General features: G+C 35.7%; 15 protein-coding genes and 2 pseudogenes across 31 annotated transcripts in view; 7 read left to right on the top strand and 10 right to left on the bottom strand.

Annotated features, from left to right (window-relative positions):
- Nucleotides 1-4,731, top strand: part of LOC109166843 (protein GFS12) — a 10,031-nt gene extending 5,300 nt beyond the window's left edge. For 5 of the 7 annotated variants that reach the window (XM_019315722.1, XM_019315723.1, XM_019315721.1 and 2 more), the window contains 12 exons: nucleotides 18-233; nucleotides 407-479; nucleotides 635-840; nucleotides 917-979; nucleotides 1,077-1,285; nucleotides 1,411-1,522; nucleotides 1,908-2,429; nucleotides 2,621-2,928; nucleotides 3,026-3,269; nucleotides 3,396-3,469; nucleotides 4,028-4,163; nucleotides 4,378-4,731. In XM_019315722.1, the coding sequence (XP_019171267.1) occupies nucleotides 18-233; nucleotides 407-479; nucleotides 635-840; nucleotides 917-979; nucleotides 1,077-1,285; nucleotides 1,411-1,522; nucleotides 1,908-2,429; nucleotides 2,621-2,928; nucleotides 3,026-3,269; nucleotides 3,396-3,469; nucleotides 4,028-4,163; nucleotides 4,378-4,524 (2,310 nt within the window). In that variant the 3' untranslated portion in view covers nucleotides 4,525-4,731. Of the gene's footprint in view, nucleotides 1-17; nucleotides 234-406; nucleotides 480-634; nucleotides 841-916; nucleotides 980-1,076; nucleotides 1,286-1,410; nucleotides 1,523-1,907; nucleotides 2,430-2,620; nucleotides 2,929-3,025; nucleotides 3,270-3,395; nucleotides 3,470-4,027; nucleotides 4,164-4,377 lie in introns of those variants that run through there. The other 2 variants (XR_002051746.1, XR_002051747.1) reach the window with 2 other exon arrangements.
- Nucleotides 4,732-5,680: 949 nt separating this feature from the next.
- LOC109166846 (uncharacterized protein At2g02148) lies at nucleotides 5,681-21,427 on the bottom strand. Of its 5 annotated transcripts, none has more exons than XM_019315727.1 (9): nucleotides 21,304-21,415; nucleotides 20,975-21,172; nucleotides 19,636-19,759; nucleotides 19,202-19,543; nucleotides 18,612-18,774; nucleotides 17,480-17,603; nucleotides 17,320-17,385; nucleotides 16,192-16,449; nucleotides 5,681-6,057 (listed from the first exon to the last, which is right to left on the bottom strand). In XM_019315727.1, the coding sequence occupies exons 2-9, from the start codon at nucleotides 21,155-21,157 to the stop codon at nucleotides 5,956-5,958; spliced, it is 1,362 nt and encodes a 453-aa protein (XP_019171272.1). In that variant the 5' UTR covers nucleotides 21,158-21,172; nucleotides 21,304-21,415; the 3' UTR covers nucleotides 5,681-5,955. The 5 variants fall into 5 exon arrangements, with proteins under 5 accessions (XP_019171272.1, XP_019171273.1, XP_019171274.1 ...); XM_019315728.1 differs by having other exon boundaries at nucleotides 5,956-6,057; nucleotides 21,326-21,427; XM_019315729.1 differs by having other exon boundaries at nucleotides 5,956-6,057; nucleotides 21,286-21,416.
- A 3,791-nt stretch (nucleotides 21,428-25,218) lies between these two features.
- On the top strand, nucleotides 25,219-41,172 carry LOC109166844 (protein ACCUMULATION AND REPLICATION OF CHLOROPLASTS 3). The gene is made up of 16 exons (XM_019315726.1): nucleotides 25,219-25,762; nucleotides 26,435-26,493; nucleotides 30,668-30,732; nucleotides 31,822-31,956; nucleotides 33,391-33,439; nucleotides 34,992-35,104; nucleotides 35,220-35,291; nucleotides 35,490-35,600; nucleotides 36,242-36,423; nucleotides 37,284-37,586; nucleotides 37,715-37,797; nucleotides 38,875-39,269; nucleotides 39,850-39,954; nucleotides 40,036-40,173; nucleotides 40,357-40,523; nucleotides 40,963-41,172. The coding sequence occupies exons 1-16, from the start codon at nucleotides 25,383-25,385 to the stop codon at nucleotides 41,033-41,035; spliced, it is 2,430 nt and encodes an 809-aa protein (XP_019171271.1). The 5' UTR covers nucleotides 25,219-25,382; the 3' UTR covers nucleotides 41,036-41,172.
- Nucleotides 41,173-42,472: 1,300 nt separating this feature from the next.
- On the bottom strand, nucleotides 42,473-61,414 carry LOC109166850 (D-galacturonate reductase-like). 2 transcript variants are annotated; one of them, XM_019315739.1, is made up of 4 exons: nucleotides 61,040-61,414; nucleotides 59,879-60,122; nucleotides 59,209-59,601; nucleotides 42,473-42,482 (listed from the first exon to the last, which is right to left on the bottom strand). In XM_019315739.1, exons 1-3 carry the CDS (start codon nucleotides 61,345-61,347, stop codon nucleotides 59,209-59,211), a joined length of 945 nt encoding a protein of 314 aa, XP_019171284.1. In that variant the 5' UTR covers nucleotides 61,348-61,414; the 3' UTR covers nucleotides 42,473-42,482. The 2 variants fall into 2 exon arrangements, with proteins under 2 accessions (XP_019171284.1, XP_019171283.1); XM_019315738.1 differs by lacking the exon at nucleotides 42,473-42,482 and having other exon boundaries at nucleotides 59,012-59,601.
- LOC109166852 (NADH dehydrogenase [ubiquinone] 1 beta subcomplex subunit 7) lies at nucleotides 42,867-43,340 on the top strand. Its single transcript, XM_019315741.1, has 2 exons — nucleotides 42,867-42,958; nucleotides 42,993-43,340. Exon 2 carries the CDS (start codon nucleotides 43,002-43,004, stop codon nucleotides 43,308-43,310), a length of 309 nt encoding a protein of 102 aa, XP_019171286.1. The 5' UTR covers nucleotides 42,867-42,958; nucleotides 42,993-43,001; the 3' UTR covers nucleotides 43,311-43,340.
- Nucleotides 53,967-57,540, top strand: LOC109166849. 2 transcript variants are annotated; one of them, XM_019315737.1, is made up of 7 exons: nucleotides 53,967-53,978; nucleotides 54,400-54,923; nucleotides 55,097-55,173; nucleotides 55,287-55,323; nucleotides 55,535-55,706; nucleotides 55,783-56,047; nucleotides 57,207-57,540. In XM_019315737.1, exons 2-7 carry the CDS (start codon nucleotides 54,782-54,784, stop codon nucleotides 57,489-57,491), a joined length of 978 nt encoding a protein of 325 aa, XP_019171282.1. In that variant the 5' UTR covers nucleotides 53,967-53,978; nucleotides 54,400-54,781; the 3' UTR covers nucleotides 57,492-57,540. The 2 variants fall into 2 exon arrangements, with proteins under 2 accessions (XP_019171282.1, XP_019171281.1); XM_019315736.1 differs by lacking the exon at nucleotides 53,967-53,978 and having other exon boundaries at nucleotides 54,266-54,923.
- A 710-nt stretch (nucleotides 61,415-62,124) lies between the features above and the next one.
- Nucleotides 62,125-63,452, bottom strand: LOC109166841 (putative clathrin assembly protein At1g25240). Of its 2 annotated transcripts, XM_019315719.1 has the most exons (2): nucleotides 63,187-63,258; nucleotides 62,125-62,785 (listed from the first exon to the last, which is right to left on the bottom strand). In XM_019315719.1, exons 1-2 carry the CDS (start codon nucleotides 63,206-63,208, stop codon nucleotides 62,205-62,207), a joined length of 603 nt encoding a protein of 200 aa, XP_019171264.1. In that variant the 5' UTR covers nucleotides 63,209-63,258; the 3' UTR covers nucleotides 62,125-62,204. The 2 variants fall into 2 exon arrangements, with proteins under 2 accessions (XP_019171264.1, XP_019171262.1); XM_019315717.1 differs by having other exon boundaries at nucleotides 62,125-63,452.
- Nucleotides 63,453-63,775: 323 nt separating this feature from the next.
- LOC109166882 (IAA-alanine resistance protein 1) lies at nucleotides 63,776-70,308 on the top strand. Its single transcript, XM_019315780.1, has 11 exons — nucleotides 63,776-64,528; nucleotides 65,405-65,488; nucleotides 65,609-65,658; nucleotides 66,486-66,537; nucleotides 66,904-67,017; nucleotides 68,228-68,505; nucleotides 68,946-69,095; nucleotides 69,392-69,499; nucleotides 69,587-69,688; nucleotides 69,778-69,822; nucleotides 69,904-70,308. Exons 1-11 carry the CDS (start codon nucleotides 64,174-64,176, stop codon nucleotides 70,057-70,059), a joined length of 1,494 nt encoding a protein of 497 aa, XP_019171325.1. The 5' UTR covers nucleotides 63,776-64,173; the 3' UTR covers nucleotides 70,060-70,308.
- A 795-nt stretch (nucleotides 70,309-71,103) lies between these two features.
- On the bottom strand, nucleotides 71,104-76,332 carry LOC109166860 (65-kDa microtubule-associated protein 6-like). The gene is made up of 12 exons (XM_019315750.1): nucleotides 75,609-76,332; nucleotides 74,603-74,806; nucleotides 74,175-74,438; nucleotides 73,835-74,050; nucleotides 73,589-73,744; nucleotides 72,927-73,086; nucleotides 72,689-72,840; nucleotides 72,478-72,565; nucleotides 72,335-72,408; nucleotides 72,181-72,255; nucleotides 71,673-72,019; nucleotides 71,104-71,556 (listed from the first exon to the last, which is right to left on the bottom strand). The coding sequence occupies exons 1-11, from the start codon at nucleotides 75,684-75,686 to the stop codon at nucleotides 71,690-71,692; spliced, it is 1,797 nt and encodes a 598-aa protein (XP_019171295.1). The 5' UTR covers nucleotides 75,687-76,332; the 3' UTR covers nucleotides 71,104-71,556; nucleotides 71,673-71,689.
- Nucleotides 76,333-84,513: 8,181 nt separating this feature from the next.
- LOC109166861 (mitochondrial arginine transporter BAC2) lies at nucleotides 84,514-88,880 on the bottom strand. 2 transcript variants are annotated; one of them, XM_019315752.1, is made up of 7 exons: nucleotides 88,464-88,880; nucleotides 87,610-87,726; nucleotides 87,443-87,518; nucleotides 87,159-87,254; nucleotides 85,856-86,372; nucleotides 85,355-85,490; nucleotides 84,514-84,903 (listed from the first exon to the last, which is right to left on the bottom strand). In XM_019315752.1, the coding sequence occupies exons 2-7, from the start codon at nucleotides 87,724-87,726 to the stop codon at nucleotides 84,712-84,714; spliced, it is 1,134 nt and encodes a 377-aa protein (XP_019171297.1). In that variant the 5' UTR covers nucleotides 88,464-88,880; the 3' UTR covers nucleotides 84,514-84,711. The 2 variants fall into 2 exon arrangements, with proteins under 2 accessions (XP_019171297.1, XP_019171296.1); XM_019315751.1 differs by having other exon boundaries at nucleotides 88,491-88,880.
- Nucleotides 88,881-90,709: 1,829 nt separating this feature from the next.
- On the bottom strand, nucleotides 90,710-94,150 carry LOC109166862 (glycine-rich RNA-binding protein RZ1A-like). 2 transcript variants are annotated; one of them, XM_019315755.1, is made up of 5 exons: nucleotides 94,011-94,150; nucleotides 93,277-93,408; nucleotides 91,862-92,396; nucleotides 91,259-91,726; nucleotides 90,710-91,178 (listed from the first exon to the last, which is right to left on the bottom strand). In XM_019315755.1, exons 2-4 carry the CDS (start codon nucleotides 93,385-93,387, stop codon nucleotides 91,722-91,724), a joined length of 651 nt encoding a protein of 216 aa, XP_019171300.1. In that variant the 5' UTR covers nucleotides 93,388-93,408; nucleotides 94,011-94,150; the 3' UTR covers nucleotides 90,710-91,178; nucleotides 91,259-91,721. The 2 variants fall into 2 exon arrangements, with proteins under 2 accessions (XP_019171300.1, XP_019171298.1); XM_019315753.1 differs by having other exon boundaries at nucleotides 91,836-92,396; nucleotides 94,011-94,146.
- A 4,816-nt stretch (nucleotides 94,151-98,966) lies between these two features.
- On the top strand, nucleotides 98,967-101,646 carry LOC109166886 (glycine-rich RNA-binding protein RZ1A-like). 2 transcript variants are annotated; one of them, XM_019315786.1, is made up of 4 exons: nucleotides 98,967-99,159; nucleotides 99,957-100,088; nucleotides 100,713-101,247; nucleotides 101,373-101,646. In XM_019315786.1, the coding sequence occupies exons 2-4, from the start codon at nucleotides 99,978-99,980 to the stop codon at nucleotides 101,375-101,377; spliced, it is 651 nt and encodes a 216-aa protein (XP_019171331.1). In that variant the 5' UTR covers nucleotides 98,967-99,159; nucleotides 99,957-99,977; the 3' UTR covers nucleotides 101,378-101,646. The 2 variants fall into 2 exon arrangements, with proteins under 2 accessions (XP_019171331.1, XP_019171330.1); XM_019315785.1 differs by having other exon boundaries at nucleotides 98,968-99,159; nucleotides 100,713-101,273.
- Nucleotides 101,647-103,652: 2,006 nt separating this feature from the next.
- Nucleotides 103,653-104,515, bottom strand: LOC109166836 (annotated as a pseudogene).
- A 142-nt stretch (nucleotides 104,516-104,657) lies between these two features.
- On the bottom strand, nucleotides 104,658-105,523 carry LOC109166835 (annotated as a pseudogene).
- Nucleotides 105,524-112,493: 6,970 nt separating this feature from the next.
- On the top strand, nucleotides 112,494-115,961 carry LOC109166834 (histidine kinase CKI1-like; the record flags this gene model as incomplete). The annotated part of the gene is made up of 5 exons (XM_019315714.1): nucleotides 112,494-112,560; nucleotides 113,278-113,520; nucleotides 113,903-115,162; nucleotides 115,283-115,572; nucleotides 115,678-115,961. Coding segments are annotated over 5 exons (2,082 nt in total), but the record flags the coding sequence as incomplete, so codon positions are not given.
- A 1,388-nt stretch (nucleotides 115,962-117,349) lies between these two features.
- Nucleotides 117,350-123,543, bottom strand: LOC109166877. The gene is made up of 8 exons (XM_019315773.1): nucleotides 122,490-123,543; nucleotides 121,566-121,679; nucleotides 121,166-121,278; nucleotides 120,907-121,024; nucleotides 118,871-118,987; nucleotides 118,627-118,739; nucleotides 118,385-118,539; nucleotides 117,350-118,268 (listed from the first exon to the last, which is right to left on the bottom strand). Exons 1-8 carry the CDS (start codon nucleotides 123,085-123,087, stop codon nucleotides 117,596-117,598), a joined length of 2,001 nt encoding a protein of 666 aa, XP_019171318.1. The 5' UTR covers nucleotides 123,088-123,543; the 3' UTR covers nucleotides 117,350-117,595.
- Nucleotides 123,544-132,768: 9,225 nt separating this feature from the next.
- On the bottom strand, nucleotides 132,769-136,853 carry LOC109166879 (protein MAK16 homolog A). Its single transcript, XM_019315774.1, has 10 exons — nucleotides 136,583-136,853; nucleotides 136,117-136,385; nucleotides 135,910-136,019; nucleotides 135,233-135,351; nucleotides 135,011-135,108; nucleotides 134,178-134,265; nucleotides 133,943-134,080; nucleotides 133,664-133,772; nucleotides 133,214-133,353; nucleotides 132,769-133,127 (listed from the first exon to the last, which is right to left on the bottom strand). The coding sequence occupies exons 2-10, from the start codon at nucleotides 136,176-136,178 to the stop codon at nucleotides 133,083-133,085; spliced, it is 909 nt and encodes a 302-aa protein (XP_019171319.1). The 5' UTR covers nucleotides 136,179-136,385; nucleotides 136,583-136,853; the 3' UTR covers nucleotides 132,769-133,082.
- Between the last annotated feature and the right edge of the window lie 4,111 nt (nucleotides 136,854-140,964).

Genomic DNA, 140,964 nt, shown 5'->3' with positions numbered 1-140,964 from the left:
GTATTATCTTTGTCCAGGCTGTAGGTCCTTCACACTTGAAGATTTCTATTCTTCAAGGCTCATTTGTGCAGGAAATATGGGACAGAATTGGAAAACAAGCATATTTGGAGACAATACATCCTTTAGTGATATCCAACTTGTTTCTTAGTTCTCATAAGACTTCTGCTGCTGCTGCCTCTGTTCTATTGATCGGTTCTAGTGAAGAGCTCGGCATACCAATTATGGTTCATCAGGTTCTAGTGTTTGACTTTTCCATTTTTTCTTTTGTAAATCTATTAAAGCTATTTGACCCCTCCCCCCAAACCAAGAGAGATACAGAGATTATAAACACTGTGCATTTATACTACAGAGTATGTTCAAAAGTTGGTAATTCTCAACTTTATGGCTATCCTGTTCAATCTCGCAGACAATTATGCCTCTCATCTACTGTTTTGGCAAAGGGCTTTGTGATGATGGAACTGATGTCGTGGTTAGAATTGGTATTTATGACTTCAATTAAAAGTTTAACATTATTTCAGGAAATATGCTTCTTTAACTTAAAAAGATTTTGTGCACTTCAATTAAAAGTTTAACATTATTTCAGGAAATATGCTTCTTTAACTTAAAAATATTTTGTGCACTTCTCATCTTTCAGGGTGTCTTATTGGAGAAAACTTCATTGTCAAACAGATTCTTCCGTTACTAAGAAGTGTCATCCAATGTTGCATTGATAATTCAAATGCAAATAAGCCTGAGCCTATCCAGAGTTGGAGTGCTTCAGCTCTAACAGATTGTTTGACAACTTTAGATGGTCTTATTCCATCTTTGCCAAGGGAGATGATTGTTAGAGAACTCATTGAAGTATGCAGTTAAAAAATAAACGAATAAGAAGTAGAAGATGGCTGCAGCTGCTAATCATGTTTTATAATTTTTGCAGGATGGAAAATGCCTACATCTTCAGGTTCTCATGCAGGACAATCTGGGTATTCAGGTGCTTCAGGTATTTCAAAAGTTTTCTTATTTTTTCAAAATTGAATCTCATTAAAATGTTACTATGTAGAGATTGAGTTTAATACCTGAGTTCTTTTGTCTGAAAGGTCACATCAAGAAGTCTCATTGCAATTTGTCAGCAAATTGGACCTGATTTAACTACATTGCATGTCCTTCCAACACTCAAAGAGTTATTTGATGACCTTGCTTTCTCCCAGGAGAAAACCAATCGTTCTGAAATTCAGGGAGGAAAGCTAAGAGTGCCAAGGATACAGGCAGGAGAATACACTGATAAGGGAAGCTACACAGACATTGTGTGAGTTACTTTTGAGATTACAATTTGTAGAAATCAAATCTAGTATATTGAAGCATTGTGATGTATTCTTCTGTTGCCAGGCTTGCTAGTATTTTATTGTTTCACTTGTTATAATAAACTTGTAGGTTGTTTTTGTATCCATCATTTGCATCTCTTCTTGGTATTGAGAAACTCCGCCAATGTTGTACTACGTGGTTGCTACTGGAGCAGTTTCTTCTACGGAATTATAATTGGAAGGTATACCATCTCATGCATTTGTGTGATGGGGATTCTTAAATCTTAATTTGGAGAAAGACCAGTGAGGTATCCCTAATATAAATATAAGAAGTTCAAGGAAAACCTTCTTGAAGAGGGAACATTATTGATTTACATTAGACATAATTACTTTTCATATACTGAATTCCATTTTTTTTCCTTTTGTGCGTCACTTTCTGAAATCCCATGTGGATTCTTAATTTAGAGAAAGATCAGCGAGGTATCCCTAATATAAATATAAGAAGTTCAAGGAAAACCCTTCCTGAAGAGGGAACATTATTGATTTACATTAGACATAATTACTTTTCATATACTGAATTCCATTTTTTTCCCTTTGTGTGTCACTTTCTGAAATCTCATGATTAAGTGGGAATCCATCTCGGAGTCTTCTCGATGTCGTGCAGAAAATTCATATGCTAGAAGACCAACAGTTGGTGAGAGCTTTGTATCCGGCTATTCCCCTGCTAACATGTTGCTTAAAGGGGCAGGGTGGTCAACACCGCAATCACAAGGACATATAGGTACCAAAAATTTAGTCCCAAATAAAAATTTGTCCAATCATCATCCAAATTCCGGAGAGAGGCAAGCTGGGGGCTCAGATTTTGGTACTCTTCAACCCTGGTATTGGTTCCCTGGCCCAATGGCTAGCTCTGAGAGGCCTGATCTTATTGGCCGTCATGGAGGTCCAAAAGATGAATTTCCTTGGAAAATTCGAGCATCTATTCTGCATTCTGTTCGAGCACATCATGGAGTGCTAAGATCTATAGCAGTTTGCCAAGATGAATGTAGTATTTTCACAGCAGGAGTTGGTGCAGGTTTCAAAGGAACTGTTCAGAAGTGGGAGCTTTCAAGGGTGGATTCTGTTTCTGGCTACTATGGCCATGAAGAGGTGGCTTCATTTATCTTAATATTTTTAATGCTTTGGTACTAGTAGTTTGCTTGTAAACCTGATAGCTTCTATTAGCTTTCTGCATAATTAATTTTTTATCTGGAGGGATTAAAATACACTCCATAAAATTCTTGGTTGTTTGATTTCTGTCTTTTTCTTTTCAGTAAATTTATATTTTCTCCTATTTCCAGGTTGTGAATGATATTTGTATTTTGACGTCTTCCGGTAGAGTAGCTTCGTGTGATGGGACTGTACATGTTTGGAATGGACAAACAGGGAAATTGGTTTCTGTTTTTTCTGAGTTCTCAAATTCTATGGATATTAGAAGGCCTCCATCGAATGCTTCAAAGTCAAATGCAGACCAGGCAAACACTCTCCATTTCAACTCATTATCTAGTGGAATATTAAATACAGCATTTGATAGTAGTTTGTACACTAGTATGCATTACTTGGAATTTCTTAATATGCTTGCAGTGGGTACTGGAAATGGTTCACTCCGGTTAGTGATTTTCTTTTCCTCCTGATTTGGATCTTTTGTTGATAATTATAAAATGATTGTACAGCTCTCAGTTTACCATTATACTTATGGCATGCAGATTCATTGATGTCAGACAAGGTCAAAAGCTTCATCTCTGGAGAAGTGAGGCTATTGAATCCAACTTTCCTTCCCTGACTTCATCCATTTGCTCGTGTGGTTCTACTGAAGTTCAAGTCGATGGAGCAACTACCTTTCCATCTTGGATTGCAGTTGGACAAAGTTCTGGTCATTGTAGGTTATTTGACCTAAGGAGCGGTAATATTATTGCTTCATGGCAGGCTCATGATGGATTTGTGACAAAGGTATTGCAGACTATTTCTTGCATTGATGTAGGCAGAAAATGTCATATGTGGCTTCATTTCTTATGGACAGAAACCTTAGTTTTGCTTACATAGTTGCATGCAATGTGGCTTGTTGAATGCCTGCAGTTAGCTGCACCAGAGGCACATTTGCTTATTTCAAGCTCCCTTGACCGGACGTTAAGAATTTGGGACTTGAGAAGGTAACACTTCAATTCTGTTGTATGCTCTTCAGCCAGTTGAATTATGGTGAATTGGCATGGAGCCTCTCCCAGGCATAATTTGGTTTTCGTTAAATGAAGTTGTCCTATAAATTATATCTTGGCACAATAATGATGTAAGTGCACGACTTCTCCCAAAAATAAAAACGAACTTACATGGGTTTATGTATCTCTTAAACATTGCTTTCTGCGTCAAAATTCCTGAGGTCTTATTCCACTAGCTATTTGAATGTTTAACACCTACTTGGTATTCAGTGACTTTCCATTCTGAGAATGGATTGGAGAAGGGCCTTAGCTCTTTAATGTTTTTCCCCTGTAAAAATTAAAATTAAAATTAAAATTTGTTTAATTCTTCCTGTTTCCTCTTGAAAATGAACCTGGAAGTTTGACTTCTCTCCCTCCTTGAGGTATTCATCAAGCAGCAAAATCAAGGTTTTGATTGCGAAGGGTGCAATGTTCTTCTAACTTAATACAATTTGTTAGGCCTTACGAGAGCTTTCCTTTTATTATCCTCTCTTTTTCTTTATTTTCACTTTACAGGAATTGGACATCAAAACCTTTGGTTTCCCGAGGACATAGTGACGGTGTATCTGGTTTCTCAGTTTGGGGACAAGATGTGATTTCAATATCCAGAAATAAGATTGGACTTTCTTGTTTAGCTAGGTCTGCAGATGAAGTATGTATATGCAACTGTTGCTGTGATGAAAGTTCACTTTTGTTTTGTTTTCTAATGATTACCTTGTACCAAATTGACATTTAATGTGCTTTTTCTTTTGGTGTCTTGGCAAAAGCATCCCAAGCATATAACTAATTAGAATCTTTAGGGTGTTTTTATAGTTTCATTTATCTTTATGCTTGGATATTGACATGCAGCAAATTTGGTGTTGCAGGAAGGGCAACATGTTGTTCCTCAGTATTTATACATGGGAGATGGGGAATCGAGGAACATGTCTGTGTTATCGAGCATAAGTATCCTGCCTTTCTCTCGGCTCTTTGTGGTTGGCACAGAAGATGGTCATTTGAAAATCTGTTGCTAGACCGGCTGTTGGCATGGCATACAATGAATTCTTCTGTCAGTCATGCAATTGCTTCATTTTCAAGTAGTCTCCGATCTATGAAAGCGTGCTGATTTAAGTACACCATATTTTCTGCTTCCATTTCAATACTGGATTGTTTCTGCTTTCAGTATTTGTAAAGCATAACCAATTAAATTAAATTATATGCTTATTTTAATCCTGGACAAATTTTTACGACAATTCAATAATTTTACTATATTAATCTCATTTTCTTATTAAAAGTAGAAAAAAAATATCAAATAAGTCATTAAACTTGTTAACTTTGTGCAAAGAGGTCATTAAACTTAAAACCCGTGTAATTAAAGCATCAGACATTTAAAAGTTATGCAATTTTTATATTTTACCAGTTAATTACCGGTTGAACCATTAAGTTATGTAATTTTTATATTTTATCAGTTAATTAGCGGTTGAACCAGTAACATCAATTATTATTGCATAAACCATGGTCCACACAATTATGTGGACTATAAATAAAAAGTACATTTTTAATATATTAAGGTTACATTATTTTTGTATGTAAGGTGCATTTTTTGAAAGTACATTTTTAATGTATTCTTAATATATTAAAAATGTACTTTTTATTTATGATCCACACAATTGTGTGGACCATGATCCATGCAATAATGATTGGTTGGAGTTTGAAAGTTTGGAAGAATGATCAGGGATCGAGTTTTATCAGCGGCAGTGTGGAAGCAACCTCTCAAAGTGAGGGAGTTCTTTGTGCGCAGTGAGTAAAGGTCTAGCCTATGTGGTTCATGTTCAGTTGAATTACCATAATTTACATCCTCCAAATGCTCTGTCGGGTCGGAATGTGAGGGCCCTTAAGATTGAGATTCAACCTTTTGAAAGAATGATTGGTTGGAGTCACACCCGGTGCTACCTTGCCATTCCATATGCAAATGGACTTTCCACAAACAAAAGATTAATTTGTCCTTAAATAACAACCTTTTCCTTTTTAAAATACTAATTAACATTAAATTAATGAAACATTAAATTAATGAAGGTCATTGATCTTTTGTTTTATATGACTAAGATATGTTTTCATATTCTCATATAACTTCACGTTCTCACTTAAATTATAGCTCTCATACAATCCTCAATTGTTATAGTTCTCATATGATCCTCAATTATTATAGTTCTCATATGATCTTCAATCTACACAACAATCAGCTATATAAATACAATCTAAAATGAATTAAAAAAACCCCTCCTAGTCAACACAGCGATGACAAGGGAGAGAACTTCACTAAAGCTTAAAACCTGCGTTTTATATATATACAGAAAGGGAAGACATACAAGGAGAACTTCTCACGCATTTGCATTTACAGTACGACTAACCAAATTTTGTAAGGCATCATATCATTTGGTGCACACAACACACTTCAATTCAAATCAAATTCCTAACCTCTTTACACCACATTCCGAGCAGTATTTAGAGGTTTCCCTCAAATAAGGAGCTCCGCATTCATCACAGAACTTGGCAGGACTAGTTGGCTGAAACAAAGTATTGACACAAGACATCTTAAAGTAGTGCATGGAAGAAAATTAGCAGGCTATTGCTATTATTATTTTTATGTTAAGCAAAACATCTCTCTCATCCAACTAAACATAGTGTTCATAGCGCTTAAAAATGAAAATCTCAAGCAACTCATAATATTTTCAAATCAAATTTCAAAGGAACCAAGAAAGCTCTTGCAAAGGGAAGACATAGACTAACACCTACCCCTCAATGCAGTTAGGAATCCCCTACAATTATAAACACTCGCCAAAATAACTTTCACAACAAGACTATAATTAGTCAATCCCTAATTATATGCTCCATAAAATATGCAAGGATTTACATAATCAATCAATCCCTTATTCTATGCTTCCTTGAATTCATTACAAGAATGATTATTTGATTACTTTCCTTTCCTGCATGATTTGTATCATTACCGATTGCTAATGAAGCAACCTTGTCCTCAAGGCTAGAGTGCAAAACATGATGTTGTGTAACATTCCCAAGTTGTGACCCATGAAAAGCATGGTGTACTCTAAATGTGCGTGGCAACGCGCATTTGTAGGCAATAGCCCCTAATATTTGCAAAATTCAAAGAGGCCCATAACACCACAGAGGGCATAGCGTTGATATGACGTTGGATTGTAGAGTGGCAATGAGGTTGGAGCTTAAGCAGGACATTATTACCCTTAGCAAACTCTAAGTCACACCTTTTGGCTTGGGCCATCTTGGCCCTTCGATGTTGAACGCAATCTAGATAGAACCAGAGTAGCTTGGCAAAAAAGTCGACAAGAGCCTTGGTGGTGAATGGATGACAATATGACATAGACTTGTGCTTGGTATTCATTAACAAGAGGGGTGGGGAGATCACTATTGAATTTTTCCATGAGTAAAGTTCAATGTTGGGGTTTGTTGTTGTGACACACGGAATGTTGGTCCTTCCTTACTAACAAAGGCTGTTGTGCCCTTCAATTCTTCATGTGTTTGCTGGATAGCAAAGGAATGCTCTTCTTGAGCAAGACACCAATACAATCACTTTGATCAAATCCCATTGAAGTTAGGAACTTCAATCCTCATGGTAGTGAGTTGGGGGCCACTTGTGGTGGTGGGGTAAATAGGTGGTTTGATGGTGTTGGATTTTTCTATCAGGAATTCAATCTTGGAGCCAGCCTTGGTGACAAGACTGGATACGTCATGCCCATTACTATGCAGCCACAAGGTAACCACCTTGGTTAGTTTAGAGATGGACTCCTCCAACTTGGTCAATTCTTGACACACAATTTAGTGTGTCGTCTCTAATGCTTGAACTCTTGAGTCCGAATTTTGTCGTGTTGGTTGGCAGGTCGGACCAATTGATACGAGTAAAGAGACAAGATGAATTTGAACCAAGAAATCTAGGATATTATGATATTATAAAGTAAAATCAAAGGAAAGAAAAACAAGGGAATTCGAAGAATATCCCTCCAACAAGAATAAATTCTTACCCACAGCTACTTAGAGCTAATTGTTCCAATTCTACTGGATGCCCTCTCTTCTAAGAGATGGTCCCTATTTATAATCTATTACCATATGTAAAATAAGGTAGAGGAGCATCAATTATTGATTACATAATTAGTCAATTCCTAATTATATGCTCCATAAAATAAGCAAGGATTTACATAAGCAGTCAATTCTTTATCCTATGTTTCCTTGAATTCTGCCACAAGAATGATTATTTGATTACTTGCCTTTCCTGCATGATTTTTATCAACTTCCTTCATATGTTAGTGTGAATAATACAGTACCCTTGTATCCAAATTCCTTTTCTCCTCAAATTTGTATTAGCAAGATTGGAAGTCTAGATTCACTGAATCTGAAAATCATAAAAGCCTTTTGGTGCTATTAGTTTTACTTCACATTGTCATTTTCATCCAGAGAACCTTTGCATTCGGCACATATCCCCAGTACCTTCATCTCCCTAGGGTAGCATTGTAATGTTGTGTTTTCCCGAGACCATTCATGTATCACACTATCATCCTATATCCACGCTTACAATTTCATCTTCCCAAATTTCAAGGGGGAGTATCATCTATTGGGGATTCAAGCTCATATTAATTGTGTTTATAACATGTTTGGTGCATATGATCTGTTAAGTGTTGAACTATGAAACTGTGTATATATCTCACTGTGAAAACTGTACAAGATAGAACCTATTCATACATAGGCTAAAGACTACTAGGCCACATAATTCAAAACATAAATGTAAGACTAAGAGCAACTCTCTCTAACAACCCTTATTCCTCTAACACTCCCCCTCAAGCTGGAGCATAGATGTCAATCATGCCCAGCTTGTTACAGATATACTCAATCCTGGCTCTACTAAGGCCTTTCGTAAGAACATCCGCCAGCTGCTCACCAGTTCGAACATGAACAGTAGAAAGTAGCCCTTGTTGAACCTTGTCCCGTACAAAGTGACAATCTATCTCAATATGTTTAGTGCGCTCATGAAACACAGGATTACTCGAAATGTGTATAGCGGCTTTGTTGTCACACCATAAAGGAACTGGCTTACTCACCTCTACACCAATCTCCCCAAGAATATTACACAACCACGTCACCTCACATGCCACATGAGCCATTGCTCTATACTCAGACTCTGCACTAGAGCGAGCCACAACACCCTGCTTCTTACTTTTCCATGACACTAGGTTGCCACCAAGGAACACGCAATACCCTGTTGTCGACCTCCTGTCACTCGGCGACCCAGCCCAATCAGCGTCAGAGAAGGCCTCAACACACATATGCCCATGATTGGCATACAAAATTCCTTTCCCAGGAGCACTCTTTAAATACTTCACAACTCGAACTGCAGCTTCCCAATGAATTTTTCCTGGATTCGCCATGAACTGACTTACCACACTCACTGGAAAGGCAATATCCGGACGAGTTATAGTAAGGTAATTTAATTTCCCCACTACTCTCCTATACCGCTCTGGATCTTCAAGAGGCTCCCCCTCACCGGCTACAAGCTTAACACTCTGGTCCATAGGAGTCTCGCAAGGCTTCGACCCTAAGAGCCCAGATTCTTCAAGTAGATCCAACACATATTTCCGTTGTGAAAGAAATATACCTTTCTTAGAACGAACAACCTCTATCCCAAGGAAGTACTTCAATACTCCCAGATATTTTGTATGGAATTTCTTTTTAAGAAAAGACTTGAGCGCATCAATCCCCGTTGCATCACCACCTGTGATCACTATATCATCCACATAGACAATTAACAAAACGCTGCCACGGTTAGAATGCTTATAAACAACAGTGTGATCATAAGCACTACGTTGCATGCCAAATTCAATAACGACAGTACTGAACCTCCCAAACCACGCTCTGGGAGACTGTTTTAACCCATACAAGGACTTCTTCAACTTACAAACCTTCCCGTTCTCCCCCTGAGCAACAAACCCAGGCGGTTGCTCCATATACACTTCCTCTGCCAAATCACCATGTAGAAATGCATTCTTGACATCTAACTGATACAGCGGCCAATCATTAACAGTAGCTAGAGAAATAAAGACCCGCACAGACGTTAACTTCACAACCGGCGAAAAAGTCTCCGTGTAATCAACTCCATAAGTCTGTGCATACCCTTTAGCCACCAACCGCGCTTTAAGCCGAGCAACCGACCCATCCGGGTTCGTCTTGACAACGTAAACCCACTTGCATCCAATTGGAGACTTCCCAGCGGGGAGATGGACAAGATCCCAAGTCTAATTCTCTTCAAGGGCTGCCATTTCCTCTTCCATAGCAGATTTCCATCCATCATGAGACATAGCCTGACACAACGTTTTAGGGACAGACACAGACACCCACCGTGTGACACAAATGCATTTCTTTCCTGGAGCTCGTTTGAATCATTATTTCCCGATGCATTTTGTAGCATGGAGAATAATTGATCCAAAGATTCCAAGTCCTTATTTCCTAGCAGTTGAGATCTAAGGACATCATATTCTTTATCCAGGCCAGCAATCCAACTAAAAACAAGTAATTTGTCACGTTGTTTTTTCATTTCATCCACATCATTTGTTATTGGCATCGCAGCACACAAAGCAACACATACACTCTTAAAGTCATAGTAGTAATCTCTAAGCTCACGCCCCTTCTGACTAGATCGATATGCTTCCTGAGACAACTGGTATAACTTTCTCAAATTACTAGTTCCACTAAACCATTTGTTCACTAAATCCCATACTTCTTTAACAGTCTGACAATGTTGCATAGATAAAATAATTCTCCTATCAATGCAATTAATTACACATGACATTAATCCTTTATCAGTATTTTTCCAGTCCCCAGCTGTAGCATCTGTAGGACACTCTTTTTCCAGATGATCACCCTTTCCCATACCATCTAAATTTACTTTAACCAAAAACCTCCACTCAGGAAAATTAGACCCATCTGGGGCCAAAACTATGTCAATTAATTTAGATGGCGTGGAAATCACTGTGATATTCCTTTCTTGTGCCATTTTTAATCTTCACCCAGCAAATTCAGAACAAAAACCAGCACAACTCTCTTCACACAGTACAGAAAAATACACTGGCGTACCTCTTTTAATAGACGAGCCAACCAGATCGGAACTTTCTTCAACACATCCCACCTCCCTGGAACCAGCACGGCGAGGCGAGACTGACGCACCAAGAATCGATCGGAGACGTCGCCGGAAACCGCCTCATGCGCCGGCGCGTTGAGTCGGAGCAGTCCTGCGGCGAGAGCGCGTGACACCTCCGACGACGGCCGGACTTCTTGCAGTGGCGTCGCCCGTCGTTCCCTGACCTAGCCTAGACACTCACTCTCACTTCCCACGCTCTGATACCATGTTAAGTGTTGAACTATGAAACTGTGTATATATCTCACTGTGAAAACTGTACAAGATAGAACCTATTTATACATAGGCTAAAGACTACTAGGCCACATAATTCAAAACAGAAATGTAAGACTAAGAGCAACTCTCTCTAACAACCCTTATTCCTCTAACATGATCTATATGTTCCAACTTGATGAGAAGTGTTAGAATATCGTAGCCCCACTCATCATAGTCCTAGTTTAGCAGTATGCCATCATTAGTGTATCACTAGAGTATATGACCTTATGAGCATTATCATTGTTGTCAATGTATATCTTTCTCTAGTTCAATAGTTCTCTTACATATTGTTATAGAATATTCTGTGTGATTGAGTATCCTATATTTTAGGAAACTAGAATATTAGCATACCATATCAGTCTAGATCAAGCTAGTATTTAAGGGGAGGTTGACTAACCCTAAAGACATACAGAAAGAGGGAGAACTCTCCAAGGTATTCTTTTTCTCTCTCACAGTACTATAACATGGTAACAGAGCTAGGGCTATAGAATTTTTTTTTCCGGCGTCTCCTGTCATTACCGCCGGTCCACCGCCGCTCGCCATCGTCCGGCGACCTCGACTGGAAGTTTTCAGGCCAAGCCGACCTGCGCGTGAGGCTCACGCGCCACCGCCAGCCGCCGCCGCCGCCACCACGCGCCGGCGCGTGAAGGGTCTCCGGCGACCGAAATTTCTTCCGGTCGGTCTTCCAAGGGTCGCCTGAGTTCGGGGATCTCGGTTCCGGGCTCAGTTTGGACCAGTTTCGCGTCGGTATTTTGGTTCTGAGGTCAGGTTGTTTCGTTACCCTTCAGGCTCCTTTTTCTGTGTGTTTTCTGCTCCGTTTGCAGTCATAAATTCGTGGGTATGGCTGAGAATAAATCTGTGGTTGTCACTGATATAGTTCCTGTTAGTTCTAGAATCACGGATTGTAAGCTTAATGACTCTAATTACTTGGAATGGATTCATGTCGTTAAACTTTATCTTACTAGTTTGGATAAGAGTGACCACTTGTCCAAACCTTTGGCTGACCAAGATGCTTCTTGGGTTCGAGATGATGCCCGTTTGTTCCTACAAATCCGTAATTCTATTGATGAGGGGGTTGTTGGGTTCATTAGTCATTGTGCCTCTGTTAAGGAGTTAATGGAGTATTTGGAATACTTGTATGCTGGAAAGGGGAATGTCACTCGAGTTTATGATGTTTGCAAATCTTTTTTCCGTACTGAAAAACGTGATCTGTCTCTCCCTGCATACTTTATGGAATTTAAGAAGACTTTTGAGGCACTTAATCAACTTATGCCATTCACTGCTGACATTAAAGAGCAGCAAACCCAACGTGAACAGTTGGGTGTTCTGAGTTTTTTGGCAGGTCTCCCTTCTGAGTATGACACGGCGAGGTCTGCAATTCTTAGTAGCTCTACAATCCCTTCTCTTGCTGATGTTTTCCCACGTCTAAGTCGATCGGTGCAATCGCAACCAAATGTGCTTGAGGCTACTATCCCGTCAAACAATGCTCTTGTTGGCCGTCATCCTCGCAGTGGGAATGGTAAAAATTCTCAGGGATACACTTCTGGTGGGATTGTGTGTCATTATTGCCATAAGCCTGGCCACATAAAAAGGGATTGTCGGAGATGGTTGAGGGAACGAGGAAATCCGACTGCTAATGTTGCATCCACCGCTGAGGCGTCTTCCAAGACGGTCACTGTCTCTGCTGATGAGTTTGCTGAGTTCTCTCAGTATCGAGAATCTTTAAAGCGTTCATCCTCCTCTTCGGTCACTGCTATTGCTGACTCAGGTAATGCAACTACGTGTCTTCTCTCATCCTCCTCCAAGTGGGTTATAGACTCGGGTGCCACGGATCATATGACAGGTAACTCTAGTTTGTTTTCCACACTTTCTTCTCGCCCACATAGTTCCCCCGTCACCTTAGCAGATGGTTCTACCTCCCATGTTCTTGGGTCCGGTACCATTACGCCATCCCCTTGCTCCCCTTGTCTTCTGTTTTGCATCTACCTAACTTTTCATTCAACTTAATTTCAGTCAGCCAGCTTACCCGTACTTTAAACTGTTCTGTTACATTTTTCCCTGATTATTGTCTGTTTCAGGATCTTTTGACGAAGAGGGTTATTGGTAAGGGGCGCGAGTCTGGGGGCCTCTACGTTCTTGACACCACGAGGCGAGAGCTTATTGCTTGTTCAGGTGCTGTCACTCCTGTAGAAGCTCATTGTCGTTTGGGGCATCCTTCCCTTCCCTTGTTGAAGAAATTGTGTTCGCAGTTTTCTAGTTTGTCTTCTTTACATTGTGAGTCGTGTCAGTTGTCCAAGCACCATCGCGTGCCTTTGAGTCCTAGAGTTTGCAAACGAGCGTCTGCTCCTTTTGAGTTAGTGCATTCTGATATTTGGGGTCCGTGTTCTGTGACCTCTAAACTTGGTTTTAAGTATTTTGTTACGTTTGTTGATGATTTTTCCCGAATAACATGGTTATATCTAATGAAGTCTCGTTCTGAACTTTTTGAGGTGTTTTGTGGATTCTGTGTTGAAATTGAGACTCAATTTGGTGTTCCTGTCAAAGTTTTACGTAGTGACAATGCAAAGGAATATTTTTCTTTTCCCTTTGTCTCTTATATGCGTAAGAAGGGTATGTTACATCAGTCCTCTTGTGTTGATACACCTTCCCAAAATGGGGTTGCTGAACGCAAAAATCGGCATCTGCTTGAAACTGCAAGGGCCTTGATGTTTCAAATGGGGGTTCCTAAGCAGTTTTGGAGTGATGCCGTTTCCACAGCCTGTTTCTTGATTAATCGGATGCCTTCTGCGGTCTTGGGTGGGAAAACACCTTTCCATACTCTGTATCCTTCAAAGCCTATGTTCCATGTTGACCCGCGTATATTTGGCTGCGTGTGCTTTGTTCGAGATGTCCGTCCCCATGTCACCAAGTTAGATCCCAAGTCTTTGAAGTGTGTGTTTCTTGGATATTCCCGTGTGCAAAAGGGGTATCGGTGTTACTCTCCTGAGCTTGGTAGGTACCTTGTTTCCATTGATGTTGTCTTTCATGAGGACGTCCCTTTCTTTCCTTCATCCCCAGATGCTGTTCGTAAGGGGGAGGAGGATGATATATTGATGTATACGGTAACGTCGTCTGTTCCTTCCCTTGTTCCTACCCCTCCTGACTTGCAAGTGTATTCTCGTAGACCTCGACTCGTATCGGCACCGCCTCCCATTCCAGACTTGGCACAGACTCCGTGCCCTGACACCATCTCTATGTCATCAGATCCAGTCTTAATTGATGACCGTCCGATTGCCACCCGGAAAGGTAAACGTACTTGTACTTATCCTATATCCTCCGTTGCATCATATGATAGGCTGTCACATGCCTCGTGTTCTTTTATTGCTTCCCTTGAGTCTATTTCCATTCCTAAGACTATTAGGGATGCCTTGTCCCATCCTGGGTGGCGAAATGCCATGATTGAGGAGATGAACGCTTTGGATCACAATGGTACTTGGGAGTGGTCACTATGCCTGCGGGTAAAAGATCTATTGGTTGTAAATGGGTGTTTACTGTCAAAGTTAATTCTGATGGGTCTATGGCTCGATTGAAGGCTCGTCTTGTGGCTAAGGGATATGCACAAACTTATGGAGTTGATTATTATGACACTTTTTCTCCTGTGGCTAAGCTTACTTCTGTCAGGTTACTCATCTCTATGGCTGCCATTCATGATTGGCCTTCGCATCAGCTTGATATCAAGAACGCCTTTTTGCATGGGGATCTTCATGAAGAGGTGTACATGGAGCAACCTCCTGGGTTTGTTGCTCAGGGGGAGTCTGGGAAAGTATGTCGTCTTCGGCGATCGTTGTACGGGCTGAAACAAAGTCCACGTGCATGGTTTGGAAAATTTAGTCAAGTTGTTGAGATGTTTGGGATGGTGAAAGGCAAATCGGATCATTCCATGTTCTACAAGTGGTCCAAAACAGGTATCATCTGGTTGGTGGTTTACGTAGATGACATTGTCATTACAGGGAGCGACACCGAAGGGATTTTGTCTCTCAAGTCATTTCTTCACAGTCAATTCCAAACGAAAGATTTGGGACCACTAAAGTATTTCCTGGGTATTGAAGTTATGAGGAACAAAACAGGTATATTACTCTCCCAACGAAAATATGTTATTGACTTACTCTCTGAAACAGGAAAACTAGGTACTAAACCATGCAATACTCCCATGATACCGAACTTGCAATTTTCAAAGGAAGGGGAATTGTTTGAAAATCCTGAGAGGTATAGGAGATTGGTTGGGAAGCTAAACTACTTGACCGTAACCCGTCCAGATATTGCATACCCAGTTAGCGTTTTGAGTCAGTACATGTCATCTCCAACTATTGATCACTGGGCAGCTGTAGAGCACATCTTGAGTTACTTAAAGGGAGCTCCGGGACACGGAATTTTGTATAAGAATCATGGTCACACTCGGATTGAGTGTTTTACTGATACGGATTGGGCAGGTTCCAAAGAGGATCGTAGATCAACAACTGGATATTGTGTTTTCTTTGGAGGTAATCTAGTTTCCTGGAAGAGTAAGAAGCAGAATGTAGTCTCTCGTTCGAGTGCAGAGTCTGAATATAGAGCGATGGCACAATCAACGAGTGAAGTAATGTGGATACACAACCTTTTGTATGAGTCTGGTTTCAAAGCTCCAATTCCTGCAAAGTTATGGTGTGATAACCAAGCTGCTCTTCATATTGCATCAAACCCGGTGTTCCATGAACGGACTAAGCACATAGAGATTGACTGTCATTTTGTACGTGAGAAGATACAACAAGGGTTAATCTCCACAGGATTTGTGAAGACAGGAGAACAACTTGGGGACTTATTCACGAAGGCCCTTACTAGAACTCGAGTCAGTTATTTGTGTAACAAGTTGGGCATGATCAATGTCTTTGCTCCAACTTGAGGGGGAGTGTTATAGAATATTCTGTGTGATTGAGTATCCTATATTTTAAGAAACTAGAATATTAGCATACCATATCAGTCTAGATCAAGCTAGTATTTAAGGGGAGGTTGACTAACCCTAAAGACATACAGAAAGAGGGAGAACTCTCCAAGGTATTCTTTTTCTCTCTCACAGTACTATAACACATATAAAGCTTACATCTCATGATGCCGCCTGTCGAGATCCCTTCACAATCGATTTAGTTTTAACAAGTGTTGTAAGGTAATCAAGAAAATGCAAAAGATAAACGGCTTCTTAAAAAAGGAGACTTACCAGTAAATGCATACGCCTGCCAACATGACCTATTGGTTGTAAGCAAGCCATGTGAGATGATATAGATCCAGAGTGCTGAGTGTGTGCAATTTCAGGCAAGTGTGAGTGGGGTCCACAATGTTGGTTGTGAGAGAAGTTGGCCATGTGTTGATTTTGGTTGATATGGTGTTGGTGGCTCTGCTGAATAGGATGAAATTGATCCTGGTGCGAAGTTGGCTGCATGTGGTGTTTTGATGGAGTCTGATGGCTATTTTGTGGCTGAAAAATTATTAAATGAATTAATTAATAAATTTTAGAAATATATAAAATAAACAAAAGCTCTCAAATATCCTTGGCTCCCTGCACGGGTTTGCACTTTTAAAAGCTCTAAAGAAAGTATAAATTGAAACATCTCTCTACACACGGGTCCACAAGGTTTCCTAATCCCATCATTCAAATGCTAACTCTTGAACAAGCTCCAATAGACTTTTGAGCTCAAGTTGCATCAAATTTCAACACAAATATTTTTTGACTTACAAGAACAAGTAGAAAGATTTTTACTTTTAATTTTACATATAAGAACTAATTTTTTTCAAAATTTGAAATATATTTCCATTAAACTTCTTTTTGCTAAAATACAGCACATTGGAGAAAAAAAAAAAAAAAAAAAAGGTCTTACACTATTGGGGGCAAGAGAATTGAAGCATGTGCTCCATCTCAACTAAAAGCCTAAGCTAATAATTGGATTGCACATTACTCAACACGCCCCCTCACGTGTGCGGTGGGTTCCAAGCAACACGTGGATCATAATCGCGACCTTCAGTCGGGCTCTGATACCAAATTGAAGCATGTGCTCCATCTCAGCTAAAAGCCTAAGCTAATAATTGGATTGCACATTAATGGTTATATGCTCAACATCAAGAGGACCCCCAAAACCAAGAAATTTCATAATTCTATAGTAATCCAGTCACAGGACTAATGTGCAAAGAGGGGGAATGGATACACAAACTATTGAACAAGAACAATGCAGATTAATTGAGATGAACAACTAGGATAGACTTTTACTTCCAAAATTAATTTCTTTCCCATCTTAAGCCCCACCCCTCTCCCCCAACACAATATAAAGAGACTAAAAAATAAATGTCTTACTTCAGTGACAGAACGATAATCTTGGGCTTCAGCCATCTGAGAGGCATTATCTGTTCCCGTGAATGTCTAGAAAATATGTAAACAACTTATTTGTCCACTTACTTTCCATCCCTATTAAGGAAAAAGATATGGAAATATTTAAAGAGGAATTAGATTATACCGGCAATGCAGGGATGTTGGGAATAGAGTTTGATGCTACACGTCTATACTTGTGCCTAGGTGCATAGAACTTGTAATCTTTTGGAGAGACAGCTACTTCACTACGACCTGTCAATCTTTTAAACCTGGATGCATGGATAAATGAACTTAAAGAGCATATCTGACAACAAATAAAACTGAAATATTTTGCTTAAATAATAATGAGTGTCAATATAGTGGTTATATTTAAAATATATATATATATATATATAAAAAGATGAAAAAAATGTCTTCATTTCCTTTGTATATTTTGCATAATTCATTAAGTGAATGTCAAGGTACAGGATATGCTTGTACCATAGCAATATTTAAATAGAACACTCAGTTCATTTTTGACAGCATCATGGATCTAAGTAGAGAACATAAAAAGAGAAGCACAGTATATGCACATTACACCAGGAAAAATGTCTCTAAGAAGATATCTAATTAAGAAAACAAAAATGGATGGTTGATCATGTAACAAGAATCATAACTCAATTGATGTTGCTTGCAAATTTAGTTAGGGCAGTGAATCTAGTATTTCCGCCATGTAGACAGCTAAAAGCATATGCTTTTCAGTGATTTCAGATTGCACAAAGTTCAGGGGTATGCATATCAATCAAGCTTGCAGTGCAGTGACCCAGATTTCTAATTGCATTTTTCCCTGCTAGATTCACAATACAAAATACACTTAACACATGTATGGTAGCACATAGCAACATGTGATGGATCTATTTGATATAAATTTTATTGCAGTGCCATATTAACTCAAAATTTTTTTGACTTGACAGAGATGGGTGAACAATAATTCCCCAATATACTTTTGTTAAAAAAAAAGATTAAGGGAAAAAGATATTGAAAGTTTTTTGCAATACTCAGTACACTAAATTATACAGGGGGAACAAACTTACAAAAAAATAAATAATATATGTGGGGATAGAAAGATTCAAGGCAACAGCATAAAAAATAAGGCATGGTGAAAGATGTTGATATTTTCATGCCAAGCATATTCAGAAAATGCTATCAATAAAAAATCAGCCAAAGAGACTGGTGGGCATTAGAGACATTAATGAAGTTGCAAAGCAATAAAAAAAATGGTCATTATTCTCATATACCACTCAATATCATCAATGCGCATACTTGTTGGTCTCTCAACAATAGCTAGACCATTAACAACAACAAAACGAACACGCTTCTTCTCCTGTATTACTAATTCGGGAAATCTTGACCGTGTTTCAAAAGAAGTTGCCAATTCCCGACGTTTATACATGCAAGATCCTGTAGTAAACAAAAAAATCCTCAAATCCTGCATGATGCAAGAGTCTTATGGCTAAATGGCTAATATCATTCAGCACTCACTTTATTCTTGACACATAAAGCAAAATGCTGTCACCACTCTTTTTCTTCTTCTTTTTTTTTTTTTTACCTTTTTTTCCTTTCTGCTCTTGACCAGGAAAGAGAGATATTAGGGGATAAAAGGGTTAATAGCATATTTTCTATTTTCAAGGGGAGACTGGGAGAGGGAGGAGGGGGTAAGTCATGGAATTCCATAGGATAAGTAGCTGAAGCTGAAAAACATTCTGACAAGCCTAATGTTGTATTAGTACACAAATCTAACAGTCAAACTATGTCCCTGACCTACCCCTTCCCGCCCTCACAACATCCTTCATCCTAAACAAAAGAAAAGTAGCAAATATTGTTGTACCTTTCCTGGGAAATTTTTTTGCAAGCTTTCTATACAAGCCACCAGCTGCTTCAAGGGCCACACCGATGGTTTTTTCACGCATTCCATTCAAGGAAGATAGCCTTAAGTTCACTTCACCAACCAATGTTTCATACATGTTTGCCACATACATCAAAGGCAAAACATGTCGAGGGTCACCTTCATGACGAATTTCTCTCGGCTTCCTCTTATTCAGTTTATCTTGAGAAGATTGTGCCACATAGTCAGACTCCATATCTAACACTTCAACTACATGTGAGCTAATAAAATGATCTACAACGATGTCTAGAAATCTTGCTCTTGCTGACTCGATTGGTGAAACATCTGGTCCAAAAAAGGGATCATTCATTCTAAAAATCCATACAATTATGATTAATATTTTAAAGGCAAATCAAAAAATTGAAAACTTATCTCACCCTCATTGGTTACAATGTTGTAGGGATCCCTCAAAGATCCACTACTTGCTAGGCTAGTTTGATTTTCCTCCACTGCTACATCGTGAAGTGGTAGAGAGTTTCTGAATGTTTCGTGCATGCAGTCCTGAAAGAAAGTGTGCAACAAGTATTTAGTTTAAGATAACAATAGAATTATTATTTATTATAAATAAGGCACAATATAGAATAAATGAATGAACACTATTAGAATATCCAAAATAAATAAATAAATTTGGAGCGTAACGATACTCCAACAATTATGCTCTTCAAAATGCACCACTCCACCCAATCATCTTATTAACACACCCAACATATTGGTTCAGTTTGGTAATATTGGGTAGCACAAATATATTGAACCACCTTCACAACAATGAACATACTTCTTTAACAACTAATTACTACTAACTACATATTATTATAATGGTTAAAGATAACTAAAGGATAATCTAGAAAGAGAACAAACCACAATGTAGGCTTGAGACTCCACATGAGATGTCTAACAAGTTCAATCTCCATTCCCCTCAAATGTACCCCAAAAAAAATCCATAATATAGAAAGAGAATCATTCCTCACAGAGATGTGGGTCAACCTTTCAAAATTTAAAGAATAACAACAAAGTGGCAATTAGTTTCTATTGCATATCCAACAGGTTATAATTACACCATTTCTAAGAGAAGAGCAGAGCTTTTATGTGTTCACTTCTAGTTAGAAAGGGAGTGGGGCTGATTCTGACTTTGGATGGAAGTAATGTGCATAAGAAAGCCATGCATTGATAAATTAATAGTCTTTGTCAGACTTCAATTAGTCCCATCTTGACTTTTCTCACTCTCTAATATGGAGTAGTTTTTGTTTATTTAACCCAGTCCCAGCTTCCATCTCTTACAGAGAGGGAAATGCAATGAATCATATTTCACAAAATCACAGCTTCACAGATGCAGCAATATTTTGATCCCAATTTGCAGCAAATAAATGTAACACACTAACACTGTAGCTTTCACTATACGAAACCTGGGATTAGTCTTGCAACTGAATTAAGTTCATACCTCTCTTCCAGTTAGACCAGTCTCACGGATTCTCAAACTTATAACTATTCTTGTTTACTTAGACCAGTCTCCATTTTAATATTTCACTGACAAGGGGACAATGCAATGACTGATTTTTTTATGGCTTTGACATACATGGTATTAGTATGATCCCGACTTGTATCAAAGAAACGTAAGCATATCCTTTTACAACGCAAAACTCAGGTATGCATATTCTTGGAATTGAAATGAATTTTGAATAAAAATCACCAAAAATAAGTAGAGAATGTAATGCTCACAACAGCAGTTGACTCTTCATCGTTGTCGAGACTATCCTCGGTGACATCGCCGCCTCCTCTATCCACGTCGTCGCCTGCGCCGCCAAGGCCCTCGGCCGCATTGAGGTCGTGAAGTGAGCTTCCGATGTACGAAGCGGCAGCCGACCTTAAATCGTAGTGCTGCACAGGAACCCTAGTTCCCATCCACAGCAATATGAACTGAAGACAATAGAGAAAGAGCGACGAATTAGTCGATCACTATAGAGTTTGTCATCTAGTCTAGAGAAAATACAGCTGAAAGCCGATGAGAAAAGAGTGAAATGGAGAGAAACCGTAACGGATATACAAACCGATGTTAGTGTAAAACCGAGCCTGAGGTTGAGGGGTATATGACTAGCTGTGGGAAGTGAAAAGCGGATTCCCAGCCGAATTGCGAGGCTGTTACTTAAAAGAGTCCTGCCAAAGCCGAATAGGTTAGGTTAGGTAGGGTGTGGCCTAGCCGGACAATTGTTCAAGGATCATTGTCTGAAATGGGCAAACTTTTAAATGGAGTGGATAAAAATTCACAACTTTTAAATCATAGACAAATTTGAAAGAAATTTCAAGGGATGGATTCAAAAATCTTTAGCGGCAAAATATTAAAAATTAATGAGATATTTTAGAAAAAAATACTTAGAGGTCGAGTCATAAATATTGTTAATTATAATTAAAAAAATTAAAATACATCAAAATAAGATAAAAAAATTATTCAAAATAAATATGAAATATAATTAATTAGATAAAATAATTTGAATAGAAAAACATATTATAATAAAACTCTTATATCACTGTTAATATTTTTTAAAAAAAAAAACATAATGTTGCAAATAAAAATTTCACAAGATAAAAAAAATAATTAATTAGATTTAAAAAATCAAATAGAAAACCTATTATAAATCACTAATATCATTATTAATATTAAAAAATAAAATGTTACAAATAAAAAATTCAATTATAATTAATTTAATTTAAACTCTTACTTACCATCTAACTTAACTTATCCTTTAATTAAATTTATGTAAATTATCTTAAAAGTAAATTTATATAAATTTAGTATTTATAAGTTAACTATGTATATACAAGGAACATATAATATATATATATATATATATATATATATATATGGGACGGAGTGGGGTAGCTGGCCCTATTGTGGTTCTGCTACTGATTGTATAAACTCAAGTCCCAATATAGTTTGTTCATTTTTGTAAAAAGATTTGTTTTTTACCTTTAAAATACGACAAATGCAAGTCGTATTTGTGTGTCATACGTAATGCTACGAACTATAAACGCACGGTGTGAGTTAGTTCGAAGAATATAGAGAGCACGTGAAGTTAAAAGGTAGGGGTGTTCATTCGGTTAACCGAACCGTTTTAACCGAACCGAATTAATCAATTTTTTTTTTTGCTTTAACCGTTAACCGAACCGAAATTTACTTTACCGAATTGACCGAACCGAATTTTTTTTTCAGTTAATCGGTCGGTTAACCGATTAACCGAAATTTTTAACCCTACAATTTAAAATTCATAAAATAATAATTCCAATTAAAATAACATAGATATCATAATAAATTCAGATTGTTATTTATTCTACTAGTAATTCACTCGCGCGATGCACGAAAAAAAAATTATGTTATTATAAATATAAATAAAAAATAGAAAAAATAAAAATATTTGAAATTGTTAATATAATCATATTTTTGAGCTTCCATTGGTCAAATATTTATTATTTTTATAAAATACAAAATTACAATTAAACTTAAAATTAAAATTTTGTATGGTTAATATAATTTCTAATTATGTACATATTCAAATAAACTTATAGAGAGAATTTACTAATTACATTGATTTATTCTTAATTGTATTTCATCTATATTATAATTTTCACAATACAAAAATAGCTATTTTATTTTTCAAATGTTGTGTTTTTTTTTTTTTTTTTTTTTTTTTTGTAAAGGATGTTGTGGCTATTTTATATTAATAAGGATAGAGACAATAATTATAACAATAATTACTCACTAAAATAATAATTGTAACATTAATTAATTCCCAAACCATATAGCTTTATTATATAGTTATAAGATTTGACATTTTGACTATTTATGATTTTAGTAATTATATATTTAATATTTAATATATTATATCTAATCTAAAAACATAATAAGTCTCAATCAAAGTTATACCCCTCATTTATGTCCATGTTTTTAATGCTAAACATTTTGTACATTGTGCTTTTAGAGTTGTACTATACAATTTTTTGGACAAAAATACCCTTATCCCGTTATAACTTCCGTTATCTTTTCCATTACTTTTACCATGCACATGCATCTACCATATCTTTTCCTATATTATTTAATTATAACAATATTTGTAAAACATTATATATTCATTATTATATATTAGATTAATATAATAAATAAATTTTATTTCACTTAGATTATAATTAGTAAAAATTTGTTAGCTATTTTTAAAAATATAAATATTGGGCATATGTTGTTGCGCATAGAAAAGACTAGTATTATATATATATTCCAAAATTCGGTTAACCGTTCAGTTAATTCGGTTAACCGACACTTTCGAACCGAATTAACCGTTAATCGAATTTTTGGAAAACTTTTAACCATTAACCGAACCGAAATATTTCAATTTGAAAACGGTTAATCGAATTTCGTCGGTTCGGTCGGTTAACCGAAATTTCTCCGAAATTTGCACACCTCTAGTTAAAAGCGTCGTCGAACTTAGCTATGTGGAAGAGAAACGAGAGGTGCGTCATCGACGACAATGAGCTATTGAGTTCCACTACGCCATTTTCCTTTGTGACTTGGGGAAAACAACACCACTTCTGGCATATGTTCCATCCATTTTTCTTATGGTGGTATGAACTTCTCAATATTTCTTATTTTTCAAACCAATAAGCATGGAGACATGACATATTGATTATATTTTGCTATTTTTGTTTGAGTGCTGTTAGTTGGTTTGGCCGTGTGAAAGGAGGTAGAAGGTGGAGGCAACCATGGCTACCTCCACATTGTTTTGAAATTTTTGTAATTTTTTTATTATTTTAAAATTATATATATATATATATATATATATATATATATATATATATATATATATATATATATTGACATTATTTAAAAGAAACTTGGAAGTAACTTGTAAAAAATGCTATTTGCACAAATTTTGAATTTTTAATTGTCTAATTACACACTTTTTTTGTTCAATAATTCAATTGCACAATGTAAAAGATCAATGACATATTTAACATTTTTTCTTAAAGTTTAAATTTAGTAATCTAATTGTATAAAAATAATTTTATCAAAAAAATGTATAAAAACAATAAAGGAATAAGGTTCAAATTGGCCACTGAACGTAACCCGAAAATGCAATTAGGCCACTAAACGAACAAAAAGTGCAATTAGGCCACTGAACTCTCCAAACGTATGCAATTTCACCGGATAGCAGATTACCATCAATTTTAGCAGGTTACATGCTTACGTGGCAGCTGAGTTGGTATTTTTAATAATTTTTAAATAATTTTTAATAATTAATTTTAATAATAAATTTTATAAAAAATTGAAAAAATTAAATAAAAAATAGAATAAAGTCGTTTTTATTTTTTTAAAAATTTTTTAAATAAAAATTTATTATTAAAATTTATTAAAAATGATTTAAAATTTATTAAAAATGCCAACTCAGCTGCCACGTAAGCAGATAACCTGCTAAAATTGAGGGTAACCTGCTATCAGGTGAAATTGCACATTTTTAGAGTGTTCAGTGGCCTAATTGTATTTTTTTTTCATTCAGTGGCTTAATTGCATTTTCAGGTTACGTTCAGTGGCCAATTTGAACCTTATTCCAAGAATAAATTCAATGACTTCTATGATATATTCTTCATAAAATCAAGACATACATGGAGAGTTTTATTAATGTAAAATAAAAGAATACGATAATTCACATTATTCACCATCCATTCATAATTCGTTATAGTTACCACATGGACAGTTCAATTGGTCAGAGGTGAAGCTTTGGAAGAATGATCAGGAATTGAGTTTCACCAGTCGCAGTGTGAGAATAATTTTTCAAAGTGAGAGGAATTTTTTGTGCGCAGTGTGCACATGTCTAGCATTTGTGGTTCATATTCAATTGAATTATCATAATTTACATTTTCCCATATGTTCGGGTCGAGGTGTGGGGAGGGTAGGGGTTTTGGAAGAATAATTCGCCCTAGTTTGCAACTGTGCATAATTTGCAGAAATAGCTCCCACTCGGAAGAAGGCCACAAGACTAGTGCAGATATTTTTTCCGACCATGCTTTGAAATTCTTCTATCGACACAATTGGCAGTCAGAGGTTTCGTTCGAACTCAGCCTTTCTGATTCTTCCGAGGTGATGGAGCTCCCCGTTCCCATTTCAACAAGGCTCCACTCAATTTCACGCATCCCCTTTAGAATCGGCCTCGTCAATTTCCGCTCACCCAACAACGATAATCGTCGGACAAGGCTGAGGCGCAATACCGCTCCTGTTCGAGCTGAGCTGAGTTCCGATGTCAGTCATAAGAGCGGCGATTCCGACAAAAGCGTTGTGAGTTCTGTTAACAGTAATTGCAAAGGCTCTTCTTTGCTCAAGGGAGAAGAAGGGGAGGGATTGTTTCATCGGAATGTTTGGGAAGAGACGGATTTCGTGGAGGTGATTGGAATTGGCAGTCGGAAAGACGCCATTCTAGACTTCTGTTTGGCTTCTTCTTCTCGTTTCCCGGCTTTGAGAATTTGGTATGCTACAATTTACACTTTCCTGTGTTTTCCTCTTAGTCTTACATATGGGTTTTTAATGTGAACGTTTAGACGTTGTACATCTATGGGCAGCATATTGTTACGTATTATTGGTATACCATGACCTGGTGGTCTGTATTCACTTCAGAGGCAATGGACAATTTAATGATCGTTTACTTCAATGACAATTGACAAACCATTCTAATTTCTAGCAATAAATATGAATATTCATCACATTTTGAGTTGAACATTCGTCCAGAGGCCCACCATTTTTTGTGAATCCGAGCTCATGATATCTCTGATGTATCTATATATTTCTTTTTAGCTTATATACATAGCATAAAAATAACATACTCTCATTTGCTTGAATGGCACCCTATCATTGAATTGCTTGGTAACATGTATGAATGTTTGGACTTCCCTTTTGAACTTGAATTAGTAAGTTGTCATATTTTGATTTTAAAATTTATCTGCATCTCTATTAAGTTAATTTTAAATGCCATGAATTTCTCTAGTACATTTTGTACCTTATTTTCATTCTGCTTATTGGACAAATTACAAGCTTCTCATCTGTGATCAACAGTCCCAATTTGTTTGTATATGTTATTCTCTTTTAAAATGCACCTGATTACAGATGTAAAAAAGTTATATGTTCTGCTGGTGCCCTTGCAGGAATATTCTTGTCAAAGATTCAGGGAAGGTGTTATTGCAACAGAGGTTTCTGACAGAAGGTAAAGGCTTGAAAGTTGGAACCTTGATGCTCTCCTTGATTTTTATATATATATATATATATATATATATATATATATATATATATACTAGCATTTTGTACGCTCGATGCGCGAAAACTTATGCCTAATATTAAAATATTTGTATGTAACAAAATTTAAAAAATTAGTTAAAATTATGTTTTGCAATTTCTTAAAGTGATGATACTTTTGAATTATCATATATTTGAATAATATAGTGATCAATAAAAATAAATTATATTTTTATATAATAATAATTTACAAATAATACTAAGCTAACACCCACATATATGATATATTGATATGGATACACAAATAATATACATACATATATATATATATATATATATATATATATATATATATATATATATATATATGATACACATATATAATTTAACATTCATATAAATATTTAATTAAAATATAATTTATAATTAAATTAATTGTTATATGATAATTTTTTTTTTTTTTGAAAACAAGTTATATGATAATTTTAATAAAATGATAATTAAAAATAGGAAAAAGATATGATAGATGTAGGTGTATGGTAAGATTGGTAGATATATTAAAAACTAACGGTGTTATAACGGTGTAAGGGTGATTTTGTCCAATGCAAATGAATGTACAACAATTAAAGCAAAATGTATATATTTATTAGCATATAAAAAAAGGACAAAAATCAAGGACATAACTTGTATTGACACTTATTATGTTTTTAGATATATATATATTTGTGAGTTTGGGGACGGGGGTTAACATGCCAAAGGAAATCTGTTAGCCACTTTGAGGAGAAGACAACTGCTTGAATATGGCAGACAATTATTTATAAGCTGTAAGTTGATGGACACCCTTATACTATAGAACGTCTTAAGTAGGAAATGTGAATAGGAAGTATGAATTATTTCAAGTCACCATGCATTTAGTAGTGGTTGGTTATTCAGCAAAGGATTTGCTGGATTATTGCCAATATAATGGCAGGACAAGATTGCTTGGCAATAATAGTGAAAAAATAAATTTCAAATGGCTGTTTTACCTTCCTATTAATGCTACTAGTCCAGAGTTATGAATCCTTTTCCATATGCATTCCTTGTTTCACCCCAGGGGAGAGCCAAACTGAAAAATGACACAAGCATTATAAATGAGCTAGTTTCTTCTTTTATTTTGTTTATATATTATATATTATTGTATTATTGTATGTTGGAGAAAATTACACTTTTGGTCCTGTGACTATTGTGGTCTTGTTAATTTGAGTATTTGACTTTAAAAACTATCAATTTAGTCCCGTAACTATACAATTTTTAACACATTTGGTCCTCTCGGCCAAATTGCCGGCCAAATGTTACCGGAAAAACATAATTCCTTTAAAATTGTTTATTCATGGGGACAAAATGGTCATTTTAAGTTAACAAAAAAAGGGGAAAGCTGGTTCCCCGGCGATCTCTCTCACTTGATTCTCCAGTAGGCTCCCTTGGCTTACGAACACGACGGATTCCTGAATCACAGTCTGCTTCAATCTCTTCTGTCCTTCTTCTTCTTCTTGAATCTTTCTTCCTTGTATTCTTCTTTCTTCTTGCTAGCATCCTTTCTTGTGCGAGAATGCATGGTGGGTCTAAGAATGTTGGTGGAAACTCGTCTCTGATCTCCTCTGTTTGGGCCTGAGCTTCAGCAGACCTCTACGCACTCCAGCTTTTGTCGACATATATAATTGAAGAAGCAATGATACTTCAACAATTAATTTCCCTACAATTTATAGGCTTGATTTGTAGTGAAGTTTTGTCTTTTTGAAGTGTATTGAATTTTGCAACACAAGGTGGCAGCACATCAACATAGCAGCGTGGGTTTTACAGTGTCTATATCATTATTTCATAAGTGGAACATTACCCACTTCCCTCCACATGGTTTGATGTCCGCGTATTTGAATATGCAACAGTTTTGCCGCAATACTCAAAGCTCCGAATGAGGAAATTCTCGCCAATTTCGGCCAATAGTTGCGTCTCGCTGCATTCCGGCCAACAGGGAAGAAGAAGAAATTGACTTGAAATTACCATTTTGCCCCTATGAATAAACAATTTTAAAGGAATTACGTTTTTCCGGCAACATTTGGCCGGCGATTTGGCCGGAGGACCAAATGTGTTAAAAATTGCATAGTTACGGGACTAAATTGATAGTTTTTAAAGTCAAATACCCAAATTAACAAGACAACAATAATCACAGGACCAAAAGTGCAATTTTCTCTTGTATGTTGTAAAGAGATTGCATACAGCCATCTAGGGTTACCATGGATTTACAACAAAAATGACAAACAGAACTCTGATAAGTAATAAAGTTTAAACCTGCCCCAAAAATCATTGAAGCAAAGAGAATTTAAAGCAGTTTCCTTGAGTCCAAAAGAAGAGTTATGCAAAAATGGAACCTTGAGTTTATCTACAGTTGAGTGTTGACCTTCAAAACGGTGTCTGAGCCTATGAACCATAATAGGTGAAGAGGGGCCGCCCTCCATCCTGGGGTAGTTTCTTTGTGAGGTAACAAGACAATAGATAATAAACTTGTTAATAGGCTAGATATGTTGTCTTTTTGATGGGAGAAATACATGAAGGTATTTGGATAAATGATAATGTGTGCTGAGTGGGATTGGAACCCGGGATGTTTTATTTTGCCCACACTGGTACCATATTGAATTATTTGTTCCCCTTCAACTAACAGCTTTAGCTGATAAGAATCATAGGATATACACCATTTTCTATTTATCTTCAACTCCTTGAACCCAACCTAAAGAAAGGGCAAAGGAGAAATTTTGTACTGGGAGGCGGGCATCAGATTTTTCCAAATTTCCTGGCCCTGGAAGATTTTGGAACAAAAGATATCATATTTTAACTGAATAAGTTCACTTTATTAGATCTTACTGTAGCTCTTCGTAGAACAGAGTAGTAAAATTTCTTGTACGTTGCATTAGTAGATTTTCAGCAAAGTGGGGGCTTTGGAGCTTTGGAGCTTTTATTTGTTTGATGTACTTGATGACATCTTGCCAAGGTTTACCTTTGAGTTAAACAGATTCCAAATCTCAAGTTTATAAAATGCTACGAGAAACCTGTGCTCCTAATCCAATAGAGGGAATAACAGATATAGTTTGACTCCTCAAGATGGTTCTTTGGAAACTAAAATGTTGTTGATTGCTTAAATCAAGCTGTAGGTAGATGTGGCTGATATATCATATATCTACAGTTTAAATATTTATTTGTGGAGCTATTCGCATTTTAGTATTTTAAACAAACAAGATAAGAGTGTTCATTGTTAAGCTTTGTTAAGTTGGTTCAAAATCTTTTGGTAGAATTGTTTAGCAAGCATCATGCAAACCTATTGAAGAGCAGATGCATGCTTCAACTTTCAAGTGTGTGTGTTTTTTATTTTTACTTTTATTTTATAAATAGTTAATTTGATTTAGAAGAAGCTTGTTTATGTAGATATTGATTTTAAAATCTGCAACTCTAGCCTTGCCACATTTTTGAGAAAGGCCTAACAAAAAATTAAATTTGAATACTTGGTGACTTCTGTGGCTTTCACATTACTTAATTATTTTCATTGTCTTGTTTGGTTTTTGGCATCAAATTACCTTACTTTAGACTCTTTATTAGTTTAACGTATCTCTGGAATGCTGGGCATCAATTAGAACCAAATTTTACATGCTTTGCTTCTAGTATGATTTTTTTAAACTTCTGAATTATGTCCTTATGGCAACTATTGATAAGTTCTAATTGGTTAATGGCAAAGGTCTACTCCTTGACGACCAATTGGCAATTACAATAGCTCTACTCACTCAATTCAGTTACAAAAAGGATTTATCAAAGGAAAAGTTTCCAAAATAAATCCAAAGGATTTAATTATGCGGACATGTGTTTGTCTTCTTTTGACTCCCTTGAACAGGATTTGTGTAAAATCTAACCTTTGTTACAACCTCTCAAAGACAATAATGTATAAGCTTTTAGATGTTGCACTCTGTGCCTTTGGAACTGGCACTCTTCTATAAGAATATTTAATTGCTTGCATTTGACTTCATCTCTTTCTTTGTCGTATTCTTATAGTTATCTTCTCCAACATGCTCCTCCTGGTCCCCTTATCTATTAAGTACCTAAAACCCATGTTTCCTCTTTTGCAGATATTTCAGCAAGAGTTGTGGAAGTGCCATTATCATTGAGTTCGTGTTCTAAAGCAATTATACTTGTTTGTACAATCATTATCTCTGATGCCTGTAAATTTAGTGTTTTTTTTTTCCTCTCTCTCTCTCTCTCTCTCTTACTGGCTTAAAATTATATATATATATATATATATATATATATATATATATATATATATATATATATATATATATAACACTAGCTCACTTGAACCTAAGTGAAACAATTTGAAAAGTAAATGGTGCTAATATCTAGTTCTGTGGTGCCATCACAATGGAGAGGCAGGTGGGTTCCTGTATAATTTTCGGGTGAATGCCCGAGCTGAAGTCTCCCTCAATACATTATTTCAGTTGTCTTTTTCCCTGACAACTCCTGGGCTGGAACCACTGATTACTTTGTAAAGATATATAGTAATATAAACCAAAAAGGGAGATCACAATCATGGTTTTAAGCAAAGATTATTTGGAAGTCTCTTCATCCATCACTCTGGACTTCCGTTGTGGAACTTGCTTTAGGAAAGTGTAGTTCCTGGTGTATGAGCCTGTGATGAAAGGGAAATTGCGGATAAGTTTTATGGATTTATGAATCAAGCTTTACATAATGTGTGTAATGGCAAGTACTTGTGAAAGGATTTCATTATGTTAACGCATCTTATTTGACATCACACAAACAACGTTCAAAGGATTTTGTTTATGATGCAATCTTAACACAATTTAATGATTTTCTTCAGCTTATGCTATTGTTCAAGATATACTTGGAAGGCCCATATAATAACAGCCTTAATTCCCTTCTCTATTGGTTTCATATATCATAATGAACTTGAAATTTTGTACCCATTTTTGTAAAGATTCTAAAAAAGAAAATTATATTTGTGCTTCTTTAATGGGTGGTATGTTTAAGTCTCATCTGAATTTTGAAATATATATATATATATATATATATATATAGAGTAATGATCAAATGAGACCACCTCTTCCCGTGAGCCGTGAGATCCTCATGAATGCACACAAAGTAGGGTCTCATGGTCTCACAGGAAGAGGTGGTCTCACCGGAACATTAACCTATATGTATATGCATGTTGTATTTATGTATATATTCCTTTTTTTTGTTTAAAAAAAAATTCTTTCATTTCTAGGTGGCTAGTGCAGCTTATGGTGAAGATATAATCCCATCCCTTGATATTCTTACAAGAGTAAGATCTGCTGATGGGCTAGTCATTGGAATAATTTTGAAACCTTTCAGCTTTGAAGGACGAAGGCGCCAGGATGAGGTATAGTACATCTATTAATTAAATAATTATGGAATAATTCTTTACTTGAAAAGAAATGTTGAGGTTTTTGAACAAATAAGAAAGAGAATATACAAATTTTAAGAAATGGATTGTTCATTTTACATTGTCTCCACATATGAACAAGAAGTTTGGTGAGCCATAAAGGGTATCTTCTAGGTAACCTAAATGCATGGCTTTTTTTTTTTTTTTTTTTTTTTTTTTTTTTATTAAAAAACAAACAACTTAACTGTGGTGACTGCCACTGCCCACTAGGTACCAAACAGATCTTGTGATAGGTACGTCCAATGAACATATATGCGGCACTTACTTAGGAAGCACAATAGGAGTAAACCTAATTCCAGATGACTTTCTTTTTTCTTTTACAGTCCTTGTGAAGATTTATCATACTTCAAATTTTATCAAAAGGGATGTTCCATCTAAAGCATGAAGTGAAATTTCTTTACAGATTTTCCATGTTAGTGGGTTGGTTTTCTGTAAATTATCGGAGTGTTCTTTATTGGATATATTTCATCCATGTAAACAAGGAACACTCTCGTATGTGCAATAAGACTGATTTTGGCACTACCTTCATTGGATGTATTTCCTCCCCATCAACAATGGAACATTATTGTATCTGCAATGAATTAGACTAACTGGACAAACACCCTGCATTTATAATTTTCACCCAATAAAGCTAACTGGGTGTACTTGTGGTTGTTTCAATTTTTAACTAATTGGATACTGCAGTATTTCTTTTTAACCCAATAATTTGAAGCTGAAGTTGATATGTGTGAATAACAGTTTAAGGAACAAGAAAACTCACTGAATGGGATAAGGCAGCCAATTTTTGATAATTGAGAGATGACCTTAATGCATCTTGCTTTAAGTAGCTCTGGTTGATAGCATGCACAATTTAGACTCTCTCATAGTCTCATCAGTGTTTTTAATGGTAGGATTGGTAGCTTGCAAGTTGAAATTTGATGCAATCTCAAAAGATTTTTTGCTGTTCAACAATTTAAATTACACACTTACACCTATATTTTTCATAACATATTGGAGCTTCCTTTTCTCCTATAGTCTTTTTTGCATGTGTGAAGATTTTTGCTGACTTGGTTATTTGTATGTGTGCACTTTAAGTGGTTTCTGAAATTGATGTTACTTCTTGGTCAAGCAGTCCATCTATAATGAAGAGTTTAGAGATTAATAAACTCATCAAATCATTGTGTTCTTTTAATATTATCATTTCTTTTTGTTCTTGTTGACTTGTTACTTGTTAGAGAGATGGGGTGGCAGTCAATCCAGTAAGTTCATTCAAAAAAATATTTTTAAAGAAAAGGATGGGTATCAAACTTATTTATCTGTGTATCTCCTATTGCAACCTTGAAGGCATAGTAGATATTACTAATTTATTTTGAAAACTGGTCCTGCCTGCAGGTGAATGAATTGGTTGATGAGCTTCAAAAGCAAGCTAATTTTTGTATAGGTAACAGCTTGCCAGCTATACCATGAACTTGATATTCAGATCCAATTTTGATGCATAATGGTTATTTGGTAGACTAATTACTGAATTATACTCATCAATTCTACTTTTTAAGTTATTTAATTTATGGCAAATAGCAATTTAGTACTTGTCTTTTGGCCATATAGTTATTTTGATCCACAAGCTTTTGATGTGTGCATAATTCACCCTTGAATTTCTCATGATTTTGTGCTTTTAGTCCACGGGCTAGCAGGAACTGTTATCTCTAAATTGCTGCTACAAAAACCCTAAATTGAAATGGGTAAAAAAAGTAAATTGACACAATCTCTTTTCCTCTAAAATCAACACGAATTTTTTCTTCTTCCTCTTCAATTTACCGGGTTTCTGCCACCATTGACACACATCAGGTTGTGTATTGTTCTGTGTCATCAGCTCAATAACCTGAGCATCATCCATCAACCATGCAATTCTACAATACCCAGTCACCAAAATGAAGTGAGTATTTTTATTTTGGAAGAAGCCCCTTATTCTTCATATTCAATAGCAGATCATGGACCTCAATCTACCCTTCTTGCTCAATGCATCCAAAACAGCATTATAGCTTACAGTTGATATTTTTGGTACCTACTTTTTGAACTCTATATTAAAGAATATTTTCAGATGTTTTCTTGAATCTAATATCAGATTATAATTCAAATTGACATTGTGTATTCAACCCTTTCTGTTTCTCTGTAAATGAGTGAATCATACACAGTTGGGTTGTGATATAGTGGCATAGCGCTAGGAAATGCAAATACCTACTACTTAGATTAAGATTTTAATCCTTCAAAACCATAGTCTAAAATACTGAATTAATGGAAGTGGCGCCAAAGGTCAAGGAAAATATTGGTATTGAAGTTTGTTAGAATCTAAGATTGGGTCAAGCCCACTCAACTGGGCTATAATGCACATGGGCCAAATCACACTAAATGACTGAATCCAATCGATAAGTTGGTATAACCATGGCCTTATAAACCCATATGTTTCTCTCTTATTTTTCAATGTGGGACTCTTAACACTTTCCCTCACCGGGTGAACTGAAACGGAAGCTTGGACTCCACCAATACCATGGGTAGACAACCGAGTGAACACAAAGTGGACTGAACAAGCTCTGATACCATGTTAAAATCTAAGATTAGGCCAATGCCACTCAACTGGGCTATAATGCACATGGATCAAACCACACTAAAAGACTGAATCTAATGAATTAGCTAGTTTAACCATGGCTTTATAAATCCATATGTTTCTCTCTTATTTTTCAATGTCAGACTCTTAACAAAGTTAAATAATTGTAAACTATTGCGTGTGTGGTCATTGAGATAAGCTTACAGTATTTGTACATCAGGATTATGAGAAACTATAAAGGGATTGGAATTGCCATTGCCTAAAACATTTTAGTAGATTTATTTCTGTAGAGATGAAACTTCAGAAGTAAAAATTCCAGAACAGTCTATACTCGATGTGGTAAAAGACATTATAAATCTTTTTGTTGTTAATGTGTGGTTTTGGGTTGCAGTTATTGATACTGATGCACTTCTGGCAAAAGATCTACTTACTCTGGATGAGGCTTTGAAGACTTCATACAATGCAGTTTTGATGGCTACAAATGCCATATCTGTTCTTGTATCTGTAAGCTAATCTACACCTTTCCCTGGTCCTCAAGTGCTTGTTTCTTTTGCAAAACATTAGACCTATGAAGTTATTCATTTATCTATCCATTTCTTAACGTGTAATATTCTGACAGGAGAACTACATAAAGTTTCGTGATTTACCAAGTAATTGTTGTGAATTGCTCGAAGTTCCGCAGCTAAAAAATGTAAATCTTTTACCATCTTATTTTACTTTTCTCTGCCATATCTTTTCTGTGTTAAAATAAATTTTTTATTTGAATATTTATATAGCAACTTTATGCCTTTTTTTCATTAAAAAAGGTCAAACTTTCTAAACCCAGTCCAATTTTTTCATTTGTGAGGTTATTTTCCTGATGAGCTAATCACTAATGCATCTGTTACAGATTCTTGAGATCTATAGAGAAGCTAAAATTGGATATGGAGCTGGCTACAACATTAAAACTTCCATTTTGCGAGCTACATATGATTGCCCCTTCCTTGGGGTGTCTGTAAAGGTTTTGATAGATATTCTAATGCAGACGACATCTGTTTTGTTTTGTTTTTATTTTTTTTGTTTTTTTGTGTGTGTGTTTTTCTTTCCCGTTGTTAGAAACTAAGATTGGGCTATGGTCATTCAATTGGACTATAATGCACATGGGTCAAACCACATTAGAAGATAAGCTCCACCAATACCCATAACCGGGTGAACACAAAGTGGATCGAACAGACTTTAATACCATGTTAGAAACTAAAATTGGGCTAGGGTCACTCAATTGGGATATAATGCAAATGAACAAACCACTCTAAAAGATTGAATCCAACCAATTAGCTAGTTTAACCCATGACCTTATAAACCCATATATTCTCTCTTATTTTATCAAAAAAATGTGGGACTCTTAACAACTGAGAAAATTAAATTAACACCTGTATAGGGGAAAAGTATAAAAATTATATAGAATAGAATAAAATATTAAATATTCTTTTGTTTTCTGCAATTACAATCATGATAGTAAATGATTTTCAACTCAAATTTGTTTTCTAGTTCATAACAGGTTTGATTGCTATTGATTATATCCTTCCGTCTTCACGATGCTATGATTCTTGCAATCTTATAATCTAATGTTCTCTGACTTCTATCTTTGCCAATTTTTCTTAGGAATTAGATGGTGTAATTTTATGCGTTATTGCAAGCTCCAATGCACTTGATTCCAGCAATGTGCATACAATTTGTCATACTTTTCGACAAACAACAGGATGGAAGGGAGATATTGTAATATCAATTGTTTATGAACCCAATGTGGAGGCAAATTTAATACTGACTACTATAATTATGTGTGGGTAAGATTTAACTTGAGAAGATGCTACATTCCTAGAATTCAAAATAGTTGTACACTTGTACTGCTTTTGAGTTTGCTAATACCTCTCCATGCGCTAATGTTTAGAAACTGAGTATTCTCCAAAACCTGTTGGTTTGTTGATGAAAATGAAGTAAATACACTGCCCTAAGCAACATAAAGTGATAAAGGTGAAGATAAGAAGAAATTCTGAAATTCTTACATAAACCATGGAGATTACAGCAGCATATATACAACCTACTCTAATAAAGGAAAGAACTAATTATCTTAATTCTTTCCTTAAAAAATTAGAAAATCACCCTCAATCTCTCCATTATTCCTAACATTTTTTCTTAAAATAAATTACCTAACTTTGACTCCCTACTATTCAACATATATGCTCACACACAGAGGTGGTGATAAGAACCTTTCTGTATGTATTGTAAAAAAGTTGCTAATTAACATAACCACTCTTTTTTTTCTTTTTCTTTTTTTTTTTGGCATAGTCAGATTGGGACTTCCCCTGCATGTAATGCTTTTAGCAAACATCAGATGACTATGCTTTTACCAGGGATTCCTAAGTTTCTATAATTTTCTATAATTTAAAAGTAGCTACTGTTTTTTTCTTACTCCAGTTCTATTTGAGTTAATAGCTGAAAGAGTATCTGTAGTCTGCTGCTGTTTAAGTTGCTTTTGATGGGATAAATCATTGCATTATTTCTCTTGCTTTTTCTTAATGGTTATTTGCTAAATTGGTATGTTATGACTGAAGTTTGTGACAAGTTGTATACAGTTTGACCTAAAGATATGCCTATTTCAAACATTTCCTTTTTTAGATTTTGATGTTAAAGTATTTATGATCAGGTGTATTGAACAGCAACCATCACAGAGGAATAGCTTGCTCTCTAGACTGGCCCACCATTTCCCTTTCATTTTTAATATCCTTAAGAAGCCAGATTCTCCTCTTTATTCCCACACCAAGGAAAGATATTCATTGGGGAATCCACAAATTTCAGATGCCTCAAATTTGCAGTGTACTGATGAAATGTTGGATATGCTTTCTGTGGATGGTACAAGGCCCATGGATTCTGAGGCTGAAGATGCATCATTGTATGATGAGCAACTGCAAGAAATATTTAACACTGGTGGAGAAACACTTCTTTCAAAGTAATACTCTTTCGATCCAATGTATTCACTTTTGGGATTTGATGGCATCTTTTTATAGAGACCATTTCATATTTCCTGGGAATTCTATTATTCTAATAGATATTACTTTCTTATTTTGTACATTCTAGGGGCTGTGAAGTTGGTCCTGAACAAAGCAAAACTGAAATCTCAGAGGCTGGCTTTTCTTTTAATGATGCAGTCGATGTTGAAGGTAGAATTCTTTAATTCTGTAGTTGTTAGTTTTGAATGATGATATGATGTAATACATTCATTCTTCCTCACCTCTTTCAAATGTCTCTTCACCCTTGAATTATAATAATAGTCATTCCCCATCCCTACCCATCCATATAAATGATATAATGATCACCTCTCTGATCAATTATTGGATAAAATTAGTAAGCCATTATTTGTCTAAATGATTTCTCTTGAAATTACAATGCTGCCCTTGAAAACTAGTACTGAAAATGAATAGAAAAACTAAGAAATTATTAAGAGCAGTATATTTAAAGAAATAGGAAGCACAAACCACCATTTTTACTTACAACACTATAATTAATATGATCACAGTGTGACCAACCATACAACTGCTGTTGACTAGGAAAGGAAAAGTAAATGAATCCGGTATAAATCTGGAGCCTCAAGAGTATTCCCATCATCTATTGCTAGATCATAATTTCTCCCCACTGCACCCCCCACAAATAGTTCTCAGTTGATAACAAGAAAAAAAACCATCTGTTGCTGCTGTATCTTTCTCTCTCCATGACACATACACACACATAAATATATAAAAATATGTGCAATCTGCATGTGGCTTATTACTTGGTAATCAATTGATGCAGATAGAGGGCCAAAGAGGTAAGTTTGGAAAGGAAGAACAGTGTAAATGCAAGTTGGGTAAGGAATATGATAGAGGGGTGGGAGTTGTTGTGAGATGTAGTGTGTGTGATTGTAGATGGATTGTTCAGGAGATAGTGCAGATGCATTTAGAATGTAATAGAGGCTTAAGGGTTTTCAGAAGGGCATGGCCATAACACAGGGATGAGCTTTGCTACCTTGGACTTGGTGCCCAATTTCCAGAAAGCTTTAAACAATGGGAATAGTTGAAAAGTGATAACACCTCACCCCACCTCGTAGTCAGTAATAATTGTAATAACAATAATAATAGCAACAGAAACAACAACAATAATGTTTTGTTTAACATGGATGTAGTTGCATAATCCTACAAAATCAGAGCAATAACCTCGGTAATTAGCATAGCAGACATCCTAATTACAATTCCATTGTGCAGGAGTTCCAACTTTCAGAAGAGAGCTACTTACGAGGCAAAACCTGCACCCTGGATTTCAAATCCCCCAAGACTGGGGCAAAGAAGGCACTAATGACATGGAAACCTACTTAGCTGACAATGTCAGCACATTCAAACTTCCTGTTGGTGTAAAACAATTAGAGCAATCAAAAAATGGTTCAACTACCTCAAACTCTTGGAATTGGGCAGAATGGATGACTGAAGAAATTAAAAGGGCACAAACTCAGGATACTAAAGTTGTGTCTTGGGATAGAATGAATGGTGACAGTGAGGCTAAGTTGGAAATGGACAACCATGCTTCCAGAGTAACACAAGCAGATCAGAGCAATTTTTCAAAGAAGAAAGGAGTTCTTTCAATTCGTGCAGCCTCTATGCTGGTAAATAGATTTTATTCAAAGGATTTACTAATATATGCAAATCTGAATTTCATGTCTTCTATAAACAAACAATTTTAAGGAGAAATGCACACTTGTCCTTAATGTTATTTTGTTTAATCAATCCTTTATGGAGTACTGCATGTCTGCATCTGGTGTTGGGCATCATGGTTCAAGAGAAAATATGTAAAATATAAGGGATGAATTCTATTTGTATGTGATATTAGTTTTCATTGACTTTGGACAATTATAGTATGTGGAGTAATTTTTAATTTAACATCAAACTTGGCAACTTAATAGATTAATGCATATAAGAAAGACAAAACTAAACATAGAAGTCTATAAACAATGTTATATCAAGTAACTGTTTATTTTAATAGATTGGTTCAAACTAGGCAGCTTTTATTTGGACCCTGTCATTTTTCTTTCAATTTAGATGTTTTCTTGTAGTTTATGAGCTGTTGTGAGATATTACTTTGGAATGCATTCTGTGGCAGAATTTATAATATTCCCGAGTGAAATGGGTATTTACAGTGTAAAACTTTTCTTGGTTACAATGTGGAAATCATGTGGTCTTATACAGGAATCTGAACGAACTTCACAAAATAAGTGGGTTCCTGTGGTTGAAATGAAGTATAGGGGAGGCATATACCGAGGTCGCATCCAAGGTGGACTTCCTGAAGGAAAGGTACTTCAGTATAGCTGAAATGGATTCTTGGGTTTTCTTGAATTTTATATGGAGTATTTGTTTAAAAGGCTACTTGTATAGGGCCATCTGTCTCTCAGAGATGGAAGTGTTTATGATGGCATGTGGCGCTATGGAAAGAGGTCCGGCCTTGGCACATTCTACTTTAGTAATGGTGATATCTACCGTGGTTTGTGGAGGGATGATGTGATGCATGGCAAGGTACCAATGCTTTTGTTATATGCTAATTTTACATAGTTACTGTGAGTAGTCTGTGTTCTCTCCTGTGCTACCAAAGCTTTTATTCAACCACCTATGTTAACCCTCCCCTCCCACCCCACACACACATGGGGAATTTAAACTCAGGCACACTCTTGAGCTAGTTATATTGGTGTAACCATGTAGGGTTGGTTTTACTTTCATACTGGGGATCGCTGGTTTGTGAACTTCTGGAAGGGAAAGGCAAATGGAGAAGGGCGTTTTTATTACAAGCATGGTGATATTTCATTTGGCCACTTCAAAGACGGATGGCGGCATGGCCAATTTCTTCACATAAACATTGACGGGACAAGGTATATTTTATGTTACTCTAACCACTAGTGTTATGCCAGGATTTTGCCCAGTTAATTTACCTCTGTTTCAGCCATTTATATGTTTTTTGTTTTTTGAATGGTGAAAGAATTCTGATGCAACACAGACCATATAGTGCTTTGCATGGCATCAATTTTGTTGTTTTCCTGTAGTTTTGGCCTTTGGTTAATGCTTCTCCCTTAAATTATGTATAAATGAAAAATCAAAATTTCAGAATTTGGAAGGAGTCTGAAACAAAACATTATCAAGGGGAAACAAAAACTCATTTATTTCCATTGAAATTTATGAAATATAAGGATCATATTGTCCTATATATGATGAACTTATCCCTCTATGGCACTGAATTCTAGATATGTATTTCTTCTGAGTTGTCTGGATTTCAATTCTCTCTGATGGTGTTAAGTAATCTTTATGTGATAGGTGTCTTGAGGTATGGGATGAAGGCACCCTTGAAAGCCGAAAGAATTTGGATTCTGATATTCCTGCTGGATAGAATGTGCTTATAGGTGGCTATTTGTGTATATATGTAATTATGTTCCATTACATAGTAGTTAAATCAACCTTATATAGGCAATTATGTCAACAACTATAATATTTTTATATACACTTTGTCTTGTTTCTTTCTTGCTATTCGTCTCTCTCGTTTGTCATATTGTAGTCCGTTTCACTGAGGAAAGTTATGGGATAGAAGGAAACAATCACAACAAAACCTATCATTTTATAGCCAAATATTTTAAAATTGATAGTTTAATGCCAACGGTGGAAATGTTAGTACAATATAGTCAATTTTTATAGTTATATAAAGGAAAATGATATGAAAGATATATTGGAGTATAATTCTTATCACGAATTTTTTTAGGTGGAGGAAAAGATTAAATAAAAGTTGTGATGCACCCCTCTTCCTTTTTTTTAATCAATTGAGCCTGATATGTAATGGAGTAAAAAAAAAATGTAGGATTATTTTTATATAAAAGTTGATTCGACTTGAATGATGTATGCTATTGTTATTATATGTAATGTAATAAAGAATGATATTCTTTTCGAAATTGAGTATATTGTTAAAATATTGCACGCAAATTATATTAATTATTATTATAAAATAAATTTTGAAAAAAATATAAATGATCAAATATATTATATAATCAGTTAATTAAATTTTACAAGAGTTTAATAAAACTAGATTAATATTTCAAAAAAATTTAAATTATGAGTAAAAATTTAACATTTTAACAAATAAGTCTTGAAACTACAATTTGATTATCTTAAACAATGATGGCACGTTTGGTTCGTGGAATAGGCCTGGAATGGAATAGCATTCCTAATAATAGACCTATTTCTTTGTTTGGTAAAAATATTTATTCATTGTTCCTGGGAATGACCTATTCCTAGGCCCCCCTGGTATTAGGCTATTCCTGAGTTCTCAGGAATAGCCTAAAGTTGCTATTTCCTATGGTCATCAAATTTTAATGTGTTAATATTTTGTAACTGCAGTATTTGAAAGGAACTTGTGAATACAAAACAAGATAACCCCTATATGTTAAAATTGTGTGTTTGTAGTATCCAAATTGTAAATTTTTAAAAGATAAATTGTGAATATTTAGCATATAAATTGTGAATATTTGAATTCGGGTCCACAAAATCATTTGTGACAAAGAGGCCAAAAATGTAGTCAATAGTTATGCTGTGCAACCGAATGCACCATGCGCATGGTGCATACGATGCAAAACGACGTCGTTTTGACTAAAAACGCGCGTCCCACTTAAAAAAAAAAAAAAATCAGGTTCGATTCTTGGCAATAGCATTATTGTGGATATATAGTTATGAATTTCTGGATATATAGTTATGAATTTGTGGATATATAGTTATGAATTTATGGATATTTAGTTCATTCATTGTGGATATTTAATTCATTCATTTTAGATATTTACTTCATTCATTCACTGTGGATATATAGTTATGAATTTCTGGATATATAGTTATGAATTTTTGGATATTTAATTCATTCATTGTGGATATTTAGTTCATTCATTGTAGATATTTACTTTATTCATTCATTGTGGATATTTAGTTCATTCACTGTGGATATATAGTTATGAATTTGTGGATATATAATTATGAATTTATGGATATATAAAAATGCTATTGCCAGGAATCGAACCTGATTTCTTCTTTAAGTGGGACGCGCATTTTTTTAACCAAAACAACGTCGTTTTGCATCGAATGCACCATGTGCATGATGCATTCGGTTGCACAGCATAATTTGCGAAATGTAGTGGGTTGGGCTCGGCAGTAGAATGGGACTTTATCACTCCGCTCGGGGACAAGAGGCCCAATATATAATTTTAAATCAACCTGAACTTTTCAGGTTCGTTATTGCCTGGACTAGGGAGACTCTGAATAGTAGCGTAATCGATCGATCGAGAGAGAGAGAGAGAGAGAGAGAGAGAGAGAGAGGAGAGATGGAGGTGCCAGGGTCGTCGAAGAAGATGATAGCTACGCAAGCAGAGATGGTTGAGGCGAAGGTGCCACTTGGATACAGGGACCAATGCGCCCACCTGCTGATCCCTCTCAACAAGTGCCGCCAGGCCGAGATGTACCTGCCATGGAAGTGCGAGAACGAGCGCCACTCCTACGAGAAGTGCGAATACGAGCTTGTTATGGAGCGGATGCTCCAGATGCAGAAGATCCGCCAGCAGGAGGCAGCCCACATCAAACACAGTGGCGGCCAGCAGTCCATTCCCCTAGCCCCCAAGACTGCCAATGCCTAGTGTCCGATCGTTCGATCAATCAATCAATGGGTCAGTCCCCTCTGATATTTAATTTCTGTATGATTTTGGGAATGTTTGGAAAACCTAATTTCTTGGTTTGCTGAATTTATTTCTAGGGTTTAATAAAAAACATTTTGGTATGTATCATTTATCCCCAATTCACCATTTGCCTTGGATAGTTTTCTTCTCTATTTCATTAATTACGAATCATTTGAAATGTATGGTGTACAAAATTTAAGCTTTGTTTGGAATTTGTGTAACTATTTGCGTAATATGCCATATTTCCGTTCTTTTGTTAGGTATTTCTTTGATCTAAGTGTCACGCTTACTCGAGTACTCGACTGGAATTAGTTTAAGGTTTTAAGGAATTGAAACCTTAAAAGTAAACCTACTCGATTTGGTAGGCAGGAATAGAATTGTTTGGAATTGTTGGCAATTGTTTGGTTAGAAGGAAGGGATTAGGGGGGGAAAGAATTGTAATTCCGTGAAATTTTAATTCTCAACTTATTCTTTTCTCACGGAATTACAATTCTTTTCCCTCTAATCCCTTTCTCACGGAATTACAATTCTTTTCCCTCTAATCCCTTCCTTCTAACCAAACACCAAAGTTGAGTGTGTTTACTAATTAGATAAATGGCCTTTTTTTTAGGAAACTTGATAAATGACCGAATCTGTTTACTTTTCATATTTTCAATTTGAAAAATATAGAAAAGTAGAGAAACCATTTTTCTAAATTTTTTAGAACTACCTTAACAAGTTCTCCCATTTGAAGAAATGAAAATTTTACTTTTTTTTTTTTTAATTTTATTTCTTCTGTCTCCGGCGTCCACCCTCCATCTCGGACGTCGATGCCTCCCTCTCTGGCCTCCGTCTATGGTGTTGCTGCCACGTCCCCCAGTTCCATTAATTCATATTTTATTTATTAGTTATTATAATTTGTTTATTAATTTTTGTTATCTTTAAAGTAATTAATATTAGGTTGTCAAATTTGTAATTATAATTTATAATATGATTTTCTCCGAATTTGAGTTTTAAAAATGAATTTGGAAACTTGATAAATTAGAGAATTAGAAAACTGGAGGTCTGGAGAAATGAAGTAAATGTGCCTTAATTCTCTGAAAATTTTGTTCAGTTCAAGTCCCTATGGGTTCTATCATTTATGACTCATTGTTCCATACTTTGTTCTCATTAACCATCAATTAACTCAACTAGTTACAAGGAGAGTGCTCGTGTTGGCTATCAACCAAGTCAGTTTTCTACTTAATCCAAATCATCATAATCTTCAATGCCTCCCTTCAGTTCTCTGCTAAACTTCATGTGAATTCTCTGGAGATGGACTCTCACCTCTTCTTTCAGAATTTGGATGTCAAACTAAATTTCATTTACAAAAATGTGGATATGGTAAATTACCATATTCATGGATGAGTTTTTAGCCAAAGCATTGTATTAAAAATTTCCCATGTTGTAAAACTGGAGTCTGAAAATTGGTAGCTGGATCGAAATGATTTTTTTGTTATTTAACTTTTGTACTCCGCCTTGCCTTTTAATGTTGTTATGCTTGAAATATTTGTGGTTACCTTCAAGAAGGTAATTTTCATATCTCCAATGAATGCAGCTGTTAATACAGCAAAAAATGTGATAAGACTAGGTTTTTAAGAGTTTTAAGTACTGCCTTGTTGATGACTTGATGTGGGGAGTGCTTTCTTCCAAGGTAGAAGTTGATTGAGGGTATGCAATGTAGATCAACTGACATAATGCATAAGATGTTTTATGTTCAGTGTATTCTGGGTCTGACAAATAGTTAGGAGCTTTTATTTTTATTTTGTTTCCAGAAAATATGGCTGATAGGATTACATGCATTTAAATATATTTGTATGTGTGCGTATGGGGTGCCGGGTGCCAGAGTCCCTCCACTTTCATGTTTATTTGATTATTACTAGTCAATTAAACGTTGACAACTTGGTTGGAACCCATTCTGGGAAAGCCCTAGATTTCATTCCTTGATGGTGCTTTTGAAGCTGTATGGAGTGGAACTTCATGCTTTTGGTTAGAAATGGTTAGGTTTGCATTATAAAATTAGTATGCTACTTTTCTCCACTCCTTGTTTAACTAGGGGTGTTGTTTTTTGAATTAAATTTGCTGCTGGATATATTCATATTTGATTTATTTATTTTTCATCTAAGGTTGTTTTAGAACAATGCAAACTCTGTTCATCAAATTTTATAATTGATGGATTTTTTATGCCTGCATTTTTATTGACAATATCATCAGAAAGGTGTTGTACCTGTTATTGTTTAAGTAATCTATGGTTTTTCCTGAAAGTGCGACTCAACAATTTCTGTCATGGCTCAACAAAAGAGAAGAAAAGTATATTGCATAATAAACCGGTACTCAATATTTTAAACACTGTTTCCTCCCACAATCTCATCTGTTTATGGGTTGCTTCTTGTCTTGTTTGACAATGCAATGACTTGGGAACAAAATTTGTTCATTTGTGTTAAGACTAGATTATATCCCTGCCAATCTGATTAAGGTGACTCAATGTTGTGGCAGTGCTGAAGGCTGTGGCTGTGGCTTTTCTGGAGAGTGGGGTGTTATTGATGGACTGATTCATCCAATTTCATCATAAAAATAGAAACTCTGTTTGTTTTAACTCAGAGAGAATGTGGTGGATTCTTGTTCATGTTTGTGCTAAATAAGTTTCACCCTTACCATTTGTTTATCGAACTTTTCTATTTCTCAAAAAAATAAATTCAATATTTCCCATCAAGATCTGTAAGCTGAATTAAGACAAATACATTGTTATGTCACGGAACTTGTTTTTTTTTTTTTTTTACATTTTTCTCTCTCTATGTAACAAAAATAAAAATCCAAGACTAGCCTTGGGGGGCGTTTGGTTCACGGAATCTTGGATTACCCCAGGTAATAGGATTACCTTCTGGAATGTAATGTGAGATTTTGGGAATGTAAGATTACCTTGTGTGTTTGGTTTGGATTGTGTAATATAATATTACCTTGTTTGGTTCAGGGTTATATTTTAGATTATATGAATCAATTTACAATAATGCCCTCAATAATATATATATATATATATATATATATATATATATATATATATATATATATATATATATATATATATATATATATATATATATATGTTATTATTATTATTAGTTAACAAGGGCAAAGTTGGAATAATTCAAGGTAATTTAAGATTACCTAAAAAAATGGGGGTAATCACATTACCTTGAAACATTACCGCCACATTAGTTTTCAGGTAATATAACATTACCTGGTAATCTCATAACTTGAACCAAACAATGTAATATAACATTACCAGACTCAGATTACCTAGGTAATCCAAGATTCCGTGAACCAAACGCCCCCTTGGAGTTAAATAGAATTGTTATAGTTCCCATCTTTGACATGTGTCAATAATTAAAAAGGAGAACCCAAATAATATTGCACACCGAAGGATAAAATATATATATTATATGTGAACTCAACTTAATTAGGTCCTTAACTCTCAACTTGCCAAGAAGAAATTGCCCATTGCTATTTGCTAGTTAGCCGGACAACAAGGATATATAGCCTAGGAACGATGCAACAAGAGGAAAAGATTTGATACTCATATACAAACTTCAGTTTCGATCAATTAAGGAGACAATGAATGCAATATGTTACAATTCAACTCCCTTAACTAAGCTACCAAATCCGTCAGTTTTGTGATTCAGCATCAGTTAGTTCAATTCTTTTGGGAATCCCCATCCTCGGATATCAAATTCATCTGGATGCATGGGGCTATTTCCCGCAATTGATTGAATACAACCCTATAAAAAAATTTGAAAGGATGTAAATCACGATGACTCAAATACTGTCTACTAAACCAATAAGCTAAGCATGTGCTGACATTTATTTGCCAATACTGTCATTTGATGAGGATGCAATAATACTTCTTGGAAGATCAATTCTTTTAAAAATAAATACATCTTATGTGTAATCATTTAAGTTGGACAATTTTTACGAATCCAACTATTATATATAATAATTGATTTTCAACATCATTTTTCAGTCACGTTGCGAGCATACACGAACACAATGTTGGAAGGATAGAGCTAGAATGATGTTTGGAGCTAGCAGTTGCTTCGTAGCATTTTTGACATTTTTTAAACAAGTATCCATGTAAAGAGGTCATGACCTGCCATCGGTGAGAGGACCCGTTGGACTCCTCACGCAGGGGTGTGACTGTGGCAAGTGAAGGTGGGTGCCCCAACACTGTACACATGGGACGGTGAGTTAAATAAGGGTTTGATTCAATGATCAATATTCGCCGAGTCACTTTGGATAACGATCTTGGAGTAACCAAATTGCCAAGCAACTTTGACGCCAACAAGGACCGCCCAAGCATCAGCTTCATCTACATTGCAGTCCCCAAGATTCTTCTGGAAGCCAACGAACAATATTGGGAGGTGTGTTGTTACCACGTGTTGCGGGAACAAAATCAAGTTATTAATTGGCTAGCGAAGAATCGTGGCATGGATCTTGACTTGGTTTTGTTGCCGTGTTGCCCTCACAAGAAGTTGGATTTGCTTATCCATAATGATGTTGTTGGGATGCCTTGTGTCCGTATAGACTGATTTTTGTTTTTTGCTTCCCGGGGCTTCGCCCTTCCTTTTGTTCCAAAAAAATAAGTGCAATCAGTAATATTTGATCATGTGACCTCTTGGATAGCAACACATCCACCAAGTAGCCTAATTACTTCACCTCTTAGGTACAAAGAGGTAACATGCTATATATATTCATATCAAGGGCGGGTGATGCACAAGTAGCAGGTAGTGAATATGGGACATGTGTATGATCAAGATACAAGGTTAATGAAGACGGCACATTTGTCATCGAATGAATGAAGGTCTAGACACTATATAAGAGGCTTTATGTCTCCCATTTAAACATCATCTCTAGGTTCACTACTTTATAGCTAGCTTAGTGGTATATTTTTTGTCTAAACTTCCAAGCTAAAGAGATCAGGGTTTAATTCATAACAACTACAATATTATTTCTATTCCATTACTTAAATTATAACATTTACCTATTATTTTGGTCACCAATCAATTTAAATCGATATTTTAAACATTGTATCACGTTTTCTACATCTATATTCAATTTATATAATAAATCCAAGTCTCATAAAACCATCAAATGTATATATGTTTTTAAAGCAAATAGTAAATTAAATACTTGGATCTATTAATAACTAATGAAGTTTACGCATTTTTGGAAGTAAATCAAGTAATAGTAAAGGATAGAGAATATTTGCAGAAGAATGAGAATTATATTGGAAGTGCAAAGGGAAACGTATAGAGGAGAGGAGAGGAGTGGAGTGGTCATATCATATTGATAGGGTTAGGGTTAGGGTTTAGGGTTTAGGGTAGGGGCTATACAAAGGACAGGAGGAGTAGCATCTGATCTCATTCCCCTCTCCTCGTAGGAGTCGTAGCATCAACTTCAGATTTCTTCTCCTCCATCACTTTATTTTATTTTTTTATTTTATTCTCTGTCATTTTTGACTTTTACCTAAGTCAACACAATACATCTCTTTAACCAAAAAAAAAAAAAAAAAACTATTTTAAAAAATCTAAAAAATAAAATTACTTATGGTATTTATTTCAAATACATATTATTTTGAAACGTACTAAAATGATAATATAGATATTTTTTTCTGTAGAATGAGGATCTATAAATTGTCTAAATTTAAAGACATATTTCTTAAGAATTTATTAAATGTCAAATTAAGTATATCATAATATCCAAGTGAGGCAAATTTAAAATTGTTACTTATTGCCCCGTTCGTCCTTAATTGATTGTCTCATTTGCTTTTTGCACGATTTTTAATACAACATAATAAATGTTACTAACTTTTCAATTTTACCCTCAAAAGTAGGTGTTATTTGTAAAAAGTACAATTGTACTTACCTCTATAAATTTGAAAAGTCAAAAGGATAAATTGGAAAATGTAGAATGATAGTTATGTTTAATTTTGGAAAGATTGACAATATTTTGGGACAAACTAAAAAGGAAAGTAAGACATAAAATGGAAAGATTGACAATATTTTGAGACATATTTTGCAGTAGTATTTTCACACAGTACAAAACGAAAGGAATTCCAGTAGCTTTCAGCTTCCCAAAACTCTGTTTCTACTCTCTCTTTACCAACTAGTGTTCTCTACTTTGCTTTGTTTGCCGGGTTCCTTGTTTAGGTGCTTAAACAAGGAATCGTAGCACGTTTTATCCTGGGAAACTTAGGCTACAACGCTCCTAGCACTTGTGGGAGGTAGCAAATAAGGTTTTAAGGAAAAGAACCTTGTGTTCAAACTCGTGCTAAACCTATACCCAAACACTCAACCTTTTCCTTCCCAATTTTCTGTTTTCCCATATAATATTAATCTTTCCATAGAATTATTATTATTTTGGGATTTTTCAACTTATTACCCAACATTATATATATATATATATATATATATATATATATATATATATATATATATATATTATTGTTAAGATGATAGAATTTGTTGGTAGCAATAAATAGATGGAAATTAGAGATGGAGTATGAAAAAGGAAGAAAGAGCAATGAGATGTGAAACTGCAGGCGCAAGAAAGTAGGCATAGGGTAGGGTGGGGGCAGTGGATGGAAGTAGACAAGAAGGATGGTCAGAGAGTTGGAACAGATCAGATCAGAAGAATAAATACTGAGTTTGGACTTATTGGATGCATAACCACTCTACCCTACCCTCTTCCACCAATCCATTTCCATATTTTCAATACTTCATTATTACGGACTTTGTTTTTTCTCTATCCAAAATAAAAATAATGTTTTGTGTAAATTATAATTTGTTTAAAAAAAAAAAAAGGAGGAGGGGGTCCGTAAGTGTAAAGTATAATCATTCCCTTCTGAAATATCAGAGTCACAGGAATTTCCATCATTCCATTCTCTGCCAATACCTCCCATCCATAAAGTCTCTTTTTCTTTTTGCCTCCTTTCCTAATCCCAACAAAACTCCTCTCTGCCCCACCATCCCTATCCCCGCCCTAGCTTCATCATTTCTTCCTCTTTTTCTTTCTAATTCCTATATGTTTTTTTTTTTAATGCAATTCCTATATGCATTCTTGTAAAGTTATTTTACGAACCAAAAAAAAAAATATTGACATATGAAGGAGTGTTACCTTATAGTTATTAGTTACCATATTTTTATACAATTAATTAATAATATCAACTAGTTAAATTCATAACTCAATCAGCTAACAGTCATTTATCAAACACTTCAATAAATTTATTGTGGGGAGAGGAGGAGAGCATGATGGGGGTTAATAAATGTGGGAGTAGAAGAAATTTACAGCAAGAGAAGGGTGTAGGGTGGGGTGGAAGGTAATGATGTGAAGATTGCGGTGTGGAGAGAGAGAGAGAGAAGGAGAATGGAAGTAATTAAAGATGAGATGAGAGGGGGGTGGGGACTGGGGGTGGGGGTTAGAGTCAAAGCAGCAGCGTAGCAGTAGCCGATATGGATCCAGTTTGGTATTTGTATGTGCGTTCAGTGCAGTGGTATATAATGGCCGTATAGTAATCATTTCGTCTCGTCTCGTCTCATCTGCATACTTGAGCTGAGCTGAAGAAGGGAATGGGGGTGGGATCGTATCGGATGCTCGTGATGGGAATATATTTCTATGCAGAGTATATGGAGAATGCATTATACCTTTTTGTACCCTAAATTCCTCACCACTTTTGGATTTATGAAACAACAACTACCTCAACTATAATCTCATCTATATACATCTATACATATATACATTCAAAATTTTCATGTCATATGGGAGGTTGTGAATTCTAGCTGAAAGCAGTATTGACTTCTTGTGCTTCATTAGGATGAAAAAGCAGTTATGAACAAATACTATATTGTAATAGAGTCAATAACTTTCAAAAAAAAAAAGAGTAAAAGTTTGTGTTAAACTATTAGACAGCTATCGTCAATACTCAATATAAAAATGTAGTAATACTTTTATAGTTTATTTAAAAGTATAACATTTTTTGTCAAAAGTATTACACTTAATAAATACTTTATTTTTTATTAGTACTACATTTTTTAATATAAATATTACTTTTTCATTTTAACTTACATATCTCATGGATAAATTCACAAGATAGTCACTCGATTTTTTAATTATGAAAATATATACTATACTTACTCATCCTTTAACAAAAGTTTTTTCATTTATTAATTTGTAGTTGATATATAGTAAAAATTATATCAAAACTCATAAAATTAACTAATTCATTAGTCTTGTTTAGATAATATATAATGCTCATCACATATTTTCTTGAATCATATGTTTGACAAAGATATACTCCGTATCATATTTAATTCGATGGGTCCTATGTTAAAGCTTGGGTTATAATCAAGTCATCCAGACTGACTTGACCATATCAAACAATGCTTGAGCCCCCTTGACTAGCCTACCACTGTCTCAATTATCAGTCGAATTTGAATCGTTCAAGTCTACACTTATTTAATCCAGCTAGCTAGTAGAACCATATAAGATTTAAAAGGATGACATTAGGGTGTAGTGTATGAAGTCTATCCACCGTTAGATTATTCTAATCTTTACAATACTTTTTTTTATTTTTAAAAATATAGCATACTATTCTATTATGGATATCATATATATTTATAATTTATAACTATTTTCTTTACATCGGTATATTTTTTTTAGCTCATTTTAAAATTATAATAAAAGTAAATTAAATTTATTATTAAATTTTAAGAAAGACAAACGAACCAACAAAAATAAAATTGTTAAAAAAGCTCCCAAAACCGAGTTTGCAATGCTTGCAAACACTAATGACTAATTTAATAAAAACTAAAAACAAATTATAATCTGGCATGATTGTTTCTTGCCATAACCAGTCTTTTTTTCTCAGAAATTTGTCGTTTCCTATTATCAACCATATAGTGGATTAGTGGCATAGTAGGACAAAAGTTAATTGGTTAATCAATAATAATTTAAAAAATTAATAACTTTGTTTCATTTTTTGAGGATGTATTTATTGACAAATTGTATTGTAGATCATAATCAACATTACAACGTGAAACATGAATAAATATTTATTTTTAATATACTGAATTATACAGAGTATTATTTATGTACTAAACGCTCATTATTTTGGTAGTATACTAAATAAGACCCTTCAGTAATCAAATAATGTATTTTTAAAAAATGAATTTTTCGAATCTTAAAAATGTAACTAATGTCCGTGGTCCACGGATGGTATACTGATTGGTGTTTACCTCCCCACACAAGCCCAAAGTAAGGGCAGTGAAGGTGCTTGATATTGATGAGTTGAACTTCATTTGTACTATTTCATGTGCAATATTTAATTAACGCTATTTGATTAAAGTTATTTACCATTTAAATAGTTATGATATTAAATATAATATTAATATATAAAATTTATATATTTAAAAATTATAATAAAAATATTACCCCGTATTGAAGGAAAAAAATAATAATTTTATACGGAATAATGATGAGAAAATGTTTTAAAATAGTTAGTTTAACAAATAAATAATAACACAATTGAAATGTGATGGATGAAGTAATAATTTTTTGTGGATATATAGTACAACTAGGCTACTAGTACAAATATATTCATTATTATGGTAGATTGGATAGACGTTAACAACATGTTTGGTTGGGAGAAAAATTATGGGAAAATAAATTGTAATTTTGTAGTAAAAGAATAAGGTGATAATAAAACATGAATTCAAATAGAACTATTGATAATTGAAACATTCCTAAGCTATAAATGAAACATTCCTAATAAGCTATAAGTGAAACATTCCCTCCACATAAGATTTTGAAGAGAATGTGATTTCCTTCCCTTTCTTAGGTTAAGTAAGATGTAAGATAATCTTGAATATTTATAAATTTTGTCATTTTAATTATAATTATTTAAAAATATATATTTTATGTTAGCTTATTATATATATATATATATATATATATATATATATATATATATATATATATATATATATATATATATATAGGTTTAAGTTCTAGTGTGGGTGGAGGTTTCCGTGCGATTGTGCGGGTGATTAATGTGCGCGAGTTTTGTACTTAATGTGCGTGAGTATTGTGTTAAAGATGTGTGATGTTTGTGCTTAATGTGCGTGAGTATATAATACTTAATGTGTGTGAGTTTTGTACTTAAGGTACGTGAGTCTTGTGCCTAATGTGCGTGAGTTTTGTGCTTAATGTGCGTGAGTGTGTACTTAATTAATGCGAGTTGTTGTGTGAGTTGTTGTTGAAACTTTAAAGTGCATTAGTTTTGTGCTTAAAGTGCGTGAGTGTGTACTTAATGTGAGTTGTTAAAATTTAAGGTGCGTATGTTTTTGTGCTTAAGGTGTGTGAGTGTCGTGTTTAAAGTGCGTGAGGGTTGTGCTTAAGGTGCATGAGTTTGTGTTTTGAACGTATTTTGTTTGTGTGTTTAATGTGCGTGTGTTGTGTACTTAAAGTGCACTAGTGTAATGCTTAATCTGCGTCTACCCGCACAATCATACGGGAAGTACCACCTTTACCTGATCCCTTCAATTTCCTCTCTCTCTCTCAGTCTCTCTCTCTCTCTCTATATATATATATATATATATATATATATATATATATAAAAGATAACATTAAACCATGATTATATTATATACCTTAATTTTAACTAACCATAAGAATTTAACATTTCGAGTTGGTGAAATAAACAGCCCTTAAATGTTTAAATTTGATTGGAGAAAAAAGAATGAATATAGAATGAAAGTAGATATAAAATTAGTTGGAAAAAAATAAAGGTTGTTTGACTAGGGCGAAGAATTGAAGAGACTCCTCATGACTCCGTCAGGCATCAAAATATGACATTCGATCCTGTGCCTGTGGTGTGCAGTACATGCATAGACTTTTTCCCTCCTCAGTCCTCAACTCAAATGAATTCCTTCTTCGCTTCAAAATTCCTACATACTACACATCATATCACTAGTCCACCTAGCTCTCTCTCTCTCTCTCTCGCACTCTATCTTCTGGAGTTGTGCCGGCCGGCGGCGATCCTGAAGGCTACCCTTCTCCTATAGTATTTGGAAGCTAGATATATAGCCAATATCCAATAATCCTCCTCACCTCACCTCCTATGAGGTTTGCGTCCTCTGATCCATCATTACGGACTACCACCTAGTATAGCTTGCAGGCTGGGCGGCATTTAAACCTCCTGGCTCCTACATATATATATATATATTTCCGACGACGCTAAGCGATTTCACAACATCGATTTCATTCCATCTTCTCTCTCATTAGGGCGGTTAGATCAGATCAGATCAGATATAGATCGAATTTATTTGTTTGGTGAGTACGTACGTAAACATCAGATCAGATCGATGGGAAGTTGCGGAAGGAGCAGCGGCGGAAGCGGCAGTGGAGTGAGGCAATACGTGAGGTCAAAGGTGCCTCGTCTCAGATGGACTCCTGATCTCCATAGCTGCTTTCTTCATGCCATTAACGCTCTTGGAGGCCAACACAGTCAGTTCTCTCTCTCTTTTATTTTATTATCATTAATAAATAAATTTGAATCTGCTGGCTGGTTGGCTGGGTTTTGATTATGTAATTAATTATTTATAATAATATATGCATGTATGATGATATATATATATATATATATATATATATATATATATATATATATATATATATAGAGGCTACACCAAAGCTTGTGCTGCAGCTCATGAATGTTCCAGACCTCACCATCTCTCATGTCAAAAGCCATCTTCAGGTACCTAGCTAGCTTCATTTCCCTTCTTTTATTTCTTTTACACTATTATGTAGTTTAATTTAATTTCCGATCGATCTCTTCTTTTTATTTAATTTATTTTGAAAACCGTACAGATGTACAGGAGCATGAAGCCTGATCTCAGCAACCAAGGTATGTATGATAATATATTATCCAGGCCTGGCCAGCTATTCAACGTACCGTACCCATGCATATTCAACTCCTACCTAGCTACTGTATTTTACAGCTAGCATATGTATGTAATATGTATGTATATAGTGAAAGTTTATGTTTTTTGTCACCTGTTCTTCTGTGCTTTAATTTGACTTTTTTTTTTTTTTTTTTTTTTTTTTACAACAAGTAGAAGAGGATAAAAACAGTGCGGAGGAGAAAACCAAACAACCCTTTGTCGACGTAGTCCGTACTGCTGCAGCAGCCCATGCCCGCCATGATTACCATCATTTATCGTCTTCTTCCCCTTCATCATCATCTTCTCTTGTGTTCCAGCTTAACCCTTGTCCTCTTCCCTCCAAAAGGTACTACATACTATACATACATTTATGATAATTTAATGGGCTGTATTAAATATGTATGTATTATTTATATGAGTAGAGGAGGGCGAACAGAGGAGAGTGCGAGTTGGGGTATGTCGTCGGAGAAGCACAAGGTTGGGAAGGGGCGAGAAAAAAGAAGAATAATTTGCGAGGAAGAATGTTGTTGTTTGTTCTGTGGGCTCAATAAGAATCCCCCCACCCCCTCCCCCTACTTTTGCAATGCTACACAGCCACCAGAATGTCCCAATCATAGCAGCAGCCTCAACGCTTTTTGCAACCTCCCCCCATTCATACCCACTCATCAAGAGCTTGACTTTTTCAAGGTACCCTTTCTCTCTCTCTCTCTCTCTCTCTAAATAGTTACGTTTTAACCACTCTAATCTCCCTCAAAACGGCCTTTAAGAAATGAAACAATAAATCTGATAAAGGGAAAGGAAGTGTCAAATCATATATGTAGAAATTGTGAGATGGTGAATAGGGAAAAGCAAAGGCATATATGGTGGAGTTTGCAGGAAGGAATTGAAGAGGGCAGGGAGTGAGAGTGATAGTGGAGCCAGCTAACTAGTTATGGCTTGCATAGTTGTGAATGAAATGAAATAATCCAAACGCTGCATTTAATGCGTTGGATGAGTAAATGTGGAAATTTTAATTACTTGTGTACAAATTAAATGGCCGGCCTGTCTTGGGGGCCGTCTCATCTGATTGGAGATCGAAGAGGATATTTTCACTCATCACCTGCTGCTTAATTAATTCGTTGGCAGTCCACACACTCTTCTTCTGCTCCCTTAGCTTAATTAGTAAAGCTACTACTACTATATCATATATACTACAGTGTTTGGTAAATAGACCCTACAGCTCTTAGCTAATTGAGTTATATTAGAGGGTTAGTTAATTGTAAAAAAATGTTTAATAAATTAACCGTTAACTATTAACTAATTACATATAAGATGATTTTTTAAAAAAACTGATCGAAAAAGACTACTTTGAATAGTTTTTTTAAATTTTAACATTTTTGAGCAATAAGTTATTATAAAAATCTAATTAATCAAACACTCATTTTGATTGTTTAACCAAATCAAATAGTTAATAGTGATCAAATAAACCAAAATTGATTGATAGGCTAACTATTTTATCAAACAAGGCCATAAATTTTAAGGTATAGAGAAATTCGTCATTATCTGAATGTGTGTAATAGGTAAATTTTGTATGTGTCCAAAAAGAGAATCGAACTTGTAACATTGTGGTTACTAAGTTATTAGACCAACTTGGTCGAAGTGGTCCCGAGCTACTCAACTTTGGTGAAGCATTAAATTTTCTAAAATTTCAACATTCAATTGGAAAAGGAGGAAATACATATCAGTAAGGATTGTGATGCTAAATACTACATGTAATCACATATATGGATGACATGCACAATCTTGTTTCTCTGCTGATCTCCAAGCTAATCTATCTTCGCGTACTCGTCGGACATGGACATGGCAGGTGGTTGAAGGTGGAGGAAAAGAAGAAAAATGGAAGACATCAAAGAAGCGCAAACGTGAAAGTGAGGAAGAGAAAGATGAAGAAGAAGGGTGCAGATTGTCATTGTCTCTCTCAATATTGCCTCCTCCATCTACTCAAACAAGTAACAATAATGCTTCTTCCACAAGTGAGATTAGTGAGGCTGCTGCAATCTCATCATGCTCTAACCCTAACCCTAACCCTAATTTTGGCTTGCTCCTCAAACCTCCCATCCTCAATCTTGATTTGTCTTTATGCATCGACTGACTGAATATATATTATATATATTCCATTTCAAACTTATTAGTTATTTGTATCCACATACATTTCAAAACGCACTGCATACAATGCATGCATGCTGTCCAATTTTAAAGCCGGGCCGCCGGGTAGTATACTCAATTATTCAACATAACTTTGTAATGTAATGGGACTAATTCTAGAATTAACTTGTAATGTTATGGAAAGCTTTATAATGCCCAATTTCATGTTACAGCACTTGTATCTATTTTTTCTATTATTCTTGGACGTCAATACCATATCTTAATTAATATCTTATGCTATGGTGTTTTAAAATTTACCTACAAAGTAATTATTATTGTTCATCACTGCCGCCACTTGTGAAACTTGATATATATTGTACATTTGTACTTCACTTTAATCTATTGTTGATTTTTTTTTTTTTTTTTTTTAAATTTGATTGTGTTTTACCTTCTTCAATCGTTTAATTATAAATAACCTTGTGGCCGTAATTTTGCACAGAGGAGGTCACGGCCATAGCTATGTTTCGAAGTGCAAAATCTGCAATAGTTTTGGTCATATTGCTTTACAATGCTATAGGAGGTATTCAGGGGTACCTAATAAGCAAGCACACATGATTTATTCCAACGATTTAGTTGTTGTATCGTTTTTTTAGAACTTGTTTTAAGACATTATTGGTGCCACCTATCATGCCACTTCAAATTCTTACTTGCTACGAGTAGAAGAATACACAGGGAATCACACTCTCCGAGCTAGTAATGACACAAGTTTGAATATTTTTAGTATTGGACAAACTTCTATTAGTTCTATATACCCTATCCTTCATGTGTCCTATAATAACAATTGTGTTGCATGTTTCTACCCTAACCAACTCTATCTTATCTGTCAAACGTTTCACCACTAATAATAATATCTTTTTCTTTATTATCATCTTGTTGTAAAAGATCTCAACTCCAACCAAATTATACTTAAAGGGAGAAAGCCCCCGGGAGGTGGGGGGTGGGAGAAAGAGAATTATACAAACTTCCAATACAAAATTCAATTGCATTCATTACATCCAAAGCACATTTAGAAGTTAGGCACAACCACTTTAGTCACGCTCACTGAAAAAGTCAAAAGGGTGTACACAATATACTACGTCAATGTCCAGTGTTAAAATCCTTAAATTAAATAAATAAGGTTCATTCTCTGACACTTCGCCACATGACTTGTGGCTTTATAGGTAACAAAGCATCGATCACATGTGTAGAAGATTCTAGGCCCAGCTATTACTCAAACTATGAAGAGCTCTAAATAGTGAACAATGATCGACTAAGAGTTCAATGTCCTATTGTACAATCAAGTTTAAAGAGAAGATTACTTTGACACTTTTAGTCTAGTGGTCAAACTAACTAACATAAGACTTCTCTTATCTCTTGCCATAACAAAAAACTTATTAATCCACTAATTGGATGTTCACAATGCCTGGCTCTCTATGTGTGAATGTTTTTACGAAGCAACAACCCATGGTACATACACAAAGATTTTCATAATCATGTTGGCAAACTATAGAGAAATTACTTTATAAAACTTGAAACAAGCACCTTGTGCGTGGTATATATATTTATTGAATTGTACAGATAAATGGAAATGAAAACCAGTGGAACAAATTAAAAGACATGCATAATTCTTAGTATGTATGTAGACGTAGTGATGATATATAGTGAGAATGTATGCATGCATTCACTCATAGGTCTGCATCGAGTTGCAGCACAAGAGGATGAGGTCCAAAAATGGCGGCCAGAGTATTACCCTTCCGCTGTGGAATCTGACTGATCATTTTGTGGTCTTCTTCACTAAGGCACCAATCAAATATTTGGAGGTTCTCTCTCATCCTCTCCTTGTTAAAGCTCTTAGTCACCAAGCTCACGCCTTGCTCATAAATCCACCGCAGTGACACCTGCGCAACACTTTTCCCTTTGGCTTTTGCAATCTGTGTTAGCACATCACACCCCATAACCCTATTGTCTCCCCATTTGGTGTTGTTTGCACCCAGGGGAGAAAATGCTGTCACATGAATTCCCTCTGCCTTGCAAAACTCCCTCAGCTTCTCTTGCTGCCATATTGGGTTCATCTCAACCTGACCAGGGAAATCAGCAGTTATTATTCGAGGGTCGTCACCCTAGTAGGCAAAGGATTAAAAGAAAGTAAACCAGCTTAGAGGTAACGAGGGAAATTCACAGTCACTAGCACTGGGTAAATCCGCCTTTTGACCCTAGACGGCACCCATAGCTGACTGGCTCAAACCGGTAAACCAATCTAGGTTGTCCAAGAGGACTGAGATTCAAACTCGTGACCTTATGGTTACAAGTTTGTATCCTTAATCGGGTTATCAAATCCCATTAAGTGACACTTACTTGATTGATAGCAGGGGGGATTTTGGCAACAGAAAGGAGATGTTGAAGCATTTTACAGGAGAAATTGCTGACTCCAATTCCCTTTGTCAGCCCAATCCTCTTGCACTCTTCCATCCCTTCCCACACACCCTTTATATCCAATGCCTCAATCTTCTCCTCTGAAACTGGCATACTTTCTACCATTTCCTTCAGTCTAACTGGTAGGTGTATCAGATACATGTCCACATTTTCTAAACCCAAATTCCTGCATTAATGAATATGCAACCAAAATATATAATTCAATCACTTCTCAATTCTTTTTTTTTTTTTTTTAAATGTCTACTTCCATTATGGGACGATGATTGTTTTATATTTAAATGGATTATTATTATTCAACCTAAATTAACCGAATTAATGAATGGTTTCCAGGCCAGACCATAATTGTTGACTCTAGGAAAAACAGAATATAGATGTTGACTATGCGCACTAGTAGACAGTTGACTATAAGAAAAATAGAGTTAATTATTGAAATGGTCCCTTCACTATAACAAAATAACAAATTTGGTCCTTGACTCTTTTTCTTTACCAATTACAGCCCTCAACTTTAAAAATCTTAATTAATTTCATCCTCCGTTTGTTTGTCGTTAGACATCTATTAACTCGAGATCAAATTGATAATTTTGCTAGTCAATGGACTATTTCGGTCATCACATGTACCATTTCCTTCGAAAAGTTAATTATCAAAATAGTCTTTTGACTATAGCGAAATTACCAATTTAGTTCTAAATTAACAGATATCTAATGGCAAAACTAAAAGATGACCAAATTGATTAAAAAATTTAAAATTGAGGGACTTAATTCATCAAAAATAGTTAAGAACCAAATTAATAATTTCGTAATAGTCAATATACCATTTTAGTAATTAACTCAAAAAAATATGTATCCAAAAGAATATACTCCGGAGTATTATTTTTTCTTCCAAATAAAAAATATATGGCACATAAATATCAAAGTATGGATAATAACTAAGATCTGTATTTTGACAATTTTTTTTTCCAATTAGATCGCTAAAAAGGTGTCCAAATTAAACATGCATATAGCGAATACAATATATAATTGTGGATATATAGGCTCAATGAAGGTTTGAAGGAATGAATATATATATGTGACAGTTTGACTCACTGGAGGCTCATTTTGCAGGCAGGAACAACTTGATCCGGATGAGCAAAGCTGGCCCACAGCTTAGTTGTGACGAAGAGGTCCTCGCGGCGGACCAGCCCCAGATTCACTGCTTCGGCGATTGCCTCCCCGAGCGGCTTCTCTGAGCCGTAAGCGAAGGCGGTGTCGAAGTGCCGGTATCCTGCCCTGATGGCTTCCACAATTGCGGCCTTGGTCGTCCCGGTGTCGGGCCGGGGATACGCACAGGTGCCCAACCCAATCACCGGCATCGCCTTCTCACAATCGGTCAAACTCGCCGTGGGAAACTCCATCGCCGGCCGTCTGGGAAAATTTATTTGAAGGCTTTCCTGTATTTATGCGCAGGTGAAGTTGTAGTGATGCCATTTTCTATTTGTTGAGTCAAGATAGTCTGCGTTTTTTTAAGGCTGCCTTTTTTTTTTAATCGTTGATAAAGAATTAAAGATAGTGGAGGTCATGTGCAAAGTCAAAGAAAATATTTAATATGTGCATACTTTGACATTTAGAAGGATTATGAGTGAACCATGTACTTAGATCAGTTTTGGATTTGATAAAAGGGTGTTGATATGATTTTTTCCTTTTTTAACTAAAGGTGTTACCTCACATGAAACACTAGATCCACTGATCTCATGTGATTTAAATCAAATAACGCATATGGATGTATGTATAGCCGCACAACACACACATATGTATTACTTTAATTTATATACAATATATATAATTTTAGAAGTATTTTTGTCATTATTGTATGTCATGCTTATGAAATGCATATTTAAATAACATGTTTAATTGTAAAATATTGAATATTATTTTAAGTTGGGAATGAATATATATATGCGTTATTTATTTAAATATTTTTTAATGTTTAATTTTTTTTTTATAACGTATTAACGGAGTAGAAATTCCCCGTGCCCCGAATAATACCCGTAGGGATAGGGATGTGGAGATTTGTCCCTTTCCCGACGGGAACGGTGAATGGGAAGAAAGTAGGGGGCGGGGATGGCCGATGGTAGGTATGTCCCCCGCCGCGTTGACATCCCTAGTTGGAGTAAGCAAATGAGATAAAAAAGAAAAAAAATTAAAATAAAATCTCATTCAACTATCTAGATAGCATGTGCACAAAATTGTACATATACAAAATTTTTCTCCTCTATTCTGACAATAAATCCAAAAAACTTATGAGATCTGGTAAGTCTTGATGAGAATTAACATGCACATTATTAGCGTCACATGTGATTGTTAAAACCATTTGAGTATCATCAAATGTCTCCCAATGGTTAGTGATTACGGTTTTCAACTCGCTTTTTGCCATGGTCTCTTTTTCTTGTTCTTTGATCGCTACTATCGACTTGTTAAGGTAATCATTGGCCAAGCTAGAAAGAGAAGGTGAAGGTCCATTTATGATATCCTCGAGCTCTCGAATGTCTTCTTCCGAGATTTGTTTCACTTTGGGACAATTTGATTCAGTGGTCAACCCATGTTCTATGCAAAACTCATAGTACAATGTGAGAGCTTCACCTTGTAGTGTTGCCTTTTGCACAATTTGATGTGCGATCTTGACATCAGTTTTTCCGACCATGTATATTCGTAGCAAAACTCTTGCGATTCCAATGCATATTTGATGATAAATATTGTATATCTCAACCATGATCATGTCCATGGCTTCCACAACAAGCGGCACATCTGCTATCTCCAAGTGGGGCTTTACTTGGAGCAAAAAATCAAGTAATCCTTGTAGATTTTGAAGCATGTTAAGGTCGTGTGAGATAGAGAAATGGGACAGTTTGTAATCCAACGACTTTGTTTTATAATTATCATCCTCTCGTGGATTTTGAAAAAGGATGATTGATTTGTGGTCTAGGAATGCAAAATAGGAACGCACAAATGCATTTAGGCACCATGCCTCCTCAAGGTCGCAATACCCATCTGTAAAACTAGAGAGGTTGAATGGCAGCCGTCCGACCATGTTTACATCCACAACGTTGAAGCACATAACACGGTGCATCAACATAAGCCCCTTAAGGGCCACCTCCCAACTCCTAGTTTTCTCCACTCGCAATGTAATAGCCCATACGATAGGCTTGAGATCATTTGGAGATAGATTTATCCATTCATATAATCTATCAACGTACCTTTTTTCAGTTGGACATTCATCGTGACGGGTGGCTTTGATAACTACAGCTTCAATTGCCGGATTTCGGGAGATGATTCTTCTAGTTAAGCTTGTCAAGAATATGCTATTTTGATCTTTAAGCACACCATAAGCCCATTTCCATAACGCCATTATCTAAGAATAAAGTCTGCGTACGTTATCGCGATTGTATGAAGAAAAAGGAGAAGCGTATAAACAAATGAATTGTTTAAAATGTGTTAGCTTCTCCCCTTTGGATACAATCTCTCCAAATGAGGAATGCTATGTTGAATTTCGAACAATAAATAGGTAATATTATTGACTAATTAAACGGCTCAGAGGAATTGCATTTCTATCCTTACATTTGTTCAAGGTTGAAATTTCATTGACATAACAATCTATGCTCTCTGCATCCTCCATGGCATGTGGACAAAGCTTCGCGGATAAAGTCAAACCATACAAAATTACAAATGATACAATTGCCCCAAATTTCAATAAATAAAATATTCAGGGTATAGAATGCAATAATAGAAACCTCGAAGGTCGAATTGAAATTAGAATATTAGATATCAAGATGCACTGTATCCGTGTATCACCTAACATTTACCCTCTGAGAATTCTGAAATATGAGTTATATTATATAGTTCTGATTATATTATTTCAGTTTTTTTTTTTTTGGTAATAAATGGAATGAAAATTACAAGAAAAAAAATGGATGTAGTAACATTCGGTGTAATCGTGGGAATAATTATACTCTTCTTCTGCGCCGTTTGTATAATCACAATTGAAGGCACCTGCAAAAACCGCTCTTAATTCCTCTGATTGTTTCAAATCCCAATTTAATGTTCTTCATCCACTTCCACATTAGCTCTCCCCACTCTAAATTCGCTTCCTAAAATTAGATTTTTTTTTGAGGGGTTCAAATTTAATTTTCCCAAGTGGCGAAGTCGTCTACTCCGCCGTACTCATCTTAGAAGGAGAAGCAGAAATGGCGGTTGCTCTAAGACAGATCTGCCCCGGTTTACTGTTTGTCTTACTGCTGATTTCTGGATTGTGTGTGTCGGCGGTCCACGGGCATTCTTCGCCGGAACAGTGTAGCCACGGACACGACCATCACCACGGCGATGCTGACCATGGACACGCGTCTACTCACCAGTGTAGCCACGGCCACGATCACGATCACCACCACCACCATAGCGGCGCTGAAGTGAATAAAAGGAAGCTGCTTCCTGAGGAATTGGCGGAAGAGGAAGATCTAAAGCTGTACGGATTTGGGACCCGCGATGAACACCACCACCACCATCATGACCACGGGCATGTTGATTCTGAGTTCTCTGGTCTTGGTAATTGAATTAATTTATTATTGTTATTATTATTTTTTTTTTTTGTAAATTTAATTTCAGTTCATAAAGTTAATTTCTTTGTTTATTATAGACTAGTATCTCTGTTAAGAGCTCGCCAGTGTCTTTATTACATTCGATTGATTCAAGTAGTAGTGCGGAGCTCATTATTGCAAAAGTTTGCATTTAATATAAGTTCATGCTTATTAAAATTATTAAGATAATAAAACTATTCTTGTGTAAGACTAAAAATATCAACACTAGTCTAATTAAAATTGAGCTTTGTAGACTCGGCTTTAGTGATCCCTAGGAGCATCTAAGCTCACCAATGCAAATCTCTTCCTATTGAAGCCTGAATCTCTTCTGCAAACTCCCTTTTGTATGCTGTCTGCAATACATTATTGTCATGCTAAATTTATGCTTTATCAACAAAAAATTTTCTGTTTACAACACATGTCCTCATGTAAGTCTATTCCAAAGGTAGACTAATTCAGATTCCTTTAAAGTGTCATTAGGCATGAGAAGTTTGCTATTGGCATCTCTTATAGCATTAAAAAAAAAAAAAAACAACTTACTGACTGACAAATTTTTGTGCCATCTTTACACTAGAGGTTGGATTCTATGCAAACCATAGTTCCTGCCTTGCTGGCAGTGTTATTATTTTAGTTATTTCCTGGTGATATATGCTATCAATTTGTTCTGTCTCGTGATCTTATTTATACTTGCATTCTGTATGCCATCATTTTATCTGCTTCATGCCGTGTTGATCACATTCTAACTGTTAGTTTTTGGCAACCTGGGACTGAACATGTGTATGTATGTATGCATGTCAGCTGTTTTAACCTTGCCTTTTTTTTGGTTGCTGGATGTATTGGGCAGGGCTTTGGCTTCATGCAATGAGTTGCTCTCTATTGGTGAGCTTGGCATCCCTTGTTTGCCTGATCATATTGCCTCTAATATTTTGTAAGTGGTTTATATGCCTTTTGGGTTTGTGTGTTTTGTTCTTGAATCTGGGTAGAGATTTGCTTCAGCTTGGTTAACACACAATTTTCTTAACTACAATTAGACTCTTGTTTTCTGCAGTGAAAGGAAGGCCATCCAAAGCCATTGTGGATGCTCTGGCATTATTTGGGGTTAGATACATGACTTCTCATATGGCTCTTTATTTTCTTTCAACAAAATTTTGGTTCCTGCGTTTTGGATGTCCGACTTATCTAATGGCTTCTTACCTGAGCCCATTAGCTGGGTCCATTATCTACTTTAATTGCTATTTTGGGTTCTGTTTTGTCTCTGACTTTTAGGTACAAATCTATGTAGTTGATAGAGAGTTACATTCCAAGTTTTCACACATTAGGTAATCAATTCTACAAAAGTTCATGCGAATTTTGTAAGCAAGGCTGCTGCAAGGAGAATGAGATGGCATGTTTGTGCTATGACACTGGTATAAGTGGATAGTAGTTTAAGAGGAAGAGAGAGGAAATGTAGAGTGCTTTGAAAGGTATGGTAGCAATAGTGGACAGTGACGAGGGAAGAGGAAGAGAAAGAGTGGTGGAAGTGATATGCGATGTGGTGGTGCAATCATTATGGTGGCAGAAAAGTGATGAAATGGTGACATGTAGGCTACAATGCAATTTACCGTATTTCTTGGGAGAGATTATGATGTAACTGTGCTTGATAGAAATGCTGTCTGTTCAAGTGGTGATATGAAGGCCTTCAATGATCTTAAAATAATAAAATATAAAACGGAGGATATATAATTTCTTGAACAAACTCTGTTACTAATTTCATAAATCTTGTATGTTGTGTTTAGAAGTTCTGAACTAGTATATAATTATTCGTCTGCCTTTCCTTTAGTTTTTCCAGTAGCTTGACCTGTGATGCTCTTAAAAGTGTTCTCATGCCTTTTCTTCTTCAATTATTATTTTGTTTGTTCTCATAATATGTAGTATGCCCCCTGCAGGCTGGAGCAATGTTGGGTGATGCTTTTCTTCATCAACTACCCCATGCTTTTGGTAAGATTTGGCAAAGGAATGGTGGTTGAATGGAAATAAAATCCGCATTCATTTTTGAATTGATCTTGTGATATCAATTCCACCCCCTTTTTTCTTATTAGTAAATCTTTGTAAGTAGCTCCAAGAATCCCCAGTCCATGAACTATTGCACGAAAGATGTTGATACTTCACTCCCAACAACAAAAATTATATTAGCATAAACAAAAGGGACACTAGTGAGTAGCGAGTAAATGGTGTTTTAAAGTCTCATATCTTCCCTATGTTTCTTACTTGCTGCCTGCCCTACCCCCAGAAACTCTACAACAATAAATTATATAAACATCTGTAGGATTTGGTAATTTTGTGAGGCATTACATTCTTTTTCAGGTGACAATCACTCTCATTCAGAAAGCCATGCGGTCCATTCTCATGATCATGACCATGTTGGACATTCACATTCTCATTCCTTGAAGGATCTTTCTGTTGGATTGTCCATATTGGGTAAGTTGTCATTAGGTTTCAAGCCTCTTTTTTGTGCATATATATATAATCAGCCTTTTTGCTTTTGACAATTTACAAAAAGAAGAATCTCATTTTGTGTATTGCATGCTAGAGCACTCAAGCATGCATACACTTGCATCTATTACATTATGTTGTTTTTTGTATTTACAAGGATAGTGTAATTAAATGAAAGCCCTAATTCTCATTTCTCAGCTGTCATCTTTCTATTTCTAGGAAGGAAAACAGTTTCTCCTATGCCCCATTTCCATTCCCCCAGCAGGCGCTGTCTCTCTCTCTCTCCTCTCTAAATTGATCCTGCATTCTGGGGGAAGGGGTACTGCAGCAGGTGTAGACCTGCACAAGGAAAACTAAATTTGGAAAGGAAGACTGAAAGAGCAATTGACAAAATCCTAATTTTCTCATAATCCTATATTCCTATTTTTTGTCATAATAGAATAGTTTAGTTAGACTAGAACTCATAGATAGTTAGCTTAGTCTCAGTCAGATTAGGAGTCATTGTATTAGCCTAGAGAAAACAGGGAGTTTGGGATCTCAACAAAAATCCCAGTGTTTCCTCTCCATCTTTATTTTCATTCAAACACATTTGCCTGTGACGAGAGCCTGGTTGTCCATATCACATTCCTGCTCTAGTCCTCTCACCTCTGACTAGTACACTATACATCCTCCAACAATACATCATCAGCTTTCCATGGCCTCTTTGGCAGTCATGCTGGGAATTTTTAATCTAACCTTGGACCTTAGTAAATTGGTACTTTTCTTATCCAATTGGTTTGCAGTGAAAGTTTTAATTTATTATGGAGTATTAATATTTTTTCCATATTTCATTTACTTTTCAGTTTTATAGACCTTAGTTTGAGGATGTTATTGGTGGAGTTTATTCTTTTGGACTTGCAAATAAGTTTGTTTGAAATTTGAGGTTAAAATTTGTAGAAGACTAAAAAGTTGTAATGAGCTTTCACTCAAACTTCCAAGTTCCAAGGCTTGGAATAATGGAGTGCAAGACTCAATCTGCTATATGTGTATCATAACTTTTGGTTTAAGTTATGGGAGAAGAATGCAATTATGATCTAAAATTGTAAAAATATTTTAATAGTACTTTTCTGGGTAGATTACATTCATATAGGGTTTGCTGCCCTGTTAACCATTTCAAATCTTATCATGATTTATACTCTGTACTTGTTTACTGCAGCTGGAATTGTGCTTTTTCTTATTGTTGAGAAGCTTGTGAGGTACGTTGAAGAATTGTCTGGAGGAGTTAATGCATGGGGTCATGGTCATCATCATCATCATCACAGTCACAGTAAGAAATTAAAGGATGATAACAATCCTGATAATGATCTTCAGGGCCTGACTCATGAGAAAACTGGAAGCTTACCAGAAAAGGAATCTGGTGGAAGTAAAATTGATGGTCAATCTGCTGAGATGCTTAATGGGGAGAAGGGCAGCAAAAACGCTGTTCTCAGGAAGGTAGAATGTTAGTTCTGAATGTCAATTATTTTTTGAAATTGATTTTTCTTGCTGTTCACTGTCCTTAATTTTTTTTTTATTCTGTATGTCAATTACTCTTGGTTTTATTATTGAGTGTCATGTTACACATACATCTTTTCACATTCTAATTTTGGATCTATTGATGTGCCTGCATTTCACAGAAGCAGATGTTCTACAATAAATGATCTATTCTTAGGGAACTTTTACAATGCCTCTTTCCAAAAATGAAAAAAAAAGTGAGGGTTTTTTGGTCATATCAATTGGGTTGAGAAAAAAGAAAAAAATAAGTAGCATGTGACAAAAATATCTCTTTTTGTGTGTGTGTGTGTGTGTGTGAAAAAGGCATTGTAGAAGCACCCTATGTTCCTCTGGTATTTGTTTTTGTATTGTCTCATATTCTGGCTCTTGCCCTTTTGCAGAGAAACAGTGGTGGTGATGATGGTAAACTTGAAACCAACGGAGAGGCTTTAAATTCATCCAAAGATAGTGCTAAATCCACCAAAGAAGGGCCTGCTAAATCACAGTCAAGCCTGGTGTTTGGTTATCTCAATCTCTTCTCTGATGGTGTTGTATGTATTCTTTAATTTTGGCAATGTATCTTCCTTTTGAGTCTTCTTTTTTTTTTCTTTATTATTGTTATTATCATATTATGTAAAGCTTATGTTTATGAAGATAATCCATAATCAACTTGAAGGTGCTGATAGATAACTGGATAAAATAAGATAAAATGTACTGTATAATAATACATGATCTTTGGCAAACATGAATAAAGTGAATCACTTTTTCTATGTTCCCAACAATCCAATTTAACAAAGCTCATGTTATTAACTGGATTAATTTCTACAAAATTTGTTTTTTGTTGCAGCATAATTTTACTGATGGGATGGCATTAGGTAGTGCTTTCCTGCTTTATGGATCAGTTGGTGGGTGGTCAAGAACATTGTTTCTGCTTGCTCATGAGCTTCCTCAGGAGGTCTTCTCTCTCTCTCTCTCTAACACACATTGATAAATAGATTCATTTAACTATTGCTGAATCTGGGTTTTGGCTATTCTAATGCAGATAGGTGACTTTGGAATCTTGGTGAGGTCTGGTTTCAGTGTTTCGAAAGCATTGTTTTTTAACTTCTTATCGGCACTAATGGCACTTGCAGGAACTGCACTGGTTCGTATTCTACCGTGTTTGATGACAAATTGTTCTTTTTTGCCTTGTGTACTTAAGAAAGTAATAAATATTTGATATTGTGTTTATAGGCCTTGGTGCTAGGACAAGATCCAGGGCAGTCATCATTGATTGAGGTAATCTTGGAGGTGGAGCTATGCTATTCATTCGAGATTAAAAATTACTCTGTAATTAATTGATGTTTGAATTTGTTGCAGGGATTCACAGCAGGTGGGTTTATTTACGTTGCAGTTGCGGGAGTGCTGGCAGAATCAAACAGCGGCAGCTCCTTATCCGTTAAGAGTACGGTGATTCAACTAATCTCTTTGTCGTTAGGCATGGCTGTGGCTCTTTCAATATCTCTTGTAGAATAGAATGATGCTATGATATGCTGTGTAGCACGTACGTCACGTCACGGTTGCATTAATGGCTTCTTTCTCCTATGCTCAATTTTCCAATACGAATTTGGTTGTCTGTACAATGTGCACTTCCTGGCTTATTATCGTGCTTACAGTCTTATTATATACAGTAGAATGAATACATAACATTGAAAGAAGGAACTTGTCCTTTGTCCATGTTACCTGTGTTCCAAATGATGGCGGCTTCTATATGATTAGTGATTACAAACAATTCTGACAATATGGAACATCTCTTACTTAGTCGATAAACCTTAACAATGATAAATTTATTATTATACTTTTAAATTTATTATTATACTTTTTATGCTTTGTTGTTTTACTTTTACCGCATTTTTTAAAAAAGGAATGTTTTTTTTTTTTTTGAATGCTACTAGCTCTATTACATTGTAGTATCTGTTCATGTTTTTAAAAAAGGAATGTATTTGGTTTAAAACCAAAAACTAAATACGGAGTCATAGAATAGATTAAGGAGATGTTTGGTAAATAATTGTTGACTAATAGCTGTTAGTTGATTAGGTTAGTGGTTTTAATTAGTTGATAGTACTGACCAATTGTAACAAAATGTTTGGTAAATTAACTATTAACTGATAATTTATCATATGCAAATGACTTTCTCAAAAAGCTGCTTTGAGCAGTTTTTTAAATTTTAACTTTTTAGAACTATAAGCTGTTACAAAAAGTTAATTAAGTCAAACAAGTAATAGTGATCAATAGTGATCAAGTAAGATAAAATTAACTAATAGACTAACTATTTTAAAAACATGTCTAATTCTCAAAAATAAAGTTGTTTCTTTGTTGTTGACTTAATTTCAAGTACCAATTTTGTTTAAAAGTGGAGTAATAATAATGCCCAAGTCGAGTCCCCAGACATTTTGTTTAAAGGTAAACCCCACTGGCCAGTGGCAGTATAGTATTGAAATCCCGAGGTGGGGTGGGACATAAAGAAGTCGTTTTCTGAAAGACATCAAATTGATGATGCCAGTATGCAACGACAAAATGTGATAGCTGTATCCACCCAATATCATACCATACAAACTTGTCTGTTCACTACAGGCTGGGAGTACAATCTTGAGAGCCCTACATACTACATAGATAGATAGATAGATAGATAGATAGATACAACCAGACACCTACTACACATCAATCAAAAGTCAAACCAATAACACAATTATATGTACATCCAAAAACCAAATCCTTAAATAACACATATTATGGTCGGTCAGTACTAAGTAGTAGTCTCCCATACTCAACATTTTTGCACTTTTAACTAATTCATATCCACACTAATCTCTCACTCAGTATACCACTTTCCTGCACTGCACTCCTGTTACCACTGTGTCTACAATCCCCTAAACATACCTCTTTCATATTCACAGGTTTCAGTACTTCCTTCCCAGTCATGTTGGCCTACTTACTGAGTGAATCCACAGCAAACCATAATTTGGTATCACCCTGCATACATATATATATATATATATTTGCAAGAATGTATAAGAAACTCAATTTTCGCTTCATAAGTATTACATGGTGGTGAGTTGCGGTTTCTAAAGGGGAAAATAAGACCATACCAGTTTAAATTCCATATTCAGGGTTGAAGTGGAGACTCTGGTTCAGAACCAGAAACGGATGAAAAAGACATCATATCCTCCTTTGCTATTGCCACAAAATTCAGAGGGGCAGTTGAAAGCCTTCTAGTTTCTCTGAAATACCCATTCTGTCGCCCAGAGTATGAGCGGGGTGTTAAAAGCTCGGGGGTTTGACAGCCAGCAGAATTCCGACGTGGTGAGGGGGTTACACATCCGTTAGTATGGAATCCATTTGTCTTCCTAAAGCTATTGCTTCTCCTTGGACTTGGTTTAGAACCATACCTCAATTCTTTTTCAGTGAGGAGCAGATCATGAAGTTTCTTTTGATCCTGCAAGCAAGAGAAAGATAACAGGAGAAACCTTCAGTTCAGTGCATCAAAATAGCAATTTTCATGTGGATATAATCCATATTTTTCTCCCTTTGACTCACACAAAGTGTTCATAAGATACGATAGAAGAAATTTTAAAGAAAAAAGTCGGCAAACATTACACGAGCACGCCTTTTCTCCTCTTCCTTTTGTAGCCGGGTCAATTTGTAATCTTCCAATACCGATACCAATCGTGCCTACAAGAATATTCAGATATGATCATTTAAAATTGCCATCCAAGAAAAAAAGAAATTTCTTAACAGCAGTAAAACTCACCCCGTCATAAAGAAACAACTTCTTCTTCTCATCTTCCCAAGCTAGTGTCTTGCTAATCAGACTGTCAACCATACCTGAAATGGAAGCAACTCAAGCACCCGACTGGGAAAAATAATCCTAATGGAAATAACAGGATAAATTACCTGGAATCTTATTTACACTAATTCGAGCTCGTTCTGCTCGCTTTAAGTTTATGTGAGCGCCTCTCCCACCACTGTAACGGTTTTTATCCTGATAAACACAAGGAGCTATTCAAACTTTCCATCATTAATGAAAAAAGCAGCTTAACATTGGCTTACAACAGAAAATAATACACTTTAGTCATCTTATGCAAACTAGAATTTCACAGCTTACTAGGTTATAATCTTCAAGCCAGTTTTCTTCCTCACAAGCAGAAAGCCATCGCTCAATCCTATCCATAATTTCTTTTCGGTTCAGAGCTTCATCCTTTGCTTTATTTATTTGTGCTTCAATGTTTGCCAAGAGCTCACAAGGATCCACGAGACCTGGTCCATCAAACATCGAACTTGTTTATTTGAAATGGAAGTTTGAGATTCATAAGAGGGTTATGACCCCAGAATAGGGAACGTACCAGAGTCTATCATTGCACATGATTTATCAGTAGCAGTGCTTGGATCAGGTTCAATATGGCTTTTACTGCATATATCCTCCAACTCTGACCTCCTCTTCATCACCAACTCTTTCATTCTGCTAGCCTTTAGTTTAGTGAGCCTCTCAACTTCCGATGAAACCTATATTGAACAAAAGAAAGGTATAATATAATCTAGTGCTTATATAATCTTTTCCAAGGCCAATGACCTTGTGGTCTAGTGGCGCACCAAGTTGCTATCCCATATGGGAGGTTATGGGTTTGAGCCTCAGTGGAGGCAATATTGACTCTTTGTGCTTCAGTAGGTTGAGAAAGTAGTTATGAACAGATACTGCATAGTAACAGAGTCAGTAGTACTCAAAAAAATAATCTTTTCCAAAAACTTTTGATCCTTTGATCAGTCTTGCAGTTTTTTAAATCACATAATGTATACTAGTAAACATTTGATTTTGCAGTTGTATGGAGATAATACACTTGAGTCCTAAGTCTCAAATTTTATGGTTAGAATTCTGTTCAGGGACACAGTTCAATGTGAGGGGGTTATAATTAGTTTGAGATGATGAACTGAAAGAAGGGGAAATAATTGCTTATAGAAAAACGGGAAAAGGAAAAAGGATATAGAGGAGGTTGAGATGCTTGCAAACCTGTTGAATGATCTCCGATGAAAGAGCACCAGATTCCTTGATCTCTTGTTCAGGAAAACCAAGAACGGAGGTGATCCTTAAAAAGTAAGTCTTCTCTTCTCTCGGTGTATCCATCAAGTTCCAGAGTTCAGTTAGTGAACCAGAAACATCTTTTAGCTACATTGGCAAAATAGAAAAATTTAGTAATTAATATACACACAAAGCCACAAAGGGAAAGTAAATGAAGCAACCAATGGAAAACAGTACCTTCTGGAGACGAACTTTCCGTTCTGTTTTCAACCTGATAATAGTCTGCTCTAAGCCCTCTAACGTGCTATTGCTGATATTTGTAGATTGCCCGAGTCTTGTATCATGTAAGCTTGGATGCACATCACTCACAGTTTGACCAAAATCCACCCCAAGAATAGCACACAACGTGTGCACCTCATTTACAAACTCTAACACTTTCTGGATGCGCTCAGACTGTAAAAATGACGGAAATTTGCAATCACTAATTATTTTCTTTAGGAAACTAGGACCTCAAGGGCACACAAAAATTCAAAAATCAAGTATGAACAGAAAACTTAAAAAGGATGTTACTTGATACCTTTTCCTTCTGGAGAGCATGAAGGCGGGATTGGTGCTCTGAGAGCCTTCTCAATGACAAGTCATTTTCTTCCAGATTCAAGGAATTCACAGCATTGATTATATGACCATATCCAGAAATTTCACTAGTTATCTTCTCAATTTGTGTCTTTATATCTGTGAATTGCTTTAGCCTTTCCTCTTTCTTTACTTTCAAATCTTGAACCAGTGGTGTGATTAAAGCTAGTTGCTCCTTCAATGGCATTGTCATCTTGTCTGAGTGGATCTGATAACAATCCACAACTCGTGACATACAGATTATACTGACATTGGGAGTACAAAAATAATTGCAGGGGGCAACAAACAAAAGATAAAGAAAGGGAGATGCATATATTAAATGAAGCGATCATTATATATCAAGGGAGAAGGGACAAACTTGAGATATCTTACCGGCGAGTTAATACTGAGTTCACCAAGAGTTGCCATTAGTGTTGCAAGCTCTGCTTCTTTTGCTGCAAGAGATTGGTGAAGGCGTGATTTGGCATTAGCAGTTTCATCAACCTTTCTTCTGTAAACTTGTAAGCATTCTCTCTCCAGCTCCACCAACATTTTGTCTTTTTCTGCCTCATTCTCACCAATGTCAGTCCATAATTGCTGCTTATTAGGAAAAAAACAATGAATTAGCGTGGTGGTTAATAAACTATCATACCTTTACTCTGCCAGAAGGAAATGATTGGTACACATAGAAAGTAGACATCACAGTAAACCAAGACATGAAATTGGAAGAGGAAGCTCTCAGACACATAATGAATACCATACTAATATGCTCATTTTTAAGCTTTTTAAGTTCCCAAGTACAACATATTTCTCACCCAACATGGTAATTCTTTGAATCAGTTGTGAAATACAGTGAAGTTTGATTAAACAGAACAGTGCTGACTGCTGAGAAAATTTAAAAAAATAAATAAATAAAGGATACCCCAACTCAAGAAATCTTTCATGACAAGAACTTTTGAAATTAAAGAACAAAGGAAGCATACCCAACTCAGGAAATTTTCCATACTTGGGAGAAAATTGAAGCAAGAAAGAAATGGCAAGTAGCAAAATTTAAGAAAATATTACAATAAATTTCAGGTATACAAAGAATCAAGAAGAAAAAAGAAGGATAAACAGCTTAAGAATTATGGTAATCATAAGAAGATTTTCCAATTCCAACAAAAAAAAAAATAAAATGGCAAGCATACCCAATCAAGACAGAAGACAAAAATAAAAGAAACAAGAACACCCAATTCAAGAATTTTCCATACTTGTAAGAATTGAAGCAATAAATTAACAAATATTACAATGAATTTTATGTAAACACAAAATTCGGCCAAATAAAGTATTGCAGAAAAAAATCATTTGGACGTCAAAGAGAAAAGGTGACAAAAGGTAAAAAGTCAAAGGGAGGGAGGACCTGGAGTTCTCTAAGCAAAGTAGCGCAAGAACTGCTGGTGCCGACACTGCCGCTACAAGGACTCTCAAGAGTCAACATTTCTTCACTTCTCTCTCTTTCTCTCTCTCTCTCTCAGACACACAGCAATTATGGGCTCTTGAGAAACAGTGGAGAATTGCACAAAAGGTTCAACAAAAGCTAATTTTTCATACTCCTAAAGGACTAACAGCACGCTAGTAGTGGATGGTGGGCTCTCTGCCTCTTTGTCTCTTTATGGAGTGTAAAAGGAGTTGAATTTCGAAAAAAAGAGAGTAATTATAATGAAAAAAGCTCCATCTTTACTTTCCCAACTTCCAGATCTGAAACCTTCAAGAAAAAAACCACCACACTACAGCTTTTCCACACAGCCCTCGCCACTTTTCAGGCTCCAAGTGTTGTGTTTCAGATGCAAACTGCTAAATAATAAAAAGGAAATCAAAATGAAAACTTCAAAGAAAGGATTTTTACGCAGAAAAGACAAGCACACAAGTAGTGCAGTGGCACATAAAGAAAGTGAGAGGCTAGGGTGGTGCTAAAATGCGCGAATGCAGACGGATCTGTGCACATTAGCACGAATTCCAAGGGTGGTTGGGAGGGCTGGGGAAGAAGAACAAACAAAGAAGTCAGTTGTGAGTGACGCTTCACCAACACCAACAAGAGAGGCTCACAAACCAGAAAAATGCTTATTATACTCTGTACTGCTAATAACACCCCATTTCATTTATTGTTAAGGTAATCCATTAGGTTTCTTTATTTATTTGTTTATTTTTAAAATTTTTGGACCAGCAAGTAATTTATGGTAGATTCCTTTTTTTTTTTTTTTTTGAAAATATTTATGGTAGATTCCTTACTTCTTTAAGGGGTCATTTCGTTCTACACTTCTAAACAGTTGGATAAAGGAATTATAAATTATTGGTTCCACAATTATTACACAGGTCAAGTTACAAGAAACACCCCCCCCCCCCCTCCCCCCCAAAAAAAAAAAAAATCATTATCTTAGATGAAAATTTTAATGTGATATGTGATAAAAATAAATCTATTGTCACATTATATAGTAAAAGATTTTGAGTTTTTTTTTTATTAAATTACTCATATGACATTATAAGATTAGACAGAACTACATAAGATAATTGGTTAAAATATATAAAATTTCTTATTATGTTTATGTTAAGGTGACATATCAGGATCAATTCAATGAGTAATGGTTAGTAACTAATGGAAAACATGCAAGAACAAAAAGATTTTTTTTTTTTTTTGAATGTAAAAAAAAAAAAAAAAAAAGTAAGTGTAAGTGATGGAACCGTTGGTAGAAAAAACAAATAATAATCAAATAAAATATGATTATTAATTTCTGGAAAGAATGGAAGAAAATATGAATATGAAGAGTCAAGCGATCACTCTTTCCTTAAAACCTTATTTGCCACCTCCCAAAGATGCTAGGAGCGTTGTGACCTAGGCTTCCCAGGATAAAACTTGCTATGATTCAATGTTTGAGCATTCAAACAAAGAATTCGGCGAGCAAAACAAGGTTTTGAACACAGTATGGCTAAAGAAAGAGTAGAAGTAGAGAGTTTTGAGGCTAAAAAGATGAACTTTAGTGTTCAGTTTTTTCTGTGTGTAAATCTCTACTGCCCAACTCCTCTTTATATAGGGGTGAAGGATTTAATAGCTTTTAATTAGGTACTTAAGGGCACCCCCACTACACCTGGTAACAGCAGCCATTACCATGGGTTTCAATTCAAAAATAAAGATTGGAATTAACTCAAATCATTAATTACGTAACAGGTTCGCCACAGGCCGAAACTAGTAGTTCCGGCCACATCCAGTGGCGTGTGTTGGAAAATGATTCCGAAGTTTGGCATAACTTAGCCCGCCAATTTCGTGCCCGCGCACACGAGCTTGAATCAAGCATTTTTCAATCTCTTCTAGTTGGAATTTGATTTGCAACCCCCCCCCCCCCCCCTCCGACGCGAGAGAGCCTCTATGCTATACAATTCTACAAGCTTCAAAAGAGCTCTTGTATATAAGGGGGGGCAAATCCTCTTTCCAAACCAATGTGGGACAAAAGCTCACTTTTTTCTTTCATTTTCCAACTCAAATGGGTCTACTTTGAGAATCAATATCTCATTCACCCATTATCCGTTTTGAGCGTACAATATATCAATCTCTTCGTCTCACTACGAAGAATCCGAATCCACATTAACCTGACCCAAATCAAAAGTGGACTCCACTGATAATTGTACCACAAAATAGCCACTTAACATGTCATTTTAAGCTATTTTTTTTCCAACAGCAAGCATCATTATTTTACTTTTTTTTTAGAAAAAGATTCTTATTATTAGAATGAATTTCGAAAAGGTTATGACTTTACACTCACAATATAAAGAAAGTGCAAGCACCATGATTACTACTATTATTAGAGAATAATTAGCATATATATGTTTACTTTATTTCTATCGGTTTACCATATTTAAAGCTAAAATTAGGGAATGAGCCATTTGACTAAAATGTATTTAAGGAACTGTACTCCTTCTATGGTTATGTATTTCTCTTCATATTGGAGTTTTGATTGTGACTCAAATACAGCCCTGGAGCTAAGCATTTGCTTGAGAGATTATAGGATTTCAACCTCCATTGAGCTCAATTATTTACGTTTATAAATTATATAGGCCTAAGTGAAGAGTATATATAAAAATAAAATTTTATTAAATTCTAAAAAGCATTTTAATAAATCTAGTCAAACATAAATCAATGGAGCATATGGTTTCCCTATCAAACTCATTGCTAACGAACTTTGTTATGGACGTATTAACTAATTAATTAATTGATTAATTATCTAATATTCGCCGCAATAAATAATTAATTAAATATAAAATTGGAGGTTGGGACTATAATTGCAAATAATTGGTATAATATGGATTATTATTATTATTATTATTATAATACAAGTTTGTTATAGCATCTATTCAATTAATAAACAATTCCACAGTTCAATTGATTATAGGAGTGAAGTTTAAAAATAATGATTCAAGATTAAATCTCGCCAAGTATTAATTTAGGAGCAACATCCTCCCAAATGCAGCTCTGTCATGTGCACATATTAGCCTTTTTATATACATGTTTAAAAGAAAACATTTAGGCCATATCATTCAATTTGGCCTTATTTGACCAGCTATTTGGCTTGATTAAACAAATGTTTAAAAGAAAACATTTAGGCCATGTTTGGTAAGATATTACCCTTACCCCAAAGGCTGAATCCCCAACCCTAAGGATCCCCACACTCCGACCCGACAGAGCATGTGGGAAGTAAGATAGTTACCCTATCGGTCCCTTTTGGCTTATTTAACTACTATTAGTTGTTTGACTTGGTTAAACAATCAATATGAGTGTTTGATTAATTAGCTTTTTGTAACAACTTATTGCTCCAAAATGCTAAAATTCAAAAAACAGTTCAAAGTAGTTTTTTTCAATCAACTTTTTGAGAAAGTCATTTTGTATGTAATCAGCTAATAGCTAACAACTAATTTACCAAACATTTTTCTACAATCAGCTAATATGCTATCAACTAGTCAAACTCACTAATTAAATCAATTAACAGCTATAAGCTAACCGCCATTTATCAAACACCCCCTTAATCGATCCCTCCGTATCAACTTTTTTAGCACCCATCTAATAAAAGAAAATGAGGGTTTCTACTACACTCGACCATATAGATATTCTGTGTGACTATTAACGAATCACTCTTTAGCTTTATTTAGTAATTATGTAAAATTGATTTGGTCGTTTCAAAAAAAAAAAATGTAAAATTGATTTGGTGAAAGATAGATATCCAAAGTAATTGACAATTTTTAGCAGTGTCCTCAGCTCCTGGGTTGTAAGTAACGTAGTACGGAGTAGTAGTTCATTCTGTTTTCAGTTGAATTCAATGATGTAACTTTATTGGATATATATATAATTCCAACTTCATTTCACTTAATTTGTCAGCATCATAAATTCCTTCACCGCACTGCACATTCACCCTCCTATCCTAATTAACTTGTGTCTGTACTTTACCTCTTCACGTGCGTTTCATCTCTCCATCATTACACTTGTTACTTTATCCCTTATATTTCATTGTTTATTCAATTAATAACAATAATTCTAATCAACTAATCATTAATGAATAAGACTTAGTTAATTTCATTTTTGATTCTAGTCTAGATTTATAAGTACTAATTCATTTTTAGTCTTTTCTAAAAAACTATTTTCTCTGCTATTTTTTTGTCCTCCATCAGCAAAACAGTTTAAATAATTATATAATTACAAAGTTTCAAGTTCGACTCTTAATGAAAATAATTTTTTTTAGTTTATCTCCTTAAACGAAATGGAAAAAAAATATAAGTATCTGATAGCATTGCTCAAAAAAAAAAAAATTTTAAATAAAATAAAAAGAAAGTAACCGTAATATTCCATATATATTATTCTTAAATTAATAATCATCACGGCCTGTACAAGCAGAGACATGTATCAACATCAGAATTGAATTGAGAAACCCCACACATAGGAGTTTTGACTTGTGCATGTGTCCACTCGATCAACTTGCATTGCCCGGCGGTCCTCATTTTGTCATACCTTTCCAAACATTACATTTTAATCCTACAAACTTCAATTTCAACTAATGAATTATACATTATTCTCATGAATTATATATATTACTAAACCCTGGTCTGCCCATATACCAGCTAGCAGGCAGCTAGGATAGTACGTTGGTAGGTCGAAACCAAACCCAAAAGACATCATATATATATATATATATATATATATATATATATATATATATATATATATATATATATATATATATATATATATATATATATATATATATATATATATATATATATATATATATATAGCCACCGTACCCCACATGGATAAGGCAATATATTGTACTTTAGCTAGCTACTACTTTTCTTTTTCATCACGTACTACTAGTACTATCCTTATATATATTCTTTCATCCATCACGGTAAAATTTAAGTAGTTTATCTATCACACGCAAAAAAAAAAAAAAAAAAAAAAAAAAAAAAAAAAAAAAAAAAACTATACTTACAAAATATATACTTACTATCTCATAAATTAGAAGCGTTTATCTCTATTTGACTAGGATAATAATAATAGTAGTAGTAATAGTATACATGACAAAAGAAAAGTATATATGACTAACAAATTATATATTATTAGTAGGTTATTTATGTTAAGTTTGTGAATCATTATTCTTCCAAAAGGCTGAATTTCAGGCCCACCACACCCCGATTGAACATGAATCACAGAGACTAGATATTTACTTACTGCACACAAGGAGCCCCTCACTTTGTGAATCATTATTTGAAGTAGTGTTGGGGGTTTCAAAAGAAAAAGTATTTGTTTCGGGAGACTCAATGGTACTACTGTACTAGGCTGCTACTAGACTAGGAGGGGCAAATATATGGGGGGAGGGGGACAAGGCCCCCGGCACATACAATATAGCTCCGTCAGTGATTATTAGTGCCATTGTTGGTAAGAGTATGTTCATCTGGTGTTGAGAAAAGTATAGAGTTTGACAATCTGGAATTAGCTTTAATTTGTGAAAGGAACTTAACTTGAGTACTTATCATATTCAAATCTCAAAATAATTTGAGTAACACTACAAATACTCTCTTCAAATCTTTGATTATTTAGAAGAAAACTATCTAAATTAAATATGTATTTTTGGTGAAGCCCGCCTTATGATAATAATAACTGACAAATTAAATGACGATAAAGAGATAAACTAATCTAGTTATATTGTCCATAGTTGACTAGCTCGATCAAAGCAAGAAGGCTAATCCGTAGCTCCCATCGTCTTATTCTATTCCATTTAATTTGTTTTTCTTTAATAAAATCATTATTATTTATAACAAAAACAATATAGTATACCAAAGATTTCCATGAAATGGGCCAGGCCAGGGCGGGGCTCCTTGCCTTCAATTCCTGGGAAGCAATGGTTTAGCAATCGTTATGCTGTGCATCCGTATGCACCATGCATGGTGCATACGGATGCCAAAACGACGTCGTTTTATTAATAAAACGCGTGTCTCTCCTTTAAAAAAAAAAAATTCAGGTTCGATTCCCAGCAACAACATTATATTGTTCATTCATTCTGAAATTTTAGTTCATAGATTATGGAATTATAGTTCATCGATTATGGAATTGTAGTCCATCGATTCTGAAATTTTAGTTTATAGATTATGGAATTTTAGTTCATTCATTCTGGAATTTTTAGTTCATAGATTAGATTATGGAATTATAGTTCATCGATTATGGAATTATAGTTTATCGATTATGGAATTATAGTTACGTTCATCGATTATGGAATTTTAGTTCATATGTTGTTGCTGGGAATCGAACCTGATTTTTATTTTTTTTTTAGGGAAGACGCGCGTTTTATTAAAACGACGTCGTTTTTGCATCCGTATGCATACGGATGCACAGCATAATTTGCCATGGTTTAGTACGTGGCGATGGGGCTTCCTGATTCCTGAAAAGTGGGTTTTGTGTTGAAAAAGAGGCCGGGCTTGTTGAAAGTGGGAGGGGTTTGGACTTATTAGACCGGATTCGGTAATGCGTTTTGGAAGAGCAAAAAAACAAAGCTTCAGCATCAGCATGCAGGCAGCCTTGATTAAGCGATCGAGAAGAATGAAGATTACGTACCGGCCAGGAGCGAGCTAAGCATCATATCGATCTGTTAAGCGGGCCATACAGGATTTTGGGATATACGTACGGTGTATAGATTGAGATTTGATTTTTACGAGATCGAGTTAATGGATACATGCATATAATTATTATGTTATAAATACACATATGGAGTATTACTACGGTCCATCTCTATCTCATCATTATAATATTATTACTGCATGCATTAATTCTCTTCTCTGCAGGTTTAATTAATTTATGCTTAGCTTCAATTCCAAAATTAAAGCTTGAAAACAAATCTCTCTCTCTCTCTCTCTGTGTGATGGCAGAAATTAGGAACCCTCCTCGAGAATCAGGGGACACGTTAGTAATGACGTTAACCGAAGATCACTTCAACGAAAGGAAAGCGTTCCTTCTGAAACCGATACGCGAGGCGGAGGAATACATCGTCTGCAAATTGGGAAAAGAGCACAGGGAGGCTATTGCCGACGGCGGATGGGCTCGTCTCACACTGCGAGACTTGGAAGATGAATCGAAGCACCGGATGGACCTAACCAAGCACGGCAACCTCAAAGGCGGCCTGGGAAAGGAGTACATACTTGATGACTGGCACCGTTTCCTCCAAGCCCGAAACAACAATTACAAGCACCCTTCCGCCTACCATCTTCAACTCGGGATGCAGGTCACCTTCCGCGTACGAGATGGAGTCTTGCAATTTTCAGCTCCACCATCTTCTTCCATTCCTCCTAGCTAGCTAGGAAACCATACTTTAATTTAGTATTGTATTGCATGTATTTGCTGTATGTTTCCATATATGCTAATTTCATTCCCTTTTTAATTAAATTGTGCTTTGCAAAGTTAGTTTGAGCTATTGGCTTGTTTGGTAAAATAGTTAGTCTATCAATTAATTTTGACTTATTTGACCATTATTAGCTGTTTAACTTCATTAAACAATCAATACGAGTGTTTGATTAATTAACTTTTTGTAACAACTTATTACTTCAAAATGTTAAAATTCAAAAAATTGTTCAAAGGAGCTTTTTGAGAAAGTTATTTTGTATATAATCTGCTCTTAGCTATTAGCTAACAATTAATTTACCAAACACTTTTCTACAATTAACTAATGCTATCAACTAGTCAAACTCACTAACGCAATTAGGAAAACTCGCAACTACTATTTGAATATTCATTTTGAGTGAAGCTTGCCTTATGATCATAATTGACAAATTAAATGACCACAAAGAGTTAAACTAATCTAGTTATATTGTCCATAGCTGACTAGCTCAAAGCAAAAAAGTTAATCGACAACTCCCATAGTCTTATTCTATTCCATTTGTTTTTCTTTAATAAAATCATTATATATAACCAAAACAATAGAGTATACCAACGATTTCCATGGAAGGGGCCGGGCCGGGCTCCTTGCCTTCAATTCCTGGGAAGCAATGGTTTAGTGGTGATGGGGCTTCCTGAAAAGTGGGTTTTCTGTTGTAAAACAGGCCGGGCTTGTTGAAAGTGGGCAGGCCTTGGAGTTGTGATGGACTTATTACTTATTAGACGACGGGATTGGATCAAAAGATGAAGATGGGTAGCCATGGAAAAATAGCCCTCACCTAAATGGAGGCACCACTTGCTGTACATTGACAAAAATGAAACTCACTCAAATTTTGGGACCCATTGTGTAATTAGTGTCTTTTTGGGTGATTTGTTTTGACCTTGTTTTATGCTAATGTATGGTTTGTTCCCTTGCTTATGATGTTGAAATGAGGTTAAATTCCATGTATGTAATCATATCTAGAGATTTTAAAAAAAAAAAAAAAAAAAAAAATCCTAAATCATTGAAGCTGCATTCCTATCAGCGGTCCCTAACACCGCGTTTGGTATAAAGAATAAAAATAAAGGGAATATAAAAGAATTTCAGCAAAAATAAAATAAGGAATATAATAGAAATACTATTTTACTATCTAATTCACAAGGAGAATAAACATAGATTATAGGAGGAATCACATTCTTGTGTTTGGTTGAACCAGGAATAGAAAACAGAAAAGAAATATCATTTAAATAATTAAAATACCCATATTCAAAATAAAACAGATACAAATATGTACCCCTATAAGTGTTATTGGGAATTGCTCAAATTTTTATTATTTAAAAAAAAAAAAACAGAAGAATCTTTCAAGTTTCAATCCATTGGTACTCATTTTTTAATTAGCTTATTAAAAACACAAGACTTAAATCGAAAGCTAAGTTTCTCAGTAACGCAAACCCAAAAGAATATTAGAAAGGAAAAAAATAAAATAAAATTGCTTTGCATAACATTTTCATATGTGTTGAATCTGATGTAAGGAGAAAACAAACCTTTGATCTGTGTTCTGCAGCTGTCAAACTCCTTGTATCAAGAGAATAGTTGATCAATCGTTAAAAAGTAACTTCCTACGAGCACGAATGATGCAACTCCACTGCGTGCCATCCGAAACCAAATGCCACGATACAGTATTTTTCGGTCTGCTGGATGAATTCCGAACCATCTCTCAAATGTATTGCCAGGAAGGCCCAATTTGAAAAACTTCTTCTCAGTGGATACATGCTGCCAGAAAATCATCCAAAAGTGAAAATGGAGCATATGACACTCAGTTACTCAAACCCCAGCAAACGAAAGTATACATAAGTTGCTTATCAAGAAAAAAAAAACGAGAATAAGCACACAACATAAAGGAACTAATCACAAGTTCACAACTACTACTACCATATACTAAATCTTTACATCTGCGGTAGACAGGGAAAAAGGTTTTGTACAGAGTAGTCTTTTTCATTTATAGACCATAAGACAATTGTGCCCGACTACTAAGTTAACAATATAAAGGTAAAGGCCGACTCACTGACAAAGTGCGCTACATGATTAGAGTGAGCAGCCAAGACAGACCTTATAGCATGAGATTAAAAGAGATTGTTTGGTTGAACAGATAGTCATTGCTTATAAAGACATGCACATTGCACATAGAAGGGGAAAAAAATCATTTTTTTTGTCAGGAACACACCTTAGGCACAACATTGCACTGATCACGACATTTTGCAGTATCAAATGAATGGGAAGCAGCAGCAGCAACTGAACCAGAAAATCCGGCTGCAAGACTAACAGCTAAAGGAGACAATGGGCCTACATCTTCATCAAACCTGAAGGAAAGAATAATAAAAATTACAATAAAATTACCAAAAAAAAAACGATAAAAAAAGATAAATAAATACCTTCTCTCCGCTTTAAAAAAAATAAAAATTCTCTCCTCTTTTTGGTAATTCTCTTTTAAAAAGACTTAAAAGCGTTTTTTTAATGCTTTATAAAGTTAATATACTTTTTGCAGTTGAAGTTTTCACAGCATTAGAGCAAAGTGACAGGCACAATGGCTCCATAATTGACTGCACACATGTTAAAGTGATGTGAAAAATGAATAAGAATGGTCCTCTACAGCAACTATGAGAAGAAAATTCAGTAGTAAACAGTACGAATAACTGGCTGCACCGCTGTAGGAAGAAAGTATTACCTAGGTATGGGAGTCATCTTAACAGCTTTCCAATCGAGCATTGTTTCGTGTAGGACTTGCCAGATTGAAAAGAATATGCCACCAAAAACAGAATCGCGGGTGATTCCTGACCTCACTCCTCTCCACAAAGCACCCCACCCTTCAAGAGAGATTACATCTGATGGCCGTCTAACATGACAAATAGAGGGAGCTTTTCCATACCCACTCATCATCCATGGATATTCTTTCATGGCATTACCCAAATTGGGGTGTTTCTTAGCCAGAACAGACAGAAGACCAACAGAATTGTTCAAGGCCTTCATATTTGGGGTATATCCACGTAGTAGTCTCCCAATTAAAGGAGAAACAGCATCCCTTTTAATGTCTAATGCAGGGTCCCGACATCTATAAGCAGAATTGACCTGAGAACGAAGTTTGATAAGCTCAAATGGGGAAGTGACGAATGATTCTACAGCCCCAGCAACAATTCCTGCCATTAAAGCCTCAGCGACATACACATAATTGTCTTCTCGACCATCTGATTAAATAGTAAGTAGAAGAACCACACTATGTTAAGTCAATATTCAATCAGAATCATAATATGCTATCAGAGACTTATCAAATACTCCATAATTTGAAATGCATAGATATTGATGAAGGACTCGGCATTTGAAAAACCTCTGTTTTTGCACTTTTTTTTCAAAGGAACTTAGAGATTTAAATGGATGTGCTAGGCATAGACAATACATTGGTAATGTAGGGAGGATCAACTCCTTTAACTATGATTAGCCATCACGGGCAGCACCAAAGTTATGCTATCTCCATAATCCAAATGCATTAACAGGTAAATCATAAATGAATCCAACACATAACTTCAGCTGACACAAAAGAAAAACTTTGAAGTTCAATAGAGACGTTATGCATCCATTAGTTGCTCATACTTTAGAAATTTAGCACCCTTGGATTCCTCATCAGTAACTCACCCTGCACTATGCCTACACAAGAAATACATTGTTTTTTTTTTAATTAAACTAGAATAACATCATATTTCAACTGACATTAGGAACACCAGATTCAAAGACTTGGCATCTTAAGCTAGAAAAGATGCACACTTTCTTTTATGCAAAATCATGCATAAGGCATAGAGTTGCTGAAAATTTTGAATTATTAAAAACTCTATTTTGGTCTGCCCATCAAAGCAACACCCAGAATCATCTAGTTCAATAGTAGTCTTACAAAATCCCGCTTTGCCACAGGTAAAATCTATAGTCAGAGGAACTAGGATAGATTTCATGAACATCACAGTGCAAAAGGAATATGATACCTTTGTAGAACGAGGTCAATAGTTCATAAATGCCGAAACGAGTACCAACACCTAACGTTCGTCCCACTGCCAACCACCCAAGACCATTGTAAAAACCTAGAATATTCACCAAGCACAGATATCATTATGTGTGGGATTAGATGAAGAATACATATTAGGTTTTACATGGATGAACTTTGGCCTTAATTAGACATGATCCAGAGCTCTGGCACAGAATCAAAAACCGGTGGGGTGGAGGTGGGGGGGATGGGACGGTAGAGGAAGCTAGTGATTGGTGGAGTTACCTGAATAGCCTGATAAAGTGTGAGCCTTGAGAAGGACCTGAACAGTGGTCGGTTGAGTATTGGCACCTGAACTCACCTGTATTCCAACAAACCAGCATATAAGCAATAACAAGAACAAAACACAAAATTAGTGTTCCCTAGAAATAGGCACCATTCAATAATCATACCTGCAAAAGGACTTTAAGAGTATCAAGTGGGTAAGTCAAAGCAGTGCCCAATGCAACAGACCATGTGCCAGCAACCATATGCGTTGCAAAAGTCTGATCCTTAACCAGTTCTTTCATCTGAAAAGGTAGTATATTTTTCATTAAGTGTATCCAAGTTCTGTCAAAACTTGTGAGCAGTCAAATCATAGAATGAAGATTCTTAAAATTCCCATTTGATTCACCCACACAGTGAAATGTATCGCGAATTTGCCATTCCACTAATAAGTCCTACTCATTGCAAGCGTCTATTATAAGTGTACTATAATTGCATAGGCTCTAAACCAACTTGCACACTAAGTCCAACATTAAATAAAGCTACTAGATATCATCCCAATCCTTAGAAACAAAAACGCACAGTAGCATAGGCACATATAGGCTTCTCATTTCATGATAACTGAGTACTGACCTTTCTGGCAGATCACATTTCATAAAAAGAACTTACAGCAAACAATTATCATTATAATCTATCAACTAGTGGGAGAAAAAAAATAAAAACATTTTAAGGCCAATAAGCCCAGACCAGCTGTTAAAACAAATCTTTTCTTTTCTTTTCATTAATGTTACTCAGCAATAAAGTTACATTTTGTATCATTTCTGAAATCTGAGAGTCAAACTGCAAATGAGTATTCATTCTTTTTTCTTTATGCACATTCTGTCAGAACTGCTAGCAAACAGTTGGTGAGCATTGCAGTGGAAGCCCGTAGTGCACATTGAGTTATACCACAACATGCCTGGATGATAATAAGATTTAAAACCTGGGCCCCATAAAAGAGAATAAAGCTATCTAGTCAAGTACAGAAAGAGAAGTTATGTAGTGTGAGCTTAATTTAGTGAGACTTCACCTCAAGGCGTTGTACAAGACGCCGGAAAAGAAAAAATCACATCCAATTGAGCGTTGAAGACCGGAAATGATTAGTTGATAAGTGTAATTGTTTACAAGAATCCAAATGTGGATTTGCAGAGTAGATTGTGGAGCTTGGAAAATGGCCTACTGTGGAATGAGAGCGAATGACAGGCGAGGCGAGGTGAAATGAGACCGCTGTATGTGAGGTCTGCGCGATTAAGCAGGAGTAGCCGAGCAGCGAGACAGGCAGCCAGCGACGGTTGAAGACGAAGCCGGTGACTGGCGAGGCAGAGCGACAGAGCGGTGATTCCGGTGAAAGTGTTGCGACAGAGGCAGAGCGAAAGAGCGGTGAGAGCCTGGGGCTGAAACTTTGGAATAATGGAATTGAAAATTACAATATATCTAAAAACATAATAAGTCTCAATCAAAGTTATACCCCTAATTTATATCCATGTTTTTAATGCTAATCATTTTATACATTGTGCTTTTAGAGTTGTACTATACAATTTTTTGAACAAAAATACCCTTAACCCGTTATAACTTCCGTTATCTTTTCCATTACTTTTACCATGCACATGCACCTACCATATCTTTTCTTATATTCTTTAATCTAAGTGAAATACAATTTATTTATTATATTAATCTAATATATAATGAATATATAATGTTTTATAAATATTGTTATAATTAGTAAAAATTTGTTAGCTATTTTTAAAAATATAAATATTGGGCATATGTTTTTGCGCATCGCGCATAGAAAAGACTAGTATATATATATATTTGCTAGAAACTAGCAAACATGGAAGTTTTTCACTATAAGGATCTTTGTCTTGTTTTAATAAAACAACATTTGACCATCCTGAAAAAATCAATCTGGTCAATACTTTGCTCCAAAAAGCATAATACGAGCTTAAAAGTGATTAGGATCTACTTAGGACATTTAAAAAAAAAAAAAAAAAACATTTATTGTGTTGAACATATTGTTATGCCATTTGGAATTATCCTACCCTTATTGTTTTTTCTTTTCACTCCCCATCCAAATTTACTTGTATTTGAGCTTGACAAATAGGAAATTTTCGTGCAATAAGTCAAATTTGATCTTTTGTGCTATCCTTTCATATATTGCCATAATAAGTTTAATCGAGCTCGACAATTTTTTAATTCTTTATAAGACATTAATATTTCAATATCTGATTGAAAAGGTATTATCCCGCTAGAACTCTTGGAAGTATGAAATAAAATATTATGCCTAATAGGTTAACAAATAACAAATTGATTGATTGGAAAGAGGAGAAAATCAAAACATGTTTGCTATATATAACCATAAACGAGATGGATTACTAGTTTAAGCATGAGGTTGGGGGTTCGATCCCCACCTATGTGAATGGAGTAAACCATTTGGCCAGTCCCCTACCACTTAATGTGCTGACCATTGGAACGGGGGATTAGTCTTCTGGCTTTCGGCAACCAAAAAATAAACGAGATGGATTACTGGTTTACTACACATCTATTTTCAGGGAATTGATCGAGAAACACCGTGAACCCATAATCATACAAGATGAGACTACTTTCATAAAGTTACTATACTACAAATTATAATGAATCAAATTTAAACTACGCGCAGGCAACCAAGACGAGTGTCAATGCAATAACCAAATAAACAGACTACAAAGCAATTTGGTTAATTGCTAACTTAACACAAACAGTGATATAAAATACTAGTTTTATAAAGTTCAAACAATGTGAAGCAGTGATACTGACATAGTTCACCACTCCTATCGAACCCTTATCCCAAATTTCTTCAAACAGTTGGGACAGTTAACCACTCCAACCACAACATTGCCAAATGGGTGCTTAGAGAATAGCAAACTGCAACAGCCTCTCCAATCTGTCACAAGTCCCAAACATAGAAAATAAACACAATAAAACCTCATACAGGAAATTTCTGAAACACTCATATTCTACAAATTTACACATTGTGTATCATTATAATGCAATGCTAAATAACCTTTTCACTGCAAGTTAAATAAGAGCAATCAGAAGGCAACACATCTTTCAGATTTCCAAAAGTAGAAACTACAATGAAATAATAAACATAACATCAACCAAAATAGTAAAAATAAATTCTACCCACAACCACCACCAATACTGATAAGAAGCAAGCAGACAACAACGAGCACCAAAGGGAATAGGAAAAGGCATTGGAGACTCCAAGAATGAATTTATTCCCTGGACAATTTCATCACTCAAAATAAGCAGCTGATCTACGACAATTAAGGACAAAAAAAAAGGTGTGCAACCCATAGGCTAAACAGGTGAAGGTACTAACTATGAAGTAGATGAATGTAACACTAAACTATCAGCACACTCTGTAAACCAGGCCATCAAAAAGGAACAAGAACTTCATGGAAGAGCACAACCAGACATAGAACCAGAAATATTGTGGACAGCAATTGCAAAACTCTTCAAGAGAATCTAAACAACTGGGCCATTAAGAGGATTGCTGATCTTCCTCAAGTAGTCAAGTGGTCCTTGCAGATTATAAGAGCAATTAGTGTTGAAATAACAGCAGAAGTTTTGTCACTGTCCAAAACGCTTTCTCAATTTTATTATGTTTAATGTACCCAACTAGCAATAGAGCCAACATGTATCCCAAAAAAAGAGGCCAATTGTAGCAATAGGCAGCCTGCCAAAAGGTTCAGAACATTAATATTGCACAACCAAAAATTAAGAACTGACTAAATCGAGGAAGAATATAATATTTACCCGGTTCACTCCCATTTACTTGTTAAGAATCTGATTTTACAACAGGACAAAAAAGCCACTTCTAAGACAGCCTCTACCTCTCAGTTTCATAAGAACGTCTGATGGTGCAGCCCAAATTTTAAGTCACCGATACTAAATTGACGATCTAACATCGTGGAGACTTTCAGGGGTGCACAATTGTCAATGCAAGAGAATTCATAACAAATCCAGCATTCAATTCCAACTCACGAAAGCGAATAACGAGCAGCGATTGTAGCATTCAAAAGACTGAGACCACATTCAAATGTGCAAATTAAGCAAGCATAAGATCCCAATCAAACCATACTATCGAACAATTTACGGGACATAGAAGAGTAGATTATTAGTGTCATGTTTCATAAGTTCAAAAGATTGATCGACGATTCAGACATGCCAAGAAGCAGCCCTCCATGATAACATCCAGTTGCAGTAGCATTTCCAACTCTTAATCTGCATTTTACATGGACCATATAAACCATCATCAGAATAAACTTATAATTATTACTCCATAGTAGTCCATTATTACAACAACAGAACTACTTAAAACCCAAATACTTACAACTCAAAAGCAGCAGCAAAACTAACCAGCTCGAGAACCTCCACTTCGACGATCATACGGCCCAGAACGGTCACGGCTATATCGATCACCACCACCACCATCCCTGCTGCGACCACCGCCATACCTGTCACCATTCCGGTCAGGTCCATGATGGCCACCACTGCCACCACCATACCTGTCATCTTTTCCACCGTACCTCCCGCCCCTACCCCCTCCTCCTCCACTAGGACATTCCCTAGCGAAGTGTCCTGGCTTACCACACTTGAAGCATTCTCCTCCACCTGACCCCCGTCCACCTCCATAATCACGACTACCACGGTCACGGTCACGGTCACGACCGCGGTCACGATCACGGTCACGGTCACGATCACGATCACGTGGACGATCATTATCATAGTCCCTACCTGAACTCTGTTGAGGTTGTGCCTTGTCAACCGTAATGGCGCGACCATCTAAATCAATTCCATTCATTGCATCAATAGCTTCTTCCATGGCTTTCTTCTCATCAAATGCAACAAAACCAAACCCTTTGGACCGACCAGAAAACTTGTCAACAACAACCTGAGTAATAGAGAAATCATAAACATTTTAAACTGACAATAAAACGCATCCAAGCCCAACTCAAATGGCAGAACCAACAAATAAAATAAAAAAAGAACAACAAAAAAAAAAAAAAAGAAAAAGGAAGAGATAGAAATGAAAGCAAAAAGGTGGCCATGCATGTGAATCTTAATTGTAATTGAATATATATATATATATATATATATATATATATATATATATATATTGGTCAGAGGGCTTGTTAACAGCATGACTACGAAACTAAGGCCAATGAGCTTATTTATGGCGTATTCATGTTTATTTTAAGCACTTCACTCATTTTAGACATGTTTGGATAGCCCCACGAAAATAAGTTATGGCCTCTAAAACCTCATGGAACTTATCAAAATAAGTTCAAAACAGCTGTTTTGCAAGTTAGTAAAAATAAATTCAGAAAAAAAAAAAAAAAAAAAAAAAAAAAAAAAAAAAAAAACACTCTGGAAAAACTAATATTAATAGAAGTACTTATCAAATTGTATATCCGAATGTAAAACAGCATATTTTAGAAGGTGCCTATCATAGAATGAACCTATTAAAAAACTCAAATTTGTGCCATTTATTCAAACTGGTCCTAGGAAAATGTAAGCCTTCTAAAAATTATCCACAAAAAGAAAAAAGAAAGTACTACTCCTAGGTCAATACAGGTATTCTCTTGACAAATTATCTCACAACAAAGCCAGTAATATAATCAATAGTCATTTGTTTTCTGAAAAACAATTAAAAATTATGTGCAGGTTGTGAATTTTGATTCTGCATGTAATCATAATAGCAGAAAACATCACTCAACTCAGAAGGTAAAACATGTAAACTAAACAATGGACTACATGAAGCAACTTCTTACCTTTGCCTCAACAAGATTTCCAAACTTCCGAAATGCATCTTTTAGAATTTGATCAGATGTTGACCATGACAAGTTACCAATGAAACAGCGGTACTCGGAATCCTCCGCCATCTTAGTACAAACTCTTGTTTGCTACAAAGAACAAAGGAAAGAATAAGCACATTGAAAGAATGGGAATGAGATCAAAAGAAGAAATTGGAGAACTGAATTGGTGCATATTAATTGTCACGCTTGTCATGCTTATAAGATTAAACATGTAAAAATGAGATCCACATAATCTATGGTATATCAATGTATCACATAGAGAACAAGATAAAAGCAAATGCAACAACACTTGTGATAGTAAAATCTGCATTGTCTTCTTCTTAAAAAGGAAGATAAATGCCCACTACTATGTAGTGTGATGGCACCTTTGTTACCATTCCAAATGGATGGTCAAAGGATGAAACCCAGGTGGGAGCACTGATCCTTTGGGCTGAAATTTTTGAGAAAGTATAGAACATATAAAACCTTGAAAAAGAATGAGTGTTTAAACAAAATGGAATATACATCTGTAATCATGTCAATATGAAATCCACATAAACACATATGGTTATGATGACAAACATAATTAGAGAAATTAGGGCACACTGATTAAACTCTGATTCACTAACGGGATAAGTTCAAAACTCAAAACTTAGGGCAAACAATTCAACAATTTATAAAAATGGGTGCGACCGGAGAGAACAACGAACCTGAGGCTATGAGGTCTGAGCAACTAAGCAGCGAGACAGGCAGCCAGCGACGGTTGAAGATGAAGCCGGTGACTGGCAACAAAATGTCGCGACAGAGGCAGAGCAAATTAGCGAAAGAGCGGTGAGAGCCTAGGGCTGAAACTTTGGAATAATGTAATTGAAAATTACAAATAAAGAAAATTTCAATTTTGGTGCTATAGGGATTTTGTTAATTTCAGACTTTTAAAATTGTTAATTTAGTATTTTAACTATGTAAATTTTTGTCAATTTTGATCACTTTTATCAAATTTTGCCGTCAAATTTTAATAGTTAAAATAATAAAAGTATTTTAGTCATTTAACACATCTTTTCTTCTTCTCCAGCGAATTCATTTTTTCCACCATTTTCCGACAAAAGCGTCGAAAAACAATTGGACTTGTTTTCACCTTAGTGTTTGTCTGCTCATAATAACAAAATTCCTTATTCAAAATAATACTCCTAACCTTCAGAATCCAGCAAAAATCTGTCGTCACTATCCGCTGCACACCGACAAGAACCAGGGTTGAAGCTATAGTCGTCGTCAGCCACCACTACCATTCACACTGCTACCTCGCCTAGAAGGACCAATCCACCGATGTATGAGCACCCGCGTAGATCTGTCGCTGAGCTGGGAGGGGTCACCGGAGTACGCCCCGAAGGAGCTACTACTTCGCTTCTTGCTGACCAGCCTCGCCGAAGAAGAGGAAGGTCGAGAAGAGTCATCGTCGATCTGCCTAGTCCTCCGCTGTCCAAGGTCATCGCCGTCAACGGGAGGGGGGAAGGAGTTGTGTTATTGCCGGTGGTTGCAAGAAAAGATGAATTCGCCGAATAAGAAGAAAATAGGTGTGAAATGACCAAAATATCCTCATTATTTTAAGGGAAAATTGCATCTTTAGTCCCTGAGTTATAATCAAGTTCCGACTCAGTCCCTAAATTATGGCAGTATCCGAATTTAGTCATTCAGTTATGAGCAAAGTGGCGAGTTTGGTCACTAGCATTAATATTCTATTTGCAGCTAACGAAAAACTTAAAAACAATTTAATAATATGGGGGTAAAATAGGAATTTCAAATTATAATCCCTTTCTTATGTTAAAACCCATTGCGCAACAATCATTATTTTCTTCTTATATCTACAATTGAATGCCTTTTTCTTCCCCAAGCCCTGAAGTCTCAAATTCATCCACTTCCAAGCTACGAAATTCATAGGCAAGTTGTTTCTCTATTTTATATGTTTAAATAAATAATCAATATTCCCTTTTTTAGATCAAGAAAAAAGTAACTTAAATGATATAGATTATCGAGAAAAAAGTAGTCAATATTCTTTATGAAGAACATCTCATCGAAGTTACTTTTTTATTGCTCATACGGAGAATATCGGTTATTTATTTAAACATATAAAATAGAGAAACAACTTACTTATGAATTTCGCAGCTTGGAAGTAGACGAGTTTGAGATTTCAAAGCTTGGGGAAGAAAAAAACCTTCGATTGAAGGTATAAGAAGAAAATAATGATTGTTGTGCAATGAGTTTCAACATAAGAAGTATATTATAATTTGAAATTCTTATTTTACCCTTTATTATTAAATTGTTTTTAAGTTTTCGTTAGCTGCAGACGGGATATTAACGCTAGGGACCAAACTCGCCACTTTGCTTATAACTGAGGGACTAAACTCGGATATGGTCATAACTTACGGACTGAGTCGGAACTTGGTTATAACTCAGAGACTAAAGATGCAATTTTCCCTTATTTCAACTAATAAAATTTTTCGGTGAAATTTGGCTAGAGTGACCAAAATTGAAAAAAATTGCATAGTCAAGGTACTAAATTGACACTTTTGAGAGTCAGGGACTAAAATTAACAATACTTCTATAGTCATAAGACCAAAATTGAAATTTTCTCTTACAAAATGACACTTGAAGGCATAAAAATGTGCACTTGAAGGGTAAAATTGTGCACTTGAAGGGCAAAAATCTGCACTTGAAGGCATAAATATGTTGAATTGAATTGAATCAATTTATTGTAGCAAAATGAAAGTTATTAAACTCAAGTGTTATTAAAGCAACTAGTAATTGTCACGTGCGATGCACGAACTATTATTAATTTAACAAATTTACCAATTAAATTTTTGACATCCTCTGAATTAGCAAAGAAAGTAATAGTTGTGGAAACAGAAAAACATACTCGAGTTCTTGAGCTCATAATTAGTTTGATTAAAAATGTAAGTATAACTATACAATGTAATATTTAATATTTTTAAAAGTTAATTTTTTTAAAGGAATTTGAATTTGAAATAACTACTTTAATTATATAACTACCATATTTAAATAAAACTTGTAAATAAAATAACAGGCGATATTTGTCGAAAATCTCCACCAAAAACTTATTCATTTGAAAAATATTATTTATGTAAGAACTATATTTATTTTATATCTAATTTCTCCTCTTTATATATGTGGCAATCGTTATGCGTTGGACCCGTGTCCAGCATGCTTGCTAGACATGGGTAACAGTGCCGTTAGGCACTGTTATCTCCATTTTTTTATTTTTTATTTTTTAATTTCAGACCGCTTCGTTATAGGAGTATATGTTCATAATTTTATTACTATATGTTAATAACTGTACATTCATAACTTCATAACTGTACGTTCATAACTCTATAACTGTACATTCATAACTCCATAATTGTACATTCATAACTCCATAACTGTACGTTCATAACTCTATAACTGTACATTCATAACTCCATAATTTTACATTCATAACTCCATAGCTGTACATTCATAATTTTCGAAGCTCTATGTTCACAATTTTAGAGCTCTATGTTCATAATTTTATCAATATATGTTCATAATGTTAGAGCTCTTTGTTCATAATTCGATCAATAACTGTACATTCATAATTCCATACTGTAGATTCATAATCTCATAACTGTAGATTCATAACTCCCTAACTGTAGATTCATAACTCTATAACTGTACATTCATAACTCCATAACTGTACATTCATAATCTTCGAAGCTCTATATTCACAATTTTAAAGCTCCATGGTCATAATTTTAGCACTATATATGTTCATAATTGTAAGTTCATAATGTTAGAGTTCTGTGTTCATAATTTCATAATTGCATAACTATACATTCATAACAGCATAACTGTACATTCATAACGGCATAACTGTACATTCATAATCCAAAAAAAAAAAAAAAAAAAAAAAACGCCGTTAACGGCAAAACGCGCGTTTTTTTTTTTTTAAATAACTAAATGATGCGTTTTTTTTGAAAAACGACGTCGTTTTTTGTTTGTGGACACGGGTCCAGGGCATAATTTGCCTATATGTGGAGTCAAATTAATTATAACTGAGGTTTAAATGAATATATACACAAATTATATTAAATATAAAACTTTACCAATAAATCTGAACACAATAAACCTTTTTCATACTTCATTATGCTTTAATATATATAGAGATAGAGATATAGATAGATCTATAATAATAAAATATAATTTATAAAATATAAATACACATAATAACTTCAAAAAAAATATGTATAAATACATCTACCCACACAGTTAATGCATTCACACTTTGGAGGAAAAATTTTGTTACTAGATTATGCTTTTATATACTCCGTGTATGTGTGTGTATATATATATATATATATATATATATATATATATATATATATATATATATATATATATATATTGTCAATACAAATCATTTGTAAATCACACAAATTTTATTATAAATTATTAAAAACAAGATAAAATATTTGATAAACACCTGCACATAATTGTGCATTTGAAAACATAAAAATATGCACTTAGAGGCATAAAAATGTGCACTTGAAGGACAAAAATTTGCACTCGAAGGCATAAATATGTTTAATCAAATTGAAGCAGTTATTGGTAGAAAATGCCCATACAAATCGTTTATAAATATCACATATTTCATTAGAAATTTAGTTATAGATTATTGAAAAGAATGCAAAACATATAATAAACATTGGCTAATAAATATGCAATATAATGCACAATAATAAACACTTGAACGAACATAAATGTGCACTTGATGGCTAAATATTTGCACTCAAAGTTATAAAGATTTACACTCAAAGAGATGACTAAGTACTGAGACAAAATATGTGAACTCGAAGAATGAAAATATGCACTCGAAGAAAGAAAAATGTGCATTGGAAGAAAGAAAAAAGTATGCACTCGAAGAAAAAGAGCATCTAAACTTACATTCTCAAAATCACAACAATACCACCGCGTGTTTTTTAGTTATTCTTCATTTTGAACTAGATTTATGGTTGAGCGAAATAACCCATTAAAAAAAAAAAAACAAAGAAAATGAACTAACCAACAACCTAAACGGGGATCTCGTCGAATTTATAGGCGGTCGACCGCCGCCTAGCGCCTAGGCACAATTTTTACAACCTTGGCAATGCTACACACTAATGTGTACAATATTGTATAATTTCTATGTGCAACTGTTAATGTTGATGTGTGCAACAAAGTATACTTGTGTGTGTAACAACGCATAATTATATGTATAACAATATACAATTACGTGAACGAGCTTATTCAAGACGACAACGAATCCAAACACACCCAAGAGCTTTGATCCATCACAAACCCCCCCCCCCCCCCCCAAAAAAAACAACAATCATATTTGAACAACAAAGAATAAGAAAATGACTAAACAAATTAATTAAAATTCCACAAACCTTGGAATTAATTAACAATTAACATTTCTAATTTTATCATCACCCAAAAACATGCAAAAAAAAACAGAAAATAAAATTTTTAAAAATCTTTAATTCACATTTTAATGGATTGGAATATATATATATATATATATATATATATATATATATATATATATATATATATATATTTATTTATTTATTTATTTTTGTAATTTTCAATTCCATTTTTCCAAAGTTCCAGCCCTACGCTTTCACCGGTCTTTCGCTAATTCGATCTGCCTCTGTCGCGACACTTTCACTGGAATCACCGCTCTGTCGCTCTGCCTCGCCGGTGACCGGCTTCGTCTTCAACCGTCCCTGGCTGCTTGGCTCGCTGCTCGGCTACTCCTGCTTAGTCGCTCAGACCTCACCGCCTCAGGTTCGTTGTTTTCCCCGGTCGCACGCCCTTTCTATAAATCTTAATTGGTTGAATTGTTTACCCTAAATTTTAAGTTTTGAACTTATCCCGTTAGTGAATCGGAGTTTAATCAGTGTGCCCTAATTTCTCCAATTATGTTTGTCATCATCACCAGCAGAACCGTATGTTATGTGGATTGCATATTGACATGATTACAGATGTATATTCCATTTTTTAAAACACTCATTTCTTTACAAGTTTTTTTTTTTTTTTTTTTTTTTTTTTAATGCTACTAACTCTATACAATGCAGGATTTCTTCATAACTACTTTCTCAATCTACTGAAGCACAGAGATTCAATAGCGCCTCCACTTAGGCTTGAACCCACACTCTCCCATATGAGAGTGCAACCTTAGACCACAAGGTCTTGGCTTACACTCTTAATTAATATTTCTATACTTATTATTATTATTTTTTTCAGCCCAAAGAATCAGTGCTCCCACCGGAGTTTGATCTTGTGACCACCCATTTGGAATGGTAACAGAGGTGCCATCACACTACATAGTAGTTGGCATTTATCTCCCCTTTAAGAAGACAATGCAGATTTTAATATCACAAGTGTTGTTGCATTTGCTTTTATCATTTTCTGTATGTGAATATGTGATACATTGATATACCCTAGATTATGTGGATCTCATTTTTACATGTTTAATATTATAAGCGTGACAATTAATATGCACCAATTCAGTTCTCCAATTTCTTCTTTTGATCTCATTCCCATTCTTTCAATGTGCTTATTCTTTTCTTTTTTCTTTGTAGCAAACAAGAGTTTGTACTAAGATGGCGGAGGATTCCGAGTACCGCTGTTTCATTGGTAACTTGTCATGGTCAACATCTGATCAAATTCTAAAAGATGCATTTCGGAAGTTTGGAAATCTTGTTGAGGCAAAGGTAAGAAGTTGCTTCATGTAGTCCATTGTTTAGTTTACACGTTTTACCTTCTGAGTTGAGTGATATTTTCTGCTATTATGATTACATGCAGAATCACAATTCACAACCTGCACATATTTTTTAATTGTTTTTCAGAAAACAAATGACTATTGATTATATTACTGGCTTTGTTGTGAGATAATTTGTCAAGAGAATACCTTTATTGACCTAGGAGTAGTACTTTCTTTTTTCTTTTTGTGGATAATTTTTAGAAGGCTTACATTTTCCTAGGACCAGTTTGAAAAAATGGCACAAATTTGAGTTTTTTAATAGGCTCATTCTATGATAGGCACCTTCTAAAATATGTTGTTTTACATTTGGATATACAATTTGATAAGTACTTCTATTACTATTAGTTTTTCCAGAGCGTTTTTTTTTCTGAATTTATTTTACTAACTTGCAAAACAGCTGTTTTATACTTATTTTGATAAGTTCGATAAGGTTTCAGAAGCCTTAACTTATTTACTAACTTGCAAAACAGCTGTTTTTATATTTTATTTTTTATTTTCTGGTTCTTCCATGTGAGTTGGGCTTGGATGAGTTTTATGGTCAGTTTAAAATGTTTATGATTTCTCTATTACTCAGGTTGTTGTTGACAAGTTTTCTGGTCGGTCCAAAGGGTTTGGTTTTGTTGCATTTGATGAGAAGAAAGCCATGGAAGAAGCTATTGATGCAATGAATGGAATTGATTTAGATGGTCGCGCCATTACGGTTGACAAGGCACAACCTCAACAGAGTTCAGGTAGGGACTATGATAATGATCGTCCACGTGACCGTGACCGTGACCGCGACCGCGGTCGTGACCGTGACCGTGGTAGTCGTGATTATGGAGGTGGACGGGGGTCAGGTGGAGGAGAATGCTTCAAGTGTGGTAAGCCAGGACACTTTGCTAGGGAATGTCCTAGTGGAGGAGGAGGGGGTAGGGGCGGGAGGTATGGTGGAAAAGATGACAGGTATGGTGGTGGCAGTGGTGGTGGCCATTATGGACCTGACCGGAATGGAGACAGGTATGGCGGTGGTCGCAGCAGGGATGGTGGTCATGGTGGTGGTGGTGGTGGTGATCGATATAGCCGTGACCGTTCTGGGCCGTATGATCGTCGAAGTGGAGGTTCTCGAGCTGGTTAGTTTTGCTGCTGATTTTGAGTTGTAAGTATTTTGGTTTTAAGTAGTTCTGTTGTTATAATAATGGTGTAATAATTATAAGTTTATTCTGATGACGGTTTATATGGTCTATGTAAAATGCAGATTAAGAGTTGGAAATGCTACTGCAACTGGATGTAATCATGGAGGGCTGCTTCTTGACATGTCTAAATCGTCGATCAATCTTTTGAACTAATGAAACATGACACTAATAATCTACTCTTCTATGTCCCGTAAATTGTTCGATAGTATGGTTTGATTGGGATCTTATGCTTGCTTAATTTGCACATTTGAATGTGGTCTCGGTCTTTTGAATGCTACAATCGCTGCTCGTTATTCGCTTTCGTGAGTTGGAATTGAATGCTGGATTTGTTATGAATTCTCTTGCATTGACAATTGTGCACCCCTGAAAGTCTCCACGATGTTAGATGGTCAGTTAGTATCGGTGACTTAAAATTTGGGCTGCACCATCAGACGTTCTTATGAAATTGAGAGGTAGAGGCTGTCTTAAAAGTGGCTTTTTTGTCCTGTTGTAAAATCAGATTCTTAACAAGTAAATGGGAGTGAACCGGGTAAATATTATATTCTTCCTCGATTTAGTCCGTTCTTAATTTTTGGTTGTGCAATATTAATGTTCTGAACCTTTTGGCAGGCTGCCTATTGCTACAATTGGCCTCTTTTTTTGGGATACATGTTGGCTCTATTGCTAGTTGGGTGCATTAAACATAATAAAATTGAGAAAGCGTTTTGGACAGTGACAAAACTTCTGCTGTTATTTCAACACTAATTGCTCTTATAATCTGCAAGGACCACTTGACTACTTGAGGAAGATCAGCAATCCTCTTAATGGCCCAGTTGTTTAGATTCTCTTGAAGAGTTTTGCAATTGCTGTCCACAATATTTCTGGTTCTATGTCTGAATGTGCTCGCCTGGTTTACGGAGTGTGCAGTTTAGTGTTACATTCATCTACTTCATAGTTAGTACCTTCACCTGTTTAGCCTATGGGTTGTGTTTTTTGTGTGTGTGTGTGTGTGTGTCCTTAATTCTCGTAGATCAGCTGCCTGCTTATTTCGAGTGATGAAACTGTCCGGGAAATAAATTCATTCTTGGAGTCTCCAGTGCCTTTTTCTATTCCCTTTGGTGCTCGTTGTTGTCTGTGTGCTTCTTATCAGTATTGGTGGTGGTTGTGGGTAGAATTTATTTTTATTATTTTGGTTGATGGTATGTTTATTATTCATTGTAGTTTATACTTTTGGAAGTCTGAAAGATGTGTTGCCTTATGATTGCTTTTATTTAACTTGCACTGAAAAGGTTATTTAGCATTGCATTATAATGATACACAATGTGTAAATTTGTAGAATAAGTAGTGTTTCAGAAGTTTCCTATATGTGGTTTTATAGTGTTTATTCTCTATGCTGAAGTGCAGAACTAAAATAAGGCTATGTTTGGGACTTGGGAGAGATTTGAGAGGCTGTTGCAGTTTGCCATTCTCTAAGCACCAATTTGCTTTTGTATTTGCTGTATGCCTGTATGTTTTCGTATATGCTGATTTCCTTCCCCCAGCCCCCCTCCCCCCCTTTTTTAAAAAAAAAAAAAATAATAAATAAATTGTAGGTGTTTTGTAATGTTAGTTTGAGCTATTATATTATATTTTATTATATTAAAATCAGTTTTCAATGTCAAATAAAAACAAAAGCAATTAATTTGTTTCTCGTGTATGAATTGAATATAATAATATGGCATTGAAGGAATAAGACTCTTTTCTCTGGTGTATGTATGTATTTTAAAACATATGCAATTTAGAACCCTCAAATTAACGGCAATATTCAAATTAAACAAAATAATAAATATTTTAACAAAATAATATATGATGTATAATATAATAATGTAGTGGTCGGAGATTCTGATTCATTAAGTAAACAAGTAATCAGCTATGTTTACTCATATTACTAATTACCGCACGTGTATTGCGTGAATAATTTAATGCCTAATGTGTATTGTTAAATTAATGTATCAGAATTTATCAAAGTATCATTTGGTATTTTGTCGTATATTAATACAATATTATCAAATTTTCTATAAACGTAAATATTTTAAGAATTCATAAATATGACATGTGGCATAAATGTTTGATTAATGGATGGTAATAGGTTCGAACCCCAATAGATATTACATTGTAAATAATCATGATGGTGTTTTTTTTCACTCAACATATATTACAATGTGTTTTTTACGTTTTAGTTCCTAAGTTCAAAATGATCCGATCCAGGTTTTGCTATTTTAAATTATCTAATTCAAAAGAAATTTCCAGCTTGGAAGAATAATCAAATGCATATATCATCACTCTTTTCATGGTGTTTCTCGACTTCTGAACAACAACATTCACTACAAATGTATGATTATATCAAAATTGAAATTTACAAGAAGTCTCGAAACTACCACAATTGAAAGTGACAGTTCATAACATCTTCCCTCAATTTCGCATCCTAAATGTTCCAACTCAAAATGGCAACTTCTTTTTCGGAATAAATTCTTGCATAGGAGCTCACAACTTTTTTTCATCCATTAAAAGTTGCAAATGATGAGGACTTTCGGGATCAACATGCAAGGGCACCTCTCTGTTCTGAATGGTTAACAATATCCTATTCCCATAACTAGTCTTTGGAAATGACATTTTAAGATCATCACAAGCTTCTTTTGTCCAAACATCATCAATGACAATAAGATACCGATTGCTATTCAATTGACCACATAGCTCTTCAACCAACCTATCGTCATTTAATTCTATACATCTTCTCACTAAGTAAGCCTAAAGAATCAAAAATTCCAAAAAAAAAACCTTCTTTCTACTATATTGTTGAGAGACATAAATCCATGCACGGTTATAAAAATGGTACTCGAAGGATCTGTATAAACCTTTTTAGCTAATGTTGTTTTCCATAGACCCTCATGTCAACAATTGAGACAATTTATAGCTTCTTAGAGCCTTTAGTAAGGTGATCCATGACTACTTTAGCATCTTCATTTAACCTCGCCACGCTTTCTTCTTCCACAATAATTGTTTTTTTATTTTATTTTTTATTTTTTATTTTTTTATGTGGTGAAGTTCTACGAGAAGGCTCTCTCCCGCGAAGGTTTTCAATTCCCACCAACTTTTTGTCATAAATCTCTTTAACCTTTACCTTGATGGTTTGAATCTCTTTGGCATCATTGCGGAGCTTGGAAGAATGATCAAATGCATATATCATCACTCTTTTAATGGTGCTTCTTGCCTTATGGCCAGCAACATTCACTACAAATGTATTGATTATATCGAAAATAGAATCGATTAGGCTCTGATACAGAATGGTATCGAAGCGGTATGATCCTTTGAGAGTTTAGGTAGTGAAATCATGGTATAGGAAATAGAATTGAAATCATTTGTATCCAGAATGGTATCAGAGCATCAACAATTTTCTTCCACCAATCACGAGTCTTTTTCCTTTTTACAAGAAGTCCCGAAACTACCACAATCGCAAGTGGCAGTCCATAATATCTTCTTGCAATTTCCATCCTAAATGTTCCAACTCAAAAGGGCAAACTTCTTTTTTCGGAATAAATTCTTGCATAGGAGCTCGCAACTTTTTTCATTCGTTTGAAACTGCAAATGATGAGGACTTTCAAGATCAACAAGCAAGGCCACCTCTGTGGTCAGAGTGGTTAACAATATCCTACTCCCACAACTAGTATTTGAAAATGCCATTTTAAGATCATCCCGAGCTTCTTTTGTCCAAACATCATCAATGACAATAAGATACCGATTGCTCTTGAATTGACCACATAGCTCTTCAACCAACCTATTGTAATTTAACTCTATATATCTGCTCACTGAGTAGGTCTAAAGAATAAAAAATTTCAAGAAAAATCTTCTTTCTACTGTATTATTGAGAGACATAAATCCATGCACGGTTATAAAAATGGTACTCAATGGAATGATCTGTATAAACCTTTTTTAGCTAATGTTGTTTTCGGAGACCACCCATGCCAGCAATTGAGACAATTTCTAGCTCTTTAGAGCCTTTAGTAAGGCGATCCACGACTACATTAGCATCTTCATTGAACCCTACCCCGTTTTCTTCTTCCACATTATGTGCTTTTTTATGTGGTGGAGTTTTACGAAAAGGCTCTCTCACGCGAAGGCTTTCAATTCCAAATAACTTTATGTCATAAATCTCTTTAACCTTTCTCTTTGATGGTTTGAATCTCTTTGGCAACATTGCGGAGCTTGGAAGAATGATCAAATGCATATATCATCACTCTTTTCATGGTGCTTCTCGGCTTATGGGCACCAGCATTCATTACAAACGCATCGATTATATCCTATGCCTCATACGCAACTGTCGTGATTTGACTTACTAATTCTCGAACATATTAATACTCATTATGCTTGTCCATGGAGTTCTTAAGAAAGGCCTTCATCAAACTCAACTCCCTGTGAAGATATTCAACTTGATCCTTCACCCCAGAAAGCAGGTCAATATGGCGAAGGATATTTGTGTCTTTGACAGGGGCGGAGCCAGGATTTGTTGGTGCGGGTGGGGAGGGGGGGGGGGGGGGCAATCACAATTTAAGAGAGAATAATAAAATACATTAATATTCATTTAACATATTTCAAAATACATCATTATATTATAAATCTACTAAAATTTAGAACGTCTTTCTTGCATGTCACGATAATCATCTATAATTTAATGTATACTAAATTGTTTTGCAATTTGTTTTTCAATGTATATTAACAAACAATCAGTAAGAAATTCATCTTCAATTCCATCTTGTTACGAAGTGTAGTCTTTACTATATTCATGGCAGAAAAAGATCATTCTGTAGTAGCTGTAGATACTGGAAGTGTGAGAATGAAAGTTACTACTCTAAACACAAAAGGATATATGTTCAATTTTCTAGTTTTCACCAACCATTGACATAGATCAGAAATGCTTTCTAGTGTTCTAAAATAAAGAAATTGGCACATGTTCAAAATGTTCAAGTTGCGTTCTCAATTGTAAAATCTCATAATCTTCAAAGTCTTGAGGGTAAAACTTCTCTACCAACTTGCAAACGTCATCAATTCTGAATGATCAAGAGCCGTGAGTCGTCAGTCCACAAGGAATCACCATTCACCAAAGAGTAAACATTTCTTAAATATGGGTAGTTCACATATAAACATTGTCAAAACCATTTAAACAAATTTAAATCAAAAGTGTGAATCAATAAGGAAAAAATTCATTAGTTTTAGAAAAATGAATCTGGAAAACAAAAAAAAAAAAAAAAGAATAAGAAATATGTATAAACCATATTTTTTGCTTATACATATTTCAAGAAGAGATTTTGAGGATGTTAGACAATATGTGATTGTGTATGTTCAAGGAGAAGAAATCATATTTTTAGCAATGGCCAGTTGCAAATCAAATAAGATTTGAAATCTTAGTTAGAAATTTTTTGTTTAGAGAGTGCAAATACTTTGGTAGGATTGTTATGCCGTGGAATCGTGTCCACCTTGCAAGGTGGATACAGTTCTATGTTCATAATTACTGAATTCTATGTTCATAATTACAAACAATGGAATATAATTTATAGTTTATTCTTTATTTATTTCATTCCCTATTGAATGACATTTCTAATGTTTCAAAATCTATTTTGTGAACCAAACATGTAGTAGATGAGAATACTTTATCTTTTGCATCGATAATAACATTTTCTCATCAATATGTAATGGATAATAGTCTGTGCTCAATGTAATAGATAATACTCAAAATTTATCAATTTAGGATTTTATCAATGTTTTTTTTACTAAATAAAATTTATTAGAGTAATGAAATATAATTTAATAATGAAAACAAATAATTATAACTTATAATTATTAAAACAATATTTTATGACAATAAAATAATAATAATAATAATAAAAACAACTCTCAAGACCCTAAATGACTATATATACTATTTTTTAGATGGTTAATACCTAATAGCCTTTGCTCAATGTTTTATTATACTTATACTAAAACTTGAAATATATATATATATATATATATATATATATATATATATATATAGGGGTGGGGGAGGGGACAACTGCCTCCACTGTAGCTCCGCCCCTACTTGAATGAACGTGAAGTGGAATGATGATTCCCTTGGGCAGTTTTTGGAACACCCTGCCAACATAATTAGCTTCACTCTTTGGCTTCACGGGCAGAGATAACATTGTTGCGAAATCAGCATATTTTAAGTGATTATTATTGTTTAATTGGTTTCTTTCTCTCTCTCTCTCACACACACACACATATAACATTCAGTGTAGATGATATTTGTCTCTTTAAATACTTATTTTATTTTTATACCTTAAACCAATCAAGCCTATTCATGAGCCAAATATAATTAAAAAAAAATTATATTCTATTCCTTATCTATTCCATTCCCAATAGAATAACATTTTTAATTTTTCAAAATCTATTCTGTGAACCATGCACTAGTACATGACAATACTTTATCTTTTGCATCAACAATAACATTTGCTCAATGTAATGGATAATAGTCTGTGCTCAATGTAATAGATAATACTCAAAATTTATCTATTTATGATTTTGTCAATATTTTTTTACTAAATAAAATTTAGAGTAATGAAATATAATTTAATAATGAAAACAAATCATTATAAATTATAATTATTATTTATTTTAATTATTAAAACAATGATTTTAACAATAATTTTGTTTTAAAAATATAATTACTCTCGATCAAGACCTTACATGGCTATACTTTTTATCTTGCTGCATGCTTGTGATTTATTTTCTTCTCTTAATCTTTGCATTATATTGATGATCCATGTTAGTCATCAGCACGCAGTGACACCAATATAATTCTAATTCATTGATCGACAACATGCAAATGGGAAAGAGTCACAACACATACTTAATTAAAGATCGAAATTTAGAAAAAAACATTACAAATTCAGAATTAAGAAAGTTAACAAAACAGATATAGTATCCTCAGGACAATTCTCATTATAGATTCCTAATTAAAGAATGGAAGGATCTATATACTTAAAAGAGTATATAGAAACATGCATATATGCATGCATATTTATGTTATAAATAGATGCACATCGATCTCTCAGAATTATATTATCAAAAGTTAGGTTGAAAAGAAATCTGCAGGTTTAGTGTATGTGTGATGGCGGGAATAAGAAACCCTCCTCGAGAATTAGGGGACAAGTTGGTAATGACGCTAACCGAAGAACACTTTGAGGAAAGGAAAGCTTTGGTTTTAAAACCTATACAGCAGGCGGAGGAAGTGATAGTGTGGAAATTGAAGGAAGAGGACCGGGCGGGCATTAGGGACAACGGATGGGCTCGCCTCACAATGCGCGACTTCCAAGACAGCTCGCTCTACCCAATGGAATTATCTAAGCACGGTTACTTACATGTACTCGATGACTGGCCCGATTTCGTCCAAGCCCGAAACAACAACCCTTCCACCTACCCACTTCGGCCCGGGATGCAAGTCGCCTTCTGCGTACGAGATGGAATCCTGCAACTTTCCGCCCGGCCCGACACCTAATATAAACTACTTCTTCTATCTAGTAAACCAACTTTAGTATCGTATCTATCGTATTTAATTTCTTTCATTCCCTTTTGAATTTCGTATCTTTTGATATGTTTTAGTTTTATATTATATTAACTGCTGTGATCTCGGAGTAGTACGTATACCAATGCTTCAAAATTTGCGTATCAAATAACATATATATTATTATTAGATTATAATAATATTTTGATTTTGTCAAACATCCATTTGTAATATATTATACTATTTGTGTTGCACTTTATAAATCTAATCTTCGAGGTTATATATTCATTGTTGCAAATTAAATAAATGGATTTTATTTGATATAGTTTATAAAAAGCTAACCTTTAAAACCTGATAACACCAGCAACGGTACCGTACTACTTAACAATAATCTAATAATTTAAATACCCAAATAAACACTTTAGGAGACAAATCCTTACAATGTTAGGATTAATCCAAATTTATAATGACCAACAAATTTATGTAGTACATGTGTCTTTAGTTTCTAGAAAAAAAATTTCATTGTTCTAAAAAAAAATGGAAAGCATAAAACAAAATGAATACAAACTTCACTTATTATTATTATTATTACTAGTAATTTACCCGCGCGATGCACGGGAAAAAATTATGTTATTATAAATATAAATAAAAAATAAAAAAACTAAAATATTTTAAATTATTTAATATAATAATATTTTTGAGCTTCCATTGGTCAAATATTTATTATTTTTATAGAATACAAAATTACAATTAAAATTAAAAGTATTAATTTTGTATGGTTAATATAATCTCCAATTATGTGCATATTCAAATAAACTTATAGAGAGAATTTACATAATTATATTGATTTATTCTTAATTGTATTTCATCTATATTATAATTTTCACAATACGAATAATAACTAAGATAATTGTATTTGGAAAGCAAATTTCAAATTTTGTATGTGTAAATTTAAACTCTAATTGCACACATTTTTTATATGATTATATAATATATAGCTATTTATTTTTCAAAAGTATATTTTTATATGATTATATAATATATAGCTATTTTATTTTTTAAATGTTGTGTGTTTTTTTTTTAATTTTATAATAAAGGATGTTGTGGCATTAATTGTAACATTAATTATTTCCCAAACCATATAGCTTTATTATATAAAGGATTATATAGTTTAATAATAAATTTATTTATATAATAAATCATTATTTAGAAAAGAAATAAGTAAATAAAGAATAAAAGCATGTTAAAATTATTATATTATAAATAAAAATAAATTTAGTTTTATTTATTTGTTAAAACTTTTGAATTAAATTAAAATACATTTATTATATTAATATAACAAATAATAATTTATATATTTATACAATCTGACAGGCACGCACCACGCACTGGCCCAAACGGAGCCATAGATAAGCATCTCAATTCTCAAAGATAGAAATGGTTCCTAATTTGGCTAGGCTACTGACCAAGTTCATTCTTAGTATGCATTTAGACTACACAATACTATGAAACAAGTAATGTGGCATTCCAAAACACTATAGGCTGACCAACTTCAATTCTGCTTTACTCAATATAAAATGATCTTTTTTCGAATTCGGCCCCACCATGCAAGATTGCAAACTGGATCCTGATATACGATATGATTTGCCAACAAGAACGAATCATATAATAATTTCGACAAAGGAAATAAACTTAATAAAAAATCTACGCTTTTATGTAAAATCTCTGAAACGAATCATATAATAATTTCGACAAAGGAAATAAACTTAATAAAAAATCTACGCGTTTATGTAAAATCTCTGGCAACTACCCAAATTTTAAGAGGACAAATCAGGGATTGTAATACTGTGGTATACAAAATCTTCTGTTTTAATGTATGAATTAAATAAATTCAGGTTGTTTGATTTTCTTTTGTATTCATATTTACAATTAATTAAAAAAGTTCTAATTTCAGTGTAATGTTTTAGTGCAAATTAAGTAGTATATATTTTTGTATATATGATAAAGAATTTTGTCTGGAAGAGAAATAACTCCAGATCTTCAACCTGAGATTCACCATTAACTGTGGTAGGTGGGTTCTTCCAAAAATTATTAGCCAAAGAGATCAGATAATAACAATATTGGTCATTTCTCAATAATATCAATTAATATTATTTGTTTTTTGGTCTCTTGAATTTTAAAAATTTATCTAAATTTCTGAAATATGATCTACTGTACTCTAATGTGCATACATTATTTGTCACGTACCAAACTCTATAAATAGGAAGGGTGGCCATTACAAATAATCACATCATATCAACTCCTTTATACCAATTCAACCTAGTGTGTTTTTCATAGATTCAGGTATGCTTTGTTTAATTGCCTGAATTTATTTTATAATGATTTAACTTCGATGATATCAAGAAGTTGAAATGTGATTTAAAAAAGAAGAAGTTGATATGTGATTATTTATAATACACATATGATTTTTTTTTTATTTTTTTTTATTAGTATTTTGATACGTTTGTGAATGAAAAACATATCGCATGGATTAAAGCCAAAGGTTGGATGGATCTCAGCATTGAGTATGACCGTCTCAATTTGGTACATGCTATGAATAGAAGTATGTCAGATCATTGCTATTCGTGTGTTTTTTGTTACATTCCTAGTTCGGCGAATCAGCCTGCCCATGCGCTTGCTAAAGCGGTTGGTGCCCGATCTAGTCTGATGTATTGGGAGGGATCCCCTCCTGACTCTATTCTTTTTTTTTTTTTTTTTTTTTTTTTTTTTTTTTTAAATCTTTTGATACGTTTGTGAATGAAAAACATATAGCATGGATTAAAGCCAAAGGTTGGATGGAGGTCTGATTTGCATTGAGTCTGACTGTCTCAATTTGGTACATGCTATGAATAGAATTACGTTAGATCGTTGCTATTTGTGTGTTTTTTGTTACATTTCTAATTCGGCGAACCAGCCCGTCCATGCGCTTGCTAAAGCGGTTGGTGCCCGATCTAGTCTGATGTATTGGGAGGGATCCCCTCCTGACTCTATTCTTTTTTTTTTTTTTTTTTTTTTTTTTTTAAATCTTTTGATACGTTTGTGAATGAAAAACATATAGCATGGATTAAAGCCAAAGGTTGGATGGAGGTCTGATTTGCATTGAGTCTGACATTCTCAATTTGGTACATGCTATGAATAGAAGTACGTTAGATCATTGCTATTTGTGTGTTTTTATTTACATTCCTAGTTCGGCGAACCAGTCTGAACATGCGCTTGCTAAAGCGGTTGGTGTCCGATCTAGTCTGATGTATTGGGAGGGATCCCCTCCTGACTCTATTTTTTTTTTTTTTTGTTTGACTCTATTCTTGATTTCTTCAATTAATTGAAGTTCTTGGTTTAAAAAAAAAAAAATATCGCATAAAACCTTTTGAATATGTGTACTCTAATTCATAGAAGAAACAACGAAAAGAAATAATCAATTCTTTAATGTTCATCGAATTTTATATGTATTATCATGTGTATATACCTAGATTATTATATCGAAACCAAATGTCTATGCTAGGGTTTAGGGTTTAAGAAAGAGGGTCTCTAATGCAATTAATAATAATAATAATAATAATAATAATAATAATAATATATATTATTATTATTATTATTATTATTTATTATTATTATTATTATTATTATTATTATTATTATTATTATGATTTTATGTCATATTTTAAAAGGAAACAAATCTTTTGTTTCTCCTATATGATAGAGCATTAACTGGATTAGTATCTTTTTTCCTTTTGTTTCTTGGGGTTTTATTTTTTTATGAAAGTTTTTCTTTAGTTTCTTATTATTGAATTCATACTCCAACGACATTGAAACACTCAAACTCATGGTTACGTTGTTTCTTCTTCAATTTCTGAGTGATGAAGTTTACCTGCACGCAGGTCGCCCGCTCACATATAGATTCGAGGAAGATCAGTAAGTACCTAAGACACTGCTAGCCATGGAGAGGTTTGTTGGATCACTGAAGACTATGTGGCCAGTCTACTTAACCGTGACTCTAGTAAGTTTCCAGACAATTTTATTTTTAAATTTTCGAATGTATTGAGTGATGAATGGATATATATGAAGTCATCAATTGCATAAATAAATTACTGCAGTGTTTAGCCGGGACGGGGATTGCTGGGTGGCTAATTTCGGTGTTGGTCGCCATTCAACACCACACTACCCTTCAGGTATATATATATATGCAGTTAGTTTTCTTAAAAAAAAACACGAATGTATATATATATATATATATATGTATGTGTTGCAGGGAGGAGCAAAAGTTGGAGGGATTGGGAAGAGAAATGTGAAACTGGGGATGTTCCTCCTGGGGATCAACATCTGTATTACAGTGATATGTGTAGCGGTGTTGACGTGGTGGAAGAAGGAATTACTGATGAGAGACATGTGTGTGAAAGCGGAGCTGATAAAGCAGAAGGAGGCGACCGAAGAGGCGGAGAGGAAGAGCATGAGTAAGAGCGTGGCGGTGGCGAATGCAAGCCACGAGGTGAGAACTGCGCTTGCTGGGATTGCTGGTTTGATTCAGATGTGCCGGGCCAATGCCGATGCTTCTGCTGCTCATTCTGCACTCAACGATAATCTCAAGCACATGGAATCATGCACCAAAGATCTCTACAGTAAGCCATTATTATTCTTGGGTATTGTTTATTTGTTTGACAAAGGTTGCTTCTGGTTCGAAAACAGCCCGGTATGCTTCTCGATCGACTAAGTTTTGAACTGATTCTTCTGTCATCTAATTGGAAGTTTCAATGATTACTAACTTCAATTCGGTTGATTGCATATTCATAAACTTATACACCATTGGCTAAGGCTTTACATGATATAATTTAATCTGCACTTTTCGGTGTTTATCTTTCAATTCTATTGCATTGATCCCTGGAGGTCGGTGTCATACTTTCTAAAATATCAAGTAGTTTGTCTCGTATAGGGATTAGGAATATGAGTTTGTATATCTGAATTGAATTTAATTTTGATCTATTTGTTGGATGGATCATATAGGTTTGTTGAATTCAATTCTTGATGCTAGCAAGATAGAAGCAGGGAAGATGCAGATTGAAGAAGACGAGTTTGATTTGCAGGAACTGCTGGAAGATGTGGTGGATCTGTATTATCCTCTGGGTATAAAGAAGGGAGTGGATGTGATACTGGATCAGTGTGATGAGTCGGTGGAAAAGTTTAGGCGTGTGAGAGGGGATAGAGGCAAACTCAAACAAGTTCTGTGTAATTTGTTGTTTAACGCCATTAAGTTCACGGATGAGGGTTATGTTGCTCTTCGTGTTTGGGCAAGAAAACCTTCTCCTCTTCCTCCTCCTCCTACTCCTTCTCTTGCTAAAGCTCGAAGAGCTTCTTCTTCTTCTTCTCCTATCATCACCATTTTAAAGGGCTGTCTTGCACCCTTCAGCAACCTCTTTTCTACAGGAGGTGGTGAAGAAAAAGAAGAAGAAGAAGTAAATGATAATTCCGAGGTGTTGCAGAGAAAAGATGGTGAGATGGAGTACATATTTAAGGTGGTGGATACAGGGAAAGGGATTCCCAAGGAGAAAAGGAATACAGTGTTTGAGAACTATGCTCAGGTGAAAGAAACCGGCGGATATCAATTAGGGCATGGGCTGGGGCTTGGGATAGCTCTATCTCTAGTGCGGTTAATGGGTGGCGAGATTGGGATTGAGGACAAGGAAAATGGGGAAAGGGGGACTTGTTTTAAGTTCAACATATTCTTGGACAACATTATTGATAATAATAGTAGTAGTGTTGGTTATGCTTCTTTATCAACATCATGGTCTCATGTTGTTATCTTCATGCATTGCGAGGAAAGGGGTAAAATCATAGGGAGATTTTTGGAAAGTCGTGGTGTTAAGGTTACTGTGATTCACAAAGGACACAAACAATTGAGTCGGAAGTTAAAGAAGATCAAACGTGAGGCCTTTCTCCCCCGTTCATCATCTTCTTCCTCCTCGAGATCAAGGGAGGAATTATTGGAAGACGAGACCATGCCCCTCCATACCAACACTACTAGCATGGTGTTGATAATAATAGACACAAGTGCCGCATTATTCTCAGAACTGATTCAAGCAGTTAGTAAATTCCACAAGGACCTGCAACCTGGTTGTTCTAGGGTTCTTTGGATAGACACTGCTTTAGGTGCACACAAGTTGGATAACGACTTTCATCTTCCTTCAACTGATCTCCTCGTCTCCAAGCCCTTGCAAGGCTCCCGTTTGCATAATATCTTGGGGCTTCTACCCGATTTTGCATCAAGTATTATATTCTTTCATCTTGATCTGTATCTGTGTTATATGAGACAAACTCAACAATTATGTATGCAATGCATGCATGAATATAATATAATATAATTGGTTTTTGGATGCATCCATGCAGGTTCCCAGCAGGGAGAAATACAGGTGGTAATTGACAAAGAAAAGGAAGAAAAAGATGAAGATGAGAGTGCAGGTGGGAGTGAAAAGAAAGCATTGGCATTGGCAGGGAAACGATTCTTGGTAGTTGATGACAATTCAATGCTACGCAAAATATGCAGCACAGTGGTTTCGCATCTGGGTGCTCTAGCTTTCACCGCTAATAATGGTGAAGAAGCTTTGCAGCTCGTCTCCAAGGCTCTACAGGATCACCCTCATCAACCTCCCTTTGATTATATTCTAATGGACTGTGAGGTATATAAACAACATTATATTACTACTGTACATATATTTTCTTCATTTGACTGAAAATATATACAGCAATGATTAATATGTAATTATGTTTTGAATGATATATAGATGCCGATAATGGATGGATTTGAAGCCACTAAACGCATCAAAGAAGAAGGGAAAGCTATGGGGATATGGATTCCCATTATTGCTCTGACGGCACATACTGGAAAGGAGGAGATGGAGAAGGTGACTGAAGCCGGAATGGATTACTACATGCCCAAGCCCATCAATCCTGCCACTCTTCTAGCAGCTATACAAGTCGTGGACAAATCCACCCATCTCCTCTAGTTTCACCATCTTTATTTTTACTATTACAAATCCAAATCAAGACATTTTTATTATGCTTTTTTTTTTTTTTTTTTTTTTTATCTATAAATGTATGTGGGGTTTTGTCAAGCTTTTGCCATGCATTATATTGCATGCAGGGGTAAGACTAATTAACCCACCCTTCAATTCGCTTGTAAGGATCGATCCGAATGGCATTGCCATTCCATTTTACTATAGATCGAGTCGGAATGTTTTTAAAAGTCGGAAATCTCCTTTGCATATGCTACAAATCTTTCCTTCTTTTTTTTTTGTCAGACCACAAGGTGTCTTGAATAAACTCTAACTGTAAGAAGCACATTTAAGTCCCCGTTTGCACCAGAGTGCGGACAGATTCACCAACTCCTGACTTCTCTTAAAGGAATAAGAGTACACAGTTACTCACGCTAATCAAGCTGGTTAAATCCTTCCTTCTTTACAGTAACTTTCAATCTACTATTTTAGTTTTAGAAATAATGGCTCTAAACTTGTGCAACTAAGGGATCAAAACAATGTTTTTCGACTAAGTATAATTTAGGAAGCCTTCTTTACAATAACTTTCAATCTACTATTTTAGTTTTAGAAATAATGGCTCTAAACTTGTGCAACTAAGGGATCAAAACAATGTTTATTGACTAAGTATAATTTAGGAAGCCTTCTTTACAGTAACTTTCAATCTATACTGCTATTTTAGTTTTAGAAATATTGGATCTAAACTTGTGCAACTCTTGTGCAACTAAGGGATCAAAACAATATTTTTCAACTAAGTATAATTTAGGAAGCAAAAGAGATATGACCCTTACTTCTATTTTTAGTAGTTGAAAGTTTGGGGAGCTACAGTATATTTTAAAAATAAAAATAAAAAATTCCAACCACTCTACTTTCACCATCTTTATTTTTACTATTACAAATCCAAATCAGACATTATTATTATACTTCTTTATTTATATATAAATGTATGTAGGGTTTTGTCAAGCTTCTGCCATGCATTATATTGCATGCAGGGCTAAGTCTAATTAATCCACCCTTCAATTCGCTTGTAAGGATCGATCGGGATTGTCATTCCATTTTACTATAGATCAAGTTGGAATATTTTTAAAAGCGAGAAATCTCCCCTACATATGCTACAAATTCTTCCTTCTTTTTGTTAGACCACAAGGTGTCCTAAACAAACCGAGACACCTTTAAATTTCTGTTCGTACCCGAGTGCGGGGGACAAATTAAAGTGTTGGCCAACTCCTGACCTCTCTTAAGGGGCGAGAGTGTACAGCCACTCACACCAACCAAGGTGGTTAAATCCATCCTTCTTTACAGTAACTTTCAGTCTATACTGCTATTTTCTTCTCCCATCTATACTGCTATTTTAGTTTTAGAAATAATGGCTCTAAACTTGTGCAACTAAGGGATCAAAACAACGTTTTTCAACTAAGTATAATTTTGGAAGCAAAAGAGATGACCATTACTTCTATTTAGTAGCTGAAAGTTTGGGGAGCTACAGTATATTAAAAAAAAAAAAAAAAAAAAAAAAAATCCCACCTCTGGGACTGTAGGACTGTCAATTCTCAGCATCTACCGCCATAAAATTTTGCTTCAAACTTGTTACAGTTTGCAGCCCAAAAAAGAGATTAACAAAAATATATCTATCATCTCCAGTTTGTGTGCTAGCTTAGCTTAGCTGTCTTCAATCTTCATTACCATCATCAGTCTTCCCAGCACCAGTACCACTACTCTCCATGTCTCCATTTATCTCTAGCTTTTGCACATCTCCATCGTCTATTTTACCTTTTGGGGAAGAAGAAGAAATGTCACCGTTTAGTGTCCCTGTCCCGTTTTCCTTTTCAGATGGTGATGTATCAACAGAAAGACCATCACTGGCTGAAGTTGATACTGAAGATTGATTTGGTGAATTCCCTGAGCCGCCTGGAGGGATAAAAACTCCTGTGCCAGGAACTGGCAAGCGAGGTGGAGGATGCCTTGGAGGTGGGGCAGCGGCCCACCCAACAGAAGCGGGTGGAAAAGGCATTGGTGGTGCAAGCGGGGTAGAAACAAAAATTGGCTGGATTCCATTAGGAGGGAGTTGCGGGGCTGGTAGGACACCAGTTGTGGGCACAGGAACTGGACTATAATGCCTCGGGCCTGCAGGACGGTGGTGGATATGATTTGGTGACTTGCTAGGACGGGGAACCCAGTGGGGGGAAGGTGTTCCTATAGATGAAGGGGCACTTAGACCATCACCAGATGTGATTTTCTCAAGGTGCGACTTTGTTAAGGTAACAAGGATTCGCTGTTTCCGGAGGGCCGGGATTGCATGTTTAGCAAAATCAGCCGATCTTCCTTGCATGACTAGCAATGACCTGCACCCAATAAAGCGAAAAACACCATTAGGTGTATGCCTAACATACAAAGGTAAAAAAGAAAAGAGAAACAACTTTTTATAAAAGAAAAGAAAAAAAAATGGAGAGAGAACTACCCTGGTGCAAGAGAAAGCCGGAGAGAGCCCCGATAGTCCCCACGATGGTCTGAGTCAATAATTTTTCCATAAGTAATATCACATTCTGTCAAAAACAGAACACATATTGGCCGTCCAAACCAATAGGGCCACATATTTGGATGTGAGTGGTCTCCCTACAGAATAGGTAAAACAATAATTCTACTTAGTATTTATGGAGGAAAAAGAACATGACTGCTGGAAATAATATAATCACTGGCAACCTCATTGAAGATATCAATCATGCAAGAGTCTGGCTTCACAGAGAAAACTTGCTTAGACATCAAAGATTCTATAAGATCTTGCAGCAACGCAGGAATGGGTTCTATTTTCCGATCTGCAAATACAATTAGAATACCAATTATAAGAAAATCATAGGCACAAAACACTACCAGATTTATTTTTATTGTAAAGGGCAAAAATTTGTGTTGGGGCATATGCAAGTGCCCGCAATAATCATAGTCATGCCTTTGGATATTCCAGCAGTAGCTTCATTTCCAGGAAGATCTGTAACGGGAACACCCAACTGAATCATCTCCCTCCCATGCCCTTTCATAGGTCTCTTTGACACAATAAATGTTTGTCCTGCTTATCACACAAAAAAAATTAGCACTTACAGAGTGCCACTTTAAAAAGGTTTTCCTTAATCTTAAGAAAGAAGTTGATCAGAACATGACACAAATCTTATCTCACCAATTTTAGAAAAGAGTGTACTATTCAAACATCCAACATGAAAGTATGAAACAGAATAGACAAATGATTCTAAATGGTAACATAACCAAAGCAGGAAAAGTGAGAGAGACATTCTTCATTTAGAAAAAAAATAAGGCTCCTTTCACTGTCATCTAAAAGCTAATCTATTTGTTGCTATAAATGAACAAGCAAGAAAAAAAGTTAACCCAAATAAACTCCAAAGAACACAAAAAGAACTTACATAACAACAATTACAGCATAAAGATCATTTAGATTTACAAAACCACAACAGCTTAAAACACATTATATTCTTGATTTTCTCCCGCCACTATTGCAAAATTAACCTTTCAGCCAAATGAGTAACTAGAATAGTACCAATACAATCCATAGATGAACATTAGTAACCATCATCATAATATATATGCAAAGGTTAAATATGATGTATAACCTGTGGACTGACCCTGAATTGCCTGTTGTGGGGCGGGTTAGGGCCTAAAAGTTTTAGCACGCAAAGAAAATTAACATATTAGACCCTTCCCTGGGCATTAACTCATTAAGCATAGTAGGAGCTTTGTGCACTGGGCTGCCCTTTTAATAATTGTAATTGCTAATTATTTTAGCTAACTGCCTGGCTGCCTGCCAATTAAAATGTCACCTTCTTTGTATCAAAGTTCATCTCATTATCATTTATAATGAAATTTCAATGCACAAAAGTTTATGTGCAAGCTTGTGTACATCTATGAACTAGGCATGATATAAGAAAGTTTTTAATTTTGTTTTTTGTTTTTTTTTACAGGAAAGAAATAGGGACTTGTATATGTTAACAAAGTTAAATTGTTGTCACCAAGTAAGAGGAGAGGCATGGAATGTCATGAAAATGTATGTTTACATTGTTTAATTACCTTATATCAAACCCACTGATAATATGTGCTTCGTAGCCGGTGTAACTGTGGAAGTGTATTCATAATTTACTATTTAAGTTCTTTTCGCTTCAATAAATTACATTCACATTATGAGTGTATTTATAAAAAATAAACTTGCTTCAATAGATTGGATCTGAATAAATATATTTAAGTTTGTTTACCGTTATAAGCACATATGCATAACTATGTTGGGATAAATGTATGAAATAATCTTATTGTTATGAGCTATTGTTTATTATTTCATTAATTATTAAGGACGATTTAGGGTGTGTGTGTGTGTGTGTGTGTGTGTGTGTGTGTGTATATATATATATATATATAATCCATTATTTTTATACTAGATAATTATGTTTTTAGAATCCATAGATAGATTTTAATTGCAATTGCAAATAAAAATAATGTGTCATTAAAAAACACTAGGCTAAGTTGATGACCAAGTTCTGCTCCACCCCCCTCCCCCCCCCCCCCCCCCCCCTCAACCCTCTTCCAGCCTAACCCCCTCTCTTTTTCATGCCTAAGGGAAAAAGATACTCAGATGTCTCATGCCATGCTGCTATGAGATCTTTAATTTTTCAGTTCGAGTGTCTGATACCATAACTTGAGGTTACACAAGATCATCAAACTTATACTAGTTCTTAAGAAGCCATAGTGTGAAAGAGGATCACATTTTTAAAATTTTAGGACAAGGAAGCCATAAGGTATTGCATTTCAAGTAAATATCCTATCAAGGACATCAATGATGTTAGAAAAACATACACTAGATCATGCATCACAATTAACAGAGACATGGCACTGCCACAAATGTATAGTTAAAACTGATAGGCAAACATTATATCAGAATTTATAATTTAATAAAATAAGTCAAAATGCAAAAGTCCAACTTGTTACCTTGAAGCTGTCCTCTTTTCCCTGCAACTCTTAAATCATTTACCAACGTAACAAGTTCTGAAACTTCAGAATCACTAATTATTTCTTCATATAATTTTAGTCCATCAACAACATTGACCTATATAGAAGAAAAATGGGTACATTTCAGTTCAATTAAAAAAAAATGACTTTCCACTGTAATACCAACGTGGCAACGACGCAACGTAAAACATTAGATTCCAAGACAAAATGATTAACGAGAGAGCAAATTAGACATTACCATTTTTCCATCACATAACTCTTTACCAACAAAAGTTTTTGGAGTGATTGTAAGGTTCGGCTTCCCATGTGGTACTTGTGTGGAATTACATTCATTCTCCACACCACAAGACCCTTATGAAGCAAATAAATTAGGTTACAATCTTAACACAGGGATCTAACTGCACTACTATAAATACAAATACATTTTTCAGGTTACGCAAAGGCATATAAAGAAGTTATTAAAAAACTTAATGAAACATAATATGATCATGAATGTGGAAACTCTATTAACATCCAAAAAGTGACTAATATATTATGGGTGAAAAATTATTTTTGCTAGAAATTCATATTACTAATCCCATGGAATGCTAGGGTTATATGTTAAAAATGCATGAAAAATAGATAAGAAGAGTATGTACCATCAGAATTCGTACTGTATCTATCAGCTTTATCTGCCTCACTTTGCAAGTCACCAGTTTGACTGCTTCCCAAATTTTTTGTTAAGCTATTTGATTCAGGTCTTTCAGGAAATTCTGTGCCAGCAGAAATCATCAAGAATGAGAATAGTTTGAAATGCATGAGATAAGCCAAGGTTTCAAAGCTAATGCAAGTAAAGTGAAATTCTGTATTTAGAAACAATGCGAAAAAATCAAGTTCATTTAAAACTATACTTAGATGAGATAAAAACAGCATATTCAACAAGATTTTATTTACTGTTATCTTTCCTGAAGTTAGTCCCAAACACATTATTGCTTGAGAAATACATAGACAATCATGAACACGTATCTTAGAATAGACAGCTTGTAATTGTGATGCTCAGAATGAACCAGATGGAAACATAATAGTCAACTTACTAAAAGCTTGACACAAATTGAAGATGTCTAAAATTGGAAGCTAAAAACCTAAAATATCTAGATGCAAAAATATAATTTCACTTCCAAATCCCTTGCTTCATACCACTACTAGTAACAATCATCTTTATAAGGCAATGTGAAGCTCCCAATGTGACCAAATCTTTGTAAGGGGATTTGCAAAAGTAGAAAGCTTATGAGGAGCAATCTATTAAAACAATCTAGCAATTTCAAGGCTTATACATTTTTCCCTGTTATCAACTAAAATCAGTAAATGCAACACTATCAATTTGCAAGTTTGGTTTAGTAATATAAATGCTAACAGGCCCATAATCCTGAAGCAATTACTAACAAGTTGTTGAGTAATAATTTATCTCATTACTAATAGCACAATTAGAAATATGATATGATCCCTTATATTTCACTTGGCAAATCCAATATAAATAAAGCAACAAACAAGTATCACATTTCAAGAAAACAATGTAAGGATACCTTTCTTGCCAGCTTGTTTGGATTCTACTTCTCTCTCAGCCACATCCAACTTCTCACTACCATTTCCATTTGAGTTTAAGTCCTTACTGCTAGCCTCAGCAATGGAATTGTGGGCTTCACTCTCTCTCCCATCTCTGACTCCCTCATTTCTCCAGGGAGCTCCTCGGGCCCCGCCACCGCCTGCCCTTCTAACCTTGACGCCGGCGGCATCAAATCCCCGCCGCTGCTTCCTGGATTCCACCTGTTGCAAGGCGTACACCACCTCGGCGACGGAGAAGTACTGCTGCATATAGAGCACGGCGTTCCAGTTACACCTCCTCTGCTGAATGCAACCGATCACCCCTTCGTACTCCCCCGGCTCCCCCAGCAGCCTCAGATGATGACACAAGGCGTCGATTATAGCATTCGACGCCGCAAACTCCCCCCTCAGCCACGACATGAAGGCATCCCTCTCGTCCACTTGATGGTGCTGCTGGGGAGGGTACCACTGCTGCTGCTGCCCCCTGTGATGCTGCTGGTGGTGCACCACCACTCCCGCGCCGCCTCCGCCAACTTTCTCCGGCGCGGAATTCACCGCATTCCCAGATTGCGTTGCCATCAAACACTAAATAAACAATGTAATTCTATGTCTCTATGTATATCTATATATAATTCAATCTATCTGTCTATATATATAAGTATAGGGTGTGTGTATATATATATATCTATAAATAATAGATCGAAGCCCAAGAAATTGAGCTCATCCCCATAGATCCAGAGTAAAGAAGACGGGTTTTGAGAAAAAAGGGCAGTAAATCTGGAAAAATCACGGCAGTGACGCAAGCGAATATGAAAATGTGTAGAATTGTTGAGTGAAATGGCAATGTAGGAAGCGGGTGAAAGTGGGTTTTATAGGAAAGTGTAGTTCAGATCTGAAGAAGAGAAATGGGAGTGAATAGGAATTCAAAGTCAGTGATTGTAGAGAAGAATGAAGATCTAGGGTTGGGTTGGGTTGGGTTGAATGCTGTAGAAGTGGTGTGGTGTGGTGAAGATTGAAGAAAATGGCTTATAGAGCACGCGTACAATCCAGTCCTTGATGCTAATTGCTATTTGCTGCCCCTCTCAACATCTTCATATTTTCCTTAACCTTAATTTTCTCGTGTTTTTTTTTGTTTGCATTCCTATCCTATCAACTAACAAGCTAAGACGGTCTGCATGAACAGCTCAATTGGTCACAAAGATAATATTTTAAAAGAATGATCAGAGATTGAGTTTTATTAGTGACAGAAATGAAGAAGGCTCCTTGTCCGCAATGAACTATTATGATTTACATCTTTCTAAATGTTCAGTTGAGGCGAAGTTGGAAATTCAACCTTTTGGGAAGAAGTAACGAGCTAAGATAAACCAATATTATCAATTTTTTTTTTGTCCCATCTTTTATCATTAATAATGTTATGTCTACCAATAAAATGATATTATATGTAATATTTAACTTAACATAAGATTAAGAAAAGATTATAATATATTATAGGTGATAATTAAATTAAGATCAGGAATGTATATGAATTGAATATATATGATGAGAAATAAATTAATTACTATTAAATAAAAATGGATTAATTAAGATTATCACTACGAGTAAATGTAATCAAGATAGAAATAGTATAAGATAAGACAAAAATGAGTAGTATGGATAGAAATCAAATTAAAGTAAATCTCGAAAACACAATGAGTATTAAATTATTTGTACAATTTATAAAGTAGGTGGTGATCAAATTATAATAAAATTAAAGTATTGTATTGGTGAAAACATAATAAACAATAGATTATATGTAAAATTTATAGAGTAGGTGGTGATCAAATTACAATAATATGTTATAAATAATTAAAGTAAGTCTTGAATAGGTAAAAAGGTAATCTACATTAAATTATATTGTATGTATTCGGAAAAAAAAAAACAAAAAACAAAATGCTACCAAGCAACTAATTCATCTTTAATTTTTGTTTAGTACAATGAATATGGTTGGGAGATTCGGCATGGTGCTCACTGTAATATGTAGGGAATTGGGTATAATCCTTCAAATCCAATATGTAGTACATAATTTAAACATGGGAGCCCATCTGTATTTTACTCCAAAATTGGAACTTTTTTTTCCCATAATATATGATATCCGATCCATAATATTAGGATAATTTAGGTTATCATATTACAAAATTGTGTTGTGGCAATGAATTACACAACCATAATTGTTTTTCTTTTCAAATGTTATGTCCACAAGTTTAGTGTTTTTACCACTCATATACTTTTAATTTTTAAGTAATTTAATTCTTAGTTAACTTTATTATTGCACTAATATCGTGTATTTATGATGTCAAGTTAAATATGTCAAATCAATGAGCAATTCCAATCAATTTGATATGACATTTGCTATTATTATTATTATTGTTGTTGTTATTATTATTTTAAATTTTAAATTTGGTTTTGTTATTGTTGTTATTTCTTTATTTATTGGTATTTTCCACAGTCAAACGTAACAAGGTTTATGAATCTCAAAAATTTAGTTGTGATTAACATGAACAGCTTGACATTTTTACATACGGTTAATTGATTCTTTAATGTTATTTGTTTGGTTTTTCTTTGACCAAACGAGAAAAAAAAAATACTAATAGCAACCTGAGAAAAATAATCACATTTGCCATCCAATATCATCATAAATAAAAAGTTATAAAGAATAATATGAAGAGTTAATACCTCTCATGGTCCTCCAAGTATTAGGGGGTTACCAGCGGTTATTTGAGTTTTAAATGATCTCCAATGATCCTTCATGTTTTAAGAAATAATTACCCGTTGTCCTTTTAGAATGTCTCATGGTTATTTTTTAAAACGTAGAGAACCATTGAAGGTCATTTAAAACTCGGATGACTACAACTGGTAAATTTCTAATACTCAAAGAACCATTGGAGGTATTGACTCATAATATGAATTATTATCCTTATATTATTGGATGTTGTAATAACAATTATAATGGACCGGATTTAGGACTTGGGAGCCACGAGTTTTAATAACAATTATGTATTTACGAAATGAAGAGATGGTCAAGAAAGACATGAATGAATTAATTAATTAGCACATGGTCGTGCAATAGAGAAAGAGTTATATTACATGAACTTCTAAATCTTATTCTCTAAATTTTACTCCTTGATGTTGTGACTTTGATAAGCTACTTTTTTCATGTGGGTTGCAATATAACAGGGTGTTTGGTTGGAGGGATTTTAAATTCCCTTCCCACTTAATTCTCACCTAATTTCAAAGGCCATTAAATTCCGTAGTTTGGTTGGAGGGAATTGCAATTCTCTCATTTTCATGGAATTAAAATCCCATGCCCCCCCTGGTATTTTAATTCCTGGGATTTAAGGAAGAAAAAAAGATAGTGATGAGTCAAAATTACCCCTCCATTTTTTGACTAAAATTAATGCTTGACAACAACAATCGACATTTTGGACTTTATACTACTTATTCCCTTTCAATTCTCATGTATACCAAACATTGGAATAGAAATTCCCAGTAATTCTATTCATGTCAACCAAACACTGGAATTTAATTTCCCACTTTATTCTCAGTAATTCAACTCCCATGGAATTACAATTCCTTTCCCACATAATTCCCCCACTCCAACCAAACGCCCTGTAAGTGTTTACATCAAAATTTTGTGTGTGGAGTAAAATTTAAGAGTAGAAAATAAAAGTAAACATACATAATATTTTTCATAGAGAAAGAGTTATATTACATGGACTCCAAATTTTTACTATGTCAGACTCTGATTATAAGGTACTTGCCTACCTTTGTGATTCCAAAGTAAATGCCAAACATGGTGGTGCCTAATTTTAATGAGTTTATGTTAACGGGACAAATTTTATTTTTAGTTTTCGCCTACAACTATTATAATATTGTTATATTTAATTATATTATTTTAATTTTGTCTCATAGTATTTTTAACTTTCATATGTTTGTCATAACTAATTCTTTATTTAAATTTCATCATTAATAAATATAAGTAACATGTAATTTCATCATCACTTATAAAAATTTACGAAAGATAGAGAAAAATTACATACTGGAACAAGACGTTTAAATGAAAAAATTACATGTTAGTCATTTTTATTAAACGATTGAATGTCAAAATTGTAAATAGTTGGCTAATTGTAAGTTTTGACAATTAGATAAAAGGTAAGAATGTAAATAGATAAAATTAAAATAGTAAAACTAAATGCATCAATCTCATAATAGTCAATGGCTAAAATTAAAATTTTCTTATCAAGTCATTTGGAAAAATGCATTTTGTTTTATAATTGTGGAATGCTCAAAACTTAGGAGTAATGTACAAACTGATACCTCGTAAGTTTCATATAACCCACATAACATAATTGAATGAAAACAAATTGCAAGATGCATTTTAGAAGAAAAATTAAAGATATTAAAAAAAAAATGAAGATGGGGTGAGTACAAAAGGGGGGTGCGTCAGGTACTTAGCTGACCCCATCTTACTCCGCCACTGTTGGAGTGTTGGGTACATAACAATAGGGATATGGGGAGAAGTTTTGCTCGAAGGTTGTGCATGGAGTTGATATGAAGGCGGAGAAGCCCTACGGGGTGTGGATGAGGGCAGGTTCATGACGGGGGGTACCGAATTCTGGGCAGCAGTGGATTCCTCCCGAAACGACCTTAGAACGCAGGAGTTGGAGGTCCCCCACTATGGAGGCTGATACTGTGTTGGAATCTGCCGTGAGAGGGGGTGGGGATAAGGGAACGGACGAGGATGGTGTTACTGGGGCTGTAATTTCAGAACAGAAGAGAAGGAGGACGGAGGAGAATGAGGTGTTGGGCTCTATAGCAATGGATGTTGAAGCTGGGGTGTCAAAAAATGGGGGAATGGCAGGACTTGCAGAGCAAGCCCGCCAACAATTATGAGTCTACTCTCATGGAATTGCCGGGGGCTTGGCAACCCGACGGCAGTTCGTGTACTGGCGGACTTGGTTCGCACGAAGAGGCCGAGAGTTCTTTTTCTTATTGAAACGTTTGTTGACAAAAATAGAATGGAGCCAGTGAGGGTTCAGTTGGGGTATGACAATATGTTCGTGGTAGATGCGGTTGGGCATAGTGGAGGGCTTGCACTCCTCTGGGACAGTTTGGCATCACTTGAGGTGACGGGGTACTCGCCAAATTATATAGATACGAAGTTGGCAGACCAGTATGGCGTTTTACGGGATTTTATGGGTTTTCTGACCGGCAGCAGCGACGGGAATCATGGCAATTGCTTCGAACTCTAGCTCATCGAAGTGACTTGCCATGGGTGGTAATGGGGGACTATAATGACCTATTGCACCAGTATGAGAAGAAAGGACGAACGCCCCCCCCATCCACAGTGGTTGATTACGGGGTTTAGGGAGGCAGTTGCGGATTGTGGCTTGTTGGACTTCCCGTTTGATGGACACCAGTTTACGTGGGTTCGGTCTCGTGGTACGCCCCATATGGTAGAGGAGAAGCTGGACAGAATTCTAACTTCTGAGACATGGCTCACTATGTTTAATGCTGCAACGGCGACGTCGTTGATTCCACCATACAGTGATCACTTACCTTTGATGTTGGTTCCGATGGCGGCACCTCGTAGGAATGCCCCGAGGCGGTTTCGATTTGATAATATATGGCTAAGGGAAGACCGGTGCCGCGAGATTATGGAACATAGCTGGGATGCCACAATGGGTTTTGATGTGCTATCGAGGATAGAGGCGTGTGGGAGGGATATTTGGAGGTGGGGGCGTACGTATAATAGGGATTTCCAGGTTAGGATCGAGAGGTGCAAGCAGCGTCTGAGTGCCTTGAGGTCTAGACGGGATAATGCAAGTATGGTGGAGTATGACCGGATTGAAAAGGAGTACCTGGTGTTGCTGGAGCAACAACATGTTTTTTGGAAGCAACGGGCCAAGGAGCATTGGTATAAAGAAGGTGATCTGAACAGCAAGTATTTTCATAACTCTTTTAAGGCAAGGCGGCGGAGGAACAAGTTACTGGGGCTCAGGAATTCCGAGGGGGTATGGATGGAGGAGGGTGGTGCGATGGAAGGGATTATGGTGGACTATTTTACGGGTCTTTATACGTTGGAGCAGGGGGATATGGACGAGGTAATTGATTGTATTGAGTCGATGGTGACTGAACATGATAATGAACTTCTGCTTAGGCCCCTGGACTCGGAGGAGGTACGTAAGGCGGTAAATCAGATGCATCCTGATAAGTCGCTGGGACCGGATGGGATGGGTCCGGGGTTCTTTCGCCATTATTGGGATATTGTCGAGGGGGGCGGTGACTGACTTCTGCAGGACATTTTTGGAAACAACCAAGCTCCCGGACAAAGCTAATGGGTCTTTATTGTCTTGGTGCCAAAGAAAGCAAAACCAGAAACTATGATGGATCTGCGGCCTATAGCACTGTGTAATGTGCTGTATAAGGTGGCGAGTAAAGTGTGTGCTAATCGTCTAAAGGCTCTTCTGGACAGACTCATTTCGGGGGCGCAGAGTGCCTTTGTGCCAGGGAGGCTGATAAGTGATAATGTAATGTTGGCATATGAGGCGCACCACTACTTGAAGAGGAAGACACAGGGTCGTGAGGGTATTGTGGCGTTGAAGGTGGATATGAGTAAGGCTTACGACCGGGTTGAGTGGCGTTTTGTTGAGGCTATGTTGCTGAAGATGGGGTTTGCGCGTAAGTGGGTTGATATTTTGCTTGAAACTCTAACCTCAGTGCGGTACCATGTTTTACATGAACAAAAGCAGGTTGGGCCGATTGTGCCGGAGCGGGGGTTGCGCCAAGGAGATCCTATGTCGCCTTATCTTTTCCTTATTGTGGCGGAGGGGTTGAGTGCCTTAATAGACAAGTATATGCGCCGTGGGAGTTTGCATGGGGTGAGTGTTGCACGGGGGGCACCGCCAATTTCACATTTACTGTTTGCAGACGACTGTTTCTTGTTTTTCAGGGCAAATTTGCAAGAAAGTAACACGATGAGGGCCGTGCTTGATGTTTATGCGGCTGCATCGGGCCAGAAGGTGAATTATGAGAAGTCGGTTATTTGTTTCAGTACCAATACAAATCAGCTGTCCAGGGATGATGTGGTGAGAGTTTTGGGAGTTCACGAAGGAGATACTACTGGCCGGTATCTAGGACTCCCATCTTTGGTGGGCAGGCGGAAGAAGGAGGTCCTTGGTTTCATTAAGGAAAAGATTTTAACGAAGATAAGGAGTTGGAATGCGAGGTTTTTGTCGAGGGCAGGTCGGGAGGTCATGCTAAAGAATGTTATTCAGGCTATGCCGGCGTATGCGATGATGGTGTTCCTGTTGCCCAGTACTTTATGTAAGGAGGTCGAGACAATAATGAATTCTTTTTGGTGGACTGGGGCGGCAGTAAATGGAAGGGGGTGCGGTGGCGGGCTTGGGAAGGGCTGTGTGTACCTAAGAGTAAGGGAGGGCTGGGGTTTAGAACCTTGCGCGAAATGAACTTAGCATTGCTTGCTAAGCAGGCATGGCGTCTGGTAAAGGAACCGAGTTCTCTAGTCGCCCGTGTGTATAAGGCACGGTATTATCCTCATGGATCCTATTTTGAAGCAGGAGAGGGGTCTAACCCTTCGTATATTTGGCGAGGAATGATGGCGGTACAACAGCTGCTAAGAGAAGGTTGCCGGCGGAGTGTGGGGGGTGACCGAACTACAGTGATAGGAAGTGATGCATGGCTGCCGGATGATGAGTGCCCATATGTACAGACGGTTTTGCATGAATCGGTGTCAAGCGCCCCGGTTGTGTCTTTATTGAATGAACAAGGTACGTGCTGGGATGTGGGGTGTGTAATGGACTTGTTTGATATAAGGGATGCTAGTCTAATTTTACAAATTCCGATTAGTATCCGGAAGCCGCCGGATACGTGGGTGTGGCGGTGGGATTCTAAAGGCACCTTCACAGTAAGGTCTTGCTATAAACGCCTTGCTAGACATGTTGATGATGATAGGCCATGGGCGACTATTTGGAACCTTAGGGTACCACCTAAGGTGAAAACGTTTATTTGGCAGCTGGCTTCGTCCTACTTGCCAACACGGGATGCTTTGACGTTGAGGCATGTTGATTGTAATTTGATGTGTCATATGTGCAGGAATGAGTATGAAAGCTCATACCATCTTTTTGCTGCTTGCCGTGAAACGAGGATGGCATGGAGGAAACTAGGACTCCCAGTACGTAATGTGTCTGCTGGCGATGTAAGTGAATGGCTCTTTAAGTGCGCTACTTTACTGCATGGGGACCAATTGTGTAAATTTATGATGTTATGTTGGGGCTTGTGGACTAGCAGGAATGACTCAGTGTGGAATGCAAAACCGTGGGATATGGAGTTGGTGTTGCGCCGGACAATGGTGTACTGGGAAAATTGGTGTGCAGCGCAGGAAGGTGATGGGGTGCAGCAGGGGGAGAGGGTTACGGAAAGGTGGAGAAGGCCGAGAAGGGGCAGGTTGAAGATGAATACAGATGCTTCTATTGATAGCCAGAATGGTCGGACGGGCCTCGGGTGGATACTAAGGGATGATGATGGGCGTTTTCTGGCGGCCAAGACTCAAAGCATGGACGTGGCTTATGATGTTAAAGAGGCAGAGGCCCTATGTGTTCGAGAAGTTCTAACTTGGCTTAGAAATACGGGTATGGGTTCAGTTGATGTTGAGACCGATTCACAATTGCTTTTTAATGCCATAGTCGTTGAACCTTTTTCTTCTTCTTTTGGCTTTTTGGTAGGAGATATAAAAGAATTGGCATCTTCCATTAATGATGTCGAATTCTGTTTTGCAAAACGGTCTGCGAATCAGGCTGCCCACGTTCTTGCCCGGGCGGCTGTTTCTATGCCAGATTGTTATGAGTGGTTGGATATGCCACCAGTTTATCTTGTAACTTGTCTATGATTTAATGCATTAAGGTTACTTTCTCAAAAAATTAAAAAAAAAAAAAAAAAAAAAACAATAGGGATATGATTTAAGTATTTCAAATTAACAAATCATCATCAATTATTTAAAAAAGTAAAATGAAATTTCCAACCACGATATCTTAACTAACCAAATTTTAATATTAATATTCATGGGTGATAATGAATATTAAATGAGGAAAGTAAAAAAATAATATCCACTCGTTTGCTCTCATTTAAAAATTGATGAAATGTAGGTTTAATTAAAATATGAAGTTTGTAATTTTATTATTTTATTATAGTGTATGAAACACAAAAGTGAGGGTGGGGAAAGTTGAGAGGAACACATCAGCTGCGCTGCTCCTATGTTTTGTGTTATTTAATGATGGATGTGTACATAACATGTGAGAGATGAAATAAAGAAAGTGATGATGATTAGTAATGTTGGGCGGGGGCACCAACCATACGCCCTTTACTTACATAGGAGAGGAGATTTTCTTCCCATATAGTTTATGTTCAAACATGTGCGGCGTGGTGTCGGGAGAAAAGTCCGTACGTATTCATCGTTTTTGCCGGCGCGACGCTTGGGCCTGCTATACGCCCATCCAATTGAATGGCCACGTAACCTTTGACAAACAAATTATATAATATATTATGCTTTTTTTTGGATGATGTGAGAAACTCGTCATTATTATATATATATTTCATCTTATGATCATAACTACTAAAGGATCGCAAAGATGTAAGCCAATTTAAGTTACCGAAATCAAATTTGACTTCTTTTTTTTTTTGACAGAATAATAATCTATTTGAATAGTGTGGTTTTAATAAATTTAGTTCCACTTATCCTTAAAAATTGGGCTTTTTTGATAGATTAATAATTCATTTGGACCGACCTAGTTATCAATGTTAACCCAGAAAATTGGGATAGTTTTCTCTTACATCCGGCAAGGGAGCAATTCCGAACCTACCCATTTACAGACCAGCACATTATATGACATTTTAATTTGGTTTCTTGTTATTGTATTTCATGTAATATTTCTTTTAGGGACAAAAAATACCACTTCATTAACAATTTAAGAGCTAAAAGTAATGACCCTTATAAAATTATTAGTCTTTTATTGTGTAAAAAAAATAAATGTTCAATGTTAAAATTATAGTTATATCCATATATATATAATTTTTTTAAAAAAAGTCATAAATGTAGAATTTATATTATACAGTTTTTTTTTTTTTAAATATTCATTGACAAACCATATCATATCATATAGTATAAAAATTTAATACTAGGAATGATCCCCATGTCACTTGCTCATATTTCAGTAACTCATTTTACACTTTCATTCAAGAAACTGCAACATTTCTGTTCAATCCGTTGAATGGAAACAATTAGCAAATACTAATAAAATTCAGATAAAGAGAAAATAAACAGAAACTAAGGGAACAAAATTTGTCATACAGTGCAGTATCCGGAAGAGAACCAAAATTACCAGACACATCTTCTGGGACAACTCTTCTAACCATCATATTACTAGCTACTGAAGAAAGTCGGACAAACAATTGGGTATAACTTGGATATGAACCACCTTAATTTCTGGCAAGTACGATAAGTATAAAAAACATACATTCTTTCATTGGACTGCAGTTTGTCTTTCACCTCCATCTTCATGCTCAACCTAGTGGGGAAAAGAAAAACAGATAAGACGGTTGCATGGGAAAAATGAAGGACGCAAGGATGAATGAAGTTGACGTGTGTTTTTACCTCAACAAGTACTTTTGCTTTCTTCTTAGCTTTGACACTCGGTTCATCACTCCCATGCTTTCTTGAACCTAAGCCAGACTCTTTCTTATTCCTCTTTCGATGAATTGCAACAGTCTCTTCATCATCACTGTCCACCTCATCTGCCGAATTAACCACACGCAAACTTTCTTAGAAATGCACACCCATCTACACACGCTTAAAAACATTCTTAAAGTAATGAAACATCTTGGAGAAGTTCCATCAGCAAAATAGTATTATGGTTAGACAATAAAACCGTAGGACCCAGATATGGCAATGAACAATAAAGTTCCCTTTTTTGGTAAATTGACTCTGTATTTCATTGACACCCACATTATTGTATTTCATCTATGTCTATAAAAATATAGAAGGTATTATATGGATAAGGACTCGTAAATAAAAGTAATGGCAAGAGGCATTTATTTGCTTTACCATCATCATCTGCTGCACCAGCATTCTCAATTGCTAAACCACCAAAATCTTCCATATCCTCCTCCTCTTCTAATTCATCATATCCTTCGACATACTCTACCTCATGTTCCTGTTTACATGAATTATTGACAACAAAAAAGAGGTGAGAACTATGACCTATCCAACTTGTATAGGAACAGCATAATAATACCCCTAAGAAATAAAGGAAAAGGACGAGGCTTTTGTGTGTGTGTGTGTGCGTGTGAGTGTGGTGGTGGTGGGGGGTTGAGAAGAGTAGACCTCTTCATCTTCGTCTTCCTCATCAACAATAGCTTCTTTATCAAGAATCTCATTGTACTTTGCAACAGGGATAATATTGACTATCTCGCCAGGATAAACTCCTCTCTTGAGGCGCTCCAGCAATTCCTTTTCTATACTCTGCAGAACAGTAAATGACATGAGTAACAGAAATACAAAGCTGTTCAGCACAAAAAAGAAAAGAGGCAATAAAACGTTAAACACTAAAGAGTACTACCTTATCAAGAACAGCTGCTTGTTCTGCCTTTTGTTCTCTACGAGCCTCTCTCTTCCTCTCTTTTCTAGGCGTAGTCATTATCTTCTCTCTAGAAACAAAATAATAAAAAACTCCATGTAAGCAATGACAATATAAGAAAATAGAGCTTTTAGCCCTCTCACAAATAAAGTAAGCTCAGTATACCCTATATTTCATGTGAATTAGTAACCAAGCAGAAAGTTACTGTTTTTAGGGTAGCAGCAAAAATTTATTCTTGACAATCCCAAAACAAAAAAAAAAATGAGCGGACAAATGCAGAGGTCATGCAGTTTCTAGTTACACTAAAGTTTATGACTTAAAAGAGTTCAAAGCAAAATAGGATTCAAATAAATGTCAAGATTTCAAGAGCAGGAACACACAAATACACTTGATATTCTGTGATGAAGATAGTATAATTCAACAGAATTGAAAAGAATAATATATATATAGTAAAAAGTAGTTCGTGAAAGCAGCAAAAAAGTTTAACATCTACTTTTTCTTTTTTCTCATTCATTCTCCATTATATACATTACAGTCACCACTGAGTGAGAGTTACTCCATCGAAAAACATTAAAAAATCTTAAACATCCGTCTAGTCATAGGAAACAAAATATAAAAACTTCTGCCAAGCTTTTTACTCATGACAATTGACAAATCATTAAGTTTTTCAAGATAAACAGAGAGGAGCATTTGTAGTAATACTGAACAAAATGCAGACAGCAGCCTAACTTTCAGTGATGAGCATTATCCAAAATAAAGCCACACACATGACAACATAATTAGTCACACATGAACACAGAGAGGGGGCCACAAACCGTGTTTTTAAAGCGAGCTTCCTCATCCTTATGCGCATCTGAGTCATTTTAGTTAATCTTTGTTTTGTCTTGTGTACAAGGAGCTTTGGCCAGTAAGTCTTTTGAACAAGATCAGGCAAGATAGAAGGGGAGGGAAAAATATAGTTAATACTTTGTACATAAGAATAAAATACAAGTAGAAATTTCAATATAAGAATACCAGTAAACATGACTTCCAATTACCAAATGTTTATCGATTATTTCAAGAGCCTTTTCATAATTTCTGGGCAGTTTAACTCTTTCCCACAACTTGTTTGGCATGTGAGCCCTTTCTATTGTTTTCATGTATAAATAAAATACTCCTGGGAAACAAGAAATTAAGGGAAAAGAAGAATATCATCATTCAACATCATTGGAATCAATAGTATAAAACAAGATTAGCAAAATCCAATTTCTCCCATGACATCATTATTCAGAAAATCAAATGAGACAATTCATTAGCAGAAATCAACTAAATGCTCCATGATTTGAACTTTCAAGATGATTCTTAAGTGCCAACATTAAGAAATTTTATATATAATAATATAAATAAAAACACAGTCTGCAAAACATTCCAAGAGGAGCAATTAGCAAACTATATAAGTTGAAACAAACTTCTATTTATATGTTGAATGCCACAGTTAATCAATTAGCTGATGCCTAGATTATTACTAGAGTTCAAAAATCAAGATAGTTTATTTCTTATTTCTCATGTGAGAACTATGCAAACAGCAATGAGCATGACCAACCAAATAAAAACTGTAAACTTGTCCAAAAATTGCCAAAATTGAAGCACTGAATATCAAAAATTAGCTAAAGAAACTTGAGATGATAACTGGCAGGTAATCAAGAAGGGTAGCGGGGTTTGTATTTTTCCTTACCATCATGATCCCTTATTGTGGCATAGCGACTATTAGCAAGAGGGCACGAGCTCCGATTGCAAACACCGGTGACGTTATATGGATTTCGGCAAAATATCCCCGTTTCAAGTCTAGGATAAAGCGTTTCAGACAAAATCAGAGCTCATAAAATCAGGACAACAATATATGCCGACAAAATGAGAAGAGAAAAAAAGAAAAGAAGCTAACTTTGCCATAAAGCTGCAGTGCTTGTGTCTGATAACTTGCCATATGACCTCATCGTGCTGCATCTTTCACCTCTCTTTCTTCAATCCACAGACTAATCTTTCCGTTACAAATTGAACTAATTTAAGATTCGCCTTACAAACAGGATATCCAAAATCCGAACTAAAATGAAGTTAGGACAGTATAGTTGAAGTGCAAAATTTGGAAATTTGTCGGACGTATAATTGGAGCTGAGTCCAAGCTCGTGATACACCGCCTCCGCTTCCCTCTCTCTTCATAATTATATATACACTAAATCAGTAATTATATACACTATAATCTATACACTGTAAAATCTGTAATATATAAAATATGTAAGGCAGTAAAGCATATATACAATATACAATTAATCAATTATACATTATACACTAACCGAATTAAAAAAATCAGTAATTAAATTAAAGACTAAGAAAAATAGAAAACAAATTACCTGGTCGCTGCTTTAGTGCTGTTGAATGTTGATGCTGGATAGAGCCGTCGGCTGGTCGGAGACTCGGAGGGGTGTCTGCTGACCTGGTGTCTACTGAGACGGGGGGTGGCCGGAGGTGGTCGGCTGTGACGCGGCTGCGTCGCTGGGAGTAGGGCAGTAGGCGACCGCCACAGAGGGACTGAGGGTGAGACGGAGAGTTGAAGAAGGGAGAAACGGCAGAAATCGCAGAAAGGGAAAAATTAGGATTTAGGGCTAGCCTGGCGGGCTAAAAGCCCATTTTGACGGCTTTAGTAGGTGGAAAGAAGAAGAGGTATATGCACTAAACCCATCATTATCATTTGCCTTGGCCCAATTACCCACCTTCACGGCCCATAATTTGGATTGCATTGTGGAGGCAAATTATTATGTGTAATATGATTTACGCAGTGTTATGTGGACCATAACAAAAAAATAAATTTTTAACAAGGAATTCATTTTCCATTTAAAAAAAAAAAAAAATCAGTAACAAAACATGGTGAAATATGTTTTTCCTCAAATTTGAAGAAAAAATTATACCAAAAAATATTTTCATGTTCATGACATATATATAGTTATGAGTTAAATAAGGATACAATTTAAATAGTAAATACATATAGATTTCAGTGTCTTACTCACGAAAATTTGTTGGTAATTAAATACCAATAGAATTAAGTAATTTACCTATGCTTTTTTGGGGGGAGGGGATCGAGAATTGATCTTTCTCGTAGTGTAGCCAACATTGTACTAACTAAAAAAATTATTGACTAATATGAATTAGTTGACTTTGTCATAAGTTAATTAAGAACTACATAATAATTAAACTAAAAAATAAATATAACATAGCACAATGATGACACACCATGTATTAACTCACCAGATAGAACAAAATTCACAATATATTTTGTGAGCATCCTAGTCATCACAATGAAGTAATATGAATGAGAATTCAAATCTTTTGATTAGTTGTAACTGAACGCAAATACAATGAGATAAAAAGGTAAGTTAACGTGAGACTCTCCTAACTAATAGAGAGCTCAGGTCAACACAAACTAAACCACATAAATAAAGGAATATAAAACTATATAATATAACATGTACTAACACACCCCCTCAAGCTCAAGGGTGGTGTGAGACAACATTGAGCTTGTCGCGAAGAAGCGTGAACCTGGGACCCGTCAACGGTTTAGTCAAGATGTCTGCAAGCTGGTCCTTCGTAGACACAAAGTTGACGACGAAGTCGCCGGAGGCCACCTTGTCCCGAACAAAGTGATAATCGATCTCGACGTGCTTCGTCCGTGCATGGAACACGGGATTGGCACACAGGTAGGTAGCACCTAGGTTGTCGCACCAAAGTGTGGCTGGCTCGGAAGAGTGAAGACCGAGTTCACGGAGCAGAGACACAACCCAAGTAACCTCTGCCGAAACATCCGCTAGGGCTTTGTACTCAGCTTCTGTGGACGACCGAGCAATTGTTCGTTGCTTTCTAGATAACCAGGATATCAGATTCGTTCCAAGGAAAACTGCATAGCCGCTGGTGCTTTTCCTGTCAATCGGGCAACCTGCCCAGTCGGAGTCGGAAAAGGCATGTATGGCTGTCGATGTGGACGGAGTGATACGCAAGCCATAACTGATAGTTCCCTTTATGTAACGTAACACCCGTTTTGCCATGGCCCAGTGATCATCGGTCGGTGAATGCATGAACTGGCACAGACGATTCACCGCATAAGCCAGATCTAGGCGTGTGATTGTCAAGTACTGCAGCGCCCCGACAATCCGCCGATAGTGTGTCGGGTTCTCATAGGGACTAGCTGTAGGGACGGCTGATGTAGTGACTGACGCCGATGTGGTAAGTGACTTGCAGTCAAGCATCCCGGCACGGCTCAGGAGGTCCGTCATGTATCGCCGTTGAGAGAGAATGAACCCTGTAGCTGTCGATATGGTCTCGATCCCCAAAAAGAAGCCCGGTTTGCCCAAGTCTCGGATCTTGAAGGTAGACGCGAGCCGCTGCAACAAGGTGTTGATTAACTGTGCATCATTCCCCATCATGATGATGTCATCAACGTAGACCAGTAAGAACACCCGGGACACGCCGAATGTGTGATGGAATAAGGAGACATCTGTCTTCGACGCGGAAAATCCTGCAAGGAGTAAGAAGTCGTGTAGTCTTTTGAACCACGCCCGTGGGGCCTGCTTCAAGCCGTACAGTGAACGCTGCAGATGACACACGTGATCCGGGTGTGCTGGATCTTCGTAGCCAGGTGGTTGCTTCATGTATACAGTCTCGGCTAAATGCCCATTAAGGAAGGCATTATGGACGTCTAACTGGCGCATTGTCCAGTCAGACGAGACTGCAAGAGAGAAAAGCATCCGAACGGTGGTCGGTTTGACAACCGGGCTGTAAGTGTCAAAGAAATCCTCGTCGGCTACCTGGTTGAACCCCTTGGCTACCAGACGCGCCTTATAGCGCTCAACCGAACCATCAGCTGTGCGTTTAGTGCGGAACACCCATTTGCATCCGATAATGTTCATATGGGGTTCTGGAGCAACCAAACGCCAAGTGCTGTTGTGAAGCAGTGCATTGAACTCCTGGTCCATGGCTTCTCGCCACTGTGGATGCCCTACAGCCTGTGAATAGCAAATAGGGTCAGTTGTTATGTGTAAAGCCTGAAACTGCTCCTCCGTGCCCCGAGTCTGATGACGAAGGCGCATCACATGACCACGGTCTTGGGGCTCGGCACGTCGCCTTTTTGTTCGGGCACGAGGTGGTGCCGTGACAGCTTGAGGCGGGGGCTCACATGCTAAGGGCACGGGTTCAGCCTCTTGCACCGGTATGATGCTGGTTGTTGGGGCTATCGGGGCAAGTCGTGGGACTATGGGCCCGGATGCCCACGGCAATGAGGCCGGCGGTGTAGACGAGACGGGTGATCTGACTTTGAAAGGGAACACTGTCTCGTCGAACCGAACGTGGCGACAGATATACACCTTTCCAGTTGTACGGTCCATGCATTTCTATCCCCTAAAAGACGGGGGGTAGCCAAGGAAGACACAGGGTGCTGAGCGATATTCCACCTTATGCCGATTATATGGCCTAAAGTAGGGATAACACAAGCACCCGAAAATTCGAAGAAACGTGTATGGAGGAGACACTTTGTGTAGGCGAGAGTGAGGACTATCAAAGTTTAACACAGGAGTAGGGAGGTAGTTTATTAGGCATGTGGCAGTTTCGAAGGCAAAGTCCCAGTAATCAAGTGGTACTGAGCCTTCAGCGAGTAGAGCAAGACCCGTTTCGACGATGTGCCTATTGCGGCGCTCCACTCGCCCGTTTTGTTCATGTGTGTACGCACATGACTGCCGATGTTGGATACCTAAAGTTTGGAATATTGTATGTAACTTTCTGAATTCACCCCCTAAATCCGACTGGACACATTTGATAGAGCGCGAGAATTGTCGCTCTACCAACACCCGAAACAGTTCAAACATTTTATAAACATCAGATTTTACCCGTAACGGATAAAACCAACAGTAGCGGGAGTAATCGTCTACAAACAGTAAAAAGTAGCGATTACCACTAGAAGAAACTACTGGAGCGGGGCCCCATACATCAGTAAAAATTAAGTCTAAAACATTCGAGCTAGATTTTGGATTCCTATCTAACTTGAACCGGGACGACTTACCGAGGTGACAAGCCGTACAGGACTCCGCGGATGTTGACTTATTCGACGAAACTGGACAATCTTTTAGAATGTGTTTCTGAACAACCCCATGCGGGTGACCTAGCCTGCGGTGCCAAACATCTGGTGTGGCCCGGGAACTGACGAACGCAAACGGAGTGTTTGACAACGGAAGCTTGTATAATCCCCCGGAAGTCGGTCCCTTAAGCAGAATGTCCCTGGTGTTGGAATCATTCACAACAAAACAATCGTTATGAAATTCAAAATAAACACCATTTTCTTTTGTAAATTTTTGTACAGAAAGTAAGGGGACCGACAGACGCGGAACATGTAACACATTAGACAGATTTAAACATTTTGACACGGACGGGATCGATGCATGACCGACACAGGTGATGGCCAAACCTGCGCCATTCCCGACCCGTAGCACATCTGGGCCGGTATACTCATCCGAGCGGGACATCATGCTTGCGTCCGGCGTAGCATGCGCGGTAGCACCGGTGTCCGGGTACCATCCGTCCGCCGACGTAGCCGCGGGAGTCGCCGGAATCTCGCCGGCGGTGGCAACATGGGCTTCTGCCGGTGGTTGTGTCGTGTACCACTTGTAGCAATACACCGCCGTGTGGCCTTGAGCACGGCAGATTTGGCATCGTGGAACACCACGATTATTCTGGCCACCTCGACCCCGATTGT

The sequence above is a fragment of the Ipomoea nil genome, unplaced genomic scaffold, assembly GCF_001879475.1.
Source record: "Ipomoea nil cultivar Tokyo-kokei standard unplaced genomic scaffold, Asagao_1.1 scaffold3109, whole genome shotgun sequence".
Lineage (NCBI taxonomy): Eukaryota > Viridiplantae > Streptophyta > Magnoliopsida > Solanales > Convolvulaceae > Ipomoea > Ipomoea nil.
This window is presented reverse-complemented; position numbering and strand designations above follow the sequence as displayed.

Bases quoted from the DNA above. Each gene is read 5' to 3' on its own strand.
- LOC109166846 (XM_019315728.1), bottom strand. From the start codon at position 21,157: ATGGGAACTAGGGTTCCTGTGCAGCACTACGATTTAAGGTCGGCTGCC. The intron at 19,544-19,635 runs GTGAGATAAGTT...TTTTTGGACCAG, and splicing joins CAACATTGTAACCAATGAGG to ATGTTTCACCAATCGAGTCA. The intron at 18,775-19,201 runs GTACAACAATAT...TGTTTACTACAG, and splicing joins AAAAAAATTTCCCAGGAAAG to GATCTTGCATGTATAAACGT.
- LOC109166879 (XM_019315774.1), bottom strand. From the start codon at position 136,178: ATGCAGCACGATGAGGTCATATGGCAAGTTATCAGACACAAGCACTGC. The intron at 134,266-135,010 runs GTTTGTGGCCCC...TTTTGTTTCTAG, and splicing joins AAGCTCGCTTTAAAAACACG to AGAGAAGATAATGACTACGC. The intron at 133,773-133,942 runs GTCTACTCTTCT...TCATGTAAACAG, and splicing joins AGGAAGACGAAGATGAAGAG to GAACATGAGGTAGAGTATGT.
- LOC109166860 (XM_019315750.1), bottom strand. From the start codon at position 75,686: ATGTTGACTCTTGAGAGTCCTTGTAGCGGCAGTGTCGGCACCAGCAGT. The intron at 74,051-74,174 runs GTATCAAGTAAC...TCATTTTTACAG, and splicing joins ATGCTCTCCAGAAGGAAAAG to TCTGAGCGCATCCAGAAAGT. The intron at 72,409-72,477 runs GTAATTTATCCT...CTTCCATTTCAG, and splicing joins TAGTGTAAATAAGATTCCAG to GTATGGTTGACAGTCTGATT.
- LOC109166850 (XM_019315739.1), bottom strand. From the start codon at position 61,347: ATGGAGTTTCCCACGGCGAGTTTGACCGATTGTGAGAAGGCGATGCCG. The intron at 60,123-61,039 runs GTGAGTCAAACT...TCATTAATGCAG, and splicing joins GCCTGCAAAATGAGCCTCCA to GAATTTGGGTTTAGAAAATG. The intron at 59,602-59,878 runs GTAAGTGTCACT...TTCCCTGGTCAG, and splicing joins TCCCCCCTGCTATCAATCAA to GTTGAGATGAACCCAATATG.
- LOC109166861 (XM_019315752.1), bottom strand. From the start codon at position 87,726: ATGAAAGAACTGGTTAAGGATCAGACTTTTGCAACGCATATGGTTGCT. The intron at 87,255-87,442 runs GTAACTCCACCA...TGAATATTCTAG, and splicing joins CACTTTATCAGGCTATTCAG to GTTTTTACAATGGTCTTGGG. The intron at 85,491-85,855 runs GTAATACTTTCT...TCTTTCCTTCAG, and splicing joins AAGATGACTCCCATACCTAG to GTTTGATGAAGATGTAGGCC.
- LOC109166877 (XM_019315773.1), bottom strand. From the start codon at position 123,087: ATGGCAACGCAATCTGGGAATGCGGTGAATTCCGCGCCGGAGAAAGTT. The intron at 121,025-121,165 runs GTAATGTCTAAT...TCTTCTATATAG, and splicing joins AGTTATGTGATGGAAAAATG to GTCAATGTTGTTGATGGACT. The intron at 118,269-118,384 runs GTAGTTCTCTCT...TATTGGGTGCAG, and splicing joins CGGCTTTCTCTTGCACCAGG to GTCATTGCTAGTCATGCAAG.
- LOC109166849 (XM_019315737.1), top strand. From the start codon at position 54,782: ATGGGAAGTTGCGGAAGGAGCAGCGGCGGAAGCGGCAGTGGAGTGAGG. The intron at 54,924-55,096 runs GTCAGTTCTCTC...ATATATATATAG, and splicing joins CGCTCTTGGAGGCCAACACA to AGGCTACACCAAAGCTTGTG. The intron at 55,707-55,782 runs GTACTACATACT...TTATATGAGTAG, and splicing joins TGTCCTCTTCCCTCCAAAAG to AGGAGGGCGAACAGAGGAGA.
- LOC109166862 (XM_019315755.1), bottom strand. From the start codon at position 93,387: ATGGCGGAGGATTCCGAGTACCGCTGTTTCATTGGTAACTTGTCATGG. The intron at 92,397-93,276 runs GTAAGAAGTTGC...TCTATTACTCAG, and splicing joins GAAATCTTGTTGAGGCAAAG to GTTGTTGTTGACAAGTTTTC.
- LOC109166841 (XM_019315717.1), bottom strand. From the start codon at position 63,338: ATGGCGTTATGGAAATGGGCTTATGGTGTGCTTAAAGATCAAAATAGC.
- LOC109166886 (XM_019315786.1), top strand. From the start codon at position 99,978: ATGGCGGAGGATTCCGAGTACCGCTGTTTCATTGGTAACTTGTCATGG. The intron at 100,089-100,712 runs GTAAGAAGTTGC...TCTATTACTCAG, and splicing joins GAAATCTTGTTGAGGCAAAG to GTTGTTGTTGACAAGTTTTC.
- LOC109166844 (XM_019315726.1), top strand. From the start codon at position 25,383: ATGGAGCTCCCCGTTCCCATTTCAACAAGGCTCCACTCAATTTCACGC. The intron at 25,763-26,434 runs GTATGCTACAAT...GTGCCCTTGCAG, and splicing joins TTCCCGGCTTTGAGAATTTG to GAATATTCTTGTCAAAGATT. The intron at 26,494-30,667 runs GTAAAGGCTTGA...CCTCTTTTGCAG, and splicing joins ACAGAGGTTTCTGACAGAAG to ATATTTCAGCAAGAGTTGTG.
- LOC109166882 (XM_019315780.1), top strand. From the start codon at position 64,174: ATGGCGGTTGCTCTAAGACAGATCTGCCCCGGTTTACTGTTTGTCTTA. The intron at 68,506-68,945 runs GTAGAATGTTAG...GCCCTTTTGCAG, and splicing joins AAAACGCTGTTCTCAGGAAG to AGAAACAGTGGTGGTGATGA. The intron at 69,823-69,903 runs GTAATCTTGGAG...AATTTGTTGCAG, and splicing joins GGCAGTCATCATTGATTGAG to GGATTCACAGCAGGTGGGTT.
- LOC109166852 (XM_019315741.1), top strand. From the start codon at position 43,002: ATGGAGGTGCCAGGGTCGTCGAAGAAGATGATAGCTACGCAAGCAGAG.